This window comes from Chiloscyllium plagiosum, unplaced genomic scaffold, assembly GCF_037043375.1.
Source record: "Chiloscyllium plagiosum isolate Xiang-an unplaced genomic scaffold, Cpla_swu_hap1 HiC_scaffold_27, whole genome shotgun sequence".
Lineage (NCBI taxonomy): Eukaryota > Metazoa > Chordata > Chondrichthyes > Orectolobiformes > Hemiscylliidae > Chiloscyllium > Chiloscyllium plagiosum.
This window is the reverse complement of record NW_028270165.1, coordinates 72,139,133-72,248,860: the sequence shown is the minus strand read 5'-3', so window position 1 is coordinate 72,248,860 and position 109,728 is coordinate 72,139,133. Positions and strand designations below refer to the sequence as shown.

Below are 109,728 nucleotides of genomic sequence, written 5' to 3'. Positions count from 1 at the left end.
GTGTCCACCTGGGTTTGCTCCGGAGGCTCCGGTTTCTTCCCACAGTCCAAAGCTGTGCAGGTTAGGGTGGATTGACCATGCTAAATTACCCATAGTGCCCAGGGATGTGTAGGCTAGGGTGCGTTGGCCATGCTAAATTACCCATAGTGCCCAGGGATGTGTAGGCTAGGGTGCGTTGGCCATGTTAAATTACCCATAGTGCCCAGGGATGTGTAGGCTAGGGTGCGTTGGCCATGCTAAATTACCCATAGTGCCCAGGGATGTGTAGGTTAGGGTGCGTTGGCCATGTTAAATTACCCATAGTGCCCAGGGATGTGCAGGTTAGGGTGGATTGGCCATGCTAAATTACCCATAGTGCCCAGGAATGTGCAGGTTAGGGTGGATTGGCCATTCTAAATTACCCATAATGCCCAGGGATGTGCAGGTTAGGGTGGATTGGCTGTAGGAAAGGCAGGGTTACAGGGCTAGGGAGGGAGGTTGGGTCTGGGTGGAATGCTGTCCGGATGGTCAGCGCAGACTGAACGGACCGGGCCACCCTGCTGCGGTCACTTGTGGATTCGCTGGTGCGACAGAAGGTGCTGCGGCTGAGTGAAGGCCTTCCCGCAGACCGAGCAGGCGAAGGGCCTCTCCCCGGTGTGGATGCGCCGGTGGGTCTGCAGGTGGGACGAGCGGGTGAAGCCCTTGCCGCAGACCGGGCAGGCGAAGGGCCGCTCGCCGCTGTGGATGCGCTGGTGTGCCCGCAGGTTCCACGCGTGGGTGAAGCCGCTGCCGCAGACCGGGCAGGAGAAGGGCCGCTCGCCGGCGTGCCCGCGCTGGTGCCGCAGCAGGTTGTTGGACTGGGCGAAGCCCTTGCCGCAGGCGGGGCAGGTGAAGGGCCTCTCGCCCGTGTGCACCCGCTGGTGCTTCAGCAGCTGCGACGAGTTGGTGAAGCCCTTCCCGCACTCGGAGCAGGCGAAGGGCCTCTCCCCGGTGTGCACCCGCTGGTGCGTCTGCAGCGTGGTGGACTGGGTGAAGCCCTTCCCGCACACCGAGCAGGTGAAGGGCCTCTCGCCTGTGTGGACCCGCCGGTGAGCCGTGAGGTTGGACGAGCACCGGAACCGCTTCCCACAGTAGGTGCAGCTGAATGGCCTCTCCTCGGTGTGAGCCCGCTGGTGCGACTGCAGGCAGAAGGACTGCGCAAAGCCCTTGCCGCACACAGAGCAGATGAACGGCCGCTCCCCGGTGTGACTGCGGTGGTGGTTTTCCAACTGCGATGGGTAGCTGAACGCCTTCCCGCAGTCCCCGCATTTCCACGGTTTCTCCATGGCCTGGTCTCTCCCTCCGGGTTCGGATAACCAGTTAAACGTTCATCCACGTCCACACGCACGCCCAGGTCACGCCTACCACCGTGGATGGTGCAATGTTACCGAAAGCTGCGTAACTGGGTGATGGCACTGGAAGACTCTCAATTGGATGTGTGCCCGCCGTTGCGGTCTCACTGAAGTTTGAAAGCCAGCGGGCAAAATGACACACATTTTCTCTTTCCTTCCCACCTTCAAAGGCCAGATGCCTGTCAAAGCTCAACACACTGCTCGGTTTGAGTGTTCCATCTGTGAATCCTCTTCCTCAATACCCTGTCAAAAGGAGAGTTCGCAAACATTGCTTCTGGCAGGACGGCAAGGAACTCTAGAATGTCTACAGTGTCGGCGCAGGCCCTCCGGAGGATCTCCGCCATATCCACCCCTCCACCCTGTAACCCTGCATTTTCCCCACATGGCTCATCCTCCCAGCCTGGACACTACGGGGCAACACGGCACGCCCAAACCACCCGAAGCCTGCACGTCTTTGGACTGTGGGAAGAAACCGGTGCGCCCGGAGGGGGACTCGCAGTCACGGGGAAGAGGAGGTGCAAGCTGCGGGCGGAGAGACGGTCGCCCCCCCCGAGGGTGGAATCGAACCCGGGTGCCTTCCAGCCGCGGCGCTAACCACTGAGCCACCCCGCCATAATCATTCCCGTCGATGGCCAATCGAATGTCAAAAAGCGAGGCGGGGGGGATTTTAAAGGGACGTGCAATCGGATATAGGGTGAACGAGCGGAGGTCTCAGCAGAGTATAGAGCCCCAATGATGCAGCCCTTGGGGGTTGGGGGGCTCAGCGACCTTGGGTATGGGAGCAATGGAGCATCCATCCCCTCACCAAGATGGCGGCCGGTGGGGGTTGGCAACAAAAGGGAACGAGCAGCCCCTAGGTCTACTTTCCCTTACCAAAATGGCCGCTGGTGCAACAAAGGGGGTTGGTTGGGGTCGCGCCCAGTTGTTTCCCCTCACCAAGATGGCGGCGGCCGGAGTGAGACAGTGGGAAGGAGCCCCCGCCCACCTCGCCCCTCACCAAGATGGCGCCCGGGGCCGCGGTGAGAGGGAGCCCCCGCCCACCTCGCCCCTCACCAAGATGGCGCCCGGGGCCGCAGTGAGAGGGAGCCCCCCTGCCCCTCACCAAGATGGCGCCCGGGGCCGCGGTGAGAGGGAGCCCCCGCCCACCTCGCCCCTCACCAAGATGGCGCCCGGGGCCGCAAAGAGAAGGAGCCCCCGCCCACCTCGCCCCTCACCAAAATGGCGCCAGGAGCCGCAGTGAGAGGGAGCCCCCGCCCACCTCGCCCCGCACCAAGATGGCGCCAGGAGCCGCAGTGAGAGGGAGCCCCCGCCCACCTCGCCCCTCACCAAGATGGCGCCAGGAGCCGCGGTGAGAGGGAGCCCCCGCCCCTCACCAAGATGGCGGCCACCGCGACGACATCTCGCCTCCCAACCCCCGGCCCCACGCCCTTCAGGGGGCCTCGGGGTAAATATCGAAATCTTACTCCGGGCCTCCCCCCGCCACTCCGGATGTTCATAAACAACCCTGAGGTTAATTTGCACACCCCCCCTCCCCGGGGTGGGGTGGTTCCCGATCCCCCCTCCATTCCCGCCGGCTCACCGCCATCCCCGGTACCCGCGGACCGTCCACCTCCCCGCACGGCCGGCACTGCGCATGCCCAGCCGTGCCGCCGCCGCCGCAGGGGGAGGTGAGGGGCTGCGCGTGCGCGGCGCCGGCACGGCCGGCCGCGCGTGCGTGTTGCCGGCACCGCTCCCTCCTCCAGATCCCACCGTCCTTACCAGGCCCCCACCGCTGAGGGCGCTGCGCCGCGCTTTAGCCGCCTCCACCAGGTCCAGGGGGACCCTTCGGCCCGTCCAGCCCATGGCGACCCTCCTTCCAAGTTTAAACCAGTCCCAGCTACCTCCCCGGCACTTAATGGAATGAACTGAAAACGTGCTGCTGGAAAAGCTTTCCCAGCGACACATCTTTCAGCTCTGCTCTCCCAGCATCTGCAGTCCTCACTCACTTCCTCCTTAAATGGAGTCAACTGCCAGAGTAAGTGGTGGGTCACAGCATTTGAAAGACATTTGCATCGGTACCCCCGAAAAGCAAAGGTCATCCTGATGGTAAATGGGCCAGGCGAGGCGTGTGGGACCAGTTTAGCCTGAGGAGGTTTTGACGCCAAGGTAGCGGACAGTGAAGGATTGCCCAAGAGCCCAGTGGGATCTTGATCGACTGGGCCAAGTGAGCCCAAGGAATGGTAGATGGGAGTTTAAGTGAGTTTAAAGCGATTTCGGTAAGGCAAACAAGCACAGTAGCTGGGGAATGTTGCTGAGCAGAGGGACCCTGGGGTGCAGGTTATATATATAGTGCCTTTGAGGTGGAGTCGCAGGCAGACAGGGCGATGAACGAGGCATTTGGCACTGCTGGCCTTCGTTGGTCAGGGCACTGAGCATCGGAGTTGGGACGCCACGTTGCGGCTGTACAAAACATCACTGAGGCCACTTTTGCGTACAAATTCTGGTCGCCCTGCTACAGGAAGGATGTTGTTAAACTGGAGAGGGTGTGTAAAAGATTTACCAGGATGTTGCTTGGACTGGGAATGTTTGAGTTATAGGGCGAGGCTGGATAGACTGCGACCTCTTCCCCTGGAACGTCAGAGGCTGATGGGGTGACTGATAGAGGATTACAAAACCGTGAGGGGCTGAGGTAAGGTGGATAGGCGAGTAGGGGAGGCCAAAACTAGAGGTTTAAGATGAGAGGGGAAAGATTTAAAAGGGACCTTGAGGGGCACTATGTTATGCAGAGGGTGGTGTGTGTATGGGATAAGGAAGTGGTAGAGGCTGGTACAATTCCAATGTTTAAAAGGCATCCGGACGGGTACATAAATAGGCAGGGTTTTAAGGCAAATGGGACTAGTTCAGTTTAGGGCAATTTAGCCCCATCCTTCTCCCTTACCCTGAACAAGTAACACATTCCCACTTGAGATGTCCAACTCATTTTTGGGAGTTGGATCTACTCCCACCAGGAATTCAGACAATATCGTCGAGATCATCAGAGTAAAATAATCTATTCCTGGCCTCTGTTCTGGATTCCTTTCTTCTGTCCATTATTTCGGAGCTGCGTGCTGTGGTCACCAAACACCCTTGCAGTGTCAGTCATTTCCTCCTGCTGTCCATCCAATTGTGTTTCGACCCCCTCTGGTCTGAGGAATGTCTCCAGTCTCTCTCTCTCTGTGTGCTCAGAAACACATCAGGTGCCCGAAAATCATGGATCCAAGCCCCAGACAGATCCCAGGGAGCGGGACAGACTCGAGGGTCTTCCCAAAATTCAACTGGAAGTAAGCACGGGCAGTTTCCTTCCCCCAAGGACATGGGTAAACCAGATGGATGTTCTCCCCCCCCCCCCCCCCCCCAAGTAATCGACAGTGGATTTACGGTCGCCATTAGAATCTTAATTCCAGATTCCGTTTCTTTTCACTGAGTTCCAAATCCACCGTGGTGCAGACTCGAAGCTGGTTCCCAGAACATTGCTGGGTCTCTGGATTAACAGTCCAGCGCTAGCTTTAGGGAACATCTCCGAGACACCCGCACCAATCAACCACTCCGCCCCGTGGCCCAACATTTCAACTCCCCCTCCCACTCTGCCGAGGACATGGAGGTCCTGGGCCTCCTTCACCGCCGCTCCCTCACCACCAGATGCCTGGAGGAAGAACGCCTCATCTTCCGCCTCGGAACACTTCAACCCCAGGGCATCAATGTGGACTTCAACAGCTTCCTCATTTCCCCTTCCCCCATCTCATCCCAATTCCAACCTTCCAGCTCAGCACTGTCCCCATGACTTGTCCGGACTTGTCCGACCTGCCTAGCTCCTTTTCCACCTATCCACTCCACCCTCTCCTCCCTGACCTATCACCTTCATCCCCTCCCCCACTCACCCATTGTACTCTATGCTACTCTCTCCCCACCCCCACCCTCCCCTAGCTTATCTCTCCACACTTCAGGCTCACTGCCTTTATTCCTGATGAAGGGCTTTTGCCCGAAACGTCGATTTTGCTGCTCCTCGGATGCTGCCTGAACTGCTGTGCTCTTCCAGCACCACTGAGCCAGAATCTGGTTTCCAGCATCTGCAGTCATTGTTTTTACCCCGCTAGGACATTGCCAGGTCACTGAAAGGCAGGTAGAGAGAGAATGGTAACCTGGTCAGTGGGGCACAGTGGAGCCGGGCTCGATTCCAACCTCGGACGACCGTCCCTGCAGAGTCTGCACATTCACCCCCCCTCACCCCCCCACCCCCCAACCCCTCCACCCCTTCCCCCAAGCCCGTGGCACACTCCAAACATGCACAGGTTCAGATGGTTTGGCCATGGTGTCCAGGGAGGTGCAGGTTAAGGTGGGGAAACGCAGGGTGACAGGGATGGGGGTTCTGGGGGCTGGGGTTTCTGCAGAATGGGAACAGGGTGGAGGGCGCGCTGACAAACAGGGTGAAGGGCCTTCGCCCTGAACTCCCAGTCTTGCCCCTGCGCTCCTCGCACGCTGCCTGACCTGCTAGGGGCTTCTCCAGCCCCAGTTCTGAGCTTGACTCCGACCTGCAGCACCCAGTTCTGCCCTCCCAAACAAAAGTATCCCGGAGAATGATGGCAGGGCGGGAGGTGCAGAGGGATCACGGCTGGCTGGACAGGGCGGCTCCCTAAGATCAACTGTGTCTGCAAGGGAGACCACCCAGGCCTTGGAAAAATAATAACGACCTTGACTCGGATTGAAACCACCTCCACGCCTGTGCTTTTCTACCACAAAGCCGACTTCTAGGGGTTTAAAACATCTGCGCTGTCCTGAACGCGATCAATAGCAAAATGGAACCCCAAACACTGGACTCCCTGGTGTTAGCACAGGGGACGAGTTGGGTGAATCCCATTCTCCCCACCCCCCCCTCCCTCCACACACACACACACACACACACATATACAGTCTCACCAACCCCTGGGGCGCTAACTCTTCTTCTCGCCCAGAGCGGGTGGGGGGAGAGATCCGGTCGTCAAACCAAAAGGGAAACACGAGAGAGTGAGATAGGTGAACGTGGCGGGGGGAGAGAGAAAGGGAAGGCAGTAGCTGGAGGAGAGGGAGGTTAGACACCTACTTTCTAAAGGTAAAACCAAGGGCTGCAGATGCTGGAAACCAGAGTCTAGATTAGAGTGTGGGGCTGGAAAAGCCCAGCAGGTCAGGCAGCATCCCAGGAGCAGGACGATCAACGTTTAGGGCAAAAGCCCCACCTACTTTCCATAGAGAATCCCTACAGTATCGCAGTTAGACAGTAGTGTTGGGGGGGGGGGGGGGGGGGGGGGGGAAAGAAATAAACAGAAAAACCATTACATAGAAGTGTCCACTCTGAGAGGTGGTTCTGAGGGAGCTGGCCCAGCGTTCAAGGAATCTCCTCTAGATTGCTTCAGGAGGAGGGGGAACTGATTCTGGGGCTAGCTGGCCCACAGCCAGTGCCAGAGAAGGAAGAAGGGAGAAAAAGCAAAATCCCTACAGTGGGGCCAACAGGCCCTTCAGCCCAACAGGTCCACACCGACCCATTCCCCACCCCTATGACTCGACATTTAACCCCCCCCCCCCCCCCGACGCTAACCTGTTGGAGGATTCGGAGAGGTGAGGAATGGTTAGGGATAGTCAGCAGGGTTTCTTTGTGGGAGGGAACCGCGTCCCGCTGGGGAGCAGCGCGGGGTGGGGGGGGGTGGGGGGGGGGGGAGGTTTAGCGAGCGGGTGTGGGCACCGCCACCTCAGCGCTCCCCTTCCCCGGTCACAGAGCTGTCGGCCGTCCCAGTCCAGGAGGGGCCGGCTCCAGTGAAACCAGGGCCCAAAGCTGACGCCCGTCGTCCTCGGGTCTCTGAAAGCCGTCTCCGCTGCCTCACCAATGGACTGCCTGGCAACCGTCTCAGGCTGAATCAAACAGGCCATAGCCATGGTGGAAGAGAGTCATAGAGGTGGGCAGCACGGAAACAGACCCTTCGGCCCAACCCGTCCGTGCCGTCCCAGATATCCCAACCCAACCTAGTCCCACCTGCCAGCACCCGCCCCGTATCCCTCCAAACCCTTCCTATTCATATCCCCATCCAAATGCCTCTTAAATGTCGCAATTGTACCAGCCTCCACCACTTCCTCTGGCAGCTCATTCCATACACGTACCACCCTCTGTGTGAAAAAGTTGCCCCTTAGCGCTCTTTTATATTTTTCCCCTCTCACCCTAAACCTATGCCCCTCTTGTTCTGGTCTCCCCAACCCCAGGGAAAAGACATTGTCTATTTATCCTATCCATGCCCCTCATAATTTTGTAAACCTCTATAAGGTCACCCCTCAGCCTCCGACACTCCAGGGAAAACAGCCCCAGCCTGTTCAGCCTTTCCTTGTAGCTCAAACCCTCCAACCCTGGCAACATCCTTGTAAATCTTTTCTGAACCCTCTCAAGTTTCACAACATCTTTCCGATAGGAAGGAGACCAGAATTGCACGCAGTATTCCAGCAGTGGCCTAACCAATGTCCTGTACAGCCGCAACATGACCTCCCAACTCCTGTACTCAATACTCTGACCAATAAAGGAAAGCATACCAAACACCTCCTTCACTATCCTATCTACCTGCGACTCCACTTTCAAGGAGCTATGAACCTGCACTCCACGGTCTCTTTGTTCAGCAACACTCCCCAGGACCTTACCATTATGTGTATACGTCCTGCTAAGATTTGCTTTCCCAAAATGCAGCACCTCGCATTTATCTGAATTAATCTCCATCTGCCACTTCTCAGCCCATTGGCCCATCTGGTCCAGATCCTGTTGTAATCTGAGGTAACCCTCTTCGCTGTCCACTATACCTCCAATTTTGGTGTCATCTGCAAACTTACTAACTGTACCTCTTATGCTCGCATCCAAATCATTTATGTAAATGACAAAAAGTAGTGGGCCCAGCACTGATCCTTGTGGCACCCCACTGGTCACAGGCCTCCAGTCTGAAAAACAACCCTCCACCACCACCCTCAGTCTTCTCCTTTGAGTCAGTTCTGTATCCAAATGGCTAGTTCTCCCTGTATTCCATGAGATCTAACCTTGCTAATCAGTCTCCCATGGGGAACCTTGTCGAACGCTTTACTGAAGTCCATAAAGATCACATCTACAGCTCTGCCCTCATCAATCTTCTTTGTTACTTCTTCAAAAAACTCAACCAAGTTTGTGAGACATGATTTCCCAACTACAAAGCCATGTTGACTACCCCTAATCAGTCCTTGCCTTTCCAAATACATAGACATCCTGTCCCTCCGGATTCCCTCCAACAACTTGCCCACCACCGAGGTCAGGCTCACCGGTCTATAGTTCCCTGGCTTGTCCTTACCGCCCTTCTTAAACAGTGGCACCACGTTTGCCAACCTCCAGTCTTCCGGCACCTCACCTGTGACTATCGATGATACAACTATCGCAGCAGGAGGCCCAGCAATCACTTCTCTAGCTTCCCCACAGAGTTCTCGGGTACACCTGATCAGGTCCTGGGGATTTATCCACCTTTAACCGTTTCAAGACATCCAGCACTTCCTCCTCTGTATATCGGGACATTTTGCAAGACGTCACCATCTATTTCCCTACAGTCTATATATCTTCCATGTCCTTTATCTAGCCTTGGTAACCAGCCTCCCATGGGGAACCTTGTCGAACGCCTTACTTGAAGTCCATATAGGTAGTCCATCCTGGGATGAAGAATCTGTCCCCATCATCACCCCGACTGCCCACTTCCCCACACCGTTCTGCCAGGGTTTTCAGCTGCGGCTGCAACTCTCGCCCATTCCCTTTGTCTTTTCGGTTTCAATTCATTCACCGGACGAGGGCCATCATCTACTGCCCATCCCTTATTACCCAGGGGGGCGACGGGTAAGAGTCAACCACATCGCTGCGGGTCTGGAGTCACACATTGGCCAGACCAGGTGAGGATGGCAGCTTCCTTCCCTCAAGGACCTCAGTGGAGCAGACGGGTTCACGGGCATCGCTAAAATTCCAGACGTTCACCGAATTCACCTGCCGTGGCGGGATTCGGAGCCAGCTCCCCAGGACCTGACCTGGGCCTTTGAATGAACAGTCCCGCGATAATGCCGCTAAGCCATCGCCTCCCCTTGAGATCTCTCGAGTTAACCCCCCCCCCCCTTGGGGTCTCCGGTATTAACTGCCCTCACACACTCACCTCACTGTTCTCACAGTCCTCGCCATGTTCTTAGCCGACTTCCTTGAATTGAGCTCAGTTTCCTGTTCCATTGCCACATCTATTGACTGTATCTAAATGAGACTACTGCCACTGTCCATTCCCCCGACCATGCGTAGCTCCCTTGGAAATGTCATATTGCGCCCTCCCCCCACCCCCACCCCCACTGGCTCCCACAGTGCTGCAAGGGAAGGAGTTACGGGTTGCTCACCCACTGATGTAATCCTGAGGTCCCTCAAATCTCTTGGTGCATAATCGCACCAAGTCTTGGAATCGTAGAATTTGTCTTGGAAGGTCTACGAGATCGTTTTGTGGCGGAGCCCACGAGGGAACAGGCAATACTGGATTTCGTGTTGTGCAATGAGATAGGGAGCTCAAAGTGAAGGAACCCTTCCTGATCACAATATGATTGAATGCACTCTGCAATTTGAGAGAGAGAGAGAGACAGAAGATAGAATCAGAAGGCAGTGTTGCAGCTGAATAAAGGCAGCGTCAGAGGCATGAGGGAGGAGCTGGGAGAGGGGAATTGACTGGGAGAGGGGTCTAGCAGGAAGGACAGTGGGACAGCAATGGCAGGAGTTTCTGGGAGTAATTCAGGAGACCCAGCAGAGATTCACCCTGAGGAAAAAGCAGCAAGGGTGAGGCAAGCATGGCTGATGAGGGAAGTCAGAGACAACATAAAAGCAAAAGAGAGAGCATACATTGTGGGAAGGGCAGCAGGAAGCCAGAGGATTGGGAAGCTTACAAAGACCAACAGAGGACAATAAAAGAAGAAATAAGGAGGGAGAAGATTAAATATGAGGGTAAGCTAGCTAGTAATGTGAAGGAAGACTGTAAGAGTTTCTATAGATTTATTAAGGGCAAAAGAGAGGCAAAAGTGGACATTGGGCTGCTGGAAAATGTCGCTGGAAGGATAGCAGTGGGGAACAAGGAAATAGCTGAGGACCTGAATGTTTCCTTCGTGTCAGTCTTCATGGTGGAAGACATGTGTAATATCCCAAAAATTCAAGAGAGTGAGGGGGCAGGAGTGAGCATTGTGGCCATCAGCAAGGAGAATGGGCTAGAAAAACTGAATGGCTTAAAGGTGGATAAATCCCCTGGACCAGATGGACTACAGCCCAGAGTTCTAAGGGAGATAGCTGAAGAAATAGTGGAGGTATTAGTGATAATCTTTCAGGAATCGCTAGAATCGGGGGAGGGTCCCAGAGGACTTAAAAAATCGCTAACGTGACACCTCTGTTTAAAAAGAGAGTAAGGCAAAAGATTACAGACCGAGTAGCCTAACCTCAGTTGTGGGTAAGATCCTGGAATTCATTGTGAGGGATGAGATTTCTGAATCCTTGGAAGTGTATGGTAAAATAGGGCCGATTCAGCTTGGCTTCACCCAGGGGAGGTCATGCCTGACAAATCTGCTAGACTTCTTTGAGGAAGTAACGAGCAGGTTAGACCAAGGAGAGGCAGTGGATGTTATCTACCTGGACTTCAAAAAGGCCTTTGACAAGGTGCCTCACAGGAGGCTACTGAAGGGGATAAGGGCCCATGGTGTCAGAGGCAAGGTGCTGGCATGGAGAGAAGCCTGGCTGTCTGGCAGAAAGCAGAAATTGAGGATAAGAGGGACCTTCTCAGGACGGCAGCCGGTGACAAGTGGTGTTCTGCAAGGCTCAGTGTTGGGAACCACAACTTTTCACTTTAGGCATTAATGATCAAGATGAAGGAACCGAGGGCATTCTGCCCGAGTTTGTAGACGATACAAAGCTAGGTAGAGGGACAAGTAGCATTGGGGAGGCTGCAGAAGGATTTGGACAGGTTAAGAGAGTGGGCAAAGAAATGGCAGATGGAGAACATCGTGGCAAAGTGTGAGGTCACGCGCTTTGATAGGAAGAATAGAGGCATGGACTATTCTCTAAGTGGGGAGAGCATTCAGAAATCTGAAGTGCAAAGAGACTTGGGAGTTCTAGTCCAGCATTCCCTCAAGGTGAGTCATTAATGAGGCGGGCAAATCCAGTGATGGTATTTATTTTGAGAGGACTTGAATATAAAAGCAGGGATGTACTTCTGAGGCTATACAAGGCTCTGGTCAGATCACATTTGGAGTATTGTGCGCAGGTTTGGGCCCTGTATCTCAGGAAGGATGTACTGGCCCCTGGACAGTGTTGAGATGGAGGTTCATGAGGACGGTCCCAGGAATGGAAAGTTTAACATGTCAGCATCGCTTGAGGACTCTGGGTCTATACTCAACGGAGCTCAGAAGGACGAGGGGGGATCTCATTGAAACATAGAGAATACTGAATGGCCTGGACAGAGTAGATGTTGGGAAGATGTTTCCATTGGGAGGACAGACGAGGAGCCAAGGGCACAGCCTCAGAGTAAAGGGAAAATCTTTTTAGAATGGAGATAAGGAGAAAGTTCTTCAGCCGGAGAGTGGGGAATTCATTGCTACAGGAGGCTGAGGAGGCCAGGTCATTGAGTATATTTAGGATGGCGATAGTTAGGGTCTCAAGTAGCAAGGATTCAAGGGCTATGGGGAGAAACTTATCAGCCATGGCGGAACAGACTCGATGGGCCGAACGGTCTAATTTCTGCTCCTATGGTCTTAGGGTCTATGGAGTTCCGACAGTATGGAAGCAGGCCATTCACCCATTGATGCCACACCGCCACTACGTAGGGTACCCCGCTCAGAGCCAACTCGCTTCCATTTTGCTGTAATCCCTCATTAACCATGATGAAACCACCCAGCTCGCACATCCCTGGGCACTGTGGGTAATTTAGCACGGCCAATCCACCCTAACCTGCACAGCCCTGGGCACTGTGGGTAATTTAGCACGGCCAATCCACCCTAACCAGCACATCTCTGGGCACTATGGGTAATTTAGCATGGCCAATCCAGCCTAACCTGCACATCCCTGGGCACTATGGGTAATTTAGCACGGCCAATCCGACCTAACCTGCACATCCCTGGGCACTATGGGCCAATTTAGCACGGCCAATTCACCCTAACCTGCACATCCCTGGGCACTATGGGTAATTTAGTACGGCCAATCCACCCTAACCTGCACATCCCTGGGCACTATGGGTAAGTTAGCATGGCTAATCCACCCTAACCTACACATCCCTGGGCACTATGGGTAATTTAGCAGGGCCAATCCACCCTAACCTGCACATCTCTGGGCAATATGGGTAATTTAGCACGGCCAATCCACCCTAACCTGCACATCTCTGGGCACTATGGGTAATTTAGCACGGCCAATCCACACTAACCAGCACATCCCTGGGCACTATGGGTAATTTAGCACGGCCAATCCACCCTAACCTGCACATCCCTGGGCACTATGGGTAATTTATCACGGCCAATCCACCCTAACCTGCACATCCTGGGCACTATGGGTAATTTAGCACTGCCAATCCACCATAACCTGCACATCCCTGGGTAATTTAGCACGGTCAATCCACCCTTCACCTGCACACCTCTGGGCACAATGGGTAATTTAGCACGGCCAATCCACCCTAACCTGCACATCCTGGGCACTATGGGTAATTTAGCACTGCCAATCCACCATAACCTGCACATCCCTGGGTAATTTAGCACGGTCAATCCACCCTTGACCTGCACACCTCTGGGCACAATGGGTAATTTAGCACGGCCAATCCACCCTAACCTGCACATCCCTGGGCACTATGGGTAATTTAGCACGGCCAATCCACCCTAACCTGCACTTCCCTAGGCACTATGGGTAATTTATCACGGCCAATCCACCCTAACCTGCACATCCTGGGCACTATGGGTAATTTAGCACTGCCAATCCACCATAACCTGCACATCCCTGGGTAATTTAGCACGGTCAATCCACCCTTGACCTGCACACCTCTGGGCACAATGGGTAATTTAGCACGGCCAATCCACCCTAACCTGCACATCCCTGGGCACTATGGGTAATTTAGCACGGCCAATCCACCCTAACCTGCACTTCCCTGGGCACTATGGGTAATTTAGCAGGGCCAATCCACCCTAACCTGCACATCTCTGGGCACTATGGGTAATTTAGCACGGCCAATCCACCCTAACCTGCACATCTCTGGGCACTATGGGTAATTTAGCACGGCCAATCCACACTAACCAGCACATCCCTGGGCACTATGGGTAATTTAGCACAGCCAATCCAGCCTAACCTGCACATCCCTGGGCACTATGGGTAATTTAGCACGGCCAATCCACCCTAACCTGCACATCCCTAGGCACTATGGGTAATTTAGCACGGTCAATCCACCCTAACCTGCACATCCCTGGGCACTATGGGTAATTTAGCACGGCCAATCCACCCGAACCTGCACATCCCTGGGCACTATGGGTAATTTAGCACGGCCAATCCACCCTAACCTGCACTTCCCTAGGCACTATGGGTAATTTAGCACGGCCAATCCACACTAACCTACACATCCCTGGGCACTATGGGTAATTTAGCACAGCCAATCCATCCTAACCTGCACATCCCTGGGCACTATGGGTAATTTAGCACGGCCAATCCACCCTAACCTGCACATCCCTAGGCACTATGGGTAATTTAGCACGGTCAATCCACCCTAACCTGCACATCCCTGGGCACTATGGGTAATTTAGCACGGCCAATCCATCCTAATCAGCACATCTTTGGCCTGTGGGAGCAAACCAGTGTACCCGGAGGAAACCCACGCGGTTGGCGGTCGGGAGAACAAGCAAACGCCACCCATTCGCCCGAGGGTGGAAGTGAACCTGGCTCCCGGGTGCTGTGAGGCAGCAGTGTGAACCACTGAGTCATCGTCTCGTTCCCTCTCCTCCCCACCTGCTCTCACCCCAGCCACATCTTTCAACTTCATATTCTTCCGTTCGAATCTTTCCATTGCGTCGCGTCACTCTATATCTCGAATCGCCTCCAGCAGACCACATCTGATTGGTGAGTGAAAAAGAAACCTTCAGACATAGCTGCAATTCTTCCAACTCTTGCCCATTCCCAACTTTAACCACCCGACGTTTGACAGCTGGGCCCGGGAGTGGGTCAGTTAGCTCAGTCAGCTGGCTTGCAGTGCAGAATGATTCCATTCCCACCCTGCCTGAGATCACAAATGAGTCACAGAGATGTACAGCACGGAAACAGACCCTTCGGTCCAACCCGTCCTTGCCCACTCCTAACATAGTCCCGTTTGCCAGCGCTTGGCCCCTATCCCTCCAACCCCTTCCTCTCCATGTCCCCATGCACCTTTTAAATGTTGTCATCGTACCAGCCTCCACCACTTCCTCTGGCAGCTCGTTCCACACACAGGCACCACCCTCCGCGTGAAAACGTTGCCCCTCAGGTCCCCTCTCACCCTAAACCTGCGCCCCTCTAGTTCTGGACTCCCCCACCCCCAGGGGGAAAAGACCCTGCCTATTCACCCTACCCATGGGCCTCATGGTTTAATAAACCTCTGTAAGGTCACCCCTCAGCCTCCGACGCTCCGGGGAAAACAGCCTTGGCCTATTCAGCCTCTTCCTGTAGCTCCAATCCTGGCAACATCCTCGGAAGTGTCCTCTGAACCCGCCCACGTTTCACAACATCCTTCCTCTCCGAAGGATGTTACCTACTAGCTTACCTGACAAAGGAGCAGCGCTCCCATAGCTCACGTATCCAAATAAGCTGTTGGGACTATAATCTGGTGTTGTGTGTATTTTTAACCTTTCCAGTCGGAGCGAGACCTGGGCACAGTAATGCTTACGGTGAGCAACGCTCCTTCCCAACCTCGCTGCTCACCTGACCCTCAGGTGATAACCACCACCAGTTCACGCGCTCTCTCTCTCTCTCTCTCTCACTCGGTGGTTAAGATGGCAGCCCTAGGACTGTGGCAATTTTACCCTTGTCCGGTGTTGAATGGAGAACGGGCAGAGGTGACGCCGTCAGGTCTCAATGGGGTGTGCGCGGGTTGACCTTCCCATCTGCAGCTCCCCTTCCGCTACCCTGTAAAAGTTTTCCCGAAAAGTCATCGCCTCGGGCAGCTCGCTGCATGTGAGCAGTCTCCCCCCCCCCCGCCGCTGCCTCACCACTTTTGAAGACAGAACTTTTTTTTTAAAAATCACACCACACCAGGGGTTGTAGCCCAACAGGTTTATTTGGAAGCACTAGCTATCTCAGGTAGTTCAGGGTGGAGGGTTATAGGCCACAGTAAAAGATCAAAGTGTCATACAAATGATGTGACATATTGAAGAAACCTAGATTGCTATTAAGTCTTTAATCGCTTAGAATGGGGGTTGCAGGTTTCGATTGATTAATATGCACATCCCAGAACTGCTTGGGATTCCTGAGATATTTTTTTAAAAAGTGACATCCCAGCTTAGACAATGCATTAAAGGTGAGGTTCAAGTCTGTTCGTATCCCAATCTTGAGTCAGACTGGTTCTATTTCCAAAGTTGGACAGATATATTTTTTTTTTAAAAATCACACAACACCCAGTTACAGTCTGGAGAAAGTGAGGACTGCAGATGCTGGAGATCAGAGGCGAGAGTGTGGTGCTGGAAAAGCACAGCAGGTCAGGCAGCATCCGAGGAGCAGGAGAGATGATTCAGACAAAAGCCTTTCATCAGGAATGAGGCTGGTGGGCTGGGGGGGGGGGGGGTGTTGTTGAAAGATAAATGGGAGGGGGAGTGGGGCTCAGGGAGGGAGGAGGTAGCTGAGACTGCGATAGGTGGATGAAGGTGGGGGTGAAGGTGATAGGTCAGTGGGGAGTGTGCAGGGGATAGGTGGGAAGGAAGATGGACAGGTCATGAGGGCGATGCCGAGTTGGAAGGTTGGGGAAATGAGGAAACTGGCGAAATCCACATTGATGCCCTGGGGTTGAAGTGTTCCGAGGCAGAAGATGAGGTGTTCTTCCTCCAGGCGTCGGGTGGTTAGGGAGTGGCGATGAACAAGGCCCAGGACCTGCATGTCCTTGGCAGAGTGGGAGGGGGAGTTGAAGTGTTCGGCCACGGGGCGGTGGGGTTGGTTGGTGCGGGTATCCTGGAGATGTTCTCTGAAGCGCTCTGTGAGGAGACGTCCCCTCTCCCCGATGTAGAGGAGACTGCATCGGGTGCAACGGATACAATAAATGATGTGTGCAAGTGCAGGTAAAACTCTGATGGACGTGGGGGGGTCTGTCCTTTCACCTGGTCCTCGCCTTCCACCCCACCAACCTCTCGATACATCACATCATCCTCCACCATTTCCGCCACCTACAAACGGACCCCACCACCAGAGATATATTTCCCTCCCCATCCCTATCTGTATTCCATAAAGACCATTCCCTCCATGACTCTCTTGTCAGGTCACCAACTCACCCTCCTCTCCTGGCACCTTCCCCTGCAGCAATTGTAAAACCTGCGCCCACACCTCCATCCAAGGCCCCCAAAGGAGCCTTCCACTTCCATCAGAGTTTTACCTACGCTTCCACACATGTCATTTTCTGCATCTGTTGCTCCCAACGCAGTCTCCTCTACATCGGGGAGAGGGGGCGCGTACTTGCAGAATGCTTCAGAGAACATCTCCGGGACACCCGCACCAACCAACCCCACCGTCCTGTGGCTAAACACTTTAACTCCCAATCCCAATGAGGAGGTGAGTTATTCGCTGTAGTATTCTGACCTGCTGTTGCAGCCACTGTGTTGGTTATGTGTTGAGTCCAGTTGAGCTCCTGGTCAATGGTTAACCCCCTAGGATGTTGATACTGGGGATTCCATGACGGTAACACCGTCGAATGCTAAGAGGAGGTGGTGAGATTGTCTCATATTTGTGGTGGTGATAGCCTGGCGTCTGTGCGGCGTGACTGTTCCATGTTACTGGTCGGCCCAAGCCTGGGTACTGTCCAGATTTTGTTGCATTTGGGACGCGAGCTGCTTCAGTATCTGAAGGAGCAGCAAATAGTGCGGTGAACATCCCACTCCTGACCCGCACTTGCGGTGAATGAACGGCCTCTCCCCGGTGCAACGGCGCCGGTGAATCGCTAGCTCAGACGGGGGAACCGGAATCCCTTTCCGCACTTTTTCTGCTTAGAGAAGGGGTGAAAAAAAAAATCAACATCGACTTGGACAGCAAACCTGCACAGGAAGACACAAGGAAAAGATTCGGCAGCTGGCTGGTTTTGCAAGTTGAATTTTTCGGTAAATCTTAATCTGGGGCTTTATCGGACCGCTATTGTGCAGGGGAAAGTAAAAGATAGGTTAGAGGAAGGAGTTGTACATAGTTGTTAGTTAATGATTCTCTGGTAAAAATAAAAGTTGTTAATTTTTACTTTAAATGGTGACTTTTAGGACAGTTATTTGCTTCTGGAATTTTCACAGATTACAGCACGGGGTGAATCGTTACTGTGTTGCGGGGCGGAGGGGTTAACCCATGTCATGACATTCCGGGGGCTCATCCGGGATTTTCGATTAGGTTCCCTACAGTGTGGAAACAGGCCCTTCGGCCCAACCAGTCCACACCGACCCTCCGAAGAGTAACCCACCCAGACCCATTTCCCACTGACTGATGCACCGAACATTACGGGCAATTTAGCACGGCCAATTCACCTGGTCTGCACCGTGGGAGGAAACCGGAGCACCCGGAGGAAACCCACGCAGGCATGGGGGAGAATGTGCAAACTCCACACAGACAGTCGCCCGAGGCTGGAATCGAACCAGGGACCCTGGTGCTGTGAGGCAGCAGTGCTAACCACTGTGACACCCGAGAGCTGTTTCTCTCACTTTTAACTTAATTTCGGCGACTTGCGGATGATTAAACAAACGGTCTCACCTCCATCTCATTTAAAGGTGTCGGACCCTGAACTGCGAGTGTTTAAATTTACTGGACTTTTCTCGTACCCCCAAACCTCTCGAAACCTGTTCAAATCACCGGACGACAGCCCCCCCCCCCCCCAAATCTCAAACACGGTCTTCTCTGCCGCGCCAGTGCGCCGACAGACGGGTCTGTCTGAAGCCTTGGCCACGGGCATGTGTGGAGTCCCTCCGCGGCGGACAGTGCTTACGTCCTGCGTGCAAAATCCGACGACATCTGGGTCGCGAGGAACCAAGCGACGCTGTCAAATCCCCACGAGATGTTTCGTTTCTCGAGCGAGCAGCCCACCCGTAATATTCCGTCAAATTGATTAGATTAGGTTCCCTACAGTGTGGAAACAGGCCCTTCGGCTCAACCAGTCCACACCGAACCTCCGAAGTGTAACCCACCCAGACCCATTCCCCTCTGACTAAAGCACCTGGCAATTGAACAGGGCCAATTCACCTGACCCTGCACATCTTTGGACTGTGGGAGGAAACCGGAGCACCCGGAGGAAACCCACGCAGACACGGGGTGGGGGGGGGGGGGAGAACGTGCAAACCCCACACAGTCAGTTGCCCCGAGGCTGGAATCAAACCTGGCACCCTGGTGCTGTGAGGCTAACCACCGCGCTCGCCCAAAACATTGATTTAAAGCATAGGAAAGCTGGTGAGAGAGAGAACCCACAAAAGATACACACGAATGCAGGTTGAGAGACTGAGGCGAAAGAGTCTGAGCTGGCAACCATAGGGAAACAGAAAAATTAAATCTGCTGGACTGTCATAGAACAACCTCCAACAACCGATACGAAGCCTTTGTCGCAAAGACCGAGAGAATACCTCGTGTTTTATTTTTGTTCCCCATTCCACAACTCGTACTGCACAAGTCCTCCTTACCTGAGGGCTGAAAATGTGTTGCTGGAAAAGCGCAGCAGGTCAGGCAGCATCCAGGGAACAGGAGAATCGACGTTTCGGGCGTAAGCCCTTCTTCAGGAATGAGGAAAGTTGGTCCAGCAGGCTAAGATAAAAGGTAGGGAGGAGGGACTTTGGGGAGGGGCGTCGGAAATGTGATAGGTGGAGAGAAGTCAAGGTGAGGGTGATAGGTCAGACTGGGGTGGGGGCGGAGAGGTCGGGAAGAAGATTGCAGGTTAGGAAGGCGGTGCTGAATTCGATGGATTAGACGGAGACAAGGTGGGGGGAGGGGAAATGAGGAAACTGGTGAAATCCGAGTTCATCCCTTGTGGTTGGAGGGTTCCTGGGCGGAAGATGAGGCGTTCTTCCTCCAACCGTCGTTTTGTTGTGGTCTGGCGATGGAGGAGTCCAAAGACCTGCATATCCTCGGTGGAGTGGGAGGGGGAATTGAAATGTTGAGCCACAGGGTGGTTGGGTTGGTTGGTCCGGGTGTCCCAGAGGTGTTGTTGGGTTGGTTGGTTGGACTCCTCCATCGCCAGACCACAACAAAACGACGGTTGGAGGAAGAGCACCTCATCTTCCGCCCAGGAACCCTCCAACCACAAGGGATGAACTCGGATTTCACCAGTTTCCTCATTTCCCCTCCCCTCACCTTGTCTCAGTCTAATCCATCGAATTCAGCACCGCCTTCCTAACCTGCAATCTTCTTCCCGACCTCTCCGCCCCCACCCCAGTCTGACCTATCACCCTCACCTTGACCTCTTTCCACCTATCGCATTTCCGACGCCCCTCCCCCAAGTCCCTCCTCCCTACCTTTTATCTTAGCCTGCTGGACAAACTTTCCTCATTCCTGAAGAAGGGCTTATGCCCGAAACGTCGATTCTCCTCCCTGGATGCTGCCTGACCTGCTGCGCTTTTCCAGCAACACATTTTCAGCTCTGATCTCCAGCATCTGCAGACCTCACTTTCTCCTCCTTATCTGAGGCCCTAACCCACATCTTTCTGCTCCCATCCTGCCTCACACCTTGACAACACTCACCTTATCCATGAGACTCCTGCACCAATGCGAATGGTTGTTGGTTTGGTTGTGATAAGGATTTTGGGGAACTGCAATTGGGGGAGTGAGAGGTAAATATGGGGCTTGCTGAATAGTTGCCCAAGAATTGGACTATGTATTTCATAGGTAATACATTTTAGTAAAACAAATAAGGGCAGGACTTATGCAATATGAAAGTAGGGCCTTGGGTAGTGTTGGAGAACAGAGAGTCATTGGGGTCCAGGTACATAATTCTTTGTAGTTTGCATCATATGTGGGTAGCGTGGTCAAGAAGGCATTTACCACGCTTACTTTCACTGCTCAGACCTTTGAGTATAGTAGAGTTGGGATGTTATGTTGAGGTTGAACAGGATGTTGGCAAAGCCTCTTTGGGAGTGCTGTGTCCAGTTCTGATGGCCCTGTTATAGGAAGGATTAAGCTGGAGAGGGTTCAGAAAAGATTTACCAGGACGTTGCCAGGAATGGAGGGCTGGAGTTGTAAGGACAGGCTGGAATTTTGTTCACCGGAGTGCAGGGCGTGGAGGGTGGATCTTACAGAGGTTTATAAAATTATGAGGAGCATGGATAAAGTGAATGATAGGTTTCTTTTCCCTCGCTTGCGAGATTTCAATGCTCTCGGGCACATTTTTAATGTGAGAGGAGGAAGATTTTAAAAAGACACGAGGGGCAACTGTTTTACAGAGAGTTGTTCGTGTATGGAACAAACCTCTAGAGGAAGAGGTGGATGTGGGCACAGTTACAATGTTTAAAAGACATTTGGATGAGTAAACGATGAAAGGTTTGGAGGCATGTGGGTCTGGAGCGGTCAGGTGGGACTAGTTTTGTTTGGGACCATGCAGAAGTGGGTACGGCGGATGCTGAAGATTAGAGTGGTGCTGGAAAAGCACATCAGGTCAGGCAGCATCCGAGGAGCAGGAAAATCGACGTTTCGGGCAAAAGCCCTTCACCCTGATGTGACCTGCTTTGCTTTTCCAGCACCACTCTGATTTTTGGGATTATGTTTCGGCGCAGACTGGTTGGACCGAGGAGTGTGTTTCCTTGCTGTATGAGTCTGCGAATCATACAGGAAGGAGTAGGAATGAAAACTGTTGGGAGTGTCATAAAAATCCAACAGGATGGATGTTGGTTCGAGTCTGGTGGTGCTAAGGGGAGGTGCAATGGTGCCATTGTTTTGTTTCCAGCACAATTACAGCATCTGCAGTAATTTGCTCCTGGGGGGAGCGAGAGGTAAAAATTGAGTCTGCTGCATAGTCACTCAGGAGTTAGGCAATGCAATTCATAGTCTAAAATTTCCTGATGAACTGTTTGGACTTGGGAGTGAGTTGCTGAGGTCCTCCAGGGTCTCGAGGGATTTTTCTTCCGCAAGCAAACCCGGCCCACTTACCTCACAATGGGGAGGCCGCATGATTGACAGGGTCCGAACCAATACGGGGTGACGGGGATGGCTGGAGACTCCGCCGAAATCCCAGCGCCTCCAACCAATGGGAATGCACAGAGGCGGGGCTGGAGTACTTGTCCGGCCGCTGGTCCTCCAACCAATAGGGGGGGGGGGGTGTGCAGGCGGCGGTCACGTGACCCCCCACGGGGAACGCGCAGCCTCATTGCCGCTGGGATTATCGGGGGTTCCGGCTGGCGGAGGGTGAGTCGGAGCGAAAGGGATGGAGGGAAACAATAAAGTCCGGGATCGCTGTGGAGTCTGAGTTTTTCGCAAGTACTCAGCAGAGGCCTCCGGACCCGAACTGCTTGCTCCGGACCCCGCATTGGCGGCGGGCCTGGCTGCGGTTGCGAGGTATACCTCTCCGCCTGAGGCCGGTTTGGCCGCCGCCATCTTTGTAGGGGGCGACTTTGTAGCGATGCGCATGTGCGCGCAGCCTCTGTTCGCCTTGTCTGTGCCCATCATGATCCTTCCAGCCTCCTACACTCCAAGGGGTAGGGGGGGGGGGTAAATTGTCCCAGAACTGCTAGTCTAATAACATCTACCTATAGCAGGGTGACCAGGACTTTTTTTTTTAAATGTTAGAATCCTGACAATGAGGAAACAGGCCCTTCGACCCAACAAGCCCCCCACCGACCCTCCAAAGAGTAACCCATTTCCCCCCCCCCTACCCTATGCTTACCCTTGTTTCCTGTAGAACAGGGGTAAATATAGGGTAGGGGGAATGGGTTACTCTTTGGGAATACTGTAGGGAATCTAATCTAATGCGCCTAACTTGACCACACTATGAGCAACGTGGCATGGCCAATTCACCTAACCTGCACATCCTTGGACTGTGGGAGGAAACTGGAGCACCCACACAGACAGGGGGGGGGGGGCAAGAGAATGTGCACAGACAGTCGCCCAAGGCTGAAATTGAACTCGAGTCCCTGGCGCCATGAGGCAGCAGTGCTAACCACTGAGCCACCGTGCCACCTATACACAGTACTCTCTCAAACCCTTTTTCACAGAGTCAAAAACGACCACACCTTTTGATTCTGATCTGCAGTCCTCACTTATTTTCCCATAGAGGCCAGATTCTTGTTATTGGTCCAGAATGGGTAGTGGATTCTCTTCCCTGATGGTCATTGGTAAACTAGATGACGTTTTACAACAATCCAGTAGATTTTACGGTCACTTTTTCCCCAGTGGTAACCCCACGGTGACCAGATTGATTCATTTCTCACACTATTTCTCCTTTTTGACATCGATTTCTCAGGCAATGAGAAGGGAGGATCGGCCGATTGGAAACCGGAGTTAAACTTCGCATCAGGATCTGGAGGAGTTGCCCAGTCTGTTGCGACCTGACTGCCAGCGGGCTTTGGGACATGGAAGGCGCAAGCGCCATTGAGGGCGGAGAGAAACCGTACGCATGCGTGCTGAACTTCGGCCAGCCGCCCGAGCTCAGGAGCCACCGGTGCAGTCGGCCCGGGGAGAAACCGTGGAAATGCGGGGACTGCGGGGCAGGGTTCCGCTGCTCGTCGGAACGGGAGGCACACCGGCGGGGTCACACCGGCGAGAGGCCGTTCACCTGCCCCGAGTGCGGGAAGGGATTCACCCGCACGTCCACCCTGCTGAGGCACCGGCGGGTTCACACAGCGGAGCGGCCTTTTGAATGCCCGCTCTGTGGCAAGCACTTCAAGAGCCCCAGCGAGCTGATCTTCCACCAGCGCGCTCACACCGACGAGAGGCCCTTTAAGTGCCCGGACTGCGGCAAGTGCTACAAAAGCTCCAGCAACCTGATGTCCCACCGACGCCTGCATGGAGAGGAGCGACCTTTCACCTGCCCCGACTGCGGGAATAGTTTCAAAAGTTCCAGCACTCTGGTGTCCCACAAACGCGTTCACACCGACGAGAGGCCCTTTGAATGCCTGGATTGTGTGAAGAGCTTCAAAAGCTCCAGGGAACTGACGCGCCACCGACTCGTCCACACCGAGGAGAGACCCTTCAAGTGCCCGGACTGTGGCAAGTGCTACAAAAGCACCAGCAACCTCCTGTCCCACCAGCGCGTTCACTCGGAGGACAGACCCTTCAAGTGCCCGGAGTGCGGGAAGTGCTTTAAGAGCTCCAGGGATTTGACGTCCCACCGGCGGGTGCACTCGGACGAGAGACCCTACCGATGCTCTGACTGTGGGAAACGCTTCAAGAGCCCGGGGGAGCTGATCCTCCACCAGCGCGCCCACACCAGCGAGAGGCCGTTCCGGTGCTCTCACTGCGGCACTGGCTTCAGGCGCTCGTCCCAGCTCACGACGCACCGGCGGGTTCACACTGGGGAGAGGCCGTTCCTCTGCTCTGAGTGCGGGATGGGATTCACGCGCACGGCTTACCTGCTGAGACATCAGCAGGTTCACAAGTGACCACACCCGTCTAGATTTGCTGTTAAACCCGTCCAGAAGGGCCACTGTGACGGTCGGGTTCCTTTCTCCTAATGAATGCCAGACCGGTTTTGAGGTGTTAATATTCTGAATGACACTGAAATAAATCAGCGTTGTGATATAATCCAACGTTGCGTTGAATCTTTTTAATATCTTGAACGTGAGTCGGTGTGAACGAAATAGAAAAGAAATTTTCCTCATCCCACCATCGGTTCATCAGGTGTTCCTTCCTAGAAACTGAGTGGTGACCTTATAGAGTTTTATAAAATCACAAGGGGTACGAATAGGGTGAATAACCAATGTCTTTCTCCCCAAGGTAGGGGGGAGTCTAAGATGAGAGGGCATAGGTTTAAGGTGAGAACAGAGAGGTTTAAAAGGGACCTGAGGGGTAACTTTTTCACGCAGAGAGTGGCGCGTGTATGCAATGAGCTGTCAGTGGAAGTGGTGGAGGCTGGTACAATTACAACATTTAAAAGGCATCTCGATGGCTATATGATTAGGAAGGGATCGGGGCTAAATGCTGGTGATGGGATTAGCTGGATTTAGGATATCTGGTCAGCATGGACGAGTTGGTCCAAAGGATCTGTTTCCGTGCTGTAGAATTCTATGACTCTCTGCTGTCTCCTCCAGCCTCACCTCCTGGAACTTCTGTGTCACAGATATTTGAGACAATCTAAGCTGATCTGCTGGCAGTGCTGATTTCGTCTTCTCCGCTAGCTCACTGGGACAAACCGCCTCTGAAGTTCCTCCCTGCCTGAGACTTGAACTCACTTCTTCCTCCTGGGTTTCTGTCCACCTCCGTTCCACTGATGACAGCCCTCGATGAACTGCACTGTTGAGCTTCCCCACGTTTGCTGATTGCTCTCTCTCTCTCCTCATACCATCCCTCTCGCCTCTAAATCTGCTGAGCTTCAAACTAAACAACCCCAATCCCACAAACTAATCCTCCAAATCCAACTTCCCTCTCCTCTCCAAACTCCTTGAATCGGAAATGCCCCATGATCCACTTTTTAAAGCAGAGCACCGTCACAGGATGTTTCTGGGAGAACAGATTCCAGATGGGGTCACAGGCAATTGGGAGTAGAACAGTGTGTGGATGGGCTCTGAGTCCATTGCCAGGGTTACAGATTGTGAACTGTTTCACGGGCTGTTGCTAGGGAAACAGAGTAAGGATGCGTTCACAGTCTGTTGCGTGGGGAACAGACTGTGGATTGGTTCACAGGCTGATGCCTCGGGAACAAAGAGTAACCCACCCAGACCCATTCCCCCGCCCTACATATACCCCTGACTAATGCACCTAACACTATGGGCAATTCACCTGACCTGCACATCTTTGGACTGTGGGAGGAAACCGGAGCACCCGGAGGAAACCCACGCTGACACAAGGAGATTGTGCAAATTCCACACAGACAGTTGCCAGAGGCAGGAATCGAACCCAGTCCCCTGGCGCTGTGAGGCAGCAGTGCTAACTACTGAGCCACCGTGCCACCCCAGATTATTCATTATAGTTAATATATGTCTGTCTCCCTGGGGCTGTCTTTTTCTCTCTCTGTCTCTGTGTGTTTCTCTGTCTCTCTCTCTCTCTCTCTCTCTCTGTTTTTCTCCTGCAGGCAGCCAGGAGGTGAACAGGATGCTGTATTGGCCTGTGTAGAGAGACATCAGCTTCTGTCAGAGCAAGGACAGGACTTTGTAACAAGTGTCCTGCTGCTTTACTACAGTCAGAGGCCACGCAGGCTTGTCTATGTTTTCTCTATTATCTTTTGGACAAAGGAGAGCCCCAGCTTTAAATCTGCCGACTGCCTGGCCAGTCAACATTGAGTTGCAATCAACTAGGTAAAAGTGAGGACTGCAGTTGCTGGAGATCAGAGTCAAGAGTGTGGTGCTGGAAAAGCACAGCAGGTCAGGCAGCATCCGAGGAGCAGGAGAGTCGACGTTTCGGGCAAAAGCCCTTAATCAAGAATGGGGTCAACACTGAATTGCAGGCCGGTGCCAACTCTCTGGCGTTCCCTGTCCATGTCTCTTGGGGAAAATCCCAATCGATATTCGACACACTGACTGCATCAGCTCTAGGAGCTGTGTTGGAAAGGGATGGAAGAGGGCCCTGTTAATCCTATTTAAACAACGGGAGCAGCAAACGACAGACACAAAACTGGGATCATATCTGTAAGTAATTCTCTCTTCTCACCAATTTATTTGGGGGGGGGGGGGCGATAAGGACATCACTTGCCCTCTCTCTTCGCTAATTCTCTGCTCTCTCTTTTACCCTCTCTCTCTGTCACTCACACGCTGGCTTTTTCTCTCACTCTGTGGGCTGCCACTCAGCACATCCACGCTTTGAGGACAGTGCTAAATGATGGGAGAGTGTTATTTTGTCAACCGGTGACTTTTCTTCAGCTGGTTTTAATTGGCTTGAAGGCAGGAGACAAAAGGGTGGTGGTGGAAGGTTGATTTTCAGACATTGCTCTACGACCCAACGGTGCGCCACAAGGATCGCTGCTTGGGGCCATTGCTTTTTTTTGTCATTTACATAAATGAATTCAATGTGAACGGAGTTAGTAAGATTACTAAGGGGCCTTGATAATGAGAAAGAGTTAAGTTTTGGATTGCGTGACTTTGACCAAATAAGAACTTGCAGTAAACAATGAGGTGCCGGAGGCACGCTTAGTGGGTTAACAAGGTGAAAAACATCCATTGTATAATGCCAGATGGCTTACTCTTTACTGTTGATGCTGGCTGGATTGCAACGGTCACCCAGTCAATACAGATGTCACCTCATTTGGATGCTGCTCCCTGTACGTGACTATATAATTCCTGGAGAATTTGCTGTTCTAGAGAAGATCGAGAACTCATGTCTCTGTGCACATGGGCGATCGTTCTTTCTCTCTCTCTCCCTCTTCCAGGGCCTGAAATAAAGATGAAGGAGGTAAAGCCATACTGTGTCTCTGAGTGTTTGCTTCGACTGATACGGGGATAAGGAAACGGGATGACAATCAAATTGGCCAATGGGCTGAATAATGGCGGACGGAGTTCAATCTGGATAAATGCGAGGTATTTCATTTTGGTACAACAAACAAGTGTAGGGCTTATGCAATTAATGGTAGGACCTTTGATAATGCTGTTGGTTACAAGGACCGAGGGGTGCAGTTACATAATTCTTTAAAGTTTGTATCACATATAGACAGGGTGGTTAAAAAGGTGTTTGGCACTCTTGCCTTCATTGCTCAGTCCTTTTGAGTATAGGAGTTGGGATGTTATGTTGAGATTGTACAGGTCACCCTGTTATAGGGAGGATATTATTAAGGTGGAGAGGGTTCAGAAGAGATTTACCAGGATGTTGCTGAGTATAGAAGGTTTGAATTAGAAAGGCTGGGACTTTTTTCACTGGAGCCTAGGAAGTTGAGAGGTGACTTGATAGAAATTTATAAAGTAATGAGAGGTATAGATAGAGTTGATGGTAGTTGTCTTTCTCAGAAGATGAGGAATTTGAAGACGATAGGGTACATTTTTGAAGGTGAGGGAGATATTTAAAAAAAAAAACACGGGCAAATGTTTCTCCACAAGGTGGTTAGAGTCCTGAGGAAGTGGTGAATGTGGGTACAATTACAATGTTTAAAAGACATTTGGATGGATATAGAACATTACAGTGCACTACAGGCCCTTTGGCCCTCGATGTTGCGCTGACCTGTGGAACCAATCTGAAGCCCATCTAACCTACACTATTCCACTCTTGTCCACATGCCTCTCCAATGCCCATTTAAATGCCCTTAAAGTTGGCGAGTCTACTACTGTTGCAGGCAGTGCGTTCCACACCCCTACTGCTGTCTGAGTGAAGAAACTACACCTGACATCTGACCTATATCTGTCACCCCTCAATTTAAAGCTATGTCCCCTGGATACATGAATAAGAAATGTTTGGAGGGATATGGGCCAGGAGCAGGCAGGAGGGACTAGTTTAGCTTGGGATTATGGTCAGCATAGACTGGTTGGACCGAAAGGTCTGTTTCCATGTTGTATGACTCTATGACTATACAACAAAAGAAAGAAGGCATTGGAATAACTCAACTCCATTGGAAAACTCAGATTAGATTCCCTACAGTGTGGAAACAGGCCCTTTGGCCCAACAAGTCCACACCGACCCATTCCCCACATTTACCCCTGACTAATGCACCTAACACTATGGGCAATTTAGTATGGCCAATTCCCCTAACCTGCACATTGGAGGAGAAAACCCGAGCACCCTGAGGAAACCCAGGCAGACACGGGGAGAATGTGTAAACTCCACACAGACAGTCGCCTGAGACGAGAATCAAACCCAGGTCCCTGCCACTGTGAGGCAGCAGTGCTAGCCACTGTGCTGCCCCAAGTATGGAAGATGGGGAGCTTGAAGACGATAGGGTACATTTTTTAAGGTGAGGGAGATATTTTAAAACAAACACGCGCTGTAATGTTCTGTAACTTAACAGAATGATAAAGTAACTATTACTAATTGACTGTTCCAATATGGTAACCTCCCATAGACAAAATTCAGAATACAGGTAGTCTTACATGCAACCCCAGTAGCCCAGGAGGGAAAAGAAAATTCTGAGAGAGTGGCGGTCAGGAAAGATTTACTGCAGCTTCCAACCCCGCTGAGACCCCAGCAAGTAAAAATAACTAAACCGAAAATCTCTGTTCTGTGAGAGATGAACCACATCCAGCCAGGCTGCTTCTATTGTTCCAACCTTAAAAATAAACCCAAGGCCTTGCAAGCTGTTTACTCTAGTGGCTCTGGTAGGCTGCTTGGCGTCTCTTTAAAACCTCTCTTGAAAAAGAAAACCCAGGATAAAGTACACCTCTTAAACACCATCTTAATTCTGATCCGTTTGTTTCCACTAACAGTCATCACTGCGTGCTTAGCTCCAGTGCCCCACCATCTCTCTCAGTTGCTAAATTATCAGCCTGTTTATCCCACGTCCAGAACTGATTGGCTGCAGCCTTCCCACCTTTGTTTGTTCAGTCGCCAGAACAAATTCTGTTCTCTAATGGCCGAGGCATTTAGGGTGAAACGGCAGGGAAACAGACCCTTGGGTCCAACTCGCCCACACCAAATGGATATACTAAAGTGATCCCGTTCCAGTTTGGCCCGTATCCTTTCTCATGTATCCACCCAGATGCCTTTTAAATGCTCTATCCGTACCAGCCTCCATCAAAGAGATGTACAGCACGGAAACAGACCCTTCGGTCCAACTTGTCCATGCCGACCAGATTTCCCAACCCAATCAAGTCCCACCTTCCAGCACCCGGCCCATATCCCTCCAAACCCTGCCTATTCATATCCCCATTCAAATGCCTCTTCAATGTTGCAATTGTACCAGCCTCCACCCCATCCTCTGGCAGCTCATTCCATACATGTACCACCCTCTGCGTGACAAAGTTGCCCCTTAGGTCTCTTTGATATCTTTTCCCCTCTCACCCTAAACCTGTGCCCTCTAGTTCTGGACTCCCCGACCCCAGGGAAAAGACTTTGCCTATTTATCCTATCCGTGCCCCTCAATTTTGTAAACCTCTATAAGGTCACCCCTCAGCCTCCGACGCTCCAGGGAAAACAGCCCCAGCCTGTTCAGCATCTCCCTGTACACCACTTCCTCTGGCTGCTCGTTCCACACACGCACCACCCTCTGCGTGAAAAAGTCGCCCCTCAGAAATCTTTTGCCTCTCTCATCTTAAATGTATACCCTCTGGTTTTAGACTACCCTGCTCTGAGGGACAAAAAAATCCTAGTGTATTCACCCCATCCGTGCCCCTCGTGATTTTATAAACCTCTATCAGGTCAAACGCCCAGCCTCCGATGCTCCGGGGTAAAAAAAGCACTGATGAACTAATGGGGTGATGAGGGAAAGGATTTTTGCACGGCCCGTGGTAAGGATCTGCAATCTGCTGCCAGAGACGGTGACAGGGGCATATTAGGAAGGTGCTGCCACACTGTTCTTTAGTTGTGTTTGTACCCTGGATTCAGTCGTTGTCAAATGATTTACCCACAGACTGCAAGCATCAGTTGCATTGTCATTTTATTGATCACACAATATCTAGTACCACTCAGGAAGCGTGACACAGGTTACATTGGTAAATTCAGGACGTCATCGAGAACCAAGAACTGAAACACTTTACTGGTTGAAACACTTTACGATCATATTCTTAAAAGCGAGAGAGAGGATTATTCCCCAACACCGGTGCCTTCCAGGCGAGGGATAGCATTTGTACTCTCACCACCACCTGCAGGACTGAGAGATAGATGTTCGGAAGTCAGTGGTTCCCAGGGAGCAGCTCGGACAGATGTGTGACAGCCGTCGGGCCCATTTAAATCCTCCTGATTGTTTTGTTGACGGGTGAGGCCTGCATGCTCTCTGAGGCCGCATTGCTGATGCCAAAACAAAGCCTGGGGAAAGGAAGGCCTTTGTTTTTTCTTGTAGAAATTCCACTTCTTCAATAATCAGGGTCACCTTGTAATGTATTCAGCGTCAGGACGCAGTTTCGTTCAATCATAATCAGTATTGTCTCAGAACTGTATTAATAATAATAATAATAATAATAAATATCCTGTTACACCAGTGGAGAACCTCAAGTTCCTAAGAGTGATGATAACCCTCAACATGTCCAGGACGTCCCAGGTAGATGCGACAGTCAAGAAGGTACAACAATGCCTCGTCTTCCACAGGCGGCTGAGGAGATTCGGCACAGCCGTAAGGACCCTCGCCAACTTTTACAGATGCACCACTGAGAGCATGCTGTCCGGGTGTGCGACAGCCTGGTACGGCAACTGCTCTGCCCAGGACCGTAAGAAAGGTGGTGTGTGCACAGCCCAGACTATCACGGAGGCCAACCTCCCATCCGTGGACTCCATTTATACGTCTGTGGAAAGGTTGCCAACAGCATCAAAGACCCCTCTCACCCAGTCAGGAGGTGATACAGAAGCTTGAACGCACGCACCAGCAGGTTCAGGAACAGCTTCTTCCCGGCTGGTATTAGAGCAGTGAATGGACTTTCTAACGTCGAATAATGCTGACCTTGCCTAGTGCACGTCCTGTGCAGTGTACCGTGTACGCCTCTGCCTAAGTTTTTTTCTCCTTACGGTCTGTATCTCCTCACTTACTCCAAATTGCCTATACTGCTCGTAAACAAAGCTTTTCACTGTATTTATGTACACGTGACAACAAATCACATCAAACAATGCTCAGAGTCTGATGACATTAATATAGCTTCCGATTATGTTCATCCTCAGAGTCCGAATACTTAACATTCAGGAGATTATCGCATTATTAAAACCCTGATTAGTCTGGTGTCAACTGCAGCAATAATCAGTATGTTATTATCTAAATAAAGGGCCCTATTAATAATCAAGACTCTGTAACATTAATGAAAGGATCTAATGATTTAGACAGCTTCAATTGCAATTATCAGTCGCCCCCCTCCTTTACTAAGCAAGAAGCGAATGCTCAAGATGAACTATTTATCTTTATATTCAGAGTCCTATTACATAGATTCTGGATTAGAGTGGTGCTGGAAAAGCACAGCAGTTCAGGCAGCATCCGAGGAGCAGGAGAATCGACATTTCGTTTTCCTGCTCCTTTTTACATCGAGTCCAACAGACCCTTCGGCCCAACCAGTCCATGCGGACCATAATCCCAAACTGAACTCGCCCCACCTGCCTGCGCTTGGCCCATATTCCTCTAAACATCTCTTATTTATGGACTTATCTAAGCGTCTTTTAAAATGTTGTAACGGTCCCCGCACCTGCCACTTCCTCATCCCACACACAAACCACCCTCTGTGTAAAACATTTGCCCCTCGGGTCTTTTTTAAAATCTTTCTCCTGTCACCTTAAAAAAATGTGCCCTTTCGTCCTGAAATCCACCATCCTCGGGAAAAGACAACTACCGGTAACTCTATCGATAGCCCTCATCATTTTATAAACCTCTATAAGATCACTCCCCAACCTCCTACCCTCCAGTAGAAAATCATCCCAGCCTTTCTCTAGAGCTCAAATCCTCCATTCCCAGCAACATCCTGGTAAATCTCTTCTGAACCTTTTCCAGCTAATAATATCCTACCTGCAACAGGGAGACCAGAACTGGAAACAGCGTTCCAGAACAGGCCTGACCAACATCCTGTACAACCTCATCTCCACCCCTACACTCAAAGGTCTGATCAATGAAGGCTAGCGTGCTAAACGTCTTCTTAACAGCCCTGGCTGTACGTGACGTAAACTTTAAATCAATAATCAGGAGCCAGTTAAAGTCATTTGCTGATTGTTGATAATTCTGGTGGTAAAACATGAATAATCTAAATGCTTAATCTTAAATATCTTGGCCTCCACAGCCCGCTGCAGCAATGAGTTCAGCAGAGATTCACCACCCTCTGGCTGTAGAAATTCTTCCTCGTCTCAGATCTAAAGGGTGAGCCCTTCACTCCGTGGCTGTGCCCTGGGCTCCTAGTCTCTCCTACTCCCTGTCCACTCTATCCAAGTCTCACAGTGTTCTGTAAGTCTCAAAGGGATTCCTGCCCCGCCTTCCCCCAAACTCTGTAGAGTACAGACCCAGAGTCCTCAACCGCTCCTCACATGACAAGCCCTTCATCCCCGGAATCGTTCTTGTGAACCTCCCCTGCAGCCCTTCCAGCACATCCTTCCTTAGATACGGGGCCCAAAACGGTTCAAAATGTTCCAAATCTTGGGTGAGGTTAATAGCAGCGAAGAGAGAAGGACCCTACTGTGAAGTCAACTTGGGTTGCATCTCAGGAGTGAATCCCTTCCCAAACTCTGAACACGTGAACGGCCTCCCTCCAGTGGGACATCGCTGGTGTGTCAGCGAGTCGGGTGACTGAGGAAATCCCTTCCGTTTCTCAGAGCGGGTGAGCGGCCTCTGCCCACTGTGGACTCACCGGTGTGTCAACAGGCAGGGTAAAAGGAGTGATTCCATTTCCTCACTCAGAGCTGGTGAACGGCCTCTCCCTGGCGTGAATCCGCTGGTGTGTCAGCAGGCTGGATAACTGAGTGAACCTCTGCTCACACGCGGAGCAGGGGAACGGCCTCTCCCCGGTGTGAACCCGCTGGTGCACACGGAGGTTGGACGCAGAGCGGAACCTCTTGCCACAGGACGTGCAGCTGAACGGCCTCTCCTCGGTGTGAATGCGCTGGTGTGACCAAAGTCCGGAAGACTGACTGAATCCTTTGCCGCACACGTTGCAAGTGAACGGTCTCTCCCCGGCGTGGACCCGCAGGTGGGCGATGAGATCGGGGGGCTGCCGGAACCTCTTCCCGCAGGAACCGCAGCCGAACGGTCTCTCCTCCGAGTGGACCCTCTGGTGGGACGTGAGGCCGCCCGATTGAGTGAAGCCCTTCCCACACACTGAGCAGGTGAAGGGCCTCTCCCCTGTGTGAAGCCGCTGGTGTGCCGTCAGGTTGGTGGACTGAGCGAACCCCTTACCGCACGTGGAGCAGGCGAACGGCCTCTCCCTGGTGTGAAGCCGGCGGTGCGCGGCGAGGTTGCTCGCGAACCTGAACCGCTTCCCGCAGGAGGCGCAGCCGAACGGCCGCTCCTCGGTGTGAAGCCGGCGGTGCGCGGCGAGGTGGCTCGAGTACCTGAACCGCTGCCCGCAGGCCCTGCAGCTAAACGGCCGCTCCTCGGTGTGAGTCCGCTGGTGCAACATCAGGCTGGAAGACTGAGCGAATCCCTTCCCGCACTCTGAGCAGGAGAACGGTCTCTCCCCGGTGTGATTGCGTTGATGGTTTTCCAGCACGGACGGATACTTGAATCCCTTCCCACAGTCATCACATTTCCAAGGTTTCTCCATGTTGTGGGTATCCCTTCTGTTCAATTTAGATGACAAGTCGAAGCCTCGTCCACTCGGAGCACGCGTGTCTGGCTCTCTGACTGTTTAAAGTTCATTGCACAGTAGGTTCACTGGAACACTCTCACTTAGATGGTGCTATCCCTGTCATATTGATGATCTCGATATTTTCCCACGGGCAGATCGGACAAATATTCCTCCTTTCACATTCACCGAGTGACTGTCAGATCTTGACATGAAGTTTGGTTCAAGCTCCTCCACTGTAAAATTGCTCCGCGTCCTACCTGAAGAAAATGACAAAACTCTTCACTGCAAATTCAGTGTAATTCAGAACAGGCAATTCGAGTTGCTTTTCTGCCTACAAAGGTTTAAATCCTCACGCCACACGCACTCCCTCTTGCACTGCCTGAATTCAAAACCCACCTATTCAAACCTCCTAAACGTGAATGAAAAGCCTTGGAGGTCACCAACGGGCCAACTTGTAAAGATTGCTACATCCCCATTTGAAACAGCAATGAGCGATGTTTTTGTTCTCCAGAGGTTTGGGGCTCCCCGGGAAAGTGGTGGAAGAACATTACTCCTGAAAAGCGCGGCAGCGGGAGGATATGGGCTGAGTATGTGGAGTGATTAGCTCAGACCCTGATCTGATTGCACGGCAGCTCGGTGGTTAGCACCGCTGCCTCACAGCGCCTGCGACATAAGTTCAATTCCACCCTCGGGGTGACTATCTGTGCGGAGTTTGCGCATTCTACCACCACCCCCCCCCCCCCCCCCCCCCCAAAATTGTGTCTACATGGGTTACCTCCAGGGACTCTGGCTTCCTCCCACAGTCCAAAAGATATGCAGGTTAGGGAGCATTGGCCGTGCTAAATTACCCATAGTGCCCAGGGATGTGAGGGTAGGGTGTGTTGGTCATGCTAAATTACCCATAGAGCCCATGAATTTGTAGGTGAGAGTGGATTGGCCATGCTAAATTACCCATAGTGCCCAGGGATGTGCAGGTTAGGGTGGATTGGCCGTGCTAAATTACTCATAGAGCCCATGGATTTGTAGGTGAGAGTGGATTGGCCATGCTCAATTACCCATAGTGCCCAGGGATGTGCAGGTTAGGGTGGGTTGGCCGTGCTAAATTACCCATCGTGTCGAGGGATGTGCAGGTTAGTGTGGATTGTCCGTGCTAAATTACCCATAGTGCCCAGGGATGTGCAGGTTAGGGTGGATTGTCCGTGCTAAATTACCCATAGTGCCCAGGGATGTGCAGGTTAGGGTGGGTTAGCCGTGCTAAATTACCCATAGAGCCCATGGATTTGTAGGTGAGAGTGGATTGGCCATGCTAAATTACCCATAGTGCCCAGGGATGTGCAGGTTAGGGTGGATTGGCCGTGCTAAATTACTCATAGAGCCCATGGATTTGTAGGTGAGAGTGGATTGGCCATGCTCAATTACCCATAGTGCCCAGGGATGTGCAGGTTAGGGTGCGTTGGCCGTGCTAAATTACTCATGGTGCCCAGGGATGTGCTGGTTCGGGTGGGTTGGCCGTGCTCAATTACCCATAGTGCCCAGGGATGTGCAGGTTAAGGTGGATTGGCCATGCTAAATTACTCAGTGTCCAAGGATGTGCAGGTTAGGGTGAATTGGCCATGCTAATACCCATAGTGCCCAGGGATGTGCAGGTTAAGGTGGATTGGCCATACTAAATTACCCATAGTGCCCAGGCATATGTAGTTTAGGGTGAATTGGCCGTGCTAAATTACCCATAGTGCCCAGGGATGTGCAGGTTAGGGTGGGTTGGCCGTGCTAAATTACCCATCGTGTCGAGGGATGTGCAGGTTAGTGTGGATTGTCCGTGCTAAATTACCCATAGTGCCCAGGGATGTGCAGGTTAGGGTGGATTGTCCGTGCTAAATTACCCATAGTGCCCAGGGATGTGCAGGTTAGGGTGGGTTAGCCGTGCTAAATTACCCATAGTGCCCAGGGATGTGCAGGATAGGGTGGGTTGGCTATGCTAAATTACCCATAGTGCCCAGGGATGTGCAGGTTAGGGTGGATTGGCCGTGCTAAATTGCCCATAGTGCCCAGGGATGTGCAGGTGAGGGTGGTTTGGCCATGCTAAAATACCCATAGTGCCCAGGGATGTGCAGGTTAGGGGTGGATTAGCCGTGCTAAATTACCCATAGTGCCCAGGGATGTGCAGGTTAGGGTGGATTGGCCGTGCTAAATTACCCATAGTGCCCAGGGATGTGCAGGTTTGGCCGTGCTAAATTACCCATAGTGCCCAGGGATGTGCAGGTTCGGGTGGATTGGTCGTGCTCAATTACCCATAGTGCCCAGGGATGTGCAGGTTAGGGTGGATTGGCCGTGCTAAATTACCCATAGTGCCCAGGGATGTGCAGGTTAGGGTGGATTGGCCATGCTAAATTACCCATAGTGCCCAAGGATGTGCAGGTTAGGGTGGATTGGCCGTGCTAAATTACCCATAGTGCCCAGGGATGTGCAGGTTAGGGTGGGTTGGCTATGCTAAATTACCCATAGTGCCCAGGGATGTGCAGGTTAGGGTGGATTAGCCGTGCTAAATTACCCATAGTGCCCAGGGATGTGCAGGTGAGGGTGGTTTGGGCATGCTAAATTACCCATAGTGCCCAGGGATGTGCAGGTTAGGGTGGATTGGCCGTGCTAAATTACCCATAGTGCCCAGGGATGTGCAGGTTAGGGTGGATTGGCCGTGCTAAATTACCCATAGTGCCCAGGGATGTGCAGGTTAGGGTGGATTGGCCGTGCTAAATTACCCATAGTGCCCAGGGATGTGCAGGTGAGGGTGGTTTGGCCATGCTAAATTACCCATAGTGCCCAGGGATGTGCAGGTTAGGGTGGATTGGCCATGCTAAATTACCCATAGTGCCCAGGGATGTGCAGGTTAGGGTGGATTGGCCGTGCTAAATTACCCATAGTGCCCAGGGATGTGCAGGTTAGGGTGGGTTGGCTATGCTAAATTACACATAGTGCCCAGGGATGTGCAGGTTAGGGTGGATTAGCCGTGCTAAATTACCCATAGTGCCCAGGGATGTGCAGGTTAGGGTGGATTGGCCGTGCTAAATTACCCATAGTGCCCAGGGATGTGCAGGTGAGGGTGGTTTGGCCATGCTAAATTACCCATAGTGCCCAGGGATGTGCAGGTTAGGGTGGATTGGCCATGCTAAATTACCCATAGTGCCCAGGGACGTGCAGGTTAGGGTGGATTGGCCGTGCTAAATTACCCATAGTGCCCAGGGATGTGCAGGTTAGGGTGGATTGGCCATGCTAAATTACCCATAGTGCCCAGGGACGTGCAGGTTAGGGTGGATTGGCCGTGCTAAATTACCCATAGTGCCCAGGGATGTGCAGGTTTGGGGGGATTGGCCGTGCTACATTACCCATAGTGCCCAGAGATGTGCATTTTGAGGTGGGTTAGCCATTGGGAAATGGAAGGTTACGAGGATAGGTTTGATGGGGGCGTTGGGTCATCTGGGCTGGGCCAGTGTGGTCGCGATGGGCTTGAATGGCTTTGTAGGGGCGGGACAGGAGGCGGGGACTTTTGGGCGCGAAGCGACGGGATTGGTGACAGGGAAAGGGCACGGGACCCAATAGGGAAAGGGCGGGGCGGGGCCGGGGGGGAGACAGAAAGGCCATACAGCCAATCAGAGGACGAGCCGAGCGGGGAACCCAGTCCTGATTGGCTCAGCGGCGCGAAGCACGCGCCCGGCCGTTAACTGGCGCCCCGTATTCGAAAAAACAAACAAACAAACAACCAACCGCCCGTTCGAAATGCCGGGCCGTTACCTTCTGCTTCGGATGTCAAGACCGCACGGAGGTCGTTTACAATCGACCCCCTGCCCACGGGAGCTCCATGTCCCGCTGCCCGCGGACACCTGTGGTCTCTCACCCGCTGCCGGTCGCTCCAGCCCGTCTGTCGGCGGCTGCCGCACTAAAGGGAGGTAGGGGGGCATGCCTGGAGGACCGCCGGTCCTCCAACCAATCGGAGCGAACGAGGGGGGGCGGGGCTGGTCCGTCAGCCAATCGGATTGAACGGGAGGGGCGGGGCTCGTTGGCTGCGTGACCACGCGCGTGTGGTTGGGTGGGGGAGCGTGGAGAAAACCAGCCAATCGGAGTGAATGCAGGGCGGGGCTTGTGCTCACTGAGCGAGGCGGCTGTTTCTCCATCCACTCGGAAGCGAATGAGGGGGCGCGACCGGAGGGCCGAGGGCGGGGCCGGAGGACCGGAAGGAGGGTGTGCTGCAACCAATTGGTGTCAATGAGGGGCGGGGCTCGAGTAGGACTCGAGTCCCCACCCCAATGCCCCGCCGCCATGTTGTAGAGGGGTCAGACCAACTGGGACAATACAGCCTTAGTGGAGGTTGAGGTTGCACAGAAAGTAGAATGATCTATTTTCCTTTCTATCCTATCCTGAGAGTAAGGATTTCTTTTTAAAAAATGTGCATCTCTTTCCACAAGGTTATCAGGAACAAGAATATGTACAGATAGGAAAATCCAGTGACAGAGTGGGAAAAGGTTTCCAACATCAATGACACTGGGAAAGCCCCAAGACACCCCCTACATACTCAACCGGTGAAAGGTTGACCTGATTTATTATTGTCACATTCACCTGGGTACAGCGAAGGATTTTGGTTATGCACGTTCGCCTGCTCCTTCAGTTGAAAGAGATTGATGCAGGGGGGTAAAGATGTTTACCCGCCAACAAGCCCGCAACAGTGAGAGGCAACTCTGCACCAGCCCTGTGTGCGGGAAGGGATTCAGCGGGTCCGTGCACCTGGCAGAGCGCCCACAGGCACACCACAGCGACAGAGCCTTCGGGGGCTCTCAGTATGGGAAGAGATTCACTCGGCCTTCCCGAGACGCCGGGCGCCAGCTGGTCCGGTCGGAGAAGAGGCTTTTCAAGTGTTCCGAATGCGAGAAGACTTTCGGGAAAAGCAGCGGCCTGCTGGCCCACCGCCGCGCTCACGTGGGAGAGAGGCCGTTCGCTTGCTCCGAATGCGGGAAGAGATTCGCGCGTTTGTTCCACCTTCAGATACACAACCACGTTCACACCGGGGAGAGGCCGTTCACTTGCCCGGTGTGCGGGAAGGGATTCGTCCAGTCCTCGGACCTTCAGAAACACAAGCGAGTTCACACCGGGGAGAGGCCGTTCGCCTGCTCCGAGTGTGGGAAGAGGTTCTCTGACTCGTCCCACCTCTTGACACACCAGCGGGTTCACACCGGGGAGAAGCCATTCACCTGCTCAGAGTGTGGGAAGAGTTTCCCTCGTCTTTCCCATCTTGTGATACACAAGCGTGTTCACACTGGGGAGAGGCCGTACGTTTGTGCAGTGTGTGAGAGAGGATTTACTTGTTCTCACCACCTGCAGAAACACCAGTCTGTTCACACTGGGAGTAGGGCCTTCAGCTGCTCCCTGTGTGGAAAGTGTTTCACTCAGTCATCCAGCCTCCAGAGACATCAACGCACTCACACTGGGGAAAAGCCATTCACCTGCTCCGTGTGCGGAAAGAAATTTGCTCAGTCATCTGAATACACTGAACACCAAAGAGTTCACTCTGACAACAGACCTTTTAAATGCTCTGAATGCGAGAAGACCTTTAAGAGAAAGCACGATTTGCTCAAGCATCAGTATGTTCATAGCGGGGAGAAGCCTTTCCCCTGCTCCGAATGCGGCAAGAGATTCATCAATTCATCCGATCTGGTGCGACACCAGGGCACCCACACGGGGGAGCGGCCGCTCACCTGCTTCATGTGCGGGAATGGATTCAGTGACTCCTCCCACTTGCTGAGACACCAGCGAAGTCACACCGGGGAGAGGCCATTCGCTTGCTCTGTGTGTCAGAAGGGATTCACGCACTCGTCCAGCCTGCTGCGACACCAACGCGTGCACACTGGGGAGAGGCCGTTCACCTGCTCGGTGTGCGAGAAGCGATTCACTCACTCGTTCAACCTGCTGAGACACCAGCGTGTTCACACTGGGGAGAGACCGTTCACCTGCCCTGTGTGTGAGAAGAAATTTAGACACTCCTCCCACCTGCTGAGACACCAGCGCGTTCACATATTGCCGGCAAATGTTGTCACGGCTGAGAATGAAATCCAGGACTGAATTTTTTTTTCCCCCCCCCCTCTCCTTTATGACTAGATCATTTTCAGTGCTTATGCCTTTGGTAAACACAAAACCGAGTCATTTTACAGGGACTGAACGTAAGTGTGTGTCCCACAGCACCTCTGTCACCCACAAGGTGCGAATCAAGGCTGCAAACCACCTAAATTAAAATCCCCTCAGGAAGTGTAATTAACAGGAGCCTGGTGAGGTTCCTGTGAAGCTGACAGTTAGGCCTGTGCTGGTTTTGTTATTGTGCCTGTAATGGAAAATGTCTGAACCACTGCCTCGGTGGAATTTTGCCTGTCGTGAGAGTGGATTAATGAGTCTCGTGTCCTTGCTCATGTTGGCTGCGATGGTGTAGAACGGGTGACGTTCAAAGAGCTGGTCTTTGTGTGGAGATGTGAGATGTGTATGAAAGTGACACAGCCTTGTGCTCATAGTCAGAACAATGTGCAGGTCTCCTTGTGGTTTGAGCGGGGTCAGATGACCAATGTGAAAAAGTTAACTGTAAAATCCCCTGCGTACTTGCAGCCTGGAGAGAGAGAGTGGAACTCTGAATCTACTGTATTTTCTGTCTTGTCTGGATTGGGTAACAATACTCTCTTGTTACAGAGCTGAGAGCACTGAATTCAGTGTACTATCGCACTTCTCTAGATCAGGTAACTGTAGTCTATTATCACAGCGCTGAGAGCTCTGAATTCAGTGTACTATCGCACTTCTCTAGATCAGGTAACTGTAGTATTTTATCACAGCGCTGAGAGCTCTGAATTCACTGTACTATCCCAGTTCTCTGGTTCAGATAACCACACTTCATCTGTATCATCACAGAGCTGCAAATAAAGTCAGTGAGAGACAATCTGTTGTTGGGAACTTGAGTATCTGGTGTCTGAAAGCACAAAGGTTTGACATTTAGAGTCCAAGAGACATACACTGAAACACATCTCGGCCCAATCCTCCAGCTTAATTTTCACGAGACAGCGTCTCTTACCAAGCCTACTGAGTGGACAGAACATGGAAACGATCCCGACTGGAAGAAACTGTCCAGTCATTTGTTAATATTTCTCAACTGCAGCCAGGTTCCAATTGTCACTTTCTGTTACATTAAAGCCAATAGCGGAGGGAGAGTGATTATTCGAATGTTGAAAGGTTGAGTTATAAAGATAGGCTGGGACTTTTTTTCTCTGGAGCAGTGGAGGTTGAGAAGTGATCTTCTGGAGGTATATAAAATCATGATGGGGAGAGGTAAGGTGAACCGGTAGGTATCTTTTCCCTAGAATGGGGGATTTCAAGACTGGGGGGGGGGTGGGGGGCATATTTTTAAGGGGAGAAGAGAAAGATTAAAAAAAAAAGACGTTGGGGGGAAGAATTTGTCTTACGCAGAGGGTGGTTTGTGTGTGGACTGAACTTCCAGAGGAAGTGGTGGATGCGGGCACAGATACAACATTGAAAAGACGGGATAGGAAACGTTTGGAGGGATATGGGCCAGGAGCAGGGAGGTGGGACTAGTTCCAGTTTGGGATCATGAACCAGTTGGCCGAAAAGGTCTGATTTTGTTCTGTATGACTCCACGGCTCCTGGAGAAGGCTGAGGAGTTTTTTTTAATGATTATAAAATTATGGGCCCAGATAGCTTGGAAAGACGTCTGATTGGCAAGGTCAATAAACCCTGAGGCAGCGGTTTAAAGTAAAGAGCTGAAAGGACTGGAGGAAGGTGAAGGTGGAGTATTTCTCACTGCGATGCTGGTGGGGGCGCTGGAATTCACTGGAAGCGTGCTGGAGGTCCGCATTCCTACAGGATGATGGGCTAAGAGTTGGAAAGTGGGAATCAGACTGCAAATATCATGTCCCGGCCAGCGAACGGAGGCTGAAAGGCCTTCTCCACGCTGCAAATTCTGTGACGAAAGGCAGTTCTTGTGTTGATATCCTGAGTCAGGCCTCGGCCCTGTTCGTTTGCTCCCAAGGTTGACGCGACGGTGTGGGGGTCAAGGTACCGGGAGCAGTGAATGAAACGTAATTGCCCGGAAATGCTGGTCTTGTTTATCTGGTTCTGTTTCAATCGCTTCTGCCGAACGTGGCCCTCCCCCAGTGCTTTTCTGCAACAAGCTCTGAGTCCGCTTAGAGTCATAGAGATGGACAGCACTGAAACAGACCCTTCGGTCCAACTCATCCATGCCGACCAGTTATTCCCAATCCAATCTAGTCCCACCTGCCAGCACCCGGCCCATATCACTCCAAACCCTTCCTATTCATATACCCATCCAAATGCCGCAATCGTACCAGCCTCCACCACTTCCTCTGGCAGCTCATTCCATACCCGTACCACCCTCTGCGTGAAACAGTTGTCCCTTAGGTCTCTTTTACATCATTCCCCTATCACCCTAAACCTAAGCCCCTCTAGTTCTGGACTCCCCGACCCCAGGGAAAACACCTTGTCTATTTACCCTATCCCTGTCCCTCATGATTTTATAAACCTCTATCAGATCACCCCTCAGCTTCCAACGTTCCAGGGAAAACAGCCCCAGCCTGTTCAGCCCCTCCCTGTAGCTCAAACCCTCCAACCCTGGCAACATCCTTGTAAATCTTTTCTGAACCCTTTCAAGTTTCACAACATCTTTCCGATGGGAAGGAGACCAGAATTGCACGCAATATTCCAACATTGGCCTAACCAATGTCCTGTACAGCCGCAACATGACCTCCCAACTCCTGTACTCCATACTATGACTAATAAAGGAAAGTACTGTATACCAAACACCTTTTTCACTCTCCTATCCACCTGCGACTCCACTTTCAAGAATTATAAACCTGCACTCCAAGGTCTCTTTGTTCAGCAACACTCCCCAGGACCTTACCATTAAGTGTATAAGTCAGCTCTCAATGCTGTTCAAAATGGATGCTTTATTTTTGGAGTTAACACAAAGCTGATTTATTTGACTTTTATCAGAAATATCAATCCCTTCCCATCAAGAGTTTACTAACAGCAACAGATTGTGGTTCAGTCCCAGATGTGATTAACTGCGAAATCTTGTAGTCAATCACAAACTCACTGGTGACTCGGGAGGTGGAAAGAGTGAATGAATCCCTTCTTACACACAGAGCAGGTGAATCATCTCTCCCCCAGTGTAAGTTCACTGGTGTTTTGTGCAGTCAGGTGATCGCCTGAAGTTGGTTCCCACAGCCAGTGCACCTGAATGGTTTCCGATCAGCGTTAACACCTGTGAGAAACAAAGCTCACTCACTTCAATAATTTCAGTCCGAGACAAGATCTGAAGCAATCAGTATGTTTATTATACACTTGCAAGCGTGGTGCCTGGAATAGGGCACACAGAGTTTAGCAAGTACCTACCTTACATAGGATTCACCACTCCAAACCCGGTGCCCATTACTATTGTTTATCTCTTGCCTTGTGCATAACAAGGTACAAGTTTTACTCAGCCATTTCACCACATCCTGCTGTGGCCCATTGTTAGGTATATCCTCCTTCACTATTATCTACTTCCCCCACTTATGCCACTTCCTCCCTTTCCCAAACCATATTGATCCTTACGACCTTTTAATTGGGGTTTGTTTTTGTGTTTTTGCAAAAGTGGGAAACAGATGCTTATAACTACTGCTTGTACAAGCACATCTGGCTTAACCTACATCCTCACAGCACCTTATCTGTTTGTCTACCATTGTTAGCAGGCACGTTTCATTCTTGCATTCACATTTTAGCGAATACAAAAACAATTATATATTTCCTCCACATAGTTTTCATTCTTGTTGACTCAGCTCTTGGCTGAAACAATTATACACTGGTGTGAGTGCATTTACCTTGCATCAGTAATTGTAATTGCAGAAGTAACACTACTTTACCTATATCCCACACACCTTAATGGCACATTCATTTCCTTGCCTCATCTGGGCATCGGAAAAAAAACCTCTCACCTGAGTAAGCTTACAGTCATCTCATTAGTGAGCAGATCTCTACCTCCGCCTGACGTGGACAGAGAACGTGAAAGACGTCCCACCAGTGTGTACTCGCTGGCATTTCAACATGTCAGGTAAGGTCGGCTTTTTTTTAAATTCATTAGAGATGAGTGTGTTGTTGGCTGGGCCCATCCCTAATTGCCCAGAGGGCAGTTAAGAGTCAACCGCGTTACTATGGGTCTGGAGTCACATGTCGGCCAGATGGGGATAAGAATGGCACAGTTTCCTTCGCGAAAGAATGTTCGTGGACCAGGTGGGTTCTTCCCCATGGATAACAATGGATTCACCGTCATAGTTAGATGCTTAATTCCAGATATTTACTGAATTCAAATTCCATCATCTGCCTTGGCAGGATCCAAACCCAGGTCCCTGGAACATTAGGCAGGTCCCTAGTGTAATAGCCCAGTGATAATTTTACTTGGCCGTTGCCTCCCCCCCCCCCTCCCCCCCCCCCCCCGGTAGTGAATCAATTCCCACGTATGGTACTAGAAGACAGACTCAAGCACTGATGTCTCAGCAAGTTGGAAAAGGTAGCGAATCACAGAGTCATATAGCACAGAAACTCACCCATGCCCACCAGCTTTCCCAGACTAGACTAGTCCCGTTTGCCTGCTTTTGGCTCATACCTCTCGACACCTTTCCTATTCATGTACCGAGGCAGGTGTCTTCTCAGTGTTGTAACTGCACCGACATCTACCACTTCCTCTGGCAGCTCATTCAATGTGTGCACCGTCCTCTGTGTGAAAAAGTTGCCCCTCGGGTCCCTTTTAAATCTTTCCCCTCTCACCCGAAACCTACGTCCGTTAGATTTGGACTCCCCTACCCTGGAGAGAAGACCTTGACTCTTCACCTTATCCACACCCCGTCATGCTTTTAATAAGGTTCCTCCTCAATCTCCGATGCTCCAGAGATGACAGCCTCAAACCCTCCAGTCCTGGGCAACATCCTTGTCAATCTTATCTGCACTTTCTCAAGTCTAACATCTTTCCTATAGCAGGGAGACCAGAATTGAACGCTGTATTCCAAAAGTGGCCTCACCAGTGTCCTGTACAGCTGCACTTCCTGCAGCCTGGGCACTTAATTGGTCTCTCCGTCGAACGAACACCCTGGTGAGCTGGCAAGTGCGATTACCAACTCAGAGCAGGAGGATAGCCCGTCCCCAGTGTGACTCCTCTAACAGTTCAGACAGTGATCCGAAAGTCATAATCCCTACATTTCTCTTTCTCTCTCGCTCTCTTTTTTCCCCCTTGCCCCTCCTCCACTTGTGCCTCAACAGGTCAGATGATTGACTGAAACATCACCCACCCAAACAGCACACCTAGTTTCTCTCCGCTGTGAATGGTCCTTTTTCCGTTCCACTCTTGAAATCCAAAGCTGTTGAGGCTGCGAAGAAATTAAATCACTCTGTCAGATGGCTGGTATTTGTTTTCAGTTTTCCCGCGAGTAAAGCCTCCGTTTCTGACACCCTGTGGCCTGAATGTGGGACAGACAAAATGGGTGAGAGAGAACCCGCCGAAAACAGGTTGTGAAAGTGAGCGGAGTAAACCTGGAGCCTAGAAATTACTGACCGCGGCAGGAGCTGGGGTTGTCATGGGAAACGACAAGTCGAGGTCATGTTGAGGTTGAGCAGGACATTGGTGAGGCTTCGTCTGGAGCACTGCGTCTAGTTCTGGTCGCCCAGTTATCGGATATTATTTAGCTGGAATGGGTTCTAGAAGAGGTTTACCAGGAAGGTGCCACGTACGGAACGATTGAGTTATAATGAAAGGCTGGATAGGCTGGGTCTGTTTTCACTGGAGTGTAGGAGGTTGAGAAGTGACCTTATAGAAGTTTATAAAATAATGAGGCTTCCTCCCACAGTCCAAAGATGTGCAAGTTAAGGTGGATTGGCCGTGTTAAATTACCCATAGTGCCTAGGGATGTGCAGGTTAGGGTGGATCGGCCATGCTAAATTACCCATAGTGCCCAGGGATGTGCAGGTTAGAGTGGATTGGCCGTGCTCAATTCCCATAGTGTTCAGGGATGTGTAGGTTAGAGTGGATTGACTGTGCTAAATTACCCGTAGTGCCCAGGGATGTGTAGGTTAGGGTGGATTGGCTACGCTAAATTACCCATAGTGCCCAGGGATGTGCAGGTTAGGGTGGATTGGCCATGCTAAATTACCCATAGTGCCCAGGGATGTGCTAAATTGCCCATAGTGTCCCCGTTAGGTGCATTAGTCAGGGGTAAATATAGGATAGTAGAGTAGGGTAGGGTAATGGGTCTGGATGGGTTACTCTTCAGAGGGTAGGTGTGGACTTGTGCCATAGGGCCTGCTTCCACACTGGAGGGATTCTATCCTCTGGGCAGTTGGGGATGGGTGACAAATTAGCCAGCGGTGCCTTCATCCTGTGAATGAATAAAAAAATTGTTGAGACCTGGATGTGACGAACAGCAAAACCCAATCTTTGCAACTACTAGTGAACTCGCTGGTGACTCGGCAGGTTGGAAGACCAAGTGAATCCCTTCCCACGATCGCAGCAGGTGAATTTTCTCTCTCCGGTGGACGACGAGTTGAGATTACCGACAGAAGTGGGCCCGGCAACTTGGAGCTGAATGGTCTCTTGTCTGTGCGAACACGTTGGTGACGGGTCAGATCCCCGGAACCTTTACTGCACTTCCCACAACCGGGACATCTGAAAGATCTCTCATTGGTGTGAAGGCGCTGGTGATATTTAAGCTCCCCAAAACGTTTGTGGCCCTTCCCACAGTCTGGGCATTTAAAAGGGCGCTCTTCACCGTGGACATTTCGGGGGTACTTCAGCTCCCTGCAACTTTTAAAGCCCTTCCTGCAGTCCGAGAAATGTCTCTCATTGGCGTGAACACGTTGGTGGTAGATTCGGTCACTGGAACTCTTAAAGCACTTGCCATGCTCTGAACACGTGAAACATCTCTCGTCCGTGTGAACGCGTCGATGGGAACGTGAGGTTGTTGGGGCTTTGAAAACATTTCAGATTAGATTAGATTAGATTAGATTAGATTACATTACAGTGTGGAAACAGGCCCTTCGGCCCAACAAGTCCACACTGCCCCGCCGAAGCGCAACCCACCCATACCCCTACATTTACCCCTTACCTAACACTACAGGCAATTTATCATGGCCAATTCACCTGACCTGCACATCTTTGGACTGTGGGAGGAAACCGGAGCAAACCCACACGCTGAACATCTAAAGGGTCGCTTGGGAGTGTGAACGCGCTGGTGGGACATTAGGTTGCCTGGGCTTTTCAAGCACTTCGCACAGACCGAACATTTGAAAGGTCGCTCTCCTCAGTGTGAACCCACTGGTGTGTCTGCAGGCGAGATGGCTGAAGAAATGCCTTCCAGCACGTGGTGCAGGTCAATGGCTTCTCCCCAGTGTGACCGCAGCAATGGACTTCCAGCTGAGATGGGTAACTGAACCCTTCCCCGCAGGCCTCCAGGCCCTGTTGCACAGCTTGAAGCCTCACCTGCACGCAGAACACGTGTAGGGTTTCTCCCCCGTCCGAACGGTCCTTTCTCCCTCTGTGCATTAAATCCGATGACCTTCGGGCTGATCCGTCAGGTCCTTGCCCGGTGAAATTGATTTCGAAACGGAGAGAAAGGGAGTAAGTAAGAACTCCGAAGAAAACACAACAGTAAGGTTGCAAAATTGAGACGAACGAATCCGTGGGTCTCCCGTGAAGCAAAAGTGACCACTAAAGCTGCTGCATTGTCGTTAAAAAAAAAACTCAACATGTTCACTCACATTCCTTGGGGAAGGGAACCTAAGCAAGATTCTGGAGGAGCGAGAGAGACACAAACAGGGTTAGAGAGTGGCGAGAGAGCTCGATGCAAAAGGGAGGGATTTTATTTATGAATAGTCATTTGGTAGACTTGAGTGTTGCTGAAAACTGACGGATTTTTGTCTTGCACTCATCAGGACAATGCAAAAATTCCAATGAGGAGGAAAACCGACCTGTTTGAGAAGCAAGTGTTGATTGACTGACAGGGGGGTCGGATTGATTCATGCTGAATGCCGCAGTTAGTGATGATCGGCAGTAAACTCCCAGGCTACGTTTAGATTTTAAACTAGGCGGCACAGTGGCTCAGTGGTTAGCACTGCTGCCTTACAGAACCAAGGACCTCGGGTGACTATCTGTGTCTGCGTGGGTTTCCTCCAACAGTCTAAAGACATGTACGTTCAGTGGAATGGCCGTGCTAAATTGCCGCATAGTGTACAGGCTAGGTGCATTAGCCATGGGGAAATGCAAGATTACAGGGATTGGGTGGGGTGTTTTTCAGAGGGTCTGTGCGGACTCGATGGGCTGAATGGCCTCTTTCCATACTGTAAGGTTTCCAGTGAATTCTGATGGGTCAGGGCATTGCCCCGAGGGAATGAGCCAGGGAATGGCTGACATCTATCTATCTGACTCTATTATCTCATCCGGGAAACTCACTAGCTGCTCTATGCAAAGTGAAATTAATGAGACGGTAAAGTTCTGTCGTGGTCACAGGACCCTAAAGCTCCATTTGTTTTCGATATGGGCGCACATGCACACTGCTCCCTGCCTAACCAAGATGGCGGCTGTTAACCACGGCCTATTCTGCAAACTGGAGATCTTCGGCTTCTTAACTGGGGTTTCTGGTCTCTCCTCCATCCACTTTCTATATCTTCCCCTCCCCCTGATCAGGCAAAATGAAAATCATGTGACACAGGAGCAGAATTACACCATCTGGCCCATCAATACTGCTCTGCCATTCTTTTGTAACTGATGTGTTTCTCAACCCCAATCTCGTGCTTTCTCCCCCATAACCGTTGAACCTCTTCCTACTTGAGAACCAATCTCCATCCATCTTAAACACACACAATGACTTGGACTCCACAGCCGACTGTGGCAATAGTGCTGGAAAAATGCAGCACCATTGTACAGAAAGAAACAGAGTTAAAGTGAAATGCTTCAAGTCCAACAGAACGGTTGTTTGCAGCAGATCGAGAGCCTTTTCCTGCTTCATTCTCCTGTTAACACTTACTGAAGACAAATGATTTGTTTCCTTGCTGCAATCAAATCATAGCCTTTGCCTTTTGTTCCCTTACGTTTTTGTTACTTAATCTGTTTGGTCCTCTAATCTAACGCTGACTGGACTAAAAATGGTTGTAATCTGCCAGAATGAATTATGTCATTGAAGGTACAGTGGAATATGCATAAAAACTTTATTTAGGCAGTGAATTATCATAATCTGGGACTCTCTCCCTACAATGATGATTATCAATGATCAATAATTCCAAAAGGAAATTGTGATGAACACTTGAAGTAAATAAACTTGCAGGAATTGGAGGATATCGAAGGAACTCTTATGGTGCAGTGTTGTGTCCTTATCTCTAACCCGGAGACCTAGTTCAAGTCTCATCTCTCAAGGTGTATAATAATTTCAACAGGTTCACTCAAAAATAAACTAGAACATAGCGGGGTATTGGGACTGAGAGGATTGCCCGATAGGGAGTCAAGTGCCTGAACTATTTCACTGTGCACCATTCTCTGCATAGCATCTCCTTTTTTAGTAAATGCAGATTCAAAGTGTTAATTTAATACCTCACCTACACATTTTCAAATCTCCCTTTAGGCCCCTAATAATTGGGACCTCCTGCTATTTTACCACACTGTTATTAATTATATGCCTCAGATTCTCATACAGCACAGCTTCTCCAGCAATTTCTGTAATTTGTAACTCCAGTCTGTTTTTACCCCATTAAAGTCAGCTTTGCCCAGTTAGTTGTTTGTACCCCGGCCTGTTCAATATACTCTCCATAATCGCCGGCCTAAACCTTATGATACAATGATCACAATCCCTAAATGCTCACCGACTGACGCTTGGGGCCCACCTCATTTCCAAGAACCAGTATCAGTCGGGCCTCCTTTCCTGTTTGACTGAAAACGTACACTTTTGAATCGAAATACTGGACCCCCTTCCCGAATTGTAAGTGTCCCTACACCAAGTGGACTGCGTCAATTCAACAAAGCAACTCAACTGACACCTCCTCTTGGATGAGTAGGGATGTGCGATTAAGTGCTGCCCAGCCGGCAAAGCCCAAATCCCCTTGATGAAGAAAATATGTTGCAGAATATTCTCGTGGAAACACTTCAGGGACTCCTGCCCGTGACGTTGCAGGTACTCTGGTAAAATTACGCGCCTAATTTCACTGACTGCCACCTCCGTCTCCGCTTCACGCATCACGGCACAAACATAAAGGCACTAATGGCGGGGCATTTACCCACCATCCCCCGCGGTGGTGAATATCGCCTATGCAGGCGACAGGAGGGACGTGCGCAGGCGCAGTCCCACCCAGCGTGCGCAGCGACGGCGATCACACCGAGCGGACGCGCCGATCCTTCGCTCTTCCGCAGGCGGTGAGGATCCGGGACCGCGCGGGGAGCGCTGGAGGCGGCGGGCGGGGCCGGCAGGGATTGTGAACGCTTGCTCAACACCCCTGGCCTCGATTGGCGACCTGAGGCTCCCGCGTTGTGGGGGGAAGGGGTGGGGAGAAATCCCGGGGCCTTTTTCCGGGGGAGAATCGGCTCTCACGCTGAGCGGCCGCCATCTTGGATCCGCGGGGAGATGCGGTGCGCATGTGCGATCGCCTTGGGTGACGTAACAGAGGGGGGCGGGGCGGGGCGGGGATGGGATTTCAAGCCGCCCAACGGGGTCCTAGCGCCGGCGTCATGTCAGTGGTCCCAGCAGCAATTTTCATCAACTCTCCCAGGTTTGCAGCTAATGGAGGAGTCCAGGGGCCAATGTGTTTAGTCAGGGCGAGAGGTTGCTGCCCCTTGTGTCGTTATTGGAAGGAGTTGCACCGTTACATCACAACACATAGAGCGTAAGGAGAAAGTGAGGGCTGCAGATGCTGGAGATCAGAGCTGGAAATGTGTTGCTGGAAAAGCGCAGCAGGTCAGGCAGCATCCAGGGAACACAGAGCATAAGGTCTAGGGAAATAGGAGTCGGGCCATTTGGGGAGAAAGTGAGGTCTGCAGATGCTGGAGATCAAAGTTGAAACTTTATTGCTGGAACAGCACAGCAGGTCAGGTAGCATCCAGGGAACAGGAGATTCGACGTTTCGGGCACAGGCCCTTTTGAGTCAACTCCACCATCCGATAAGAACACGGCTGATCTTTTCATGGCCTCAGCTCCAGTTACCCGCCCTCTCTCTCCGCAGCCCCGGATTCCTTTACTGTTCAAGAACGTATCTGTCTTAGAGTCACCGAGTACAGCAGGGAGACAGACCCTTCGGTCCAACCCGTCCGTGCCGACCCAGATATCCCAACCCCAATCTAGTGCCACCTGCCAGCACCCGGCCCATGTCCCTCCAAACCCTTCCTATTCATATACCCATCCAGATGCCTTTTGAATGTTTCAATTCTACTTGACTCCACCACTTCCTCTGGCAGCTCATTCCATACACGTACCACCCTCTGCGTGAAACAGTTGTCCCTTAGGTCTCTTTTACATCATTCCCCTATCACCCTAAACCTATGCCCCTCTAGTTCTGGACTCCCCGACCCCAGGGAAAACACCTTGTCTATTTACCCTATCCATGTCCCTCATGATTTTATAAACCTCTATCAGATCACCCCTCAGCCTCCAACGTTCCAGGGAAAACAGCCCCAGCCTGTTCAGCCCCTCCCTGTAGCTCAAGGGAATTTCGAAACCCTTCGGATTTGGGGCGACACATCCTGAAAAGCGCGTGGGTCTGAGGGGATTCACAGTGACCGCGACGCAGCATCAAAATCTAGAGGCTTCCCATTTACCACTGAGATGCGGAGAAGTCTCCTCTCTCTGAGCGTCATTAGTCATGAAGAGTAGAAGTAATTTAATACATTCATAGAGTCACAGAGATGTACAGCACAGAAATAGACCCTTCGGTCCAACCCGTCCATGCGACCAGATATCCCAACCCAATCTAATCCCACCTGCCAACACTCGGCCCATATCCCTCCAAACCCTTCCTATTCATATACCCATCCAAATGCCTCTTAAATGTTGCAATTGTACCAGCCTCCACCACATCCTCTGGCAGCTCATTCCATACACGTACCACCCTCTGCGTGGAACAAGTTGCCCCTTAGGTCTCTTTTATATTTTTCCCCTCTCACCATAAACCTATGCCCCTCTAGTTTCTGGACTCCCCCACCCCAGGGGGAAAAGACCTTGTCTATTTATCCAATCCATGCCCCTCATGATTTTATAAATCTCTGAGGTCACCCCTCAGCCTCTGACCCTCCAGTGAAAACAGCCCCAGCCTGTTCAGCCGCTCCCTGTACGTCAAATCCTCCAACCCTGGCAACATCCTTGTAAACCTTTTCTGGGCCCTTTCAAATTTCACAACATCTTTCCGAAAGTGGCCTAACCAAAGACCTGCATAGCTGCAACATGACCTCCCAACTCCTGTACTCAATACTCTGACCAATAAAGGAAAGCATACCAAACACCTTCTTCACTATCCTATCGACCTGCGACTCCACTTTCAAGGAGCTATGAACCTGCTCTCCTAGGTCTCTTTGTTCAGCAATACTCCCCAGGACCTTACCATTAAGTTCTGCTAAGATTTGCTTTCCCAAAATGCAGCACCTCACATTTATCTAGATTAAACTCCATATGCCACTTGTCAGCCCATTGGCCCATCTGATCAAGATCCCGTTGTAATCTGAGATTACCTTCTTCACTGTCCACTACACCTCCCAATTTTGGTGTCATCAGCAAACTTACTTACTTTACCTCTTATGTTCACATCCAAATCAGTTAGCTTTAACAACATTCACTGAGGGAGCCTCAACCACTTCACTGAGAAAGGAACACCACTGATTCACAACCCTTTGGTTTAGATTACTTACAGTGTGGAAACAGGCCCTTCGGCCCAACAAGTCCACACCGACCCTCCCACCCAGACCCATTCCCCTACATTTACCCCTTCATCTTACACTGCGGGCAATTTAGCGTGGCCAATTCACCTGACCCGCACATCTTTGGATTGTGAGAGGAAACCGGAGCACCCGGAGGAAACCCACGCAGACACGGGGAGAACGTGCAAACTCCACACAGTCAGTCGCCTGAGGCGGGAACTGAACCTGGGTCTCCGGCACTGTGAGGCAGCAGTGCTGACCACCGTGCCGCCCAGAAGTTCCTTCTCAGTTTTGTTGTAAATCTGCTGCCCCTAATTTTGCACCAAGTTTGAACTGGAGCAGTTCACCGACTTCGCCCACACCTTCCTCCCCGCCCTCAAATTCACTTGGGTCCATCTCGGACACTTGCCTCCCTGTTCTTGACCTCTCCATTTCCGGCGACAGTCTCCGGCCGGACGTTAACTACTAGCTAAGAAAATTACATTGCTGGTTGTAATTGCGTTGCTAGTTGAGAAAATTACATCGGGTGGTTAGTCGTCCTCTCTCCTTTAACCAAGCAAGACTTTTTTTTTTAATTCTGAATTGGCGCCAAAACAGCTCAGCGCCAAAGTAATGAGTCCCAAAACAGTTTAGAACCAAAATGGTGGGGCTAAATGATCGGCGCCACATAGTCCCATTCTGCCTCTTGAACTGTCCAACCTGTCAATCGTCCTTCCCACCTATCCGTTCCACCCTCCCTACCGACCTATCACAATTACTCCCCACCTGCATCCACCTATCGCCTTCCCAGCCCCACCCCCCCCCCCCCTTACTTATCTCACCCTTCCCCCCCCACCCCTACTTATCTCACCCTTCCCCCTCCACATTCCTTAAGAAGGGCTTCTGTTTGAAACGTTGACTCCCCTGCTCCTCGGATGCTGCCCGACCTGCTGTGCTTTTCCAGAGCCACACTTTTCAACTCGTCCATGCTGACCAGATAGCCGAAATCAATCACGTCCAAATCTGCCAGCACTTGGCCCAGATCCCTCTCAACGCCGACCTATTCGTGTACCTGTCCAGATGCCTTTTAAATGTTGCAATTGTACCAGCCTCCAGCACTTCCTCTGGCAGCTTGAGTACAGGAGTTGGGAGGCCAAGTTGTGGCTGTACCGGGCGTTAGTGAGGTCACTTTTGGAATATTGTATGCAATTCTGGTCTCCTTCCTATCGGAAGGATGTTATGAAACGTGAAAGGATTCAGAGAAGATTTACAAGGATGTTGCCAGGGTTGGAGGGTTTGTGCTATAGGGAGAGGCTGAACAAGCTGGGGCTGTTTTCCTCGGAGCGTCGGAGGCTGAGGGGTGACCTTACAGAGGTTTATAAAATCATGAGGGGACACGGATAGGATAAATAGACAAAGTCTTTTCCCCAGAGTAGGGGGGAGTCCAGAACTAGAGGGCCTAGATATCAAAGGGACCTAAGGGGCACTTTTTCACGCAGAGGATGGTGCGTGTGTGGAATGAGCTGCCAGAGGAAGTAGTGGAGGCTGGTACAATGACAGCATTTAAAAGGCATCTGGATGTGGACATGAATAGGAAGGGTTTGGAGGGATATGGGCCAAGTGCTGGCAAAAGGGACAAGATTAATTTCGGATATCTGGTCGGCATGGATGAGTTGGACCAAAGGGTCTGTTTCCATGCTGTACATCTCCATGACTGTATGACACGCACCACCCTTTGCATCAAAACGTTGCTCCTCGGGGACCCTTTTAAATCTTTCCCCTCTCATCATCAAAACTAGAGCCTGTGTCCTCTCAGTTTTGAAATCCTCTACCCTTCTCGCTGTTCACCCTGGCCATGCCACTTACGATTCCATTAGGTCACCCCTCAGCCTCCGACGCTCCGGGAAAACAGCCCCAGCCTGCCCAACCTCTTTCTGTAACCTCCAACCCTGGCAACATCCTTGTAGATCTTCTCTGCACCTTCTCGAGTTGCCCGGCATCTTTTCTGAAGCAGGGAGACCAGAATTGAATTTAGTTTGAGAGGCTGCCTTCGCTTATCTCGGGACTCCGTTACTGAATTCAGCTTGCTTCGACCGAACGGCGGTTCAGAAGTGCAGAGGGAGGAAAGAGTGTTTTGTAGAAGCTAGAATTTCCTGTTGTGAGTTTCTGTCCTGCAACGATCATGATCCTGACACTCAACTCTTTTTACAGAGGAAATCGTGGGAGACGGAAACCAAGCATCTGACTGATTCACTCAATCTGTCGGGAGCTGAAGATCATTGGGGCCTTCGAATGTGGAAGGAGAAATGTTTGTTGTGTCTACGGGAGAAGGTTTAAGATATCTGTGTTTGGAAAGGCACTAATGCGCACACAGCCTCTGAGGAGCAGGAGAATCGACGTTTCGGGCATTTGGCCTTCACACCCAAAGTGAGCATGTTTCGGCACACCGACTGTGGAAAAGACTTTGGCGCAGCCTGAGAAACGTCACATCGTTCACAGAGGAGGAAGGAAACCGCAAAAAAAAAAAAACATGTTCTGAGTGTGGAGGTGGCTTCGACTGACCGTCCAACCTGGAGCGACACGAGGGCACCCCCGCCACAGAGAAACCCTGGGAATGCGGGTTCTGTGGGAAAAAGTTCAATTATCCGTCTGAGCTGGGGATCCACCAGCGGGCGCACACCGGGGAGAGGCCGTTCACCTGCACCGAGTGCGGCACGGGGTTCTCCCGTCTGTCCAACCTGCTGAGGCACCAGCTGGTCCACTCTGACGTGAGGACGTTCAAGTGCGCCGACTGCGGCAAGGCCTTCAAAAGCAGCAGCGACTTGCAGAAGCACCGGCGGGTCCACACCGGGGAGCGGCCGTTCGTCTGCGCCGCGTGCGGCAAGGGCTTCACCTGCTCGTCCAACCTGCTGAAGCACCAGCGCACCCACACCGGGGAGCGGCCGTTCGTCTGCTCGGTGTGCGGCAAGGGCTTCACGGGCTCCTTCACCCTGCTGCAGCACCAGCAGGTGCACACGCCGGAGAAGCCCTTCGCCTGCTCCGAGTGCGGCAAGGGCTTCACTCGGGCGTTCACGCTGCAGGCCCACCAGCGGGTGCACACCGGGGAGAGGCCGTTCACCTGCCCCGTGTGCGGGAAGGGGTACACCCGCTCCTCCCACCTTCTGAGACACCAGGTGGATCACGACTGACCGTGGGGAGGGGTTTCGACTCGGCCCTTGTGGGTCACGTCCACTTGGAGGTGTGTAAGAAATGTGTCTCCGTCACTCGCTTTCTCATCGGCTCAGAGCTCCGAGGCAGAGAACGGAAGAATTATCCCAACTGTGTTTAGCGTCAGGGAGATGACAGTGAATGTGTCAAAATTGCTTCGGATCAGAAATAAGGTAATTTAGTACGACCGATCCACCCTAACCTGCACATCCCTGGGCACTATGGGTAATTTAGCACGGCCAATCCACCCTAACCTGCACATCCCTGGGCACTATGGGTAATTTAGCACGACCAATCCACCCTAACCTGCACATCCCTGGGCACTATGGGTAATTTAGCACGGCCAATCCACCCTAACCTGCACATCCCTGGGCACTATGGGTAATTCAGCATGGCCAATCCACCCTAACCTGCACATCCCTGGGCACTATGGGTAATTTAGCACGGCCAATCCACCCTAACCTGCACATCCCTGGGCACTATGGGTAATTTAGCATGGCCAATCCACCCTAACCTGCACATCCCTGGGCACTATGGGTAATTTAGCACGGCCAATCCACCCTAACCTGCACATCCCTGGGCACTATGGGTAATTTAGCATGGCCAATCCACCCTAACCTGCACATCCCTGGGCACTATGGGTAATTTAGCACGGCCAATCCACCCTAACCTGCACATCCCTGGGCACTATGGGTAATTCAGCATGGCCAATCCACCCTAACCTGCACATCCCTGGGCACTATGGGTAATTTAGCACGGCCAATCCACCCTAACCTGCACATCCCTGGGCACGATGGGTAATTTAGCACGGCCAACCCACCCTAACGTGCACATCCCTGGGCACTATGGGTAATTTAGCACGGCCAATCCACCCTAACCTGTACATCTTTGGATTGTGGGGGGAAACCGGAGCACCCGGAGGAAACCCACGCAGGCACGATGGGAGAACGTGCAAACTCCACGCAGACGGTCGCCCGAGGCTGGCATCGAACCTGGGTGCCTGGCGCTGTGAGGCAGCAGTGCTCACCACTGAGCCACCGTGCTGGCCCCAAATAAAGTAGGGGAAGTAGGCCATTCAGCCCTTGGAGTTGGCTCTGCCATTCAATATAATCATGGCCGATCGTCCAACTCAGTCCCCTGTTCCCGCTTTCTCTTCCATACCTTTTGGATTCCATTAACCCTAAGAACTAAAAAGGCACAGACTACTGACTCAGTTAAAAGTAGGGGCTTGGGTAATGCTGTAGGACAAATGGACCGAAGGGTTCAGGTACATAATTCTTTTGAAGTTTGCTTCACATATAGTCAGGGTGGCTAAGAAGGCGTTTCGCACGCTTGCCTCAGACTGTTGATGATGGGAATCGGGACTTCATGTTGAGGTTGTACGGGACGTTGGTGAGGCCTTTTCTGAGTACCGTACCCAGTTCCGGTCGCCCTGCTACCGGAGGGATATTATTAAGCTGCCGAGGGTGCAGAAGAGACTTACCTGGGATGTTGCCGGGATCGGAGGGTTTGGGTTATCAGGAGAGGCTGGATAGGCTGGGGCTGTTTACACTGGAGAGTAGGAGGTTGAGAGGCGACCATATAGAGGTCAGTAAAATAATGAGGGGTGTAGATAAGGTGAATGACGGGTGTCTTCACCCTGGGATGGGGGATTTCAAGGCTAAGGGGGTACATTTTTACGATGTGACGAGAAAGATTTGAAAAAAGACACGAGGGGTAATTTTGTTTTTATACTCGAGTGGTTCGCGTGTGGAATGAACTTTCTGAGGAAGTGGGTACACGTACAGCGTTGAAAAAACATTTGGATAAGTACGTGAACTAAAAAGGCTCTGAGGGGCATGGGCCAGGAGCAGGCAGGTGGGACTGGTTTAGTTTAGGCTGACGGACGGCACGGACTGGTTGGACTGAAGGGTCTGTTTCCGTGCTCGATAGCTGGATCTAACGCCCTCTTGAAAACATGTCAGCTTTCCGTGGGAGAGAATTCCACAGGCCAGTTCACTCTCTGGGGTGAAGAGATTTCTCCTCGTGTCAGACCCGAATGCCTACCTTGTATACCCAAACTATCTCAACTCGCCAGTGATGGTGGTGGGGGGGTGGTGTTCTTACTGCATTTCCCCTGTCGAGCCCAGATAGAATTCTGTGGGTGTTAAGTCCCAACCGATCGGTCTTCCAACCCACACCCCCCGCACGTTATTCTGAACCTTATTCCCCGGATGTAGTCTCATGGGAATCACCCCATGCAGGAGCCTCCCTGCTCCTGTACTCAAACCCTCCTCCTCAGACGACGATCACACACCAATTGCCTCCTTTCGGGCTCAAACTGTGACCGGTTCCTCGCTGAACGGAAACCGGCAGGTCCGTACGTGCAAACCCAGCAATTAGGAACAGGTTCGAACCACCCAGACCCACAAACCTCCTCAATCGCAGCTGATCTGATTCCGCCAGATTCCCACCTCACCCTGTTAACCCTTCACCCCCTCCCCACCTTTCCAAACATTTCAACCACAGTCAGGAGACTTTTTATTCCCACTTTTTTCTCCTCGTCTCTGGCTTCAGTGCCTTTTGTTAACAGTGACCGCCTTCCTAGTTTAGATTAGATTCCCTGCAATCTGGAAACGGGCCCTTCGGCCCAGCCCAGACCCATTTCCCTCTGACTAATGCACTTTAACACTACGGGCAATTTTTAACGTGGCCAATTCACCTGGCCGGCACATCTTTGGACTGTGGGAGGAAACCCACGCAGACACAGGGGGGAGAACGTGCAAACTCCACGCAGACAGTCGCCCCGAGGCTGGCATCGAACCTGGGACCCTGGCGCTGTGAGGCAGCAGTGCTCACCACTGAGCCACCAGGCTGCCCTTTCTAGGATTTCTCACAAGGGGAAACATCCTCTCCCAACGTGCTCTGGCAAGACCTCCCCATCCCAGTTGGGCCAGCTCTTGACCTTCAGCAGACATAAGCCTGACCTGTTCAGGGCTCTCTTTGTCAGAGCCACCCTGCCCATTCTCGGTGTTCATCTGGTAAATCACGTCTGAACGATTTCCAACCGTGGACCACCTTGCAGTGTGCGGTCATTCTGGGATTGCAAATATTTGTGTGACCTTTTCTGTTGGGGAGTGCCAACAGTTGCATTTCTATGGAACCTGTCACCTCCCGAGGGTGCTTCATGGATGATCGAAGCTTGGCCCAAGAGCTTAATTTTGTTTTGTTTTGCTTTTAATTCATTTCTGGGGGGGGGTGGGGGCCAGTGAAGGAATGGCCGATACATTTGCAAGTCAGGATGGTGAGCATCTCAGAGGGGAACTTGCAGGGGGGGTGGTGTTCCAATGTATCTGCTGCCCCTTGTCCTCCTAGGTGGAAGTGGCCGTGGGTTTGGAAGGCGCTATCTGAGGATCTTTGGCGAATTTCTGCAGCGCATCCTTGTACAGTGCATCTTAAGACCTATCTTGAAGGAGGATGTTAAGGGAGCCCCCCCCCCCCCCCTCTCCCAGAGCTTGGCAGTTGGTCAAACGATGCAGTTGAGGTTCAGAAAATAAGACGCTTGGAGGGTCCTGAGGCCGGAGGAGACTCCAGAGGCCGTTGTGGGAGGGAGTGGCTGCCTGGCTGGAGCTTGCAGCCTGGCCCAATAGTGATGTGGAGGCATTGAACTGAGGCGGACAAAGTTAGAAGGCACACAACACCAGGTTTATTCGAAATCACAGGCTTTCGGGGCGAGGTGAGGCATTTCGCCTGACAAAGGAGCTACCCTCAGAGCTCATGACTTCAAATAAACCTGTCGGACTATAACCTGATGCCATGTGACTTCTGACTTTGTCCATCCTGGGTTTGTGCCATTATTAAACTGGGGCCCCGAGTGTAATGGGCGCTCCCACATTATAAAACAATTCGCACCATTCTGAGTTTTTAAGTCACGGTTTGCGACGCGATTTCATTCGTCTGACCCCCCCCCTGCTGTTGTACTCTGTATCGAAACACTTCTGCCGGGTATGTCTGAGTCAGTGTTAAGCATGAACTGACCGCTCCAGATCACACTGAGGACTCGTCTGTCAAGAATTTTTCATTCGAAGTTCTGCAGGTAGTTTTCCAGCCTCTATGCTGTCCCTTACCGCAGTAGATACAGCAGCATTTCTACATAATCAGACCTGTACTCAATTTGCTTATAAAGAGACAAGGGAATTTGGTTCATGGGGATGACTTCAGAACTGTGGCACATCAGTCTAGGGAAACACCAGAAATTAAAGGCCGTATCATTTTTGTTTTGCGATATTTTGGACAGGAATGGGGAAAAATGATAACTGTTTTAAACACCCAGGCTTTGCTGCTCTTTGCAAAACCAAGTTTCCCCACCAAGTACTGTTTACACAGCTGCTTGGTCGTGTTGCGACTGTACAGGACGTTGGTTAGGCCACTTTTGGAGTACTGCGTTCAGTTCTGGTCTCCCTGCTATGGGAAAGATGTTGTGAAACTTTCAGAGGGTTCAGAAAAGATTTTGCCGGGGTTGATGAGTTTGGGCTACAGGGAGAGGGCTGAACAGGCTGGGGCTGTTTTCCCTGGAGCGTCGGAGGCTGAGGGGTGACCTTATAGAGATTTATGAGGAGTGTGGATAAAGGTATCTTTGCCCAGGAGTCATATCTTTAAGGTGAATAGAGAGAAGATTTAAAAAAGACACGAGAAGTGATTTTATTTTAACGCAGAGAGTAGTTCATGTGTGTGGAATAAACTTCCAGAGGAAGTGGTAGATGTGAGTACAGTTACAACATTAAAAAGATATTTGGGTAAGTACATAAATAAGAAATGTTTGGAGGGATATGAGCCAACTGCAGGCAGATGGGACTGGTTTGGTTTGGGATTATGAACTTGTTTGACTGAACTGTCCGTTTCTCTGCTGTGGGACTCTATAATTGCTGTGAGCTGTGGCTGTTAATCAACGAGTCAACTGCTTCATAAGAGTAAATCAGCAACCCTGTATCTTCCACAAGCAAGCAAAGATTATCTCCCAAGTACAGGACCTTGATCAAATGGGCCAAGGGGTGGCAAATGTAGTTTACCTTAGATAAATGTAAGGTGTTGCATTTTGGAAAGGCAAACCAGGGCAGGGCTTATACACTTAACGGTAAGATCCTGGGCAGTGTTACCAAACAAAGAGACCTTGGAGTGCAGGTTCAAAGCTCCTTGAAAGTGGAATAGCTGGTAGACAGAATGGTGATGAAGGCGTTTCGTGTGCTTGCCTACATTGGTCAGCACTTTGAGTAAAGGAGGTGAGATGTCACAATGCACCTGTACAGAGCATTGGTGACGCCACTTTTGGAATACTGCGTCCAATTCCAATTGCCTTTCTTTCGGAAGGAAGTTGTAAACTTGAAAGGGGTCAGAAAGGATTGACAAGGATGTTGCCAGGACTGGAGGGTTTGAGTTAAAGGGAGAGGTTGAATAAGCTGTGGCTTTTCCCCCCTGGAGTATCAGAGGCTGAGAGGTGACCTTTTATAAAGGTTTATAAAATCATGCGGGGCATGGAGAGGGTGAATAACCAAGATCTTTTTCTTAATCCAGAACTAGAGGGCACAGGTTTAACATGAGAGGGGAAAGATATAAAAGAGACCTATGGGGCAACTTTTTTCACACAGGGTGGTGCAGTGTACGGAATGAGCTGCCAGAGGAAGTGGTGGAGGCTGGTACAATTGCAACATTTTAGAAGGCATCTGGATGAGTACATGACAAGGATGGGTTTAGAAGGACATGGGCCAAGTGCTGGCAAATGGCGCCAGACACGATCTCTGGTCTGCACGGATGGTTTGGACCGAAGGGTCTGTTTCTGTGCCGTATGATTCTATAAGTATCTGGAGGGGAATTAAAGAACAGCACATCCTGGCAAGGCTAAAAAGGACCATTTGGTGTTAAGTTGAGAAAACAAGTCTGTGCTTTCTGTCAATCTGGTTCTGAGAGATGGGCAGATTGGGAAATTCTGCACGCTTTTGAAAATCTTTTAATGTTTGTAATGTCTCTGGGAAATGGATTCTCTGACTTCCAGTGTGCTGCACTAGTGAGGTGCAACAATATTGCTCACCATACCATATCATAGGTATAAATGCATACTATTAATCAGAGAATCCCCAGTGTGGAAGCAGGCCATTCACCCCATCTAGTCCATACCCACCCCTCTGAAAAGCATCCCACCCTTCTCCCCCCCCCCCCCCCCACCGTATCCCTACACTTCCCATGGCTAATCCCTGGGCAATTTTGCATGGGCAATTCATCTAATCTGCACGTTTGAAATTTAATGGAGAATTTGGTGGGGGGGGGGGAAAGAAACACTAGCAATTGCGAATACCCCTTTACCTGAGCAGAACTTCAATTCCTTTTGAATTCAACAGGTTTGGCAGCATCTGTGGGGTGAAAGCAGAGTTACCAGATCTGCTGAGTTTCTCCAGCAATCTCTGCTTTCGTGTTAGAACTTCAGCCTTGGCAGTTCTCTGTATTTATTATTCCAGACTCTGAGTCAAAAATGAATGTATTTCCCTTCAAATATAAATGCATCACCTCTCTATATTCCACCCCGTGGTAATTAGATTAGAGAGGTGTGACCTCGGACAGGATTATTTGCGTGAGAAACGTTTTTATGCAGGAAAGTCACGATTGCAGAAGATGCCCAAGTATTTCACCCCCTGAGCGAACAGCGCAGGCGCACTGTGGCTGAGGGGGGGGGGGGGCGTGCCCGGGGCGGTGACAGTCCGGAGCAGGCGCAGTGCAGCCGGAGCCCGCCGTCGCGTGGGAGGAGGTGACGGTCGCCTCGAGCCGGTTGCCCTGGACACCATTCGTTGCTGGACCCGATGAGGGAACAATGGGAGGGAGGGAGGGAGGGGCGTGGAAGCTGACGACGTTGGTGGCTTGAGGCGGGCCTCCGCGTTCCATTGCGGACGTCACAACGCGGAAGTCGCCAGGTCAATTTCAGAGTGAATGTCTTTTTTGTCCCCCCTCCTCCTTTTTCAGATTGGGTTCTCACCCTGGGAGTGAGTGAGAGAGAGAGAGGGGGGAAAGACTGTTCACTTGCAGCAGCTGAAGTGAATCCAGGGAGCGGTCAGGCTCAGCTTTGATGCATGAACTTGTCTGGCTAAAGTAAGTTGTCCTCCCTCCCTCCCTCCAGCGAGTCTCTCTTCCCCCCCATTGCACCCCACAGGTTTTCCTCTGGCTAAAAGAATGGCCTGTTTCCTAAAGTTCACAACTTTAATGGGGTAGTTTCTCATTTAAGTAATCTGTCAATTAATAAGACAATTGAGACTGGTGTATATTTGACACGTCATTTGTGATTTGCAGAGCTTCATTTATAATGATTTCTAGTCTTTTGACAGTCGTAACTCTACACAACAATAGGATGCATATTTCTTTCAAATGCTTATCCAATTTTATTTCCTAACAATTTATCGCCCCCAATTCCAACAACTGTGTAGTCAGATTCTAAATCCCTGCTGAAATAATGATCTCCTCACATCCCGTATGCATCTTTAATCAAAAACAGTGTGTAATGATCACTTTTTAAAATTAAATAACACACACACAATATGAACTCCAATAACACTTACATACATATATGAATTTCTAATGCTCAATTTTTACATATACATGTAATATGAATTTCTATCCTGTACTGAAAGTGATAACTTTGTGTAAATTCCTTTTACAGGCTGATTGAAGGGGAGGATTCACACTCGGTACAAATATTACATTGATATCTTATGGAGGCACTCAATTCATTGGAGTGGAGTACCATCAGCATTTAAATCATGAAAAATAAAAATTTTTCTGTGTCTGCTTCAACAGGATTTAAACATCAGTGAGACTGAAAGGGTCACAGTGTTCCAGTGCACTGACTGATCGTTACACTCTGAGAACAGCATTACATCATTCACACCGGGGAAAGACTTACCGTGGTTCGGAGTGTTGGCAAAACTTCAACTGATCATCCGAGCTGGAGAGACGCAAGGCCACCCACGCCATGGACAAACCGTGGAAATGTGGGGACTGTGGGAAGGGATTTTTGTCACCCTCTGCCCTGGCGATTCACCGACGCACTCACACCGGGGAGAGGCCGTTCACCTGCTGCGTGTGCGGCAACGGATTCACTCACCGGTCCCACTTGGAGATCCACCAGCGGGTCCACACCGGGGAGAGGCCGTTCCGCTGCTCCGTGTGCGGCAAGGGCTACACTCAGTCGTCCCACCTGATCACCCACCAGCAGGTCCACACCGGGGAGAGGCCGTTCCGCTGCTCTGAGTGCGGGAAGGGCTTCACTCAATCGTCCCACCTGATCACGCACCAGCGGGTGCACACTGGGGAGAGGCCGTTCTGCTGCTCCGAGTGCGGGAAGGGCTTCACTCAATCGTCCCACCTGATCACGCACCAGCGGGTGCACACCGGCGAGAGGCCGTTCTGCTGCTCGGAGTGCGGGAAGGCCTTCGCTCAGCCCTCTCAACTGCGGCTGCACCGGCGGGTGCACAGCAGGGAGAGGGCGTTCAACTGCTCCGAGTGCGGCAAGGGCTTCCGCGAGCTGGCCAGCCTGGAGAAGCACCGCCCGGTCCACTCCGGCGACCAGCGTTTCACCTGCCCCGCCTGCGGGTTTAAGTTCACCCGGCTCACCGACCTGGAGCAGCACCGGATGGCGCACAGCGGGGAGAGGCCGTTCGCCTGCTCCTCCTGCGGCAAGGCCTTCACCCGCTCGACCAGCCTCCTGGCCCACCGCCGGGTCCACACCGGCGAGCGGCCCTTCGCCTGCCCGGTCTGCGGGAAGGGCTTTGCCGACCCGTCCACCCTCTGGAAGCACCGGCGCATCCACACGGGGGAGAGGCCGTTCACCTGCTCAGTGTGCGGGAAGGCCTTCACTCGCTCGTCTCACCTACGGCGACACCAGCAGCTTCACTCTGAGTAGAGGCCACTGAGCACGGAAACGGAATTTGTTGCTTTATCCAGCCTGAAGAAAGACCGTCAAGTCCCTACCTGGGAGAGCGACCGATAGTTCTACTCAGCACAAGATGGGTTCAACTGAGTCATTCAACTTGCAATGATTTAGCTGCTCTGACAATGGTGTTTCTTGCAGTTATTTTTCTCAGCCGGTTCAGACATGTTATGATTTGATATGTTTTAAGGTTGTCACGTGTACCGAGATACAGTGAAAAGTGTTGTTTTGTGTGCTATGCAGGCATATCGTGCCATACAAAGTGCATCAGGGTAGCAGGGCAGAATATACAATGTTACAGCTGCAGAGAAGTTGTGGGGAGAGAGAGAGAGAGAGGTTTGTTCAAAAGTCTGAAAACAATGATGAAGAAACTGTCCCTGAGTATGTTAGTATGGAGAAAAAGCTGTCCCTGAGTATGTTAGTATGGAGAAGAAGCTGTCCCTGAGTATGTTAGTATGGAGAAAAAGCTGTCCCTGAGTATGTTAGTATGGAGAAGAAGCTGTTCCTGAATCTGTTTAGTACGGGGAAGGAGCTGTTCCTGAATCTGTTTAGTACGGGGAAGTTGTTGTTCCTGAATCTCTTAGTATGGAGAAGGAGTTGTTCCTGAATCTGTTAGCACGAGGAAGAAGCTGTTCCTGAGTATGTTGGTACAGGGAAGAGGCTGTTCTTGAATCTGTTGGTACTTGAATTTGTTAACACTGGGAACAAGCTGTTCCAGAATCTGTTTGTATATGTTTTCAAAGTTTTTCCAACTTCTGCCCGATGGAAGAGAGTATGAATGGGAAGTATCTTTGATTAGATTGGTTGCTTTCCCAAGGCAAAGGGAAGTATAGATGCAGTCAGTGGATGGAAGTCTGGTTTGTGTGACAGGCTGGACTGTGATCACAACTCTCTGGAGTTTTTTGCAAGCTTGAGTAAAGCAGTTGCCATATGACGCACCTCCGGACCTGGACCCAGATATCCTGGCCCAGAGGGAGGAACTTTACTGCTGTGTCACAAGAGCTCCCCAGGCGTTAATTGTAGATATTTTCCAATTAGCTTGTTGAGAGAAGTTAGTTCACACCTCCCTGTCTTAGAGTTAGGAACGTACCACTGCTCCACTAGTGCCCTCTGGGAATTAATTGCATTGACTGAGATTAATAGTATTTCCCATTGGTTACTTGATCACATTGTGTGGAATGCAGTCAGGAGGTGCAGGTGGGAATTCCTTGCATTGGGATAACAAATGTTTTCAGAAAGGTTTATTGCAACAATGAAGTGTCGACAGTATTAGTCAGACCTATCAGTAATAGCATAGTTTATGAATAGCTGTAAGCTTTATTCATAGTTGTAGGGTCAGACAGAACTCTGGTTTTGCTGAACATTAAAGGCACTTTTTGTCAAAGTTGTTCTATCTCGTCACTTATCTTTTTATCTCATCATCTTGACAATTCACAAGCAATCCGAAAATAAAGGGAAAGCAGCATTTACACTAATATGAGAGGAGATTCAGGTGAGAATTGGCAAATAAAATGAAGCTACGACGTGTAAACTCAAGGAAAATCAAATTCATGTAAGTGAAATAATCCTATAGAGTCATACAGCACGGAAACAGATCCTTTAGCCCAACTAGCCCATGCCGACTGTAATCCCAAATGAAACTAGTCCCACCTACCTGCGCTAGACTTCTATTCCTCCAAACATAAATTGCCCATCGTGACTTTATAAAATCTGTCTCCTCTCACCTTAAAAATATCCCCCATGCTGGGAAAAGACACCTGCCATTCACCTTACCTATAATTCTAATGATTTTATGAATTGCTATAAGGTTGGCCGCTCAACCTCCCGCACTCTAGTGAAACACGTCCTAGCCTACACAGCCTCCCCTTATAACTCAAACCCTCCATTCATAGCAACACCCTGGTAAATCTCTTCTGAATCCTCTCCAGCTTAATCATTTCTTTCCTGTCATAGGGAGACCAGATCTGGACACAGCAGCCCAGAAGAGGCCTCACCAACATCCTGCATAACCTCAACATAACGTCCCAGCCGACACTCAAAAGGTCCGAGCAGTGAAGGCAAGCGTGGTAAATGCCTTTGTAACCAACTTGTCTAAGTGACGCAAACTTCAGAGAATTATGTACCCGAATCCCTAGGTCTTTCTGTTCTACATTACCCAAAGTCAAGAGTGTGGTGCTGGAAAAGCACAGCATGTCAGGCAGCATCCAAGGAGCAGGAGAATGGACGTTTCGGGCATAAGCCCTTCATCAGGAATTATGTCAGAAACGTCGATGCTGCCTGACCTGCTGTGCTTTTCCAGCACCACACTCTCGACTCTGCTGTCCAGCATCTGCAGTTCTCACTTTCTCCTACATTACCCAAAGCCCTACTTTTAATTGTATAAGTCCTGCCCTCGTTTGCTTTACCAAAAAGCAATACCTTGCACTATTTATTAAACCCCACCTGCCACTCTTTCCCACCCCCCCCGAATTGATCAAGACTTCTTTGCAACCTTTGATAACCTTCACTGTCCACTGTACCAACAGTCTTGGTGTTACCTATGAATTTCCTAACCATGCCTTCTATATTAAGTTAAGGCATGGCAGGACAGCTTTATCACATGGAACACATGGATGAGAAGTTGTAGGTGTGTACTAGTGACCTCACTGTCTGCGGGAAATGTCACCCACATACAGAATCTCTGAGGTTTGGAGGCTGGAGTCACTGCGACACATCCGTTTTTGTTTTGGATCTTCAGCCTCTGCAGATCTTGGTTTTATTATTATTCCTGACTGATTCTTGGTCATAAATGGAGTGATTCCCCTTCAAGTATATATGCTTCACCTCTCTGTTTTCACCCCCTGGTAAATCGATTAGAAAGATTTGACCTTAGACAGGATGAATTGCATTAGGAATACTTCATGAAGCAAGGTCAGATTGCCCAGCATTTCACCCCTGCGCAGGTCTGGCACTAATTCCAAGACGCACGGTCCACAACTCTCTCAATCCTGGGAAGACGCGGGGAAGGGGCTGGATTGATTTGGAGATGCTGATGTTGGACTAGGGTGTACAAAGTTAAAAATCACACAACAGGTTATAGTCCAAGAGGTTTATTTGGAAGCACTAGCTTTCAGAACGCTGCTCCTTCATCAGCTGGTCGTGGAGTGTAAGATCGTAAGACACAGAATTTATAGCAAAAGTTTACAGTGTGATGTAATTGTAATTATATACTGAAAAAGACCTGGATTGCTTGTTAAGTCTCTTATCCTTTAGAATGAACATGTTTGTTTCAGTTCTTTAATATGTAAATCGCAGAACCTTTTTAAAGTTACATTCTCAAGTGAACTTTAACAATTGGTGGTTCAGTGGTTAGCACTGCTGCCTCACAGCACCAGGGACCCAGGTTCAATTCCAGCCTTGGGTGAATGTCTGCGTGGAGTTTGCACGTTCTCCCCGTGTCGGCGTGGGTTTCCTCCAGGTGCTCTGGTTTCCTCCCAAAATCCAAAAGATGTGCAGGTCAGATAAATTGGCCATGGTGTTAGGTGCATTAGTTAGGGGTAAATGTGGGGAATGGGTCTGGGTGGGTTACTCTTCAGAGGGTCGGTGTGGACTTGTTGGGCCGAAGGGCCTGTTTCCAAACTGTAAGAAAGCTAAGCTAATCTAATCTAAAAAAAAACTTGGTGTCATGTCAGCCCAGATAATTTAAGGTGTGAGGTGCCCTGTGTGAGACTGTCTGTGCCACAACGTTCAGACTGATTATAATCTTGAAAAAAAAATAGATATACAGAAGCTTACATGGATTCATTCAGTTTTTGAACAAAATAAAATGTAATTCTGCAAAACTTGTGTGTGTGGTAGGAAGGGAATGAGTGTCTGAGAGTGTGTGTGTGTGAGAGAGTGAGTGTAAAGGGGTATAAGTCTGTAAGAAGGTGAGTGTGTGTGAATGTGTGAGCCTATGAGAGAGGGTCTGTAAGAGAGTGTGTGTGTGAGAGTGAGTGTAAAGGGGTATAAGTCTGTAAGAGGGTGAGTGTGTGTGAATGTGTGAGCCTATGAGAGAGGGTCTGTAAGAGTGTGTGTGTGTGAGAGGGAGTGTAAAGGGGTATAAGTCTGTAAGAGGGTGTGTGTGTGAATGTGTGAGCCTATGAGAGAGGGTCTGTAAGAGTGTGTGTATGAGAGAGTGAGTGTAAAGGGGTATAAGTCTGTAAGAAGGTGAGTGTGTGTGAATGTGTGAGCCTATGAGAGAGGGTCTGTAAGAGTGTGTGTATGAGAGAGTGAGTGTAAAGGGGTATAAGTCTGTAAGAGGGTGAGTGTGTGTGAATGTGTGAGCCTATGAGAGAGGGTCTGTAAGAGTGTGTGTATGAGAGAGTGAGTGTAAAGGGGTATAAGTCTGTAAGAGGGTGAGTGTGTGTGAATGTGTGAGCCTATGAGAGAGGGTCTGTAAGAGAGTGTGTGTGTGAGAGTGAGTGTAAAGGGGTATAAGTCTGTAAGAAGGTGAGTGTGTGTGAATGTGTGAGCCTATGAGAGAGGGTCTGTAAGAGTGTGTGTGTGTGAGAGGGAGTGTAAAGGGGTATAAGTCTGTAAGAGGGTGTGTGTGTGAATGTGTGAGCCTATGAGAGAGGGTCTGTAAGAGTGTGTGTATGAGAGAGTGAGTGTAAAGGGGTATAAGTCTGTAAGAAGGTGAGTGTGTGTGAATGTGTGAGCCTATGAGAGAGGGTCTGTAAGAGTGTGTGTATGAGAGAGTGAGTGTAAAGGGGTATAAGTCTGTAAGAGGGTGAGTGTGTGTGAATGTGTGAGCCTATGAGAGAGGGTCTGTAAGAGTGTGTGTATGAGAGAGTGAGTGTAAAGGGGTATAAGTCTGTAAGAGGGTGAGTGTGTGTGAATGTGTGAGCCTATGAGAGAGGGTCTGTAAGAGAGTGTGTGTGTGAGAGTGAGTGTAAAGGGGTATAAGTCTGTAAGAAGGTGAGTGTGTGTGAATGTGTGAGCCTATGAGAGAGGGTCTGTAAGAGAGTGTGTGTGAGGGGCTGGAAATTGTTTCACTTTGTTGCACAGAGGAGGAAGGTTCAGTCGATGTGAAACCTAAAAAGAAAAGAAACACTGCAACATGAAATCAAACTTGGAGGGAAGTGAGAGGAAGAGATTTCAGCAAAGTCCCCTCCCTCCCCAGAGCCTGAGCCTGAACCAGAGAATAGCGCAGGCGCAGTGCGGACCCACTGTCCGGCCTGCGACTACGTGGGTTGGGTGGGGAAAGAAGTCAGGAGCAGGCGCAGTAGAGGGGTGGGCGGGGTCTTCAGTCCGGAGCAGGCGCAATGCGGCAGCCGGCTGGAGAGGGGAACGTCACCAAGAGGCTCCGGGCCCCCGAGCCGGGTTACCCTAGAAACCGTTGCTCCTGGAGACGGGGTGGGGGCGAATGGGAGAGGGCGGGATTCCCGGGGCGTGGAACCCGATGGCGTCACCGTCCTCTACTGCGCTTCCTGTGGGCTGCCCCGGGCTGGCCCCGCCCTCCCTCGCGAACGTCACAAAGGGGGAAGTCCCCTCTTCTGTGTCAGACCTGGGAGCAAAGCAATGTCTCTGTCCCTGGGAGGGAGTGAGGGGGCAAAGCTGTTCCCTTGCAGCAGCTGAAGGAAGGGGAAGTGAATGCAGGGAGCCAGTCAGGCTCTGCAAAGGTCTCCCTTTTCCACTCACTGACACTCTTTGCTCACTCACCTTGACGCGTTAATTTGTCTGGCTAAAAGAGTGTCCTCTTTCCTATAGCTCACAACTTAAAGGGATGGTTTCCCTTATCAGTAAGCTGTCAATTGATAAGACAATTGCATCTGGTATTACGTGGTGTGCATTTGGCTCATAATTTATTATTCTCTCAGCTTCATTTGCAATGTTTTTTTAACTCTTACAGACCCTTACAGACCCTCTCTCATAGGCTCACACATTCACACACACACCCTCTTACAGACTTATACCCCTTTACACTCACTCTCACACACACACACTCTTACAGACCCTCTCTCATAGGCTCACACATTCACACACACTCACCCTCCTACAGACTTATACCCCTTTACACTCACTCTCACACACACACACTCTTACAGACCCTCTCTCATAGGCTCACACACTCACCCTCTTACATACACAATATACGTATTTATTTCTGTTAAATGCTGATTTGTTTTGTAATAATTTATAGCACCCAACTTCAACAACCATGCAGGCAGCAAGTTCTAGATCATTCTCAATTCCTGCCTAAATAATCATCTTCCTCACTTCTTTTGTGTAACTTCAATCAAAAGCAGTATATAGATTGCTCACTTGTGAAAGTTAAATAACATAGACATAACGAACATAATATGAATTTCTATCATACACTGACAGTGATAACTTGTGTAAACTGCTTTTACAGGCTGATTGAAGGAGAGGATTCACGCACAGAAGTCCCAGAACAAATGTTACATCGATATCTTACAGAGTCACTCAATTCATTGGAGTGTCATCAGCATTTAAATCAAGAAAGAAATATTTGTCTTGAGAGTGTGGTGCTGGAAAAGCACAGCAGGTCAGACAGCATCCGAGGAGCAGGAGAATCAAGGTTTCAGGCATAAGTCTTCCATCAGGAAATATTTGTCTGTTCTGTCTGCTTCAACAGGTTTTAAAACATCAGTGAGACCAAAGGGAGTCTCACAGTGTTCCACTACACCGACTGATCGTTACACTCTAAGAACCGCATTGCATCATTCACACCGGGGAAAGACTTACCATGGTTCGGGGTGTGAGCAAAGCTTCGACTGATCGTCCGAGCTGGAGAGACGCAAGTTCACCCACGCCACGGACAAACCGTGGAAATGTGGAGACCGTGGGAAGGGATTTTTGTCACCCTCTGCCCTGGCGATTCACCGACGCACTCACACCGGGGAGAGGCCGTTCACCTGCTGCGTGTGCGTCAACGGATTCACTCACCGGTCCCACTTGGAGATCCACCAGCGGGTCCACACCGGGGAGAGGCCGTTCCGCTGCTCTGAGTGCGGGAAGGGCTTCACTCAATCGTCCCACCTGAGACTGCACCAGAGGGTTCACTCCAAGTAGAGGCCGCTGAGCACGGGAAAGGAATTTGTCGCTTTATCCAGCCTGAAGAGAGATCGCCAAGTCCTCTATCTTCAGTCCAATGGAAGGGAGTATAACCAGGAGTAGGAAGGGTCTTTGATGCTGTTACGTAGAAACATAGAAGGTTGGAGCAGGAGCAGTCTTTTGAACCTGCTGCACCATTCCTCATGATCATGGCTGATTGTCCAACTCAATAGTTTAATCCTGCTTTCTCCACATAACCTTTGATTCCGTTTGCCCAAGTGCTATTTCTATGTAACTCTTCACTGCATCCAATGTTTTGGCATCAACTACACCCTGAGGCTCACCACTGTTTGGGTGAAGAAATGTCTCCTCTTCTCCAACCTAAACGGTCCACTCTGAATCCTCAGACTGTGACCCTTTGTTCCTGGTGCACTCACCGTCGGGAATGTCCTCCCTGCGTCTACCCTGTCTGGTCCTGTAAGAATTCTTATAAGTGTCTATGAGACTTCCCTCCTTGCTCGTCTGAAATCCCCCAGCAAAAACGATCCTAACCCACTCCTGTACTTGCAACCTCTCGCAACGAAGACCTGCTTTACCCCCCCTGCTACACCCACATGCTTACCCTCAGCAACTGGTGTACAAGGACACCCAGGTCCCGCTGCACACCTCCCTCTCCCAAATCTGGTAGTAACCTACCTTCTTGTGCACCCTCGTCACAGTTCACCCACCCTCCCTCTGTAGACTTTGAGGTGTTACCTCATCCAAATCATTAATCTATAGTGAATATCAGGGGTCCCAGCACTGATCCCTGTGGCACCCCACTAGTTACTGCCCACCAATTTGAAAAAGACCCATTCCTACTCTTTGTTTCCTACCAGTATGCTATCCATCTCAATACCCTTCCCCTAATCCCATGCGCTTTAATCTTACACAATAATTTCTTAGGCAGGACTTTGTCAAATGCTTTCTGAAAGTCCAAATACACCACATCGACTGGCTCCCCCTTGTCAACTCTGCTAGTTACGTTTTCAGAGAATTCCCAGGAGATCTGTCAAGCATGACATCACCTTCATGAATCCATGGAGACTCTCGGTCCTCCTGCCACTGCTTTCAAAGTGCTACACTCTAAAGTTGTTGATAACGGATTTGAGAATTTTCTCCACTACCGATGTCAGGCTTCCTGGTCTATAAATCCCTGTTTTCTCTCTACCTCACCTTTTGAATATCAGAGTGGTATTGGCTACCCTCCAATCTGAAGGGACTGTTCCAGAGTCTATAGAATCCTGGAAGACGACCACCAATGCGTCTGCCATTTCTAGAACAACTTCCTTAAGTATTCTGGGATGTGCGTTGGTTGCTTTTCTGAGGCATGGGAAGTAGAGATGGAGTCGATAGACGGCAAGCTGAATGGACTGGGCGGGGTTCATGACTCTCTGGAGTTTCTTGTGAGCTTGGGAAGAGCCATTACCTCGAAGGAGCTTATTCAGAGATATTAGTACATAGCTCTGCAGCAATAGGGACTTGAATGCTGGCTTTCTGGCGCAGAGGTAGGGACACTACCATTGCTCCATTAATCATATTGACTGAAATTAATTGTATCCGACACTGAATTAATGGTTATTGAGCACATTGTGTGGAATGGAGTCGGGAAGTACATGTGGGAATTCCTTGCATTGGGATAAGAGATGTTTTAAGTACGGTTTATTGCAACAATGTAGTGTCTACAGTATTACTCAGACCTATCAATAACAGCATAGTTTATCAGTCGTTCTAAGCTTTACTCATAGTTGTTAGGTAGGACAGGTTGTGCAGAAAATAAAGACACTTTTTTGTCAAACCTTATTATGTCATTTTTTAAAAATCTTATCATCTAGACAATTCACAAGAAATACTAAAATAAAAATCAAGCAACATTTAAACTATACGAGAGGTGATTCAAGTAAAATGAAGCTACAATGAGTAAGCGAAAGGGAAATCGAGTTCATGTCAATGAAATAAAGTCAGGCGGCGCACACACAGTACTTTTGGCTCAACAGGTCCACAATTCCAAACTAAACTAGTCCCACCTACCTATTCCAGGCCCACATCCCAACGAACCTTTCTTATTCATGGACTTATCCAAATGTCTTTCAAATGTTGTAACTGTACCCACATCCACCACTTCCTCTGGAAGTTCATTCCACACACAAACCCACCCTCTGTATAAAAGAAAAATTACCCCTCATGTCTTTTTAAAATCTTCCTGCTCTCACCTTAAAAACTTGTGCCTCTTAGTCTTGAAATCCCACACCCTGGGGAAAACACATTTGCCGTTCACCTTATCCATGCCCCTCACGATTATATAAATCTCTGCGAGCTCACCCCTCAGCCTCCTACACTCCAGTGAAAAAAGTCCCAGCCTATCCAGCCTTTCCTTATAACCCAAAGCCTCAATTCCCAGCAACGTCCTGGCAAATCTCTCCTGAACCCTCTCCAGCTGAATAGTATCCTTCCTGTAACAGGGAGACCAGAGCTGGACTCAGAAGCCACCTCACCAACGTCCTGTACAACCTCAACATGACATCCTGACTCCTATACTCAAAAGGTCGAGCAATGAAGGCAAGCGTGCCAAATGCCTTTTTAATCACCCTGAAAACTACAAAGTATTATGTCCATGAACCTCTAGGGGTCTCTGTTCTACAACACTACCCATGGCCCGACTTTTAATTGTACCAATCCTGCCCTTGTTTGTTTACCCAAGATGCAACATCTCACGTTTATCCAAATTAAACTCCACTTGCCACTCCTCAGCCCATTGACCCAATTGATCAATATCTCTTTGTAATCTTAGATAACCTTTTCCACTATACCATCAATCTTGGTGTCATTCGCAAACTTAACTAGTCACACCTTCTGTATTAACTTAGGGCATGGCAGGACAGTTCGGTCATGTGGAATGCATGTATGAGAAGTTGCAGATGATTACCAGCGACATAACCTTCTGCGGGAAGTGTCCCCACCTGCAGGATCTTGAACTCTGGGTTTCAGGGCCTGGACTGGTGGCTGGGAGTCACTGTGACATAGCTGAGAGACAGACAGCCACATAATGCATTCACCGAGGTGGTGAGAAAACTGACTGAAGGGAATGGTTGATGTGATTCCTCCACATTCATATCCCTGAAAACATTTCTCCCCCTTTTCGGGGGGAACCTCTCTGTGTTTTAGAAATACTTATGGAATTCCCATGAGTAGGCCATTCCATCCATCAGGTCCACACTGACCCTCCAAAGGGCATCCTGCTCAGACCCATCACCCCTTACTTTATCCCTGTAATCCTGCATTTCAAATAGAGAACACGCAAACATCACACAGAGGTTGCCCAAGGCTGGAATTGAACCCGGGTGCCGTGAGGCAGCAGCGCTAACCACTGAGTCACGGTGGAGTCAACGTGAAGAGATTTGGTCAAACTATTTTCAGTCCCAACTTCAGTCCCATCATTAATATGGGAGAATCTAACCATCATCCCTTGACGTTCAATGGTGTTAACATCACCGAATTCCCAACCCCTCCAATCCCCGCACTATCAACATCCTGAGGACTTATCATTGACCAGAAACTCAACTGGACTCACCATATAAACATAGTGGCTACAAGAGCAGGTCAGAAGCTGGGAGTACTGCAGTGAGTCATTCAACTCTTGACTCCTCTCCCCTCCCAAAGCCCTGTCCCACCATCGACAACGTACAAGTCAGGAGTCATAGAGTCATCGAGATGTACAGCACGGAAACAGACCCTTCGGTCCAAACTGTCCTTGCGACCAGATATCCCAACCCAATCTAATCCCACCTGCCAACACCCGGCCCATATCCCTCCAAACCCTTTCTATTCATATACCCATTCAAATGCCTCTTAAATGTTGCAATTGTACCAGCCTCCACCACATCCTCTGGCAGCTCATTCCATACATGTACCACCCTCAGCATGAAAAGGTTGCCCCTGAGGTCTCTTTTATATCTTTCCCCTCTCACCCTAAACCCATGCCCTCTAGTTCTGGACTCCCCGACCCCAGGGAAAAGACTTTGTCTATTTATCCTATCCACGCCCTCCATTCCTAGACTTCCCCACCCCATGGAAAAGACTTTCTCTATTTATCCTATCCATGCCACTCATGATTTTATAAACCTCTATAAGGTCACCCCTCAGCCTCCGACACTCCAGGGAAAACAGCCCTAGCCTATTCAACCTCCCCATATTGCTCAAACCCTCCAATCCTGGCAACATCTTTGTAAACCTTTTCTGGACCCTTTCAAGTTGCACAACATCTTTCCGATAGGAAGGAGACCAGAATTGCACACAATATTCCAACAGTGGCCTAACCAATGTCCTGTACAGCCGCAACATGATCACCGAACTCCTATACTCAATACTCTGACCAATAAAGGAAAGCATTAACAAAACACCACCTTCACTAACCTATCTACCTGCGACTCCACTTTCAAGGATGTGAGAAACAGAGCGCACAACATAATAAATTTCAGTCCGAGTCAAATGCTGAAGCAGTGAATTTTATTGAAACATTCTTGCAAGAAGGGGTGACTAGCGAGTAGCCACCCCGATCCAGAAATTACTCCATAATTTACACAGTTTAATTCTCAGTATTTCCCCATTTATCTCATTGGCCTTCAAACCTATCAATATTCCTTATTGTGTTCTGCCCCTGCCACCTGCACTCCGCCCTTGTTTATACTTCTCCCCAACTCCAAGCCAGGCAACCCTCCCCCCCCCCCCCACTCATAAATGACTTGGCTCGCTTCAGTGCTGACATGAGGGAAATTTGCTGAGCTTGGAATATCTTGATGTTCTTTTTCAACTTATCTATTTGTCTGTAACATCTTCCATTGTTTGCAGGCATGTTCCATTCTTGTATGCACATTTTAGCTAACTCAGAAGAAACTATGTATCCCTTTACATAGTCTTCATTCTTGTATGCACATTTTAGCTAACTCAGCTCTTCGCTGAAACAATTATCCACTGGTGTAGATTAGTTCATTCACTTTGCATAAGCAGTTATGGTTGCAGAAGTAACACTGCTTTACCTATACCCCACAAGGAGCTATGAACCTGCACTCCAAGGTCTCTCTGTTCTGCCCCACTCCCCAGGACCCCACCATCAAGTGTGCAAGTCCCGCTAAGGTATGCCTTCCCAAAAGTGACTCAAAAAAAGTTCTGGGATTTACATATTAATGGACCAAAACCTGCAATGCCAGATGAAGGACGTAACAGCAATCTAGGTTAGTTCAATATATCGTTTTAATTGCATGACACTGTGATATTTTGCCATAAATTCTGTGTCCTATGATCCTGTCCCACTAGCTACCTGATGAAGCACAGCGCCCCGAAAGCTAGTGCTTCCAAATAAACCTGTTGCACTATAACCTGCTGTTGGGTGAAATTTTAACTCCAGTCCACCCCAGTCTAACACGAGCACTTCCGCATCTCGCTCCCGCGAGCCGGTTGCCCTGGGAACCATTGCTCCTGGAGACGGGCGAAACAATTGGAGGGGGCGGGGCCTCTGCGACCGCGCTCCTGACCCCGGCCGCTTGGAACCCGATGACGTCACCGCCGGCTACAGCGCTTCCCATTGGCTGCCCCCCTTGTCGACGTCACAAAGCGGAGAGCAGTCATGGGAGGCGCGGTCACCCTGGAAACCGTTGCTCCTGAAAGGACCAAGGGGAACAATGCCGGCGCTCTCGTGTCCGCGCCTGGAACCCGACGACGTCACCGGCGGCTACAGCGCTTCCCGTTGGCTGCCTCGGGCCGGCCCCACCCTCCCGCGTCGACGTCACGAAGTGGAGGGCAGTCGGGGAGGCGCGGTCGCCCTGGAAACCGTCGCTCCTGAAAGGGCCAAGGGGAACAATGCCGGAGCGCTGGTGTCCGCGCCTGGAACCCGATGACGTCACCGGCGCCTGCCGCGCGCCCTATTGACCGCTTTAGCCGCCCCCCCACGTTCCATCGAGGACGTCACAACGCGGAAGTGGTCCAGTCAATTTCAGGGTGGAGCTGTCCTCCTCTCTGTGTGTAACATCTGGGAGCTCAGCGATGTCTCTTCCTCATTTTCCATTTCTTTTCTTATCCTTGGGGTGAGTGAGGGGGCAAAGCTGTTCCCTTGCAGCAGCTGAAGGAAGGGGAAGTGGATGCAGGGAGCAAGTCAGGCTCTGCAAAGGTTGGTTCATTTGTCTCCCTTTTTCCATTACATTGACACTCTTTGCACCCTCCCCCTTGATGCATTAATTTCTCTGGCTGACAGAATCGCATTTTTTTTTCCTAAAGTTCACAACTTTAAAGGGGCAGTTGCTCTTGTCAGTAATCTGTCAATTAATAAGACAGTAGCATCTGGTGTTATGTGGTGTACATAATTTCTCTAAGCTTCATTTCCATTGATTTTTAGCCTTTCTATCAACCACCTGTGAAAGAGAAATCCTAAGAAGAAGAAAATCTACCGAGGAAGATACAAAGGGAAGATTCAACAGCTAGCTGGTCTTGAAATTTGAATTTTGGTAAATCTGAATCAGGGTTTTATTGGACTAGTGTTATAGGAAGGGAATGCTCTATGTACATTAAATCTACACAATAACATGATACATATTTATTTCTGTCCAATGCTCATCCAGTTTATTTTGTTATGACACGGGGTAAACCCCCTCTGTTTATTTTAAACCAGCAACACAGAAAAGATTTATCCCGTGCAGTCGTCTGTGAAAATTCGAGAGGCCAAGAACTAGTTAAAATAAAAAGTAACAACTTTATTTCTTAAATTAATTAATAACTATTTACGATTCCTATCTTTGCCTCCCCTCCTATAATACTAGTCCAATAAAACCCTGATTCAGATTTACCAAAATTCAAATTTCAAGACCAGGTAGCTGTTGAATCTTCCCTTTGTATCTTCCTCTGTAGATTTTCTTCTTCTTAGGATTTCTCTTTCACAGGTGGTTGATAGATAAAGGTAACTTTAAGAGACCTATTCTGCGGGCAGTCTGCATTAGTTGGTGGCTTAGCAGTTCTCTCTCAAGTGTTCATGTTTTGCCAGTCTTATACCCCCAAAGCATCAGATTGTGTCATTGGGTTTTAATATTGTCAATAGACTAAATTCAAACCTGATTGGAGTTTGGTATTTTTGGGTATAAATTAAACCGATTAGCCTAATTCAATTTTTTTTTTTGTCTCCAGGCAACCAACTATTCTAGCTGCTGGACCAAAAGGTTAAATTGTATCTTGTTCAGAACACTTAGTGCTGTCAGGTAGTTCTGCTAGCTTTTAACTTTCTTAAAGATACAGTACACTTCTAGACCTTCATAACAATTCTGTAATAACTTATCGCCACCCCCATTCCAACGATAACGTAGGCAGCAAGTTCTAGATTATTCTGAATTCTTGCATTCTTCCTCAGCTCCCCTATGTATCTTCAATCGAAAACAGTTTGCATAATGCACGCTTTTTAAAATTACATAATGTACATATAGTATAATATGAATTTCAACCATGTACTGACAATAATAACTTGTGTAAACTCCATTTGTAGGCTAATTGAAGGGGAAGATTCACACACACAAGTTCCAGAGCAAACACCAATATCTTACAGCGTCACTCAATTCATTGGAGTGGAATATCATCGACACTTAAACCAAGAAAGAGAAATGTTTGCCTGTTATGTCTGCTGCAACAGATTTTAAACATCACTGTGACTGGAGACGTCACACGGTGTTCTGCTGCACTAACTGATCGCTACACTCTGAGAAAAGTATCACAGCATTCTCGTCGGGAAAAGGCTGTACCCTTGTTCAGGTGGGGTGCAAAGCTTTGACCGATCATCTAACTTGGAAAGACCCGCCATGGAGAAGCCATGGAAATGCAGGGACTGTGGGAAGGGATTCTCGTTCCCCTCTGCCCTGGCAATTCACCGACGCACTCACACCGGGGAGAGGCCGTTCACCTGCTGCGTGTGCGGCAACGGATTCACTCACTTCTCCCATTTGGTGGCCCACCGACGGATCCACACCGGGGAGAGGCCGTTCCGATGCTCCGAGTGCGGCAAGGGCTTTGCTCAGTCGTCCCACCTGATCACCCACCAGCGGGTGCACACCGGCGAGAGGCCGTTCCGCTGCTCCGAGTGCGGGAAGGCCTTCGCTCAGCTGTCTCACCTGCAGCTGCACCGGCGGGTGCACAGCAGGGAGAGGCCGTTCGGCTGCTCCGAGTGCGGCAAGGGCTTCGGCGACTCGGCCGCCCTGGAGAATCACCGCGCGGTCCACTCCGGCGAGAGGCGGCTGGCCTGCACCTCGTGCGGCAGGCAGTTCACCCGACTCACCAACCTGCGGCGGCACCAGCGGGCGCACACCGGGGAGAGGCCGTTTGCCTGCTCCTCCTGCGGCAAGGCCTTCACCCGCTCGACCAGCCTGGTGGCCCACCGCCGGGTCCACACCGGGGAGCGGCCCTTCGCCTGCCCGGTCTGCGGGAAGGGCTTTGCCGACCCGTCCACCCTCTGGCAGCACCGGCGCATCCACACAGGGGAGAGGCCGTTCACCTGCTCAGTGTGCGGGAAGGCCTTCATTCGGTTGGCCCACCTACAACTGCACCAACGGGTCCACTCCAAGTAGAGGCCGCTGAGCACGGGAAAGGAATTTGTCGCTTCCCTGAGGAAAGACCCTACGAGGGAGAGAGAGACCGTTGGTTCTGCTCTGCACACGAGAAGAGCTGAACTGAGCCATTGCAAGTTCAGTGATTTAAGCGCATCTAGCTGCCCCGGCCTTATTTCGTAATTATTTTTATCAACGGGTTCAGACACATCATGATTTGATTCGATTTACTGTTGTCACGTGTCCCGAGATACAGTGAAAAGTGTTGTTTTGCAAGCTATACTGGAAGATTGTACCAGACAAGGTCCCAGCAAGGGGGGGGGGGGGGGGGGGGAGGCAGAATACAGTGTTACAGCTGCAAAGAGCGAAATCTGCATTAACACACCCCTCTCCCAATTTACAGCCATCTACCTACTTGTTTTTGTCTCCAAATCTCGCATTTATCCAACTTTTTCTGTACCTGCCATTGATTTGCCCACTCAGCCAACCTGGCGGTGGCTCAGTGGGTTAGCGCTGCTGCCTCACAGCGCCGGGGACGATTCCCGCCTCGGGCAACTGGCTACATGGAGTTTGCACGTTTTCCCCATGTCTGCGGGGGTTTCCTCCGGGCGCTTCGGCTTCCTGCCCCACACTCTTGGCTTTGATCCGCAGCATCTGCAAGTCCTCGCTTTCTACAATCCAAAGGTGTGCAGGTTTGGTGAGTTGGCCATGCTAAATTGCCCGTAGTGTGCAAGGGACGGTTAGGCTGGGTGCCGGATAAGCACACCAGACAGGCAGCATCCGAGGAGCAGGAGAATCAACGTTTCGGGCGTAAGCCCTTCCGACAGGAGGAATCCGGAGCATCTAGAGGAAGCCAACGCAGACACGGGGAGAACGTGCAAACTCAACGTAGCCAGTTGCCCGAGGCTGGAATCTAACCCGAGTCCCCGGCGCTGAGAGGCAGCGGTGCTAACCCACTGAGCTATCGCTAGGTTGGGTGAGTGGGCAAATCAATGGCAGGTACAGTATAAGTTGGATAAAATGTGAGGTTTGGAGACAAAAACAAGAAGGCAGATTACTACCTGAATGGTATAAATTGGGGGAGGGGTGTGTTAATGCAGATTTCACTCTCTACACCTTCTCTGCGGCTGTAACACTATATTCTGTTCTGAGCACCCTCCCTCCCGATGCACCTTGTGTGCTAGGATCTGCCAGTATAGCACCCAGAACCACACTTTTCACTGTATCTCAGTACACGTGACAACAGGGCCACCTTGCCACAGTTCACCCTCCCACCCAACTTGGTATCATCTGCAAACTTTGAGGTGTTACATTTTGTTCCCTCATCCAAATCATTAATATATATTGTGAATAGCTGGGGGTCCCAGCTATTCCTGCGGCACCCCACTAGTTACTGCCCACCAATTTGAAAAGGACTTATTAATTCCTACTCCTTGTTTCCTCTCTGCCTACCAGTTTTCTATCCATCTCAATACACTTCCCCCAGTCCCATGCGCTTTATTCTTACACAATAATCTCTTAGGCAGGACTCTGTCAAATGCTTTCTGTAAGTCCAAATACACCACATCGACTGGCTCCCCCTTGTCAACTCAACTAGTTACATTTTTGTAGAATTCCCAACAGATTTGTCAAACATGACTTCCCCTTTGTAAATCCATGCTGACTCTGCGGATAGATAGGATAGTGAAGGCAGCATTTCGTATGCTTTCCTTTATTGGTCAGAGTATTGAGTACAGAAGGTGGGAGGTCATGTTGCAGCTGTACAGGACATTGGTTAGGCCACTGTTGGGATATCGCGTGCAATTCTGGTCTCCTTATCGGAAAGATGTTGTGAAACTTGAAAGGATTCAGAAAAAGATTTACAAGGATGTTGGAGGATTTGAGCTATAGGGAGAGGCTGAACAGGCTGGGGCTGTTTTCCCTGGAGCGTCGGAGGCTGAGGGGTGACCTTATAGAGGTTTACAAAATCATGAGGGGCGTGGATAGGATAAATAGACAAGGTCTTTTCCCTGGGGTGGGGGAATCCAGAACTAGAGGGGCATAGGTTTAGGGTGCGAGGGGAAAGATATAAAAGAGACCTAAGGGGCAACCTTTTCACACAGAAGGTGGTACGTGCATGGAATGAGCTGCTAGAGGAAGTGGTTGAGGCTGGTACAATTGCAGCATTTAAGAGGCATTTGGATGGGTATATGAATAGGAAGGGTTTGGAGGGATATGGGCCGGGTGCTGGCAGGTGGGACTAGGTTGGGTTGTGTAAATATATGGCTTGGTGCTCTGTTTCGCGCGCAAGAGGAGGTCACGTGGTGCTCTTTTTCGCGGGCAGAAGGAGGTCACATGGGGTCGGACATCCGGGAACGCGAGAAGGCAGAGAATGGAGTCAGATCAACAGCCAATCAGAAGACAATCCCACCTCAGTGATTGCATGATGTTCTGTATTGTATAAAAGACTGGGTCAGGGACAGGAATAGGTCGTACTTTCTGAACTGGCACACTTTGCTGTTTGTCAGGGACGGAAAGGTCTAGACCCAGAGCTCTGTGTACTTTATCCACTTACTGCTAAAATAAAGTAAGAGTGAGAGACCGAATATCTTCTCCTATTGCTTCATTGAAAGAACACGCAGGACTCGGCTCACACATAGAGGAAAGATTGGTAGATTGAGCCCAAGTCCTACAATTTGGTGACCCCGACGTGATGAAGACGGAGAAGTGACGGGAAAGAGAGAAAATAGAAACAACGGACAACTGACGTTTGATGACAACAACAAGCGGCGCCGCATAAAAAGGTGAGCAGACGCCTGTTTATATCGAAGTTCTGCAATTGGAGATACTAAATCGATTGTTGTCATTATACTGCAAGCGTCCTAGTAATAGTAAGTGGATAAAGTATTGATATAGTACGTACGGGTTTAAAGTCCCGTGGGGTTAGAGTCCTCATAAAAGCAACAAGGTACGTAAGTGTGAGGAGGTTTAAAGTCCATTGAGCAGGATCTCATAAAAGCAACGCTCACAAAGTTTGGTTTATGATCGATGTGCTGTAAGTTGTAAAATTATATTGGGGAATGTACGGAGGGTGGCAGAAAAGCCCGTAGTGTCTTGAAGACCAAGACGGTGGTGTTTCAGTGAGAGAGAGTCAGCAGTGGAAACCTAACGGTGACAACGAAACTGCTGATAATTCTCACTGAAAGGGTCAGTTGCTCGGGTGTACTCCATCCAAACTGACTGGCCACCGGATTTGTCTCTGATTGGGTTGGTTGCTCGGTTATATTATATCCAAACCAACTGACTACTGGACGGGAGGATTAAAACAAAAATACGTAAAATGGAAGGGGAATTTGATAAAGAGTGTGAGGAATACGGGGGATGTTCTTTCGACTTAATGTTGCCCGTAAAACAGCAGTGGGGTAAAGCCAGAAGTCAGTTAGTCAGTGGGCTTGCAAAGAACAAACAAAAAACAATGATGGAGAAATATGACAAGGTTTGGGAAGAATTACAAAAACAGGGCAAAGTCCCGAAAGATGAGGAGAGGAAGAAATTGTCGCTGTTTTTAGGAAAAGCAGAAGAGCAAGCTAAACTAGAAGTAGAAGAGCACATGAAGGGAAAGAAAGGATCAATATTCGTTAGAAGAAAGCGGACAAAAGAAGGCGAGGAGAAAGAAGAGAGGAGGATTCATCTGCACAACATGACGTTGGCCTGTGTGGCGGTAGAAACATTACAAAAGAGAGTAGGTGCTAACTCTAAAACAGAACTGGCAAAGGACACAGAAAAGGCAGGACCATCCGCGCCATTATATCCTAAACTGCCTGGGGTCCAACCACCGCCCCCATATCCTGTAACACAAATGCCCTCATGCATGTTCAAGAAGGGGTGTTAGATGTGCAATAAGTAGGAACAAAAAAGTACAACGTAGCAAAGGAGAGACTGGCAGAAGCAGTAGAAGAAAGCATCAGAAAAGTGGAAAACTAACACTAGAAGCTGAACAGAGGGTTAAGGAAGCGGAGGAAGCCAGCAGGGTGATAATGACGCACAGCAGAAACAAAGAGCAGCCGAAACAGGGGAGATATTCATCAGAGCAAGAGCCAGATGCTCACTCGACACCGTATAGTGCTGAGAATGAAAAGAGGGGAAGATTACATGACTCAGGTCAGTTATTGGATGATGGGGTCTCAGACAGAAGAAGGAGAGATTTGAGGGAAGAACGAGACAGAGAGAAATTGGATGGGGAGGAGTCTGACAATAGTACAGACATTGAGGACGAAGAATCCCTGACAGAGGATGACCCACACACTTACCCCACCACTTTGAAAGGCTCACTCACACAATGCAGACCGAACACGGCCCTCCACTGAAGCCCCTACCTGAAACAAGTTATAACCTGCGTCAAAGAGACACATTACGACAACCTATAAAGGTATCAGCACCACCAAATGCCATTAATTTACAAGGCTCCTATATGGGGGATGTTTATCAGCCCTTCACATATACAGACATGAACTGCATCCTGGATAAAATGCCCCCACCCACGGAGGGAGGTCGGCCCTGGATGACTAAATTTTGCCAATATACACTAGGGTACATGTTAGCTATGGGCGACTGGAGAGTATTGTTGGGCAAGCAATTGAGTATGTGGGAAATACAGCAGATTGAAGCGTCTGCAGGGACCACCTTACTACCTGATTCAGACCCGTTCATGCAGCATGCCACCTTTGTGGGAAGGGCAATGAGGGATAGATTTCCGATTCCACCGGGAGCGATGCACTCGCTCACCATCACAATGAGGATATGCCTGCCTTTTTGGCTAGGTGTAAGGGCACGTGGACAGATACTGCGGGGAGTCATCCAGGGTCAGGTCAGCTACAGACCACGTTATGTAGGAATAGCGTCATGACAGGGATGCCTAAGGAAGTAAAAGAGGCAATGGAGAGTAATTCCGACATCCCAGGTTGTTCTACAGAACAGTGGGAGAAACACTTGACGCACCACATTACAGGACAAAACAGGATGAAGATAAACAGAGCAACGAGTCAGCTCAAGTGCAGTTGCTGAAGTTACAGCTCGATGAGGCTAGGAGGAAGGCTAATGATACAAAGAAGGCCTCCCAAAAGACGACTAATCAGATGGTTCAGCAGCCGTCGCCACAAAACAACCTCCCGAGTCTAGACCCAACACATGATTGGATGCCACACCAGCCCCACTATGGGAGCAGGCCTATCGGTGTAGCAGGAGGAATGCGTGGTAGAGGAAGGGGCCGCGGAGGACTCAGAGGTCAGCCACCCAACACCTGTTTTGAATGTGGCCAACCCGGGCATTGGAGACGGAATTGTCCCATGCAGTGGGGATCCCAGGGAGGCCAGGGATTGATCCGAGGACAGTATGTCCGCTCAAGTCAGCCTCCTTCTCAACAGGCTGCTCAGCCTTACCAAGCCCCAAAAATGCAGCTGCAGCCCCGGTGCAAGGACAGTACCCCCAAACCATGCCGGAAGGGCAGGGGTACGAATATTGACGGGGCCCGAGAACCCAGGGGCATGTGGGGTTGGCAGACCCCTATATGCAAATGAGGGTAATGGCCAAGAATCTGTCTTTTTTGGTTAACACGGGTGCAACATTTTCTACCATCACTTGTGACATACCTCGGTCAAGCATGTCATCCTCCAGTGTCCAGTTAGTAGGGTTCTCGGGTAAACCAGAAAATCTGCCTTTGACATCGCCACTGATCACATCGGTGGCCGGACAGACCTTCCATCACCGGTATATTTCATCACCCGCATGCCCTGTCAATCTGATGGGCCGCGACTTGCTGGTGAAGTTTGGGGGCCTCGGTTCTGTGCGGACCAGACGGACTGGTAGTGACCTTTCCGAATGGCTACTCTGTCAACTGTTCCATGACAATGATTCACTCTGGATCCCAAATGATGTTATCACCAGACACATCACCAAGGGCAGTGGGCAGATATGTACTGGGGACTCCTAGAACCCGAAAGCAGGCAGAACAACGGCGACCCTGGGTTCAGATGCTGCATCCCTATGCTTCTCCTGCAGATCCCCTCCATGTTACCCTATATTATGATGGAGATGACAATGAAATCTATCAGCATGCATTCTATCAGCACCTAGAAGGGACTCAATGGGATATTTCCTCCAGTTGCATTCTGCTTGGGAATGGCGGGTGTTGTTGAACTAACTGCAGAACAGTTGGAATGGTATGAGATGTCTGAAGAAGTTATGCCTCATGTCACATTGGCTGTGCATGCTGAACATCAGGCCAAGGATCTGGGACCTATGTCCAAACGTTTGATGGGGCTAACTGATTGGGTTTGGACTCAGTTACCCGGTTTACAATATTCACCATCAGAGGAAGCCTATAGAATTATGTACAGGACAACTGACAAGGTACTGCTGGAACATAGGCAGATTGAAAGGTTTCATGGTAGGGAAAAAACAGACCATCCACAGGCTGCAGCGATGCTTGACTCTCTACCAGATACCTTGTGGTCAGCAGGTTCAACGGACGTTGGTCACTGCAAACACGTCACACCAATCGCATTCGATTTAATTGACCACACTCCGATTTGGCAGAGACAATACTCACACAAACCAGAGGCTGAAGCCGGCATTGCTGACACAATTGCAGGATTGTTAGCAACAGGGGTGCTAGAACCCTCTCAGTTGGCCTGGAACACCCCTATCTTACCTGTAGAGAAGCAGAATACAGGTAAATATAGGGTGGCGCATGATCTTAGATGGATCAATAGTGTCATCTCTACTCCACATCCAGCTCCAGTCCCACAACAGGTCCTAGCTCCCCGCCCTGCCGTGTGTTCACCATCCCTCCAGACTTGCCCCTCTCTGAGGATGAAAGATCAGTCCTCAGCAGAGGTCTCACCTTCGTTCCCACACGTTCTCGGGTCAATGAATTCAATACACGGAGTGACACCGAACAATTCTTCCGCCGCCTTCGCCTCCGTGCCTTCTTCTTCAATCAAGACTCTCGCCCACCCTCTGACGACCCCTTCTCCCACCTCCAACACACCCCGTCCACCTGGACACCCCGTGCTGGCCTCCTACCTGCCCTCGACCTCTTCATAGCAAACTGCCGCCGCGATATTAACCGCTACCTGAACTCCCACACTCCCCCCACCCACTCCAACCTCTCACCCTCGGAACGCGCAGCCCTCCACTCCCTCCGTTCCAACCCCAACCTCACCATCAAACCAGCTGACAAGGGAGGCGCAGTAGTAGTTTGGCGCACTGACCTTTACACCGCTGAGGCCAAACGCCAGCTCGCAGATACCTCCTCCTACCGTCCCCTTGACCATGACCCCACCCCCCACCACCAAACCATCATCTCCCAGACCGTCCATAACCTCATCACCTCAGGGGACCTCCCATCCACCGCCTCCAACCTCATAGTCCCACAACCCCGAACCGCCCGTTTCTACCTCCTGCCCAAAATCCACAAACCTGACTGCCCCGGACGACCCATCGTCTCAGCCTGCTCCTGCCCAACCGAACTCATCTCGGCATACCTCGACACGGTCCTGTCCCCATTAGTCCAAGAACTCCCCACCTACGTTCGTGACACCACCCACGCCCTCCACCTCCTCCAGGATTTCCGCTTCCCCGGTCCCCAACGCCTCATCTTCACCATGGACATCCAGTCCCTGTACACCTCCATCCCCCATCACGAAGGACTCAAAGCACTCCGCTTCTTCCTTTCCCGCCGTACCACCCAGTACCCTTCCACCGACACCCTCCTTCGACTGACCGAACTGGTCCTCACCCTGAACAACTTTTCTTTCCAATCCTCCCACTTTCTCCAAACAAAAGGAGTAGCCATGGGCACCCGCATGGGCCCCAGCTATGCCTGCCTCTTCGTAGGGTATGTGGAACAATCCATCTTCCGCAACTACACTGGCCCCACCCCCCATCTTTTTCTTCGCTACATTGATGACTGTATCGGCGCTACCTCGTGCTCCCACGAGGAGGTTGAACAGTTCATCCACTACACCAACACCTTCCACCCCGACCTCAAATTCACCTGGACAGTCTCGGACTCCTCCCTCCCCTTCCTAGACCTTTCTGTTTCTATCTCAGGCGACCGAATCAACACGGACATCTACTACAAACCTACCGACTCCCACAGCTACCTGGACTACACCTCCTCCCATCCTGCCCCCTGTAAAAACGCCATCCCATTCTCCCAATTCCTTCGTCTCCGCCGCATCTGCTCCCAGGAGGACCAGTTCAAAATACGTACAACACAGATGGCCTCCTTCTTCAAGGACCGCAATTTCCCCCCCGACGTGGTCGATGGTGCCCTCCACCGCATCTCCTCCACTTCCCGCTCCTCCGCCCTTGAGCCCCGCCCCTCCAACCGCCACCAGGACAGAACCCCACTGGTCCTCACCTACCACCCCACCAATCTCCATGTACAGCGCATCATCCGCCGTCACTTCCGCCACCTCCAAACAGACCCCAGCACCAAGGATATATTTCCCTCCCCTCCCCTATCAGCTTTCCGTAGAGACCACTCCCTCCGCGACTCCCTTGTCAGATCCACACCCCCCACCGACCCAACCACCACTCCCGGCACCTTCCCTTGCAACCGCAGGAGGTGCAACACTTGCGCCCACACCTCCCCCCTCACTTCTCTCCAAGGCCCCAAGGGAAACTTCCATATCCGCCACAGATTCACCTGCACCTCCACCCACATCATCTACTGCATCCGCTGCAGCCGGTGTGGCCTCCTCTATATTGGGGAGACAGGCCGCCTACTTGCGGAGCGATTCAGGGAGCACCTCTGGGCCACCCGGACGAACCAACCCAACCAACCTGTGGCACAGCATTTCAACTCCCCCTCCCACTCCACCGAGGATATGCAGGTCATTGGACTCATCCACCGCCAAACCACAACAACCCGACGGTCGGAGGAGGAGCGTCTTATCTTCCGACTGGGAACCCTCCAACCGCAGGGGATGAACTTGGACTTCACCAGTTTCTTCATCCCCCCTCCCCCCACCTTGTCTCAGCCGGATCCTTCCAGCCCGGCACCGCCTTCCTGACCTGCAGTCTTCTTCTTGACCTCTCCGCCTCCACCCTACTCCGACCTATCACCCTCACCTTGACCTCTTTCCACCTATCACATTTCCAACTCCCCTCCTCCAAGTCCCTCCTCCCTACCTTTTATCTTCTCCTGCTGAACACTCTCTGCTCATTCCTGAAGAAGGGCCTGTGCCCGAAACGTCGAATCTCCTGTTCCCTGGATGCTGCCTGACCTGCTGTGCTGTTCCAGCAATAAAGTTTCAACTTTGATCTCCAGCATCTGCAGACCTCACTTTCTCCTCATCTCTACTCCAACAGTTTCAGTTCCAAACCCCTACAGTGCGATGTCTGTGCTGACCCCTGACCATAAGTGGTTCTCGTGCATTGATCTGGCCAACGCGTCCTTCTGTTTGCCCCTAGCTGACCCTTTGAGGGACATTTTCTCGTTCACCTACAAAGGCCAACAACTACGTTACACAAGGGTCCCGCAAGGGTTCATTTTGTCGCCGGGGGTGTTTAATCAGGTACTGAAACAGCAGTTGAAGGACCTGACGCTCCCAAAGTGGGTGATACTGATCCAGTATGTGGATGACATTCTTTTGGCAGCACCCGACCATGATTCTTGTCTGGCAGCCACAAAGTCGTTGCTGATTCACCTGTATAACGTCGGTTTCAAAGTCTCACGGGCTAAATTGCAAAGCTGCAGACATTCGGTGTCTTTTCTGGGTAGAGTTATTTCCGCTAAAGGAACAGGTGTGTCTCCGTCCCATAGATCCTCCATTCTGCATCATACCGAACCAGTCACTGTAAAAGACATGCTCTCATTTCTCGGGTTGGCAGGATACAGCAGACAACTCGTTGCATCATACGGGGAGCTCACCTTCCCTCTGAGGGCCATGGTAAATGAGCAAGGCATGAGAAACTTGTCGGCCCATTTGCAGTGGACCACGGAGGCAGATGGAAGTTTCATACCTCTTAAACAGGCCCTAACGCGGGCTGCTGATTTAGCGGCCCCGGACTACAAAGAGCCATTTTTTCTCGATATTTCTGAAAGATTACACACAATAAATGGTGTTCTTTTTCAGAAAAAAGGGGGAGGCAGGCAGGTGCTGATGTATGTAAGTGTTACCCTTGACCCAATTGAGGACAGACACCCGCCATGTACAAGACATGCAGCAGGGGTAGCAAAAATTCTCCAAAAGGTAGCACATATAGTCATGGGCCATTCACTAACAGTACTGACGACACATAGTATAATGGCCTATGTGAACTCAACAGCCTTTACAATGACGTCACTGCGGCAAACCAGGTTAGAGAAAATCCTGAATGCACCACATATAACGTTCACACGCGAAGGAATCAACATGGCTGACAATATGGGAGAAGGAGAGCCACGCATGTGTGAGGATAGGGTACAGAGAGATATCAAAGTTAGGGCAGACTTACAGGCAATTCCATTAGTAGACCCAGAAGTGCTGTTCACAGAAGGTTGCTGTTACAGACATCCAACTGAAGGACTAAAAGCAGCCTATGCAGTGGTGCGACAGACAAGTGAGGGATTTGAGGAAGTGTTGACAGGAAAAGTGACAGGTAAAGAATCAGCCCAGTTGGCTGAACTGCAGGCAACGATAGCTGCGTTAGAATGGTCAGAGGGAAAAAGAGTAAATATCTACACTGACTCTGCATATGTGAAAGGGGCAACACAGGTAGAACTCAGTCAATGGATTAGAGCAGGATTCTTAGCAGCAGCAAAAATCCCAATTAAACATGAAAAAGATATTAAAAGATTAGCGGAGGCCCTAATGAGACCTGCAGAAGTGGCAGTGGTCAAGTGTAGAGAACATGACAAAGCAGATACAGTAGTAGCGAAGGGCAATCAGGAAGCCCACTCAGCAGCAAAGAAAGCAGCAGGGTATACAGCACAGTATATAATGGTGCAAACAGAGAGAGCAGTGTATGACCTGCTGCCCGCCTGCGATGCGAATGTGTTAATAAAAGAGCAGCAGAAAGCCTCTCCTCATGAACTGACAGTATGGAGAGAGAGAGAGGGGCCACAGAGTCAGAAGGGATTGGGAGGTCACCGGATGGTAGACCAGTGCTACCCCCAGGTTTGATGGCTTCCATGCTCCAGGAAGCTCATGGGCTCACACATTGTGGAAAAACACAGATGCAGAGGGATCTGACACATTGGTGGCATCCGTTCTTGCCAGCGATGATTGAAAATTACATCAGGGAATGTAGAACGTGTACAGAATACAACATGAGAGCAACAGTGAAACCACAAGAGGGAAAATTCCCTCTCCCAAGAATGCCAGGCCAGGAAATAGTGATCGACTACACTGACATGATAGAGAGAGTAAACGGATACCGGTACCTTCTGGTAGCAGTGGATGCATACACTGGTTGGCCAGAAGCGATACCTGCGAAAAAGGAAGACGCAAAGACAGTGATCAAATTATTGATAAACCAATACATTCCAACGCATGGGTTTCCAAAGAAAGTCAGGTCAGATAATGGCACACACTTCAAGAACAAAGACCTGCAAGAAGTTGAAACAGCTTTAGGACTGAAACATGCGTTTGGAACAGTGTACCATCCTCAGTCACAGGGAAAAGTGGAAAGAATGAATCAGTCCATAAAAGGAAAAATAAGAAAAGTGTGTGCACAAAGTTAAGCTGGGTGGATGCCCTACCTTTAGCTTTAATGTCCATTAGAAGCTCAGTAAACTCTATCACAGGGTTCACCCCGTACGAGCTAACAACAGGGCAGCAGTTCCCGGGACCAGGAGCTGGAATACAGATGTTAGAGGGAGGAGGAGCCTCTCTAAGGTACAAACCTTACTATGACCAACTAACAGCTTTGGTGTCAGCTTTCTCCAAACAGGTTGGATCGGCAAAGGGGGACCTACAGAGCCAGGCACCATCTACCACAGACTGGGTCCTGCTGAAGGTGATCAAACGGAAGTGGTCGGAGCCAAGGTGGACAGGACCTTACAAAGTGGTGGAGAGGATATCTCATGCGGTCAGACTACAGGGGAAAGGAGAAAGCTGGTACCATTGGAGCCAGTGTGCAGCCACGGAACCGCCAACGAGAACTCTAGAACAAATAAGAACAGAAAGAGAGTAGAAGGGTCTTAAACTTATAACTTTTGCAGGAAGAGGGTTCCGGAAAAAGGGGGAGAGGTTCTCAAGATCTCCAAGGAAGGGTTTTTCTGGAGAGCAGAAGTGAGGACAGGACCGGAACCCAAGAAGATTTTGTTTAAAACATATAGGAAAGTTGTGTCAAGGATATAATGTTTATCTCTGTAAGAAGCCCACACTACCCTAGGCTGTTGAGGTTGGGAGTTTTTGCTATTATTTTATGTATAAGTGTTATGCCGCTGTTAATAGGGGTATCAACCACGAGGGACAAACACACAGGCGAGGGAGAAAGTCCCAGGAACAAAAGATCAACTGGACAAGAGGCGGACAAATGTTTAAGGGAGGCGGGGAGCCAGGTACACATCAGACATGATAAAAACCATGGTACAACATACCAGTTTGACTTATGCAAAGTAATTGATTGTGGCCAAGATACAGGGAGCTGGAGGGAGTATGATGTATATCTTTGCCTCTACGCCATTTACTATGACCCATGCCCGTCCTGGGATCAAGTATGGTGGTAGAACAAAGTTCAGGAGTTGTGGTAAAAGATTACAACAACCTATTAGCCACCAGGTACGGGGATAAGAACCTATGGCTGGACTGGATGACAGCGACCGCAACCTCAATGAATATGAGTAATTGCGTCGCGTGTTCCTCGGTCAGGCCAACCCTATTTACTACCCCAGCCCCATTGTTCCCTAATATAGACCCAGCAGGATTTCACTGCATGATGGCCCTCACCATGCAGGCAGACCCTCCAAATTGTACCACCTTAAATGTTATTTTCCCACCTGTAAAGAATTCCACGTTACCTCAAGGGCCAACAATTACTTGTTTCGCTCGAAGTTCTAATATAACCTTGGGAGACATGCCCGCTGACTGGTGTCAGGACACGATTGATGTAACCGGCTGGCAGAATGCTCGCACAATGGTTTGGGCCAGAGCTGATCTTTTTTGGGACTGTGGAGATAGAACACTGCATATTAGTCTACCTCCAGATTGGTCTGAAACCTGTGCAATGGTCAGGCTAGGGGTACCCTTATTCCTCTTAGGAGAACGACAACAGCCAATAAATCCGCATACACGAACACACAGGGATTTGTTTGATGTCACATCTGGCTCAATCACTTACATAGATGCAATAGGTGTTCCCCGCGGTGTACCTGATGAATATAAATTGGCAGACCAGGTAGCAGCAGGATTTGAGAATCTCCCAATTATCGGTGTTCTATTCCCAGTCACGCCGAATAAAAACGTCGACTGAATTAATTATGTACATTACAATGTACTCAGGCTAGCCAATATAACTAGAGACGCGGTGGCGGGACTCTCTGAACAACTGGCAGCGACCTCATTGATGACAGTACAAAATAGAATGGCCTTAGATATGTTGTTAGCAGAAAAGGGGGGAGTGTGCTCTATGTTCGGAGATCGATGTTGTACGTTCATCCGATGGCTCGGTAACCAGAGCCCTGGAAGGACTAAGAACCTTGTCTGAAGAAATGCATGAACATTCAGGTATTGACAACCCTCTAGGAGGCATTTTCGACTCATGGTTTGGGAAATGGAAAGGATTGATTGTGTCTGTGTTTATGTCCCTCGTTGGTATGATCATTGTGTTAGTGTTGTGTGGATGTTGTTGTATCCCCTGTATTAGATCTCTCTTGAACAGGGTAATCATCACAGCAATTGAAGGGAAAGCTCCCCCCGCCCTACCAGATGGAGATGGAAACCATGGCTCTGGCAGGAAGGGAAGACTACGCATCGGAGAGCGAATGTGATGTATAAAACTGGTTTGTTGGTCTCATTTTCATGGGACCAAAAGGGGGACTTGTAAATATATGGCTTGGTGCGAGTGTGAATATTCTCGGCATTCGGAAGCCTTCGGTGGTGCTCTGTTTCGCGCGCAAGAGGAGGTCACATGGGGTCGGACATCCGGGAACGCGAGAAGGCGGAGAATGGAGTCAGATCAACAGCCAATCAGAAGACAATCCCACCTCAGTGATTGCATGACGTTCTGTATTGTATAAAAGACTGGGTCAGGGACAGGACTAGGTCGTACTTTCTGAACTGGCACACTTTGCTGTTTGTCAAGGACGGAAAGGTCTAGACCCAGAGCTCTGTATACTTTGTCCACTTACTGCTAAAATAAAGTAAGAGTGTGAGACCGAATATATTCTCATATTGCTTCATTTAAAGAACACGCAGTGTAGATGAGCAGAGGGATCTTGGTGTCCATGTACACAGGTCTTTGAAAGTTGCCACCCAGGTAAATAGTGCGGTGAAGAAGGCATATGGCGTACTGGCTTTTATTGGTAGAGGAATTGAGTTCCGGAGTCCTGAGAGTATGTTGCAGTTGTATAAGACTCTGGTGCGGCCGCATCTGGAGAATTTCCCACTGCTGACGTTAGACTTACTGATCCATAATTCCCGGTTTACTCTCCACCTCGATGTTTGAATATTGGAGTGACATTAGCTACCCTCCAATTGGCAGGGACTGTTCCAGAGTCCATGGAATCCTGGAAGATGACTACCGATGTATCCGCCATTTCTACAGCCACGTCCTTAAGTACTCTGGGATAGGTGTAGTTTGCTTTCCTGAGGCAGTGGGAAATATAGATGGGGGTCGGTGGATGGAAAGCTGGTTCGTGTGATGGACTGGGCTATGATTCCCGACTCTCTGCAGTTTCTTGCGAGCGCAGGAAGTTGCCATATGACACACCTGTGGACTTGGACCCAGCTACCCTGGTCCAGAGGGACCGACGTTACCACCGCGAGAGCAGCCCTGACATTACTCGTAGATATTTTCCAATTACAGGGAAAATTGTAATTGGATTGTCCGAACAAGATGGCTGGGCACTATTTCCTTCGGATAATCAATTAAATGCCTTTCCTCTGGGGCTCGAAGTCTTTAAAGCCTGCTCCGCGTTCAGGAGACTAACAGCAGCACACACAGGCAGGCGGGACCCTGCCCCCAACACAGCCCACCGCCCCTGCCTCCCAAACCCATTCCACCACCACCCTCCCCCCGCCCCAGCACACAGCGTGAGACGGCCCCCCCCGCCTTTGGAGACAGTGTCTGTTTAATCACTTTAAACAAAAGACGCGGTCACTGTTGGAAACACGTCTTCGATGTCATGTTTCTTTCGGGACCTTGAGATCCCCTTCGGATAATCCGATTTTCAGATAATCGAGGTTCCTCTGTAGCACAGCTCAGGAGCAGATGGGAATTGAATCGGTCTCAGAGATAGGGACACTACCACTGCTCCAACAATGCCTTCTGGACATTAATTGTATCAATTGAGATTAATTATATTCCTTGCATTGGGATAAGAGATGTTTTAAGTACGGTTTATTGCAACATAAAAGTGTTTACAGTATTAATCAGACCTATCAGTAACAGCATAGTTTATCAGTCGTTCCATCAGTAGTTGTTAGGTAGGACAGAACTCAAGTTGTGCTGAAAATAAAGACACTTTTTGTCAAACCTTATTATGTGGTCTTTTATCTTGTTAATCTTACCATCTGGACAATTCACAAGAAATCCCAAATTATAGGTAAAGTCACCTTTAAACTGTACGAGAGGCGATTCAAGTAAAACGAAGCTACCATGAGTAAACGAAAGGGATGTCGAGTTCATGACAACAAAATAAAATCCGCCCGCTCCTTTAACAAGTTTAAGTTGTCCTTGTTTCCCCTTGCGCCCCTCCTCCAGAGGGGTTACAAAAGCAGAGGCTCCAATTTGTCTTGCTGAGAGACTTGGTTAATGGTTAACATTTACTGCTTAAGGCTGCAATCAGGGAAAAGGGTTTGTAGCCTTTTTTTTACAATAATCACGTGTACAGTGAAAGGGGAACAGCAAATTCAGGATTTGTCAGAGCTTGATTTCAGTGTTTTAGCTGGAGACCCCCCCTCAGAGAACCTGCTGATCTTAGAAAGCGACAGTGAAACAGAGCTTCCACGACTCACGACATTTCCAGCGGACTTTCTTTCTCTCTCTGAAATTCCTCTCCTGTCAGTTCCCTTGATGCCAAGGGGTGGGGTTTATGGGAATGTGGCAGCAAATTGCAACAGCGTTGTGTTTGAGAGTCGGCTGGGGGTTTGCAAACAGCGATGCTATTCCAAACTCCTTGGCTCCTTGTGGGGGTGGGGGTGAGGGGGGAGAAGATAAATAATTCTGTTTGGCTTTAGGCGGAGTGAGTGAGCCCAAACTGCATCACTCCTGGAATATCCACTGCACAGTGGCCCCAAAACAACGAGAAAAGGTTAAGAGTTCCGGCTACCTTCTCGAAATGTTTCGAAGGACTCTGGCCTGGCCCCACGGCCAAGGGCCGCTTTCAGTCCCGATTTGTCCCAGCTCGTTGGGTGTTTCAGCAGGTGGGCAGTCTGGGAGAGCGCCCTCCCGCACTCAGGGCGGGGGAAGGGCTCTGCCGGGCGTGGACCCGCCGGTGGGTGTGCAGGTTGGACGAGCTGGTGAAGGCCTTCCCGCACTGGGGGCAGGGGAAGGGCCGCTCGCCGGTGTGGACCCGCTGGTGGGCAGCCAGGTTGGACTCCCGCCTGAATCGCAGGCCGCACTGGGGGCAGGGGAAGGGCCACTCGTCGGTGTGGACCCGCTGGTGGGACAGCAGCTCCCCGGAGCACTTGAAGGCGCTCCGGCACTCCGGGCAGCTGAAGGGCCGCTCGCCGGTGTGCAGGCGCCGGTGCACGGCGAGGTGGGAGGACTTCCTGAACGCCAGGCCGCACTGGGAGCACACGAAGGGCCGCTCCTCGCTCTCAGGCGCAGGGCCGGAGCTCGGGCCGCTGGGCAGGGACTGGGCGGCTCTGTGGCGCCGCTGATGCTTCAGCAGGTAGGTCGACGCGCTGTATCCCTTCCCGCAGACAGCGCAGGTGAACGGGCTCTGCCCGGCGTGGAGGCGCTGGTGGGCGGCGAAGCCCGACGCCGTCTTGAACCGCGCCCTGCAGTGGGGGCACCCGTACGCCCTCTCCCGGTTGTGGACGGGCCGGTGCCGCGCCAGCTTGTTGGAGCTGGCGAAGCGCTTCCCGCACTCGGGGCACTCGAACGGGGCGCCCCGCGCGTGCAGCCGCCCGTGCTTCTGCAGGCAGGAGCGCTGGGTGAAGGCCTTGCCGCACTCGGAGCAGACGAACGGCCTCTCCCCGGTGTGCACCTGCTGGTGCCTCAGGAGCTGGGCCGACACGGTGAATCTCTTCCCGCACTCGGAGCAGACGAACGGCCGCTCCCCGGTGTGCACGGAACGGTGGATGTCCAGCCGGAACTGGTGGGGGAAGGTCTTCCCGCAGTCGCCGCACTTCCACGCTCTCTCCCCGTTGTGGGTGCGCCTGTGTTTGCGTAGGCCGGAGGAATGCTTGTAGCTGCGTCCGCACTCCGGGCAGGTGTATGCTTTCCCTCCTTCCATGTCAGGAAGCGCACTCGGGTGGCAGCAGATCCAGACTTGACGCTGGCTGGTTCGAGCGTTACCTCAAAAACCAAAGCAAAAACAAAAAAAAAAAAAAAATGTGACAGAAAACCTACGGAAGGAAAGGCCGGGTTGTGAAATTCAGGTCGAAACAAGCTGGTAATCCCGATCTGATTTCATGGCGTCACACAGAGACCGAGTCACGGAGACGTACAGCATGGAAACGGACCCTTCGGTCCAACCCAATCTAGTCCCACGTGCCAGCACCCGGCCCACATCCCTCCAAACCCTTCCTATTCATATACCCATCCAAGTGCCTCTTAAATGTTGCAATTGTACCAGCCTCCACCACTTCCTCTGGCAGCTCATTCCATACACGCACCACCCTCTGCGTGAAAAGGTTGCCCCGTAGGTCTCTTTTATATCTTATTCCCCCCTCCTCTTTCCCCCCTCTCTTTCCCCCCCTCTTTCCCCCTTCTTCTCCCCCCCCTTTCCCCCTTCTTCTCCCCCCCTTTCCTCCTTCTTCTCCCCCCCCTTTCCTCCTTCTTCTCCCCCCCCTTTCCTCCTTCTTCTCCCCCCCTTTCCCCCTTCTTCTCCCCCCCTTTCCTCCTTCTTCTCCCCCCCTTTCCCCCTTCTTTCCCCCCCTTTCCCCCTTCTTTCCCCCCCCTTTCCCCCTTCTTGCCCCCCCCTTTCCCCCTTCTTGCCCCCCCCTTTCCCCCTTCTTGCCCCCCCCTTTCCCCCTTCTTTCCCCCCCTTTCCCCCTTCTTTCCCCCCCTTTCCCCCCTTCTTTCCCCCCCTTTCCCCCTTCTTTCCCCCCCCCCTTTTCTCCCCCCCCCCCTTTTCTCCCCCCCCTTTTCTCCCCCCTCTTTCCCCCCCCCCCTCTGAGCAACAAGGACAGACTCTATGCCAGAGACCTGGACCCCATGGCTTAGCCGTGGGAGGTCCTGATATATTTAAATACCTGTAGGTGTAGGTGTAGGTGTTGTAGGGGGGTTATTCCCAGAAGCCCCTGCACTCTGATAGGCTTCTCATTGGCGAACTTACCTTCCCGACAGCCTCCTGGTTTCCGCTTCCGTCGCGACGGCTGCACAAGTGGAGGAGGCGTGGCCTGGGTGTGGGGGGTGTGTGTGGGCGGGGCTTTCTCCCCCCAACCAATCGGAGTGACGATTCGCTGACAGCGGGGGCGGGGCTCGCCTTCCAACCAACCGGAGTGCGCGAGCGGGGCGGGACCGGCCATCGGACCAATTGGAGTGAATGGGGAGGCCGGGCTGGTGGAGCTAATGGGCGGGGCTGGACCGCCGGACCCATCGGAGCGTCGCGAGGGAGGCGGGGCTGGTGTCACCAGCCAATCGGCGTGAACGATCGAGGCGGGTCTGGGTGCTGCGGCTGGCCCGTCGACCAATGAGAGCAAAAGACGGAGGGGGGTGCTCCTGGAGGACTGAGCCGCAGCGGCCGGTCCTCCAGCCATTCGGAATGAACGAGGGGGGACGGGCCTGGACCTCTAACCAATCGGAGTGAATGGGGAGGCGGGGCTTCGTCATTGGCTGGATCCCTGGCCCAGGGTCACGGTGAGTGGAGACTGGTTTGTACAGTCCAGGGCCTGGATGGGGGATGGGGGGATGAATGGGGGAATTGGGGGATGGATGGGGGAATTGGGGGGGATGGATGGGGGAATTGGGGGGGATGGATGGGGGAATTGGGGGGATGGATGGGGGAATTGGGGGGATGGATGGGGGAAATTGGGGGATGGATGGGGGAAATTGGGGGGATGGATGGGGGAAATTGGGGGATGGATGGGGGAAATTGGGGGGATGGATGGGGGAATTGGGGGGATGGATGGGGGAATTGGGGGGATGGATGGGGGAAATTGGGGGGATGGATGGGGGAATTGGGGGGATGGATGGGGGAATTGGGGGGGATGGATGGGGGAATTGGGGGGGATGGATGGGGGAATTGGGGGGATGGATGGGGGAATTGGGGGGATGGATGGGGGAATTGGGGGGATGGATGGGGGGAAATTGGGGGGATGGATGGTGAATTGGGGGGATGGATGGGAGGATGGGGGAATTGGGGGGGATGGATGGGGGAATTGGGGGGATGGATGGGAGGATGGGGGAATTGGGGGGGATGGATGGGGGAATTGGGGGGGATGGATGGGGGGATAGATGGGGGAATTGGGGGGATGGATGGGAGAATGGGGGAATTGGGGGATGGATGTGGGAATTGGGGGGATGGATGGGAGAATGGGGGGGATGGGGGAATTGGGGGGATGGGAACACTGTGAAGGAGATGTGATCCAGGGATTTTGAGGTGTAGTGTCCCTAACTGGCAGATTCTGACTCAGCTGTCTCCATCTCTCGAGGTGTGTCGGAACATCTCAGTAGTAGGCTGAGTTACAAAATTACAGTAACGCAGACACAAAAGAACTGAGTGGCTGTTTGGGTCATTGCGAAGGGTCACAGGTGGGCTAGACCAGGTAAGGATGGCGGATTTACTTCAACTGAAGGTAAAGGGCCGTGGATGCTGGAAATCTGAAACATAAAATAGAGCAGGAAGTTCTGGAGAAAGCCTGCAGGTCTGACTTTAGTTGGTATTTCGAGTCTGGTGATTCTCCGTGAGTACTGAAAATAGCTGGGAAGGGCTCGGTACTTATGCTGATAATGGTGAGGATAGGGAGTGAATAGAGCATGAGGGTGCCCAGGGAGAGAGAAAAAGATGGATGGGCACACAAAGAGATTGCTGACGATAAGCCAAGAGAAACATAAATGCCAGTAAGGGTACCAATGAGAAGTTACCTGAAGAACATTAGTGGACCAGATGGATTTTTAATGACAATTGATAATTCGTTATGGTCTGCTTTTACACCTTTTATTTGGTTGAATTGAAATTTACATCGCACCTTCTGGCAAGATGGGTTAGCAATACGATGACATTACCAGCATCCCACCATCACAACACTTTAGGAAATAAGCATTCTCCTTAGATACTTGAATTGTTGGTTCTGAGTTTTGACTCTATTTCAGAATATAATAGAATAGCCTTTATTGTCATATATACTCAAAGAGTATAGTAGAAAGTTTACATGTTGCCAGTTAAACTTAGATACAAAAGTACCTAGGCACAGCTTATTTAGTTGATTTAGACAATTGAGAAATAAAATGTCCAGCATTATAGAAATAGAAGTTCACTACAACAGACCATGCTAGCACCTAGCTCCTGACAAGTAAGGATATTGTCAAACTTGAGAGGGTTCAGAAAAGATTTAGCAGGATTTTTCTGGGAGTGGAGAGTTTGAGTTATGGGGAGCGGCTGGGACCTTTTTTTTCACTGGGGCATAGTAAATTGAGATGTGACCTTTTAGAGGTTTACGCAATCTTGAGGGGTATAGATAAGGCGAATGGCAGGTGTCTTTTCCCTAAGTCGGAAGATTTCAAGTCAGAGGGGCACAATTTTAAGGTGAGAGGAGAAGGGTGTTTTAGAAAAAAAGAGAAGCAATCTTTTTTTTTACGCAGAGGGTGGTTGGTGCGTTGAGTGAACGTCCAGAGGAAGCGGTGGATGCGGGTACAGTTACAAAATTTAAAAGGTATTTTTCAGTGAGAAAGATTTGGGGTGATGTAAGCCAAGCGCAGGAAGGCTGGTGGGAACAAGGAGGCCTCTGGGCGGGGCTTGTCCTCCGACCAATCGGAGTGTAGAAGGGTGGCGGGGTTGGAGGACTGAGTGGGCGGGTCTGGTCCTCCGACCAATCGGAGTGAATGGGGAGGCGGGGCTTGAGGACGGTGTGGGCAGGGCTGAGTGATGACAGCATCCATGGATAGAGAGTTGGGTGATAGAGCGTTGGGTGATAGAGAGTTGGGTGATAGAGCGTTGGGTGATAGAGAGTTGGGTGATAGAGAGTTGGGTGATAGAGAGTTGGGTGATAGAGAGTTGGGTGATAGAGAGTTGGGTGATAGAGAGTTGGGTGATAGAGCGTTGGGTGATAGAGCGTTGGGTGATAGAGCGTTGGGTGATAGAGAGTTGGGTGATAGAGCGTTGGGTGATAGAGCGTTGGGTGATAGAGCGTTGGGTGATAGAGAGTTGGGTGATAGAGCGTTGGGTGATAGAGAGTTGGGTGATAGAGCGTTGGGTGATAGAGCGTTGGGTGATAGAGCGTTGGGTGATAGAGCGTTGGGTGATAGAGCGTTGGGTGATAGAGAGTTGGGTGATAGAGCGTTGGGTGATAGAGAGTTGGGTGATAGAGCGTTGGGTGATAGAGCGTTGGGTGATAGAGAGTTGGGTGATAGAGAGTTGGGTGATAGAGAGTTGGGTGATAGAGAGTTGGGTGATAGAGCGTTGGGTGATAGAGAGTTGGGTGATAGAGAGTTGGGTGATAGAGCGTTGGGTGATAGAGCGTTGGGTGATAGAGCGTTGGGTGATAGAGCGTTGGGTGATAGAGAGTTGGGTGATAGAGAGTTGGGTGATAGAGAGTTGGGTGATAGATGGCTGTCCATCAGAGGCTGGTGGAACGAGTTAAGTTTGGGATCAGGGTGGGGCTTGGACTGATTGGACCGCAGGCTCTGTTTTCCGTGTTGTATGACTCTGTCCAGACTGACGAGGTACGCAATTTTCCTGTTGCAGATGGTTAGAAGGGAGGGAAGCGTGGATGGCAAGCTGAAGCCGAACGCCCCGCCGAGGTCTGGGTGAGTCGCTCGATTCGCTTCCGAAGGTGGAGGGAAGAAATGTCAAGTTCTGGCTGCGGCAAGCGATTTCGACTGTCGGCGGGGGACGCAAACGGAAGGCCTGGGAGAGCGCTCTGGTGAGCTGAAGTCGCGGGCATGGAGAAGCGGTGGAAGTGCGGAGACTGCGGGAAGGGCTTCGACTACCCTTCCCACCTGGAAACCCACCGCCGCAGCCACACCGGCGAGAGGCCGTTCATCTGCTCCGAGTGCGGCAAGGGCTTCGCCCAGTCGCAGCACCTGCTCTCGCACCAGCGCGCCCATTCCAGCCGCAGGCCGCTCAAGTGCTTCGAGTGCGAGAAGAGCTTCAAGCGCAGGAACCACCTGATGCAGCACCAGCAGACCCACACCGGGGAGAGGCCCTACACCTGCCCCGAGTGCGGCAAGGGCTTCACCCAGTCCTCCACCCTGATGCGGCACCGGCAGACCCACACGGGCCGGCGGCCGTTCACCTGCTCGGTGTGCGGCAAGGGGTTCATCCAGTCGTCCACGCTGCTGCGCCACCAGCGGGTGCACACCGGGGAGAGGCCGTTCACCTGCCCCGTGTGCGGGAAGGGACTGACCCGGCTGAGCACCCTCACTTCCCACCAACGGGCCCACGCCAACAAATAGCGCCTTTCGAACGTCGCCGGAGGGCGGTGTGCACTTTAGAAACACGAGCGCCAAGCCTGGGGCCACTCACCGTCTGTGTCCATGCAAAGGACAGAGGTGCCAGTGGGTACAGATGCAACATTGATAGTCCCATGCTGACCCCTTGGACCAGAATGGAGTTTAATATTCACGGTTAGCTATCAAATAAATCAGCTTTTGTGGAAACACTCTGTGTCCTTGGCCATATCTCTTCAGCGCCAGTGGAGATGACTGACCACCTCCTCTTCCTTTCCAGCTGTCGGGTTATTTCGCTCTCGGGACATCGGTTACTCACGCAGCCCAGCTTTGGTGACACGCTCAGAACGAATCACTGGAAACAAAACTGTGTCGTAGAGAGGCACGGCATGGAAACAGAGCCTTCGGCCCAACTCGTCTCCCGGGGGGAGGGGGGGGGGGGCGGCACGGTGGCTCAGTGGTTAGCACTGCTGCCTCACAACACCAGGGACCCAGGTTCGATTCCGGCCTCGGGCAACTCTCTGGGTGGAGCTTGCACATTCTCCTCGTGGGTTTCCCTCCGGCTGCTCCGGTTTCCTCCCACAATCCAAAGACGTGCCGGTCAGGTGAATTGGCCATTCTAAATTGCGCCTGGTGCATGAGTCAGAGGGAATTGGGTTCTGGGTGGGTTACTCTGCAGAGGGTCGGTGTGGACTTTGTTGGGCCGAAGGGCCTCTCCCCACACTGTAGGGAATCTAATCTCGCCTGTGCTGATCAGATGTCCTGAACTAATCCAGTCCTATTTGCCAGCACTTGGCTCGTATCCCGCTGTGAGGCGAAAGTGAGTCCTGCAGATGCTGGAGATCAGATCCAAGATTACAGTGGTGCTGGAAAAGCACAACAGGTGAGGCTAGCATCCAAGGAGCAGGAAAATCGATGTTTCAGGCAAAAGCCCTCCATCAGGAATGAGGCTGGGAGCCTCGGGGGAGGGTGGAGACTGGCTCCCAGCCTCATTCTTAATGGAGGGCTTTTGCCTGAAACATTGATTTTCCTGCTCCTCGGATGCTGCCTGACCTGCTGTGCTTTTCCAGCACCACTCTAATTGTGGCCCATATCCCTCTCAACCCACCCTATTCATCCAGATGCCTTTTAAATGCTGTAACTGTACCAGCCTCCACCACTTCCTCTGACAGCTCATTCCATACACGTACCACTCTCTGCATGTAAACATTTGCCCCTTAGGTCCCTTTTAAATCTTTCCCCTCTCACCCTAAACCTACACCCTCCAGTTCTGGGCTCCCCCGACCCTGGGGGAAGAAATCTTGTCTATTTACCCGATCCATGCCCCTCATGATTTTATAAACCTCTATAAGGTCACCCCTCCGCCTCAGGGAAAACAGCCCCAACCTATTCAGCTTCTCCTTATCGCTCAAACCCTCCAAGACCCTTGTCAAATCTTTTCTGAACCCTTTCAAGTTTCACAACATCCTTCCTCCAGCAGGGAGACCAGAATTGAACAGAGTACGTTAAAAGTGGCCTAACCAACGTCCCGCACAGCCCGCAACAGGACCTCCCAACTCCCATACTCAATACCGATAAAGACAAACACACAAAACATCTCCTCCGCCACCCTGTTTACCTGTGACTCCACTTCCAAGAAACTGTACACCTGCACCCCTAGGTCTCTCTGTTCAACGACACTTCCCCAGGGTCCTACTATTAACTGTATCTCTGTTCATCACTTTCAGCTTTGAGAACTTGGAACATCTCCCTCACCTTCGATTTGTGAAATCGAGCATCCCACCCGCAAGCCCGTTTGAAACGCAAGTCCTCCCTGTAGTATGGGTTTAACAGGAGGTGTGGATGTCTCCTTGAACATGCCAACAGTACCAACCAACTAACACCTCTCAGCAGTTAAAGAGATACACAGCATGGAAACAGACCCTTCATCCTAACTTGTCTATGCCGACCCGGTATCGTAAATCAAATCTAGTCCAGGCTTTGGCCCATATCCCCCTAAACCCTTTCTATTCATGTACCCATCCATTTGGCTTTTAATTGTAATCGCGCCAGCCTCCAGCATGTCCTCTGGCGGCTCGTTCCACACATGCACCATCCTCTGCATGGAAAAGCTTTAGATTACATTACAGTGTGTGGAAACAGGCCCTTCGGCCCAACAAGTCCACACCGACCCGCCGAAGCGCAACCCGCCCATTCCCCTGCATTTACCCCTTTACCTAACGCTACGGGCAATTTAGCGTGGCCATTTCACCCTGACCTGCACATCTTTGTGACTGGGGGAGGAAACCGGAGCACCCGGAGGAAACCCACCCAGACACGGGGAGAACGTGCAAACTCCACACAGACAGTCGCCCCGAGGTGGGAATTGAACCCGGGTCTCTGGCGCCGTGAGGCAGCAGCGCTAACCCTTTTTAAATCTTTCCCCTCTCACCTTGAACCGATGTCCCTCTAGTTTTGGACTCCCCTACTCTGGGCTGTTTACCTTCGGTCCAACCGGTCTGTGCCAACTATAATCCCAAACCAAACCAGTCCCACCTGCCCGCTCCGAGCCCATATCTTCCCTGTTCATGTACTTACCCAAATGTCTTTTAAACGCTGTAACTGAACCCGCATCCCCCCCCCCCCACCACTTCCTCTGTAAAGTGCATTCCACACGGGGACCACCCCCTGTATGGACAAAATTGACCCTCGTCTTCTTTAAACCTCTCGCCTTAAAAATATGCCCCCGCATCTTGAAATTCCCCCAGCCGAGGGAAAAGACACCCACCGTTCACCTTATTTATGCCACTCGTGAGTTTATAAACCCTCTCTGAGGTCAGCGCTCAGCCTCCTACGCTCCAGTGGGGGAAAAAAAAACCCAGCATCCCCCCCCCCCCCACCCCATAACTCAAACCTTCCAAACCCTCTCCTGCTTCACAATATCCTTCCTATATCAGAACTGGGGGCAGTATTCCTGAAGAGGCCTCACCACCGTCCTTGACAACCACCCTCGGATGTCCCGACTCCTGTATTCAAAGGTCGGAAGGCAGGCTCGATCCATGTGCATGTTTCAAACGCTGGTCGATTTCAGGAATTCAGGAACGAGAACAGCGCAGGAAGCTGGAGGAGCGATATGATCAGAACGGCATCATCCTTCTCACGATGAAACCTGGACCTGGGTGAATTCAATGCTTCTTGACCACCTGCGAGATGGTCAGGCTGCAAGTCAGGCCCGAGGTGCCACTTATTGTTTCTAAGTTAAAAGGTAGCAAATCTTTGTGTAGCAGAGTTACCCAACCGGTTCAGCAAGAACAGGGAGAGCAAATTTGCAAAACAAGAAACAAAACCTCCCCCATGAGGAATGAGAACAGCACAGGGCACAGGTCCCCTTGGCCCACGTTGTGCTGAATCTGATGTCAAACTGAACTGATCCCTTCAGCCCGAGCTTGGTGCGTATCCCTCCCTTCCGTGCATATTCATGGGCCTATCGAAAAGCCTCTGTTGTACGCAGTAGGTCAAAGTTTGCAGATGGCGCGAAGATGAGTGGTGGAGCCAAGTGCGGGAGGATTCTGAAAGTTTGCAAAGGGACATGGATGGTTCAAGTGAGTGGGCAAAGGTCTGAGAGATGGCGTACAATGTTGATTAACGTAACAGCATCCGCTTTGGCAGAGATAAACAGCAAAACAGACTATTATTTGAACTGGAAAGAAATTGCAGCACGCTGCTGTGCAGAGGGACCTGGGTCCATGAAATGCAGAAGGTTGGGCTGCAGGTGTGACAGGCCATTCAGAAGGAATATTGTCCTTCATTGCTCGTGGGGTGGAGTTTAAAAACAGGGAGGTTATGCCGCAGCGGTGTGAGGTGCTGGTGAGGCCGCACCTGGGAGTCCTGCGTGCAGTTTTGGTCTCAGATTACATTACAGTGTGGAAACAGGCCCTTCGGCCCACACCGCCCCGCCGAAGCGAAACCCACCCATACCCCTACATTTACCCCTTACCGAACACTACGGGCAGTTTAGCGTGGCCAATTCACCTGACCCTGCACATCTTTGGACTGTGGGAGGAAACCCACGCAGACACGGGGAGAACGTGCAAACTCCACACAGTCAGTTGCCCGAGGCGGGAATTGAACCCGGGTCTCTGGCGCCGTGAGGCAGCAGTGCTAACCACTGTGCCGTCTCCTGAAGTAAGATGCACTGGCACGTGAAGGCGTGCGGAGGTGTGGTATTCTGGGGCAACATTTGACAGTGCATGATGGGAAAGATTAGCCAACTCTGCAGTTATAGAGCAGGAAGTTTAAAAACAACTGACAAAAAGATCATAGACAGCAAACACAACACAGGCTGAACGCATACAAAAGCCTCTAACCTCAGAACGGCTCCTTGGATATAGTTTGAACGTTAGCTGAAACAAATTGTCCGTACACAGAAACAAAGTTATGGAGCGACGTGAATGATTTGATGTTTTGGAAAACCAATAAGAGGCGAAGCTCAGTGCCAACAGATGACAAACCTTTCGCGATAATTTGTCACTTCTCGGCATATCTTGAAGAATATAAATGTTACCCTGTCCCTTAAAAGGCGGGAAAAAGGATCCAAGAAAGGTTGGGCCCTCTTATGTTTTTTTTTTCTTTAGCCAATACAAATCTGCATGCTGTTTCTTTTAGTAAACACTGAACGTTTTTCAGTTCAAGGCTGGTTGTCTGAGCGTTGAGTTTGCTCTCACGGATCCCTGCTAACTTAAATCCGATTCAACAGAGGAGGTTCATTCAGTCGATTGCCGAGTTGAGACGGTTGGCTTATGAGGAGAGATTGAGTAGACCGGGACAGTACTCATTGGAATTTAGAAGAACTAGTTGGAGGGGGGGGGGATCTTATAGAAATTACGAAGAGAATAGATACAATAGAAGCAGGGAGCTCGATTTCTCTAGCGGGTCAAACTAGAACGAGGGGGCACAGCCTCAAAATAAGGTGGAGGGGGGGGGGGGAAGCAGATTTAGGACAGAGTTGAGGAAGAACTTCTTCAGCCAGTGAGTTGTGAATCTGTGGAGTTCCCCACCCAGTGAAAGTGGTTGAGGCTTCCTCAGTAAATGTTTTGCAAGCTAAGATCTGTATTTTCTTTTATTAAGGGTTAGGGTGGTGCTGAGCCCATGAGGAGGTCAGGCCTGACCTTATGGAATGACAGGGCATGCTTGAAGGGCCGGAGGGCCTGTTCCTGGGTCCCGCGTTCTTCCTCCGTCTCCGACAACACTACCCTGGCCGCGCCTACTGCGTTAGAAAATAAATTCGCCCCTCTCATATCTCCGTCGGGACGGAGTGTTAATTGCAGCAGGGATGCCGAGTCCGGAGGCAGTCGAAATGGTGAGTTTATTTCAGAAGTCATTCACATAAGATCGGACTCAGTCATAGCCACGAACAGGAGAAACCGTAGAGATCTCAACCCCCCCCCCCGTCACATTACAGAGCTCCTTTACTCCACTGGATCGGACAGCCATCTGATCATCTTTAATCCTGCCCGGATTCTGAGTGGGTTTCATTTCACGAACTGCGGAAGGGTTGCAGAAACGACCGTCTATTTTCGTGGGGGGGGGGGGCGCTGCAACTTGGGCATCCGGCTGCTGTGCCAACAAACCCTCCTGGGGCTGGTGGCTCAGTGGGTTGGCGCTGCTGCCTCACAGCACCAGGGAGCCCGGGTTCAATTCCACCCTCGGGCGACTCTCTGTGTGGAGTTTGCACCCCAACCCCACCCCCTCCCTTCCCCCTCCCTGCGTGGGCTTCCTTTGGGTGCTCTGGTTTCCTCCCACAATCCAAACAATGATGTGTAAATATGGTGCATTGGCCATGCTAAATCACCAGTAGTGCCCAAGGATGTGTAGGTTAGGGTAGTTTGAGACAATTTAGCATGGCCAATCTACCTAACCTGATATCCCTGGACACTATGGGACAATTAGCACAGCCATAGTGTCCAGCGATGTCAGGTTAGGGTGGATTGGCCATGCTAAATTTTCCTGTAGTGTCCAGGGTTCTGCAGGCTAGTTGGGTTGACCATGCCAAATTGTTCCATA

The 109,728-nt window shown here is 50.9% G+C and overlaps 8 protein-coding genes across 13 annotated transcripts; 6 read left to right on the top strand and 2 right to left on the bottom strand.

Moving 5' to 3' along the window:
* Positions 1-397: 397 nt before the first annotated feature.
* Positions 398-37,947, bottom strand: LOC122543582 (uncharacterized). Of its 2 annotated transcripts, XM_087974884.1 has the most exons (3): positions 37,812-37,947; positions 33,142-34,279; positions 398-1,287 (listed from the first exon to the last, which is right to left on the bottom strand). In XM_087974884.1, the coding sequence occupies exons 2-3, from the start codon at positions 33,996-33,998 to the stop codon at positions 546-548; spliced, it is 1,599 nt and encodes a 532-aa protein (XP_087831010.1). In that variant the 5' UTR covers positions 33,999-34,279; positions 37,812-37,947; the 3' UTR covers positions 398-545. The 2 variants fall into 2 exon arrangements, 1 of the variants encoding a protein (XP_087831010.1); XR_015751518.1 differs by lacking the exons at positions 398-1,287; positions 33,142-34,279 and adding an exon at positions 26,422-27,073 and having other exon boundaries at positions 37,812-37,934.
* On the top strand, positions 21,895-30,924 carry LOC122543579 (uncharacterized). 2 transcript variants are annotated; one of them, XM_087974878.1, is made up of 4 exons: positions 21,895-21,960; positions 23,015-26,333; positions 27,071-27,218; positions 30,759-30,924. In XM_087974878.1, exon 2 carries the CDS (start codon positions 23,124-23,126, stop codon positions 24,150-24,152), a length of 1,029 nt encoding a protein of 342 aa, XP_087831004.1. In that variant the 5' UTR covers positions 21,895-21,960; positions 23,015-23,123; the 3' UTR covers positions 24,153-26,333; positions 27,071-27,218; positions 30,759-30,924. The 2 variants fall into 2 exon arrangements, with proteins under 2 accessions (XP_087831004.1, XP_087831003.1); XM_087974877.1 differs by lacking the exon at positions 21,895-21,960 and adding an exon at positions 21,991-22,110.
* A 386-nt stretch (positions 37,948-38,333) lies between the features above and the next one.
* Positions 38,334-40,986, top strand: LOC122543576 (uncharacterized). Its single transcript, XM_043682382.2, has one exon. The coding sequence runs from the start codon at positions 38,712-38,714 to the stop codon at positions 40,128-40,130; it is 1,419 nt and encodes a 472-aa protein (XP_043538317.2). The 5' UTR covers positions 38,334-38,711; the 3' UTR covers positions 40,131-40,986.
* A 14,546-nt stretch (positions 40,987-55,532) lies between these two features.
* On the top strand, positions 55,533-56,156 carry LOC148144571 (uncharacterized; the record flags this gene model as incomplete). The annotated part of the gene is made up of 1 exon (XM_087975416.1): positions 55,533-56,156. A coding segment is annotated over one exon (624 nt), but the record flags the coding sequence as incomplete, so codon positions are not given.
* An 8,009-nt stretch (positions 56,157-64,165) lies between these two features.
* LOC122543580 (uncharacterized) lies at positions 64,166-66,506 on the top strand. Its single transcript, XM_087974854.1, has one exon. The coding sequence runs from the start codon at positions 64,166-64,168 to the stop codon at positions 65,093-65,095; it is 930 nt and encodes a 309-aa protein (XP_087830980.1). The 3' UTR covers positions 65,096-66,506.
* A 10,451-nt stretch (positions 66,507-76,957) lies between these two features.
* Positions 76,958-81,098, top strand: LOC122543581 (uncharacterized). Of its 2 annotated transcripts, none has more exons than XM_043682394.2 (2): positions 76,958-78,362; positions 79,722-81,098. In XM_043682394.2, exon 2 carries the CDS (start codon positions 80,032-80,034, stop codon positions 80,791-80,793), a length of 762 nt encoding a protein of 253 aa, XP_043538329.1. In that variant the 5' UTR covers positions 76,958-78,362; positions 79,722-80,031; the 3' UTR covers positions 80,794-81,098. The 2 variants fall into 2 exon arrangements, with proteins under 2 accessions (XP_043538329.1, XP_087830981.1); XM_087974855.1 differs by lacking the exon at positions 76,958-78,362 and adding an exon at positions 79,385-79,440.
* Positions 81,099-96,289: 15,191 nt separating this feature from the next.
* On the bottom strand, positions 96,290-99,385 carry LOC148144570 (uncharacterized). 2 transcript variants are annotated; one of them, XM_087975680.1, is made up of 2 exons: positions 99,330-99,385; positions 96,290-98,430 (listed from the first exon to the last, which is right to left on the bottom strand). In XM_087975680.1, the coding sequence occupies exon 2, from the start codon at positions 98,366-98,368 to the stop codon at positions 97,325-97,327; it is 1,044 nt and encodes a 347-aa protein (XP_087831806.1). In that variant the 5' UTR covers positions 98,369-98,430; positions 99,330-99,385; the 3' UTR covers positions 96,290-97,324. The 2 variants fall into 2 exon arrangements, with proteins under 2 accessions (XP_087831806.1, XP_087831805.1); XM_087975679.1 differs by having other exon boundaries at positions 96,290-98,480; positions 99,330-99,364.
* A 535-nt stretch (positions 99,386-99,920) lies between these two features.
* Positions 99,921-103,896, top strand: LOC122543585 (uncharacterized). Of its 2 annotated transcripts, none has more exons than XM_087974872.1 (2): positions 99,921-99,936; positions 102,983-103,896. In XM_087974872.1, the coding sequence occupies exon 2, from the start codon at positions 103,180-103,182 to the stop codon at positions 103,690-103,692; it is 513 nt and encodes a 170-aa protein (XP_087830998.1). In that variant the 5' UTR covers positions 99,921-99,936; positions 102,983-103,179; the 3' UTR covers positions 103,693-103,896. The 2 variants fall into 2 exon arrangements, with proteins under 2 accessions (XP_087830998.1, XP_043538334.1); XM_043682399.2 differs by lacking the exon at positions 99,921-99,936 and adding an exon at positions 100,702-100,844.
* Positions 103,897-109,728: the final 5,832 nt, after the last annotated feature.

Bases quoted from the DNA above. Each gene is read 5' to 3' on its own strand.
- LOC122543581 (XM_043682394.2), top strand. From the start codon at position 80,032: ATGGAGAAGCCATGGAAATGCAGGGACTGTGGGAAGGGATTCTCGTTC.
- LOC122543580 (XM_087974854.1), top strand. From the start codon at position 64,166: ATGGACAAACCGTGGAAATGTGGGGACTGTGGGAAGGGATTTTTGTCA.
- LOC122543582 (XM_087974884.1), bottom strand. From the start codon at position 33,998: ATGGAGAAACCTTGGAAATGTGATGACTGTGGGAAGGGATTCAAGTAT. The intron at 1,288-33,141 runs CAGCTCTGAGTG...GAAACCGTGGAA, and splicing joins GCCAGGGAGAGGCCGTTCAC to ATGCGGGGACTGCGGGAAGG.
- LOC122543576 (XM_043682382.2), top strand. From the start codon at position 38,712: ATGTTTACCCGCCAACAAGCCCGCAACAGTGAGAGGCAACTCTGCACC.
- LOC122543585 (XM_087974872.1), top strand. From the start codon at position 103,180: ATGGAGAAGCGGTGGAAGTGCGGAGACTGCGGGAAGGGCTTCGACTAC.
- LOC148144570 (XM_087975680.1), bottom strand. From the start codon at position 98,368: ATGGAAGGAGGGAAAGCATACACCTGCCCGGAGTGCGGACGCAGCTAC.
- LOC122543579 (XM_087974878.1), top strand. From the start codon at position 23,124: ATGGAAGGCGCAAGCGCCATTGAGGGCGGAGAGAAACCGTACGCATGC.